Genomic DNA, 114,972 nt, shown 5'->3' with positions numbered 1-114,972 from the left:
TGGATCATGCAGATGGTCACTGGTGAACTTCAAACGGGTCTGGACATGTGCTGGCTTGAGCAGGGGGACCTTGCTGCCCTGCAGGATTTTAAACCATGACAGCATCATGTGTTACTAATGTAATCTTTGTGACTGTGGTCCCAGCTCTCTTCAGGTCATTGACCAGGTCCTCCTTTGTAGTTCTGAGCTTTCTCAGAATTATCCTTACCCCACAAAGTGAGATCTTGCATGGAATCCCAGACCGAGGGAGATTGACAGTCATCTTGTGTTTCTTCCACTTTCTAATAAATAATCATAACAGTTGTTGTCTTCTACCAAGCTGCTTGCCTGTTGTCCTGTAGTCCATCCCAGCCTTGTGCAGGTCTACAGTTTTGTCCCTGGTGTCCTTAGATAGCTCTTTGTTCTTGGCTATGGTGGACAGGTTGGAGTGTGATTGACTGAGTGTGTGAACAGGTGTCTTTTATACAGGTAACAAGTTCAAACAGGTGCAATTAATACAAGTAAAGAGTGCAGAATAAGAGGACTTCTTAAAGAAAAATTAACAGGTCTGTGAGAGCCAGAATTCTTGCTAGTTGGTAGGGGGTCAAATACTTATTTTATGCAATAAAATGCAAATTAATTATTTAAAAATCATACAATGTGATTTTCTGGATTTTTTTTTTTTTAAGATTCTGTCTCTCACAGTTGAAAGTGTACCCACGATAAAAAATTACACACCTCTCCATTCTTTGTAGGTGGGAAAACCTGCAAAACTGACAGGGGGTCAAATACTTATTTTCCCCACTATATATCCTAAATGTGCAGAAATATGTATTAACCATTTGTGGTTTTCCCCAGTTATTTCAATTTATCATGTTTTATTCTTTATTGAGCTAAGGATAGTTACTGTCACACAGTATGATTAATGTTTGAGAAGTGATCATTTAAGCATGTATTAATAGAGCTTGTGGTTGTGCAGAATTATGAAGAAAGCCAGACATATGTGCAAGGGTGAGAAACTTCCTGTCAGGATGTCTAGTTTCTGTTGTTTAGGGTGCCTTGGTATTTTAATGTGTAAGTGAAACTGCATTTAGTGTTGTGTGGGCCGCTGAAGAGGAGGTACTGCTGGCCCATCACCACCAGAGGGCGCCCTGTCTGGAGTGCGGGCTCCAGGCACCAGAGGGCGCTGCCGCCTCACAGGAGCAGGGGGTGACAGCTGTCACTTATCGCCTATGACAGCTGTCACCAATCATCTGATCAGCAGTGGTATATCAGCAGGACGACATCTCCACCTCTTTGCCGAGATATCGCTCTACCTTGAAGGTACTGTTCTCAGCCGACTGTGTTGTCTTTGTCAACATTAACACTTTGTTACTTTTGTGAGTGAAGTAGCAGACATTCTTCCGACGAGAGGAGGAGGTGGTTTTCCCGCCATACGGGTTGCTGGGTGCACACGCACCCACCTTTAACTGTTTTTGTTCCTCGCCAGCATTACCAGATCCGACACGCGGAGGCAGTGGCCACCTGGGAGTTCGGGACTTGGCGGCTCCAGTATTCCCGGGGATCGGTGGCGGAGGAAATCGTGTGGTTCCGGTTCTGCTTTGGACAGACGTCTCTTATCTTCGAGCCTGCCCACGTGACACATTGTGTGAATTGACTTCTTGTCTATTGTTGTAATCTGTTGTGTTTGTTGTGCTTTATGTCACAACAGTAAAGCGTTGTTATTTGGCTACCTCCATTGTCCGTTCATTTGCGCCCCCTGTTGTGGGTCCGTGTTCCTACACTTTCACAACATTTAGAGCATTTAGAATTATTCTCAGGATGAGAGCTCAATCTGGGGGCGGCTTGAGGGCTGTAAATCCCCTAAAGATTGCCGAATCTTGAACGAGTGGTGGGGAAGGTTTGGATGCGCGGGTCTCATCAAATGGTGCTCTTCTTGTAATATGCAAGAATAAAGACCAGGTGGGTAAAGTGTTACTTTAAATTCTGTTACTGTTAATTCTGTTTAATAAATCTCCGTGGGGAGGGCTATCCACCCGAGGAATTGTGCTCAAATTTAAATAACTTGTCATATCCTTCTTTCAAATCAAATGAACGTGCAGGGCTGAGGTGACGGGGAAGGCGAGGTCACAGAAGACCCCCAAAAACAATCGATAGAATGTAGCTTTTTTTCCTCTTTCTTTTTCTCGTCTCTGCGAGTCACTTGTCCATACTCCAATCCAGTGGGTGGCAGTCGTGCAACGATAAGTTTGTCACAGTCATTCAAATCCAATGAAGAAAGAGAGTTGTAGGACTGGAGGTAGCTGCTCGGGTGGAGCGAAGTTTGAATTCTTGTTGATCTCATTTTGTAGGTTTGATTTTGACACACGGTTTATTGGTTGGAGTGTAATTGTTGGTGCTGAGTGGAGTAGTGTGGGTTTGCTGGCCGACGGCCTGTATAGTAGGTCCGGTAACGGGATCTTGCACTATTCCTCTCGGTAGCGTATGCACATGGTTAGTGTCATGAGTTGGCTTGTTTTGGTATGGCCTCTTCTTTGGGGGGTGTAGGTAGGGTGGTTCATGAGGTCGACACAGTCAGAGGTGAAAATACAATGTCAGGAAAATGTGATAGAGCTGATACGCCACTTGAAAAAGAATGGTCTCAAATGACAAAAATGGCCTACAAAAGCATTTAGAGTTATTCTCAGGATGAGAGCTCAATCTGGGGGTGGCTTGAGGGCTGTAAATCCCCTAAAGATTGCCGAATCTTGAAGGAGTGGTGGGGAAGGTTTGGCTGCGCGGGTGTCATCAAATGGTGCTTTTCGTGTAATATGCAAGAATAAAGACCAGGTGGGTAAAGTGAGAAAAATTGGAAAGACTGCAGGCAAATGAGTGGATGCCATGATTACTGAGAATAAAGATGTAATTCAGGGTGTTATCTATGATGTTTGTGTGAATATATCGGAAGATGAGATTAAGGAAAACATCAAGGGTGGTACTGTCAGTGACTTTAAACCGTTCAAAGCGCGTGAAAGTGGAAACCCCTCAATGCTCCTGTTTTGATAGCATTCAGTGGGAAAATTTTTACCGGAGAGAGTGTTCGTTGGCTGCTTGTCATGTCAAGTCAGAACTTAGCAGAAACCCCCAATGCGATGCTTCAAGTGCCAGTGCTTTGGGCACATGGCTGCCTCATATCATGGGGACAGCCGGTGTGCAAAATGTTGAGAAGATCATGACATTTGTTCTTGTGGTGCCACCATTCTAAAATGTTGTAACTGTGGAGGCTGTCATATGGCATCTTCAAAAGAATGTCATGTATTTACTAAGGTTAAAGAAGTACTGGAGGTGAAAGAACAAAACAGAGTTACTTACACAGAACTGTTGAAGAAAGTGGAGGCAAAGTCTCAGCTTCGGGTCACAAGTAAGGATTCCCAGAGTGAAGCAATTGGTACAAGCGGCGCACAACGTAGATCAACTCAGGACTTGTTAGTTGTAGCTAAGGAGTCTCTCCTGGCTTTCATTACGTGGTAAAAGCTAAAGGTTGGACATGATTAAATTGGTGGCTGAATCTGCTGTCAGATTCTTGAGGCTTAAGGATTACGCTCCCCAATCATTGTTTAATTAGATGAGGTCTGCTCAAGAGACATCAACAGTGTTTTTAAGTCAACCCAGCATGGAGGGAAATGTGAGGGTGGGAGAACATGAAGATTTTATTGACATAGAAGAGAGTGAGCTTAGTGACGTCTTTGGTAATGATTCATTTATTATTTATAGTCTGTATCTTGCAATGGAATGCCAGAAGTCTAATAGCCAGTGGGCAAGAGTTTAAAAAGTTTATCAAGGATCTAAAGGCAAAGTTGGATATTTTGTATGTTCAAAAGACTTGGTTGAAGCCTTGTCTAGACTTTTCAATTCCGGAATATGACTGTTTACATAGGGATCGAAGCAATGGGTCTGGTGGTGGGTGTGCGACATTCATTAAAGCAGGAGTTCAGTATAAACGGTGTCAGTTTTTCTTGAGTGTTGAATCACAGAGGTATGGAGCACTGAGGGGAAAATATCCGTTGTGAACTGTTATAATCCATGTCAGCCTCTGATTTTGACAGAAATTGAAGAAATTGCAAATAGAACTAGTTCCACTGTTGTTTGGGAGGGGGATTTTAACACACATAACCCTTTGTGAGGAGGCCGGGTAAGGGATGAAAATGGTCTAGTCATCGAAGAGCTTTTAGATAGGAATAATTTGGTTATATTGAATGATTGTAGCCCAACTCAGACAGATATTAATTCAAACAAAATGCCTTGCCTTGATCTTTGTTTTACATGCCCATCATTAGCAAGGATAGCAGACTGGAGAGTATTGCACAATGATTTAATTGGTAGTGATCACTTCTCAGGAACATTAGGGTAAGCTGCGACCTATAGCAACATGAACAATTACAGTTCAATGAAATGAGAATTGGTGGCACTTAAATGGGCTGTAACTGAGAAGATTCGGGAGTATTTACTTGGTAACAAGTGTACTGTCTTTACTGATAATAATCCATTAAGTCATCTGGCCACTGCAAAGTTGGGAACGACGGAGCAGGGTGTCTAAAATGGCTGTGTTTGACCTCATGTTAAAATATCGCCCCGGTTCTCAGAATGTTAATGCTGTTGCTTTGCCAAGCCAACACTCCTACCTCAGAGAACCAGAGGTTAGCACTGACATTGACAAAGAGGGCATTGGAGTACAGGAAGAGATCAGTGCGTTGCCCAGGTTATCTAGCTCTGATCGTTGCACACTCCAAAATCAGGACCCCAATATTGGCCCCTTTTTTGAGTACTGGGAGAGGGGCAGTATGCCTGATGCTAAGGAGCGTAGCAAGCTTCCTAAAGGCACAAGGCAGTGGGTTCGGCTCAGGGAGCGCAAGTTGGTGCTCTATCGCTGCGTTGTCACTCCAGATGAACACGTTGAGGTTGAGCAGCTTGTAATGCCCCAGTGCTTGCAGGAAAAAAACCCTTCACTCGCTTCATGATGATCAGGGTCATCAGGGGGTGGAAAGGACTCTTCATTTAGTGCGTGCACGTTACTACTGGCCTAACATGTACTCAGATGTGGAAAAGTAGTGTAAAACTTACGAAAGGTGTGTATTGTCTAAGGCTGTGCAGCCAAAAGTTAAAACCTTCATGGGAACAATTAAGGCCTCTCGACCCATGAGATTTTGGCACTTCACAGTTTTGGAGCCCTCTACAGATGGCAAAGAAAATGTCCTTGTAATGACCAACATTTTTTCAAAGTATACACAAACTATTCCTACTAAAGACCAGTGAGCAAGTACAGTTGCGGAGGCATTGGTAAAAAAATTGGTTCCGGATTTTTGGTGTCCCTAGTCGAATTCACTCAGACCAAGGCAGAAATTTCAAAAATAGTTTGGTCCAGCAGCTTTGTAGACGGTATAAAGTTGATAAAAGCAGAACGGCACCGTACTATCCTTCTGGGAATGGCTAGTGTGAACATTTCAATTGCACCTTACATGATTTGTTGCACACCCACCCACCTGAACAGAAACGCAGATGACCTCGCCATTTAGCACGTCACATTTGCTTATTTTTGATGTTTTGACAGGAGCCACGGTTGCCAGTCGATTTTCTTGTTGAGAATGAGACGGAGGAAGACCTCCCATTAGAAGAATGGGTAGAGGATCACCGAAAGTCCCTCGTTGCAGCCTATGAGACTGTTCAGCAAAGAGTAGATGGTAAAGTGGCGCAGAGGGATTTAAAATATCAGGATAGGCCCCTGGCTCCAGATTTTGAGAAGGGACACACAAAATCATGCTGTAAGGGGTCGTAATAAGATTCAGGACTTTTGGGATCCAATCTCATATCAGATAGTCTGTCCACCCCCTGCTTGAAGTGTGGTGTATTCTACGAGGTCTATTAGAAAATTATCTGACCTTATTATTTTTTTAAAAAACCATATGGATATGAATCACGTGTGATTGAGTCAGACAAGCTTGAACCCTCGTGCGCATGTGTGAGTTTTTTCATGCCTGTCGGTTGCGTCATTCGCCTGTGAGCAGGCTTTGAGTGAGGTGTAGTCCACCCCTCTCAGCGGATTTTTATTGCGAATAAATGTCTGAACGATTTGGAGCTTTGCTGCATCAATTTTTTTCCAGAAACTGTGAGAGACCTCCAGGTGGACACCGTTCGAAAAATTAATATGGCTTTCAGGGACGATTTTGTGGGGATTAAACAGATTAAGGAGTGTTACTGCCGCTTTAAGGACTGCCCACAACTCCTGAGAGCGCGGCGCGCTCCCAGCCCCCATCGACAGGCTGACACCCCGCTGAAACAACCAGATCATTTCCAATGTGAAGGCTTTGTTGATCCGGGACCTCGTCTGACTTTCACAAAAAGGCACAAGATGTGGACATCAGCACTTTTTCCGGCACATTCCACCATTACAGGAGTTTTTTTTCCACGGAAAGAAAAGCGGAGGGACGCGCCACGGAGCCGTTCATTACGCGGGACAAAACCACCTCGGTGTTGGTCTCACAGGATGGCTTTCAGGTGAATTTCAGACGGATTCCGGTTGCTTTCCAGTTGTGTGAATATCCAATTGTGATTGTGCATGAGCTGGACATGCCAGAACATGTCCTGTGAGGCTTCATCACGGCGTTTCTTTGCGCCGAGCGGCTGCACCGTGACGCGCGGTGCAGCCGCTTCTCTTTCCATGACAAAAATTCCTGTAACAGTGAAATGTGCCATTCATTTTTAAACTGGACGCTGTCTTGATCCGGTATGTCATCTGACTAGCACAGGAATTGTGAAAAGACGTGGACATCAGCACCTTTTCGGCACATTAAGACAGACGTGCGGAGGAGTTCCGCGCATCACGGTGCAGCCGCTCGGCGCAAAGAAAGGGGTGACCGAGAGGGTGGACCAGTGCTCACACAAAGCCTGCTCACAGGCGAATGACGCAACCGTCAGGCATGAAAAAACTCACGCATGCGCACGAGAGTTCAAGCTTGTCTGACGCAATCACACGTGATTCAAATCCATATGGTTTTTAAAAAAAATAATAAGGTTGGATACTTTTCTAATAGACCTCGTATAGCACCTGCAGGTGAGGAAGGGCCCTTCCGGCAAGTGCAAAGATCTGAGCTGAAGAGTGTCCCAGAAAGTAGAGGAAGTGAGGAAACTACAGGGGAGGTGGAGAGTTCTCCCACAACGAGTAGCCTTAATGATATTGGGATAGATGGGGTTGAACTTGAATCCAACCATATGGAAGAGAACAGTGATGTTTCTGAAAACAATGTGTCTGATTTGCTCCATCCAGGCCAAGAACCTACAAAGGAAACTGGCATATCTTTAGTTTTTGAGCCTCGAAGGTCCACAAGGACAATGGCTGGGCAGCATTCAAATCCACATAGGCTGCCTCAGTCAGTACAGCCAAATTTTAAGTAATTTTTGAATAGAGTTGTAAGTACATCCTGAGTATTTTCCTATTTAAAAAAAAAAGGAAGTAGCATATTCGCCACGAGATGCCAGTTTCCTGTGGGGTGGCCAGAGTGTTTGCTGGGCCCACATGTGGGGGAAAATAGTAAGTCCCTTCGGCTGCTCCCTTGTTTGCACTTGGGGTCGCCACAGCAAATCCAAGGTGGATCTGCATGTTGAATTGGCACAAGTTTTACGCCGGATGCCCTTCCTGACGCAACTCCACATTGCATGGAGAAATGTGGCAGGGGTGGGATTTGAACCCGGAACCTTCTGAACTGAAACCAAGCGCATTAACTTGTGTGCTTTTACGGAGTGATCCGGGTATAATTACATTTTGTATGACAGGGTCTTTTACTGTTGAGGAAGACTGGAGGGATCCTGTGTATGTATGACTGGGCGTGGGAGAATAATGACTCAGGTATGCAGTGTTTTAATATTTTAATGTGTAATTAAAATTGTAGTTTTACTAATTGTAATGTTGTCTTTTTTGTTTTGTTATTCCAGTTTTAACTTGTACCGCTGCCTGCTGTCTTTTTGTGTTCTTTAAGTTTGCAGTTTTGGTTCAAGTTTTGCCATGACATAGCGTTTGTATGGACGGACTAACTCAGTTTTCTTAATTTTTATCTTGTTTTTTGTTTTGTCACTTCCCTTCTCTTATTTGCTTGCGGTGTACTGGCCTGCAGTGTTTTGGGTTAAAGTGAATCTTAATGCATGTTACTGCGGGTTTACCCGCCTTTGCGGTGTTTTGCTATTAATCCAAGGTTTAAATGGATGGTTTTGGAATGGTCAGATCAAGATAGAGTGTTAACTTAAGCCTGGTTCACACGGCAAGATAATTAGGCAGATATCAGACCCAATCTTCCCCTTCCGACAATCTTAAGGATGCCCCGACAATCGTGATGACGCCAGAGATAATCTGATCAGATATTCCTGCTATATGTGGTGTGTTAAGAGCCCTCTGATCTGCTCAGAAGGACATCAGAAGCGCTCCGATTGCAAATCGGGGTTATTCAACATGTTGAATTGTCTTGGCCCGATATCGCAGCGTGTTGTGTCCCACGACCACAAACGAGCACGGAGCCTGCTGAATGTGATATGTAGCCAATTAGACAGCAAGGTGACGGACGTCCATCCATCCATCCATCCATTTTCTTCCGCTTTATCCGGAGTCGGGTCGCGGGGGCAGAAGCTCAAGCAAAGCTGCCCAGACCTCCCGATCCACACACACCTCCCCCAGCTACTCCGGAGGAACCCCAAGGCGTTCCCAAGCCAGCCGAGAGATGTAATCCTTCCAGCGTGTCCTGGGTCTTCCCCGGGGCCTCCTCCCAATGGGACGTGCCCGGAACACCTCTCCAGCGAGGCGTCCAGGGGGAATCCGGAAAAGATGCCCGAGCCACCTCAACTGACTCCTTTCAACGTGGAGGAGCAGCGGCTCGACTCCGAGCTCCTCCTGAGTGACGGACATATGGAGCGGAAAATAAAATTAAAACACCTGTTCTGACTTACCAGAAAGTCGGGTGGTCGCACTGTCTAAACTCCTTTCAAGAACGCCTTTTCTTTTTCTTTTTGTATCGTTTTTTCGCTCTGTTTCAAATAGTCCACAAATGATCTCCGTTTGTTTACTCTGACGTCACGTTTAATCTAGAGAGATTTTTGCGAGATTTCCTGTCTGACCTGGGAATGTTCGTGTGTGAAATCTGTTCGTGTGTGGTGTGTTGACTTCACCGTGTGGCTCAACACCACACACTGTACGACCAAACCTGTTAGATCTATGATTTTTTTTTTTTTATCTCCACGTGTGTGGTCTCTCAGGTTTTGGAAACCTACAGATAATTTTAAATCCTGCCGTGTGAACCAGGCATTACCGTGGGCTTCCCTGTCTATGTGAAGAATAAATATTGTTAACCTTTATTCCATTTCTGGTCCATTTTATGAACTACCTGTTCATAAAATGGACCAGAAATTAATTCTGATATCAAACAATTGTGAACCCAGCTGAATCCACTGGTGGGCACAGCGAACCAAAAATTTAGCTTTGTTAACTGGTAATCAGCTAACTGAAAAGTTATCTTTTTTTAACGCTAAACCAATAAACTGTCTAAAAACTTATCAGAAGCTACAAATAACCAATAACTTTCAATTTTGCCTCCCATATGCTCTCAACTACTAAGAACCTGATTTTTAGTTTAAACACCACCAAAGCTTCTAATAGAACCAATGGCGATCACAAACCCAAACAGCCAATGAGCCAGCGCTTCTATCTTTGTGCGCTCTGCCCCCTGCTGTAGGAAAGCATCATTTACCCTGACAGGATACAGTGGTCCAGTGATGAGGCAGAGGTCTTGAAATGAAAAGCAGGTTTGAATTATGGTTTTGCTTTAGAAATAAAATTATTCCAGATAGAATAACTACATTAATGTAAACTCTTAAAATGTACAAAGTGATATATATAACACATATGTTAATTTTAAAATAATGCACTAATTCTGAAGATTTGAACATTAATACACCAAAGGGATTATGGGTAAACTAAGCCTCCGCTCATACTGATTGGTTGATTCATTCATTCTATGTAAAAACCAGCACAAGTGAATCAATGTAACGTGTTGGTGTTTACAAATAAATGTGCTTTTGTAAAATATGTCATGTTTTCCTCATTTGTATAAAAAAAAAGAAAAATTTTCAAGATCCTGCAAGACAGCACCTAAGCGCACACATGATGACATCACAACTCTCTCCGGTTAGGGAGACAAGGTTTCTTTCAATAACAAGAACTGTCAAAAAACTTTCTCGTGTGGTTGGAATTGTGTGGTGATAGGAATTGCCATTTGAACGCTTGAATAATGATGTCAGTCGCACAAAGAAATCAAATAGTAGTGAAAACATGTTCGGTGCGGTGTCATAATGCATCAATCAGTCGCTCCGTGAGGCGTCATAACATTCGATTGGTTAGCGGCTCGGTGCGGTGTCATAATGCATCAGTCAGTCGCTCCGTGAGTCGTCATAACATCCGATCGGTTAGCGGCTTGGTGCAGCGTTATAACAGATCAATCAGTCGCTCCGTGCGGTGTTATAACAGATCAATCAGTCGCTCCGTGAGGCGTCATAACATCAAGCCTGGTTCAAGGGCAAGATAATTAGGCCAATGTCGAACCCAATCTTCCCCTTCCAACAATCTTAAGGATGCCCGACAATCGTGATGACGCTAAATATAATCTTATCAGATATTCCTGCCATGTGTGGTGTGTTAAGAAGGATGTGAGGAGCTAAAGGTGACATGCAGCCAATCAGAAAGTGAGGTGTCTGACCTGGGAATGTTCGTGTGTGAAATCTGTGTGTGTTGTTTTTACTGTGTGGCTGACACCGCATACTGTACAACTAAACCTGTCAGATCTATGATTTGTTTTAATCTCCACGTGTGGGGCCTCTCAGGTTTTGGAAGCCTACAGATAATTTTAAAATCCTGCGGTCGACAACACTGTGATATAACCGGTCACCAGTAGATGGCAGTGCGCTATGCATTTTGACGCCAGTTATATCACAGCCTGAATCACAATTTAAGACTTTTTGGTATTTGGAGAAGCAACCTGGGCTTCTTCTGGCATTTTTACATAAAACAAACAATAGCAACATCTATAAACCCAGAAAATATATTCACAAGGGTTCTAGGCACAATATACAGAGTTTAATGCTGTTGTACGTGTGGAGCCTGATCAGAGTGTCTCAATTGCATTTCTTCTGTCGTGAATGTACTGAGATACCCATAATGCACCTGGACACAGCATGTCCACACTAAAACCTTCAAAATTAGTGCATTACTTTAAAACTAAAACATACAGTGGTCCCTCGTTTATCGCGGGAGTTACGTTCTAAAAATAGCCCACAACAGGCGAAATCCGCAAAGTAGTCAGCGTTATTTTTTTACAATTATTATAGACGTTTTAAGGCTGTAAAACCCCTCACTACACACTATATACACTTTTCTCAAACAGGTATTAACATTTTCTCACTTTTCTCTTGTGTGTAAACACTCTCAAAGTTCAAACCTTAGTAGAAAAATAAGACCAACCTGTTTTCAGGCCCAAACATTTGTTTGAGAAATAAAAATAGAACGTTTTCCTATAATCATGATAGCTTTTAGAACTAACAAATTTAATTTTAACGATCAACCTATGAGGTTGGACACATAAGAAATTATTAATGGTGACTCACCAGTATTTCACAGTTCCTCTGACCGTGCCTCTTCATCCTGGCGCCGCTCCGCTGTCGCGTCTTTTCCCACTGAGTGACACCTTGGTGCAGGTGTCTTTTTCCGAGTGAAGAACACAGTTATGGGTAGTTGTTGGCGCTCTTTCTTCTTCTGGGCAAGAAGATTCTTATAAATAGACACGCAGAACACAATGTGCATGCTCTCCCTTTGCGGTGCCACGACTGGCCTGCTTGATGAGGACGCAGAACACAATGCGCTGTAAAAAAAAAAATAAATAAAAAAAAGCATGCAAAACTGTACTAAAAAAATCCGCCGCGAAAGGTGAACCGCATTATAGCGAGGGACCACTGTATATCTGATATTTTCACTTCATAAAACTTCAGAAGTGATGTTAATTTAAATAATTTGTCTGAAATTAGTTTGGTTAAAATTTTAACCATAAGTTAAAACTATACCTCTGGATGACTTGGGTGCTATTGCCAGCGTATTAGTATGGGGTCAAAAGAAATGAGCTTTTTTCTTTTCTATGACCAGTTCTCCTTTGCCTGCAGAGGTTAGAGCGGTTTCTTCTAGAATCAGCTCTTCTGTTTGTAAAGGACAGAACGATGCATCTACATGAAAACATTACTTTACATAATTAGCAGTTAGCGGATTAACGAAACTGTGCCTAACACTGGCTGTATCAAGTCCTTCTTAATTGAAACAGCGTTACCACACGCAGGACTTGACCTCTGACCATTGGATATAACATATGAATTATGAACAATTCCTGAAGTGAACTTTATTTCCTGACCTCTGAAACAACCTGTGTTAAAGCTTTTATGAACTGTGACTGTTCTGAGGCTCCAGCGTTACGAGTACATACACTCACCGTGTGTCTTTATTCCCCATATTTCCTGGTCTCGGAGGCAAGCGTTCCACCTGGTCCTGAACCCTGAAACCTCAGTTGATATTATCCTTCAAGACTGGCTCGTGATCCTGCAGCTCCCTCATTTCACTGCCAGGGGGTGGGCCATCTCTCCACACTGCAGGCACCCCAGCGCAGCACCTTCATTTTATTTATTATAAATAAATATGTTTTCCTTTATACACTTCTCCGTGTCTAGCTCCCTGCATTTGGGTCCCTTGCGTGCAACAGTTCTGTTTCACCTGAACCTCTAACCATAACATAAAAACTGTAAAAACGACGAAGAAAAAATATTTTTAACAAAACATGAAAATTACTGAAATTAGAAAACAAAATATATATATAAAAAAAACCTGTGAAATAATTTTAACGTTCAAAATCTAAAACTTGATCAAAATTTATTAAAATCAAAAAAAGCAATTAAAAACAAATATTTTTGAAAGAGGCGATGGGATCAAAATCAGGAATTTGATTAAAAATGTTATTCAGTAACAACGTTCCAAATGCAAAATTTCTTACCCTTATGAAACTGATGGAAAAATTACTGAATGCAATATCAGTTCATGAATCTTAATAAAATTCTGTGTCTGATTGTCAAAACCCAAAACTAAATGTACCTGATTCAACACACACTGGACCAGAACAGAACCAGATGTTTAATGTCCAACCTGTTACATTGATTCTATCTCCTGGTAAAATATGTAGATTATCAAGCTGGAGGTCAGAAATCCTGAGTTCCAGCTTTCCACTGAATGCAGCATGAACTTTGAACCTTGTGTACACATCTTCATGTTGTCCCCAAGATCTCACAGAACAAACCCAATCCTGCTTCAGCCTGAAGTAAATTTTTTAACTTTTTTGTGGAAAACTGAAAGTTTCAACACCTTGTAGAATGAAGACAAGTACAATTTTAATGACAAATCATCCAGTCATCATTTGCTTTGCCAAAAATGTGACCTGACTCACCTTTGCACGACCCAATGTGCACATGCTGCACATGCACACCTTTCCAATATTCACACACTCAACAGGGCTCAGATTTCACATCAGTGTTTCTCTGTTTTGGTGACTTTATTTGACCAGAGAATCCAGCAGTAACTTGAAGTCCCCCTCCCAGCCCGTTCCCCCACAGGCACATTTAGATGCACCTTCTGAAGGAGGTAGAAGAAGATGAGTCGTCTGCCCCCACGAAAGACGCCAGGACTTTGGTTTCAGACTTCAACGAACAGATTGAACCATCTATGTGCAGCAGCTGAAACTGAAGATGTCAACTAGTCACATGACCTGCTGGAGCCTGAACCTGATGGAAGCCCTGCCCTCAAACACGTCAGTTTTGTTGTTACATAAATTTAGACAAATATACTTTGTCAAATCCATAATTGTGTCTCAGTCTTAAAGTCCAAGGGCCCAGAGACATGAACGTCATTTTGCTTTGAGTTTGACTAATGCCACAAAACTGAATGATGCATTTCCGGCAAATTCAAATTTCAAAATTCTGCAAGAACAGAGCTTTGATGAATTAAATTTCAATTTATTTCATTTATATAGCACCAAATCACAACAAAGCTGCCTCAAGGCGCATCACGCAAATAAGGTCTAACCTTACCAACCCCTATAGCAAGCACACAAGTGACAGTGGTAAGGAAAAATTCCCTCTGATGATTTGAGGAAGAAACCTCAAGCAGACCAGACTCAAGGGGGTGACTCTCTGCTTGGGCCATGCTACAGACACAGTTGACAATACAAATATACAGGAAATTTTTGGGAGTCCATGCTGGTGTACAGGACAGGTGGCCTGCAGAAGAAGACACCCACTCCCAGTTCTGGATGGAGCCGCACCTCAAACAGAGAGAAAAAACAGAATCAGGTGGCAGAAATACTGCAAATAAGGAATAACACTATGTAACACAATTTTTGTTCCTGGCTTCTAAGTGTTTTATTTCAACTGCTTATGTCTAAAGTCTATGGAAAATGACTACATTCAGCACAAACTTTGATTTTATTTTTTTAACATTCTATAAAGTTATAAAAGTTTCTTGAAATTTCTAGATAATTCTGGAAACTTCTAGAAAATTCTGGACAGTTCTAGCAGTTAAAGAATATTCTAGAAGACTACTCAGTAGTAGTGAAGGCGAATCGAGAATATTCATGAAAACAGACAAATTTCAAAATATCAAGACCCAGACTTTAGATAAATTTGAGGCCACTGTCTGCTCTGTTTCCTAATAAAATTTATTTAAAAGGGTAGGAAGTACCATAGTACCATACTATGCCAGTATGCTAGACATACAAAAGCGAAAATAAGTGCGTCTTAAGCTTGGACTTGAAAGTCTCTACAGAATATGACTGTTTGATGTAGAGAGATCATTCCACAAAGCAGGGGCACAATAAGAGAAAGCTCGGTGACCCAGACTTTTGATTCACCATAGAGACACAATGTAGTCCTGCCCCCTGAGAATGCAGAGCCTGGGCCAGTACATAGGGTTTAAATAGGTCAACTAAGTAGGGAGGTGCCAGTCCGTGAATATTTTTATGGGTTAATAGCCGAACCGTAAAATCTGCCACCTTCAATTTCAACATCATCCAATGTAGTAATGAGTATTAAGTTTGCAAGGCATATCCCTCTATGCTTTTTATAGACACATCTGTGGAAACAGGGCACAGTCTCAACTGAACGAATTTCCCTCCCTGCCACATAAACTGCACTATCACCACAGTGGATTTTCTGCACTAATTTCCCAGCTTAGTTAATGGATTCCACATCCACATTCATCATAAGACTTGCAGGGTCTCTAATCCCCTGCTCCGTGGCCTGCTGTAAAGTCCTAATGTTACCCTCCCTGCAGAGCTCCATCCATGTTCTCAGACAAGATGGTGGAACCTTCCCCAGTAGGTTGAAAGCCGTCTGGCATCAGCAAGCCATGGCGGCCCCAAAACGAAGGCCAGTTATCAATAAAACTAAAGCCTTGTTGCGCTAGCCACCTATTTAATGATGTTAGCCTGCTAAACACCTCATCATTACCCTGGGAGGGGAGGGGACCAGAGACTATTAATTGATGCCAACACATCTTACTGCCAAGGTCACAAGTCCTCTCTATGTCCTTTTTTGTGAACTCAGTGTCCTTCAGTCTAACATCATTGGCGCTGACGTGAATAACTATGTGGCTGTATCTAGTGCCATGTTCCTTTGTCTATCTAGCCTTCTGCAGTGTTAGCATCCTAAGATGAGAGGCAATGTCAGGAGCTCTGGCCCCAGGAATACATTTAACATCAGCCGGCGTCTGTAACCTGACTTTGCAGGTGATAGAACCCCCTATCAATAAGCCCCAGTGTTTCAGCCTGGAGATAAGGGTGGATGTCACCCATTGTCTCAAAGGGCTAACAACAGGCATATCCAAGGCCAAAAACCGGTTCACAGTTCGCAGTGGCAAGTGTGATCCAGATACCACAACCAGGCACCGAGCCACACATGACTTCCTCCACCTAACAACTGTCTGAAAGCCATCGTCCGCAGCCGGCATTGCTAAGCTAATTCTGAGGGGTGCGCTAGCTGGCCCAACACTAACCTCATCTGGAGTGCGCGTAACATGTAACTCCATTGAACTAAGAAGCTGTTATAGCTTACAGACACTGCTTTCTAATAGAGCCAGCCTATCTGCCAGCATCATGCAGGATTAATGTCAAGTGTAAAGCAGTGTACTTTGTGCACAAGAAAATCCAGGAGTGTAGCCAAGCTAGTGCAAGCTAACTGCTAACAAAGATGCTGGTTTGTTCCAGCTTTCACTGAATTAAATATTCCTTCCATTGAAAGAATATAAAAACATTATTTTTTTATATAACGGCTAAAACAGATCCTTGTCATTTGATATTTTATTAACTTATAAACAACAGAAAAGGGACTTTCATTTTTGTTTGTGACATGTAGTCCAGCGATGCTGTGCACTGACTTCGAACTTCCATCAAAAAAGAAAGGGGAAAAAAAAAAAAAAAAGACTGTAGTTCCTCAGTCCAGCCAAAATCACGTCAGCGTTTCATGTGAACAGATCTTCATGCATCCAGACGGCTTACAGAGCAGTGGATTGTGTGTGTGTGTGTGTGTGTGTGTGTGTGTGTGTAGCAGCGCCAGTTAGCTCAATCAAATCATCGTGTCGTTGTCCCCCATGCGTGCGCACACACACGCAACTGGCTCGGTCGACTGTGTATGTCGTCAGTGCAGCGAAAAAAACAAATCACATCAGAAATTAGTCCAGCTTTCTTTCTCTCTTCCCGCTAGCAGCCTCCAGACAGCACAGTGAATTTATTTTGTGTGTGTGTCTTACAAGCAGCGTCAGTTAGCTCAATCAAATTATGTCTCGGGAAAGTCGTTGTCCCGCGCACGCATGCAACCTGATTGGCGCTTGTGCGTGCGTGTACTGCTACGTGTACTACAAAAAAAGACCGTGTACATCCTCAGTGCAGCAAAAAAAAAAAAAATTCACGTCAGAAATGAGTCCGGCTTTTCTTTTTCTTCCTAACAGCCTCCAGACAGCACAGCGGATTTGTTTTATGTGTGCGCGCATGTGTGTGCAGAGTGCAATGGTACCAAAAGTATGGAACCGAATTTGCACTCTAAATGGAACCAAGCTGCAGTCTAAATGCAATGCAACACAAATGGGATGAATTAATCCATGTCATGTGACATACAAAGCACCAATCAAATGACAAGGATCCACTCAGCTGTTATATAATATGTGATAATGCTCTCTAGTTGCTGAATTTCCAATGCAAACATGTCAATAACACGGCTACAAGTGCATGGGACCTGTATGACCTCGAAAATCACCTCCAAGGTCAGATGTTAGGATGGTATCCACCCACATCAGTTTTAGCATGCCCTAAAGGAGATATCTGGCACAGATACCTGCTATTAATAAAAAAATACCATCAAATTTTTTTCTAGACCTTTTTCGTTACATTGGCTGGCCCATTAGATGGAAAATGTGCAGGTCCAGGGGTCCTTGAGGACCGGATTGAAAACCCCTGGTCTAGAAGACACTCACGGACACTTTTCACAAAAAGGTTAAGCCACAGAAGGTCACTGCTGAAAGCTCTGGCTGTTCAGAGCTGTGGATCAAACAATAGTCATGGAAAGAAAGGCTGCAGGATATATCTTTTGAGCGTCACCATCACGTGTACTTAAGCGATAGTTAAATCACTAGGACCTGTGATGTAGCCCGTAACATGATAACTAAGCATGACAGATAGTGCAAACTATTCCTTTTAAAATCCCTATTAAACCCTATTAATTTATTGCCAAGTTTACACATACACTTAACAAAAATATAAACGCAACACTTTTGGTTTTGCTCCCATTTTGTATGAGATGAACTCAAAGATCTAAAACTTTTTCCACATACACAATATCACCATTTCCCTCAAATATTGTTCACAAACCAGTCTAAATCTGTGATAGTGAGCACTTCTCCTTTGCTGAGATAATCCATCCCACCTCACAGGTGTGCCATATCAAGATGCTGATTAGACACCATGATTAGTGCACAGGTGTGCCTTAGACTGCCCACAATAAAAGGCCACTCTGAAAGGTGCAGTTTTGTTTTATTGGGGGGGATACCAGTCAGTATCTGGTGTGACCACCATTTGCCTCATGCAGTGCAACACATCTCCTTCGCATAGAGTTGATCAGGTTGTCAATTGTGGCCTGTGGAATGTTGGTCCACTCCTCTTCAATGGCTGTGCGAAGTTGCTGGATATTGGCAGGAACTGGTACACGCTGTTGTATACGCCGGTCCAGAGCATCCCAAACATGCTCAATGGGTGACATGTCCGGTGAGTATGCCGGCCATGCAAGAACTGGGGCATTTTCAGCTTCCAAGAATTGTGTACAGATCCTTGCAACATGGGGCCGTGCATTATCCTGCTGCAACATGAGGTGATGTTCTTGGATGTATGGCACAACAATGTGCCTCAGGATCTCGTCACGGTGTCTCTGTGCATTCAAAATGCCACCAATAAAATGCACCTGTGTTCTTCGTCCATAACAGATGCCTGCCCATACCATAACCCCACCGCCACCATGGGCCACTCGATCCACAACATTGACATCAGAAAACCGCTCACCCACACGACGCCACACACGCTGTCTGCCATCTGCTCTGGACAGTGTGAACCGGGATTCATCCGTGAAGAGAACACCTCTCCAACGTGCCAAACGCCAGCGAATGTGAGCATTTGCCCACTCAAGTCGGTTACGACGACGAACTGGAGTCAGGTGGAGACCCCGATGAGGACGACGAGCATGCAGATGAGCTTCCCTGAGACGGTTTCTGACAGTTTGTTCAGAAATTCTTTGGTTATGCAAACCGATTGTTTCAGCAGCTGTCCGAGTGGCTGGTCTCAGACGATCTTGGAGGTGAACATGCTGGATGTGGAGGTCCTGGGCTGGTGTGGTTACACGTGGTCTGCAGTTGTGAGGCTGGTTGGATGTACTGCCAAATTCTCTGAAACGCCTTTGGAGACGGCTTATGGTAGAGAAATGAACATTCAATACACGAGCAACAGCTCTGGTTGACATTTCTGCTGTCAGCATGCCAACTGCACGCTCCCTCAAATCTTGCGACATCTGTGGCATTGTGCTGTGTGATAAAACTGCACCTTTCAGAGTGGCCTTTTATTGTGGGCAGTCTAAGGCACACCTGTGCTCTAATCATGGTGTCTAATCAGCATCTTGATATGGCACACCTGTGAGGTGGGATGGATTATCTCAGCAAAGGAGAAGTGCTCACTATCACAGATTTAGACTGGTTTGTGAACAATATTTGAGGGAAATGGTGATATTATGTGGAAAAAGTTTTAGATCTTTGAGTTCATCTCATACAAAATGGGAGCAAAACCAAAAGTGTTGCATTTATATTTTTGTTGAGTGTACAAGGAATTTGATCTTGCGTTATTGGTGCATAAAAACAAACAAGAAAAACACTTCAGTAAGAAGCAAAATAGTCATAAAAGGCAAGAACACAAGAACAAATCATTTTTTTACCAAAATTGGAGCAACTTTAATATGTATGAACTGAAACTGACCTTTGTCATCCTTTTGGCTGTGTTCCCCCCCTAAATCCCTGACATTTACTCATAAATAGTCCAAATTATGTGTTTTTGGAATCTTTATGATAAGACAAATAATGTGGTACATTTTTTTAATGATTGGAGCATTTTTCAATTTTCCTTTTGTAAAATGGCTGTAATGGAAGACAGAAAATTCCTGATGGCCCAATCCAGTTTTATTTGGAATATCTTTGGCTATATGTGTGCCAAATTATATACGTTTATCATAAAATGCACAATTGTTATGGAAAATTTAGCAAAGCTACATCACTGCAATGCCTTGCTGACAGGTTGACCACCATAAACATCCAAACTCATCACACATTCACACCCCCTTTTAGTCCAAATCTTTTTCCAAACGAGAGCCACCTTTTTTGCCCCTTATGAATTCTCAACTGTGTGTAGAGACTGCTTTTTGATTAAATATTTTACCACACTCAGAACAGCCAAATGGTTTGTCTTTTTTGACTGTTGATCTCTTTTTAATAGAATGCAATGGGCCCCAAACACGAGGTCTATAGTTGCACCATCAACATTGCTGGCATTGTATCCGAGGGCTCTTTTCAAGATGGTGAATGTTTCCTTAAATGCTGATAACTATACCTTGTGGGCACTTAGGTGACCAGGGATTGCCTCCAGGTATTTCTTCAGGTTCTTCTTCACTAGGCCTGTTGCCCCCACAAAAAACTGGTATCTAATTTTATCTAATTTGTTCATAGGTCATTTCTAAGTTCGTAGGTCATTTTTAAGGTCTTGGTATTTTGTGTAATTTTTTTGTTTTTTCTCCCTTTCAGCCCTAGTCAGGCCATAGTCACTAGGGACTACGACATAGATTTTTGGCACCTTTATTTCTTGAGTATTCCAAATGACAATATCAGGTTTAATTGTACCTCCTTCAATGTATCTTCCTACTGGGATCTCATTGTCATAGAAGATGGTTGTTTCCCTAAAATGAGACTGGTGCTGGCTCATGTTCCCAGATGTTTTCCTTTACTTCCACCTCCAGTTCCTTGCATACTTTCCAGCTGAAATATTTACAGACCTTATTGTGTTGGGATGTATAATGTCCGTCTGCCATGAGGATCTGGCATGATGATGTTAGATGGTTTACACTCTCACCAGCTGTATGACAGAATCAGCATTGATCAGTTTGTGAAATCACTTCCATTTTTTGAAACCATTTGTTAAAAGTCTGTGATCTTGTGCTCCAACTATAATTCTTTCTCCATCAGAACCAACTTCTCCATTTGTAAGCCACCATATAGATCCTTCCTTGTCTATGCATTCCTTTTCCAGTTCTTCTTGGAATCATCCAGCCTTTTGTGCTGTTTCCATCCGTCCACTTGACGTTTTTGTTCTCTTTTGCTGTATTTTCCCATGGTCTGTCTTGCTAGTTTTGTTTCAGGTGTCAGATTGTTGCTTTCTCTCTCTTCTAAAAGGACTCCTCCAAAGTTTTCTGCCAATTTTATAATGGAGGTCTGTTGGGATAAGGTCTCATTGTGATGTTGTGCTACCTCTTTCATGACTTCTTCTTCAGAACTCTAAGTACTGTCCAATACTTATTATAGATGCTGGTTGATTTCTGTGAGACCTAGATAACGTTCTCTATGAGGGAAATACATTCTGTCCATGCACTGATTTCTGGAAGTAACTCTGTGGAGGGTGAGCATCTTCCTGGTTTTAGTATCTAACTTATTAAGCACACCCTCTGGCTATGCCAAACCCATAGCTCACCACTGGTATTGCATTACTGGCATTGTATCTGAGGGCTCTCCTCATAATGGTGGCCTATCCTCTCCTCAAATAGTGCATTTAACCTCCCACCCCACTTCGCATGCCTTGAGTAAGAGAAACAGTGAAAGATCTTTTTCTTCTCCACAATGGCCCAACTTACAGTGGTGTAGTTTCCTTTGTTTCTTTTGGCCCTTTGATGATGTTGATGTTGGGGTCCAGGATCAGAACTATGCTGATCTTTTGGATTATCCAGCTGAACGCTGCCACAGGAGAGATGTCTCCCCGCAGTACTGAGAGAAGTTGCACCATTGCTTTCCTCGCACACCCTGGTGCCGAGGTGCTTTGTGGAGCTTATAGCTGGGGTTTGTTTTCTTTGAAACATCCTCATACAGAGATCTCTTCCAGCAAACCCCTTCATAGTGGGACCGAGGACACTCGCGGCCAGTGTCCACTATGCATTATCATGTGTCTGGTCAGACTGCACTTTAGACCAAATCTTTTACCACATTCAGAACAGCTAAATGGTTTTTGTCCTGTATGAATTATCATATGCGTCTTCAGACCCGCCTTTCGTCCAAATGTTTTACCACATTCAGAACAGCTAAATGGTTTTTGTCCTGTATGAATTATCATGTGTGTACTCAGGCTCGTCTTTCGTCCAAATGTTTTACCACACTCAGAACACCTAAATGGTTTTTGTCCTGTATGAATTATCATGTGTTTACTCAGATCGCCCTTTCGTCTAAATCTTTTACCACATTCAGAACAGCTAAATGGTTTTTGTCCTGTATGAATTATCATGTGTGTGTTCAGAGTGCCCTTTTGTCCAAATCTTTTACCACATAAAGAACAGTCAAATGGTTTTTGTCTTGTCTGAATTCTCATGTCTGTGTTCAGAGTGCCTTTTTGTTTCTGTTTTTTACTGTGATCAGAACAACTAAATAGTTTTCCACTTGCTTGATTCCCCTTGTGTTGCTCTGAGTTGGTCATGTGACCAGATGCTTTTAGATATTCCGAGGAATTAGATTGTTTCTCAGCAATGCTGCAATTGCTCGAACTAACAATAAAGGCATTTTTTTGACAGTTCAACCGTGACAGAAGTTCTCTGGTCTGTTCCCAGTCAAAACTGTCATCAGTCTCACTTCCAGAACTGTCTGAAATCCTACCACTTGTGTCTGGTTGTAAATGACTGTTTGGACCTGAGTTGCTGACTGGTTGTTGTCCTCCATCAGTTTCTGCTGTCAGTGTTCTGTTTACAGATGAGCTACTGGCTACAGACTCAGCCTCTGCGCTCTCATCACTTCGGCTTTGATGAAGTTGTGATAACTCTGGTTTTTCATCATTTTCACTCTTCACAGGGACGGCAGTGAAACCAAACTTGGTGAGATCTGCCTCCTCCAGCTGCTGACGCTGCTCTCCCTGCTGACTTATGCACAGCTTTTCTTCCTCTTTAATGTCGTCCTGGTCAACATTCAGATTCCATTCCTGGTGTTCAGGGAGAGTTTCTTCTTTAATCACCAACAACGGCTGCATGTCTGCAAAGAAACAAATGAACAATAAATGTTTTTTTTCTTAAAAATATTATTCACCATTGCAATTATATTCCTGAGGAACAATTTAAGAATAATTCTATGATGAATGGGACATTTTCCATTATACATTTTAATAGCAGATGTCTTTCTATGAACTTTCTAAAATTCAGGATTGTTTAAAAATACCAATAAACATTTTTGGTTGAAATGAATGAACATTTGGTTGAAAGATGAGCACGCTGACATTGTCCAGTTTGAGGGTTATGATTATTTTCTGCAACAAATAGGATCTATAAACACGGTAGTGGCATGTCACTTTATGTTAGATCTAGTCATCAAAGTGAAACTGTTACAAATATGTCCTTTTCTTTAGAAGATGTCATGGAATGTGTTACAGTGGAAATTAAATGTGAAAAATTAAAAAACATGTTTAGAAGCTGTGTTTTAGAGCTCCTGGATCAAACAAATATTTTTGTGGAAAATTTGACACATGTACTATTAAAAATGATAAGCTTTTATTTGTCTGTGGAGGCTTTAATATAGATTTTCTAAATCCTCAAATAGCTGAATTTATAAACACTGTATTTTGTATGGGATTGTATCCAGTGATTACCCATTCGACTAGGATAACTATGAATACATCAACACTTATTGACAATATACTGACAAATGTTACCATGGGGAATTTAATGGGTGGACTGTTGTGTGGGCCGCTGAAGAGGAGGTACTGCTGGCCCACCACCACAAGATGGCGCCCTGCTTGAAGTGCGGGCTTCAAGCACAAGAGGGCGTCGGAGCGACAGGGAGTGACAGCTGTCACTCATCATCCGTACCAGCTGTCACTCATCCACTACTCAACACCATCACCATAAAGGCCGGACTGCAACTCCACCTCCCCGCCGAGAAAGCAGCTACCTTGGAGGTAATATTCTCTGCTGTATTTAACGCTGACTAATAGTCTGAACTTCTTTGCAGCCGTTTTCCTGTGGTGTTGCCTTATCTGTGGGATTGGCGTTTGGTGTGATCAGCGATGGCTTCGCTTCACCCCCCAACCAGATAAGTGGTTAGACAGGAGCTGCACGAGTGTGTGATTGGAGGTGGAGGTGCTCCCTCCTTACTGAACACAGACTGTGGGATTACTGAGTGTGCATACTCACACTCACCTGTGCTGTTTCTATTCTCTGCCAGCAGTACCAGGTCTGACAGCTGAAGACGGTGACCACCTGGGAACCCAGGACTTGGCGGCTCCGGTGTTCTTCAGGTCCGTTGGCGGTGAGGGCCGTGTGGGATCCGGCTCAGTTCTGGACGGGCGTCTCCTATCCCCAAGCCTGCCCACACGTCACCCAACGTGTAACTGACTGTAGTCCCAAACTGATTGTTGTCTGTATTCCGTTGTGCACAATTTACAACATTAAATTGTTACTGTTTGGCTTATCCATTGCCCGTTCTTTTATGCCCCCTGTTGTAGGTCCGTGTTCCTACACTTTCACAACATGGACTACTTATTAGACTAGAAATGTAAATAAAGTGAATCACAGATATATCAAAATTCTTCTTAAGCAGTAGTGGGCACAGCTAACCAAAAGGTTAGCTTTGATAACCACTAATCCGCTAACTGAAAAGTTAGCTTTTATAAAGCTAAACTGATAAACTCTTTAAAAAAAATTAGAGGACGTTACAGCTAACCTAGGCCTGGGCGATATATCGATAATATTGATTAATTTAAAAAATAAAAATTCTAGTTTGTTTTTTTTTTTTCTCCTCTTGCAGCGGCGCACCTTTTTGTCCCCAGGACGTTCCGTAGCTGCCCCCTCCCCGTCCGGTTTCCTTCACACAATAACAAAGATGGCTAACCGCTAATGGAGAGTGAGTTTCGTCAGTGGTTTGAGATTGTTATAACAGACGTGGAACAAGTGACTGGATGCTGCAAAGTTTGTCTAAAGCCACAGTTCTCCCCAGACAATGGAACAACGGCGTAGTGCCGTTGTATTTTTGTTTAATCCAGCCAGTCTGTTCGTGAAGAAGGGACTGCTGTCTGCTCGTCGGTAGCCAGCAGAGCAGAGCAGAGAGTCACGACGCTGCAGCTCAGAGTCTCTCAGTGAAAGAACAAAGCTAGTGACACATTAAGGCTTTATTTTACAAATGAAAGCGTTCATGTTTCCAACGTTTGCTCAAATAAGCCGCAAAGACGGTGTAGTGAAGAGTCTCGTTCCCTCACAACGAGAGAGCAAGAGGGAGGAGGAAAAAAAGTGTGAACAGACACTCCACACTAAAAAAAAAAAGAAAAAAAAGCAGCAAAGCAATTTTAATCAACGATCTTCTTCACCACACAATTTAGTGAAACAGTAAAGTGTGAAAAACTGATTTCTTTTTATTATTGTTGTTTATGCACCAATGACACCAGATCAAATTAATTGTATGTGAGAACTTACTTGCAATAAATTTGATTCTGATTTCACAATCAAATCAGTCCAGGTTTAGCTCTTGTACAAACAAGACAATAAGGGGTTATATTGTTTTTAAAAAGTATGTAATCCCACTCAAATGTTAAAAAGAAAAAACTAAACTGTCAAGATGACAGTAAAACTCTGCCTGTCTGACTGGATTAAAGGTACAGTGTGTCATTTTTAAAGAAGAGGAGCGCAAATGATATGTCCATCAAATATTAATGTGTTTTCAAACTTTGTTAACAATGTTATTTATTTTATTAACTTAGACAGAAACATGCAAAAAGAACTTTGATATTACAGCGCAAGTGTCCTTTTTTTGGTCTATTATTCTTGCTTTCAGTGCATCTAAAACCAGTCAAAATGACTCGCAGTGCGCTGCCTCGGGTGATAATTGCCAACAGCACCGCTATACTAAAAATTTCTGGGGTGAACCCTGAAAGCCCATCGCAACAAAACGCAGCCGCACAACAAACTTATTCCAATATCGAAAACAGAGACATCCAGCTGCATGGGAGAAATGCTACACTTTACGAGGGGAATAAGAGCGCCAACTCCCGCTAAAAACCACCTTACTCTGGTGGAATAAATTACCAAAGTGTATTTTTTTAAATCAAAAGAACAGTTGGAGCTTCAATTCCAGGAGGTAAGTAGGGGTTAGTTTTAAGTTTTTGATAAAATAAAAGCAAAACTTCTGAGTTATCTTTGTCATTTGTATTAAATGTTTTCTTTTATAAAGTGGGGGGGGAAATCGGAAAAAAAAAATCGAAAATCGAATTTTTTCTGAAAAAAATCAGAGATTTTATTTTTAAGCCAAATCGCCTAGGCCTAAACTAACCGCTAACTTTCAGTACTGCCTTGGCACACTGTCAGTGACTTAATCCCGCAGAGGCTTCTGAGTAAATTCAATGCAGCGCTTGTGTCTTTAACCCCTTAACGCCCATCGTCGCATATATGCTATAATCTCTGACTCAAATATGCAACTTACCAAATTGACCCGTATGCCCGTTGTCGCAAATTTACAACATACCATCATTATTATTATAACATTATAACAAAGTCATTACCAGAATACCCAATATTACTATCTAGTTTTTGTGCAAAAGTGAAATTAATAATCTCAACATTATTTACCATCTACTTAAAGGCAAAAACACACACAAAACATTTTTTTTATATACAGCTATATAACTTCGGGCGTTAAGGGGTTAAACACCCTGTCAGCTGTTGCAAAGACATCTCACTTACCTTTCATGGTGGCAGTGTAGAACAAATGTAAGGCACTTTCATTCATGGTTTCATTTATAAACAGACTAATTCCAGACAGTTTATCAACACATTAACAGCAACTGTCATTTTTGCAGAGTGAAAATATAGCACTTTTAAAGTAATGAAAAAGAAAGAATAAAGAAGGTTTAAGCATTAAACTGACACAAATGCCAAAAGGCATTATGGGAAATCAGACTTGTCTTATCATCTATCCCGACAACCGGCCCGGCTATGAATTGGGCCGGACACTGGCTTCCATTTTGGAGTGAGAATTCCCACTCCTAAACGACCAATAGGAGAGCCGCGCTGAAATTCCTTCTCCTAAACAACCAATAGGAGAGCAGCGCTCACACCAACGTGAGGCTGACACATGGGCTGATGTCAGCGTCTCGGCCACCAACCAATCACAGGCTAGGAGAGAGAGGCCTGTATCTGGCCAAATTCAGGGACGGTTGTCGAGCTACTTATCACCCCCCCCCCCCCCCGTCAAAATGCATAGAACACTGCCATCTACTGGATGGGAGTGTGAAAAGCAGCCAACATGCTGAGTCACACTTCACAAACAAAATTTTCAATTTTGCAAATGCTTTTCTTTTTTTTTTTTTTTTTTTTTTACAAATGGAAAAAAAAAACGTATTTACAAAATACACTATTTGTAAAAACCAACACACAAGTTACAAATCGGAAATTTGTTTGTGGATCACAAAACACATGCAAATCAAGGACGATTTATAGATCAGGTATTAATGAGACAAATTTAACTCCATAAATAAGTGTCTTTTCACTTAAAAAAAGTAAAGGTTTGCATGTACACACTCTTTTAAAGCAGACACACTGTCGATCATAATGCATTGCAGCAATGCATTATGGGAGATCAGGGTTTGTTTGTTTTTATTATTATTATTATTGTAGTGCATCTCAGTTTTAGGAGTGGTGTTAGTGTTATAGATTTGTTGTGTTTTTATAGTTTAAGGAATGTAGTTAGTTTGGTGAAGAGCTATGTTGTGGCCATGAGTGAAAATGACATCGCGATTTATCTCTTCTGCCACTGTCCAAGCTGCTGCATGTTGAAAGTAAATTATGTTTTTTTTTTCCCAGCTGCACTGGCAGCCAGCCCACCCCTTCTGCTGGCGGAGGGTTGAGTTCCTTACGGCAGCCTAGCTGTTGCAAAACAGCTAGGCTGCCGTAAGCTTCCTAGGCACAGACATGAATTAATGTTTGGTTTTAGGGTTTACAAACATTTTTGACCATTTGGTCTTACTCCCTATGCCACCAAAGAAATGTGGGCAAATTGTAAGTTAGCAGAACTAAATTTAGCGGAAGCTAATTAATCCACTGATGGATTTCAAAATTATCTGAAAAGATAATCCCCTAACGAAAAAGTTAGCTTTGCTAATTAGCAGTTAGCGGAACTGTGCCCACCACTGTACTTAAGTACAGTAACGAAGTACTTCTACTTACTTATATTAGAACACTGTCAAAAAGATATCATGTTGGTTGTTAAGCTCGTCGATGTAAGATAGAAATGCACTTCTAAACAAATGTAATACAACATTTTTATTATGTTACTACAGTAAAATGCAAATAAACTAATGTTATCTGATTTTGTTCTGTGTCCGATTGATTTTATTTTGGCAATAAAAGTTTATGCATGTAAAATACATAAAACAGACATTGCTGAGAATATCAGAATAAAGCATAAAAACCGATTTCCACTGTGGTCCTCAGGACAAAAAAAGATTAAAAACAAAACACAGGTGGTATTTCTTTCATCAGCCATCCTACCACCACAAAGTTGAATGGTTGCACGAGGTGAATGCATGCACAGTATGTGGAATCAGTGTATGTTCTACTCAATACATAATGGCTGTGACATATTATTGACAGTCACAGACTTTGATTTGTATTTATAATAAAGAAACCACAACCGTAAAAGCACACTACATATTCATGTTTTTTTTAAAAGGTGTAACTTTTTTAGTCACATTCTCACAGACAGAATACACGCTAACATATCTTGGAATGAACTGAAATATACAAGAGATTACAAAATTTTCATTCATGCACACAGTTACTTTTATGCACACGTCTTCTGACAGCATCCTTACTCAATATTCACAGTTACGCGATATTTACAACTACGGCTGTAACGATTAGTCGAGTAACTCGAATAATTCCATTACAAAAAATGTTCAAGGCAAATGCTGTGACTCGAAGCTCTGTTTAATGTTATAGTACATATGCCAGGCCTGTGTGTGGCGCTGTAACATCCCCAGAAAAAAAAAACAGAAGACTAGAGTATGCACATAAGCTGTGTAAGAGCTAATCAATGGAGCACCAAAAGCTGCAGCTTTCCAATGCAACACACAGAGTAAAATTAAACCTTTTAAGAGAAAGAGGGTCCACTCTGATCATCTGAAATAGACACTGCGGTTCACTTTAAATACGCAGTACGCATTTAAACCGAAGCCCAGTCAGTTGTTTAAAGGCTCCTTTGCAGACGTACAGCGTGACGCACTGCTGCCTCGTAACATCAGATCTTAAAGTTCACAGGCCGTTGTATGTCTCCCCCCCACCAAAAAAAAATACTGTCAGTACTCACAAACATACTTAAACATCCCTTGTTTATTGTTACAGCATTCTAAATAAACAGCGAGACAGAGGGAGGGAGGAAGAGAGAGTGCTTCATGTACTGTTTTGATAACGGAGCGCATTTCCAAAAATAAATAAAAGTACTTCATTTAGTCATATATGGAGTCACTTTGGGTAAATTGTTGCGGTCAGTTTGGGGAAATCATTGCAATGCTGTGCTCACATTCAGGTGCAGCATGACTGACTGAGGATTACACTTATTGCCTGCGCTCACAGTCTGATGTCAGGGGAGTACTGAATAATTACCCAGGAAAACAGAAAGAGATACACTAAATGTGACAATCTGCGTGATGGCACAGCAACATTGTACCATTGCTTAGGGAGAGCTCTGGACTATTGATGTTGCTTAAAAACACATAAGTACTTTTTGTCCGATTATTTGATCAATCGCCAGAATAATGGATAGAATACATGATTATTTTAGTAATCGCGTATTCTATCAATTATTATACGCAATTACTAAAATAATCGATAACTGTAGCCCGATTTACAACATACTGCAGGAATGAAACAAGACCATTTTAAGACTTAAAGGTGAAAGAAGTGTTTCTGAAAATTGTTTTAATGTCGTCACACTAAAACAGTGAGATTTAAATTTAATATACGAGGTCTGTTAGAAAAGTATCCGACCTTATTATTTTTTTCAAAAACCATATGGATTTGAATCACGTGTGATTGCGTCAGCCAAGCTTGAACCCTCGTACACATGCGTGAGTTTTTCATGCCCGTCGGTTGCTTCATTCGCCTGTGAGCAGGCTTTGAGTGAGGTGTGGTCCACCCCTCTCATCTATTTTTTATTGCGAATAAATGTCTCAACGATTTGGATCTTTGCTGCATCAGTTTTTTTCCAGAAACTGTAAGAGACCTCCAGGTGGACACCATTCGAAAAATTAATAGGGCTTTCAGGGACGATTTTATGGGGATTAAACAGATTATGGGGTGTTACTGCCCTTTTAAGGACAGCCCACAACTGCTGAGAGTGCAGCGCGCTCCCAGTGCCGATGGACAGGCTGACACCCCGCACAAACAACCAGATCATTTCCAACGTGAAAGCTTTCTCAGCAGTTGTGGGCCATCCTTAAAGGGGCAGTAATACCCCGTAATCTGTTTAATCCCCATAAAATCGTCCCTGAAAGCCATATTAATTTTTCGAACGGTGTCCACCTGGAGGTCTCTTACAGTTTCTGGAAAAAAATTGATGCAGCAAAGATCCAAATCGTTGAGACATTTATTTGAATAAAAAAATAGACGAGAGGGGTGGACCACACCTCACTCAAAGCCTGCTCACAGGCGAATGAAGCAACCGACAGGCATGAAAAAACTCACGCATGCGCACGAGGGTTTAAGCTTGGCTGACGCAATCACACGTGATTCAAATCCATATGGTTTTTGAAAAAAATAATAAGGTCGGATACTTTTCTAACAGACCTCGTAAACATCAGTGTGAGGCAGCATCGTGGCAATAAACCAACAAGATTTGCTGGATCCACTGTCTTGATTTTCCTCAGAAACTCAATGGTTGTTGAAGCAAAAAGTGAGTGGGTGTGGGAGGAAAGAGAGCCCACAAAGAATGACTTTCAGCCGCCCTCAAAGCCAAGAAGTCAGGAAACTGAGGCAGTTCTTAAGGCCCTGTCACACCTTGATGATTTAGCCTGTGTATGCTGACCATATTAAAAACGTTGGCATATGCTGTTGTACATCGCAACCAGCATATGCCGGTAGGGCTGGGCAATATGACCTAAAATTCATATAGTGGTATAAATTGAATACCTTTACGGTAAAGGTATATATCGCGATATAACCTCATTCACTCATCTTCAACCGCTTATCCGTGATCAGGCCTCGGGGGCAACAGCTCCAGCTGGGGACCCTAGACTTCTCCTTCCCGGGCCACATTGACTACCTCTGACTGGGGGATTCCAAGACATTTCCAAGCCAGTGTGGAGACATAATCTCTCCACCTAATCGTGGGTCTTCCCCGGGGTCTCTTCCCAGATGGACATGCCTGGAAGGAGCAGCAGCTCTACTGTGAGCTCCCCACATATGACCGAGCTTCTCACCCTATCTCTAAGGGATACACCAGCCACCCTCCTAACAAAGCCCATTTCAGCCACTTCTACTCGCGATCTAGTTCTTTTGGTCATGAAAATTCAGTAGGTATATCTTATGTATTATATTCCAATTCTAAGGTGGAACTGTGATAGTATACTAAGGTATATCTAAATATCTAAAAAGGAAGAGTAAAATAGAGGAGTAGAAAAGAGTAGAGTAGAGCCACTTAGGTGCCTGGTCTTGAGAACCAGGGATGGTAGGTTGAAAATCATGTTATGTTCAGATAATCCACAGATTCTCTGCTATGACTAGGGATGGGTATCGGTAACCGGTTCCGTCTAGGTATCGTTAAGAAATGATTTGATCCACCAACATCAATAACCTGTTTGCTTAACGATTCCCTTATCGGTCCTTCAGAGTGGCCATTGTTTTTGGGGGTGTGTGTTAGGAAAATTATCATTTCTCTACATTGATTACAGACCCTGCAGCGGGTCTGTAATCAAATTTTTCTGCAGCGCGGCTTTGCTTTGAACCTTGAACCAATCGAAGCAGTGATTTGCAGATCGAAGCAGTGTTTCGATCGGCTGCTTCATTGGTTCATTGTTTTATTTCACTTTATCTTAATTCTTCCAAACTAAAACCTAAAAGCCTAAAAAACTAAAGAGCATATGTCTGTGAGTAATATTTACCTTTTTTATGTTAAACCGACCTGTTATGGTCTTCTGATACAGTTGATAGATGTATTTTATAACTTAAAAATGGGACCGATGCTAACGTGTTAGCATGTCTATGGTGTTTTCAATATTAAAGTTAGCATTAAGCTGTTCGCATTTCAGCACGTTTGTGTGCATTTGTTTTCTGTATAATTAATGGCTCAGTGTTTGTTGTCGTAAAAGAGCCAAACTGTAATTTTTTAAATTTATTTTAATTCATATATTAATAATAATAGCAACAACAACAATAGTAATAATAACTCATAATAACTAATAATGTTACAATTTTAAAGAAAGAGACAAAAAGAACCTGATGAAACAAAACCAAAAAAAATAAGATAAAACCAACTAACAATGAAAATAAATAAATACATATAGAAATAAATAACTGTTTCCTGTGAACACCTAGTGACTCTTACACCTCCACTTCATCCCTGTCTTATTTAAGTTTAATGACAATTTGTTTCGGTCAAACCATATTTAGGCAATCCATTGGTTTCCTGCTGAGAACCATGGCCTCAAATTTAGAGGTGCTGAGCCTTATCCCAGCCTCTTCACACTCGGCTGCGAACCAATTCAGTGAGTATTGGAGGTCACATGTCGATGAAGCCAACATGACCACATCATCTGCAGAAAGCAGTAAGGGGACCCTGAGCCCACCAAACTGGAAACCCTCCTCCCTCCAACTATGCCTCAATATCCTGTCCATGAATATCACAAACAGGACTGGTGACAAGGCGCAGGCCAACCCCCACCAGAAACTAGTCTGACTTACTGCCAAGCACCCAAACACAGCTCTCGCTTTGTGAGTACAAAGATTGGATGGACCTGAGAAGGGACCACTTCACTCCATACTTCCACAAAACCTCGCACAGTATCTCCCGGGGTACCCGATCAAATACCTTCTCCAAGTCCACAAAACACATGTTGACTGGATGGGCTTACTCCCAGGCACCCTCCAGGATCCTTGTGAGAGTGAAAAGCTGGTCGGTTGGTCCACAACCAGGATGGAACCGGCACTGAGTAGTGTGATGCCCCTGTAATTGGCACACACTCTCTGATCCCTTTTTAAATATGGGGACCACCACCCCAGTTTGCCACTCCTTAGGTACTGTGCCAGACCACAACACAATGTTGAAGAGACATCTCATCTAAGACAGTCTCTCCCCACCCAGAGCCTTCAGCATTTTTGGACAGAGCTCATCAACACCTGCGGCCTTGCCATTGTGGAGTGGTTGGACTACCTACTTCAGTGACTTCCTCCAGAAAAATGAATGATAACCCCCATCAGCTTCCAGCTCTGCCCCTACTATAGAGGGCACTCCGGTCTGATGAAGGAGTTCCTCAAAGTGTTCCTTCTAGCGCCGGATTACATCCTCAGTTGAGGTCAACAGAGTCCCATCCTTAATGTAGACAGCTTAGATGGTTCCCCGATTTCCTCTCCTGAGGTGCCCAACGGTCTGCCAGAAGCATCATGGTGCAGACTGAAAGTCCTTCTCGATGGTTGCTCCAAAATGGTTGCACCATTTTCTAGAAAAATGGTGCAATTTGGTCCCCCAGACCCCCAACTCAATATAGCTAGCTTTCAATCTTACCTCTCTTTTCAAAGAATTTGGTTAGCAGCTGCTTTCCCTCATTTAGTTTTCTTTCCCTGTCCTTTTTTCTCTTTTTTTTTTTTAAATCCGGACTTTGCGTTTTTAGGAAAGACATCATATTTCAGCCTAAACACTAGGGCTGCAACTAACAATTATTTTACTAATCAGTTCATCGGTCAATTATTTTTCAATTAATCATTTTGGGTTTTTTTTTTTTACTTACATGTGAGTTTTGCCATTACTTCTTTGAGTTATTATTAAAAGGCCTTTATCACACAACATCAACGTTTGACCTCGTAACAAAGTTATGATGTTATATTCTCACCAAAAACATACCTGGAGTAGTGTTTTGTTTTATTTTGCACATATACATCACCGACACACCACAAAGAGATTTCCATCAGGTTTCACCCGATTATGAGCATTTTTAGATGCCTACGGCAACTATCTCAACCAATGACAACATATTACAGCAAGAGTCCACGAAAGTATTTTAAAGGCCTGACTAAAGTGTAATATGTTATATTTAATAAGATATTTTCATGAAAAAAAGACACAAATGTGCAGTTTACTGCATTTATTTTTTTTGTGTAAAAACACAGCTTAGATGTGGTTTGACCAAAACAAATTGTCATTAAACTTAATACAACAGGGATGAAGTGGAGGTTTAAGAGCCACTAGGTGTTCACAGGAAACAGTTATTTCTATATTTATTTATGTTCTTTGTTAGTTGGTTTAATCTTTTCTCTTTTATCAGATTCTTTTTGTCCGTTTCTCTAAAACTGTATTGTGGCATTATTAGTTATTATTACTATTGTTAGTTGGTTTAATCTTTTCTGTTTTGTTTTATCAGATTCTTTTTGTCCGTTTCTCTAAAACTGTATTGTGGCATTATTAGTTATTATTACTATTATTGTTGTTTCTATTATTATTATTGATAAATAAAAATAAATGAATAAAATATTACAATTTGTAATACATTTGACTCTTTTACGACAACAAACGCTGAGCCATGAATTATTATACAGAAAACAAATGTGCTGACAGCTGCAACAGCTTAATGCTAACTTCAACATTGAAAATACCATAGACATGCTAATGCGTTAGCATCGGTCCCGTTTTTAAGTTAGAAAATAGTCACTTGCCAGTTCCGGATCACTGCTGTAATTTTTGCGCCGCCGTTTCTTGCAATCAGCACAAATAAGCTAATACTTGGTACCAATGGAAAGACTGATGTTTTGTCTACAAACGACCACAAGCTCGACTGGATCCAGCTGTCCTTGTGATCAGCAGAGGAATCAAAACATCCCGGTGTCTGCGGTGTGCGCGCTTTTTCTCACTCACTCATTCCTGCAAGTTTTAAAGTAACGATCTCTAAAACATAGCAAAGGTGAGTTAGCCATTCTGTGTTTTTGGTTCTAGAGTGGGAAAATATTTACTTACTTGGGTAGAAAATGTCAGTGTGTTATGTCTTGCTGTTTAATTGCTGCACGTATTTATCTCCGACGCGAAAATTTGCCGGTTGCGGATCACTGAAGCAGCAGCATCGTGTCAGTAGTTGTGAGCCATGTGGACTTTGGGGTTCATCTCAAAATCACGAATGGACATGAATGTGGGGGCTTTTACTTTTTAATTCGGGAGAAATCTCACCTCCACACTTCATTTTTGCTCGTAAAAACGTGTAATAGTGCCTTTCGAAACTAAGTAAATTCTCATTTAATAAGTATAATTTCTATCATTTTGTGTTCAAAACACATTCTCGGGCACAGCGTGTATCATTCTGCATTAGAAGGGCTCCAGCCAGATGCCAGGAATGCCCCCAAAATGACGCAGAGTGTCGTGATCCGGAACTGACAAAAGTGATCCGTTTCTGGCAAATGTTTGCGCCACACATAATGTGGCTTCACACTTTAAGTAGAAGCGCTACTCCACCCAGACTTTTTCAGCTAAATAACACCCAAATACCCAATACAACAATACACAATTAAAGGACATTCAGTTGCATTATGGCTCCGTCTAGCGGGACTTTAAAAACGGTGATCCGGAACTGGGCAACCGTCTGTACATCTATCAACTGTTTCAGAAGACCATAACAGGTCAGATTAACATAAAAAGGTAAATGTTACTCACAGACATATGCTCTTTGGGGTTTTAGTGGGGAAAAATTAAGATTAAGCGAAATAAAACACTGACTCAACAAAGCACCAGATCGAAGCACTGCTTCGTTCTGCGAATCACTGCTTCGATTGGTTCAAGGTTCAAAGCAAAGCCGTGCTGCAGAAACGGTTGATTTATATGGAAGAAACGAAACATTTGCAGTAAAACAAAGTTATTTAACAACTAACTGATGACTAAATTAGTTGACAATTATTTTAATAATCGATTAAATCGATTAGTTGTTTCAGCACTACTAAACACCTCCTCTTTCTGTCAGATCCCGTTTGGGATGTGTGTGTGGGGAGGGGGTGGGGGAGTGTCGCCTGTGAGCCTGGACTAAACCATTGCACAACTGTGCAGGGGTGGAAGGGCCCTCAAGATCTTTCAATATTATTGTTAGAGCAGAATTATGTTTTGCAACATTTATACATTCATTCTAATTATATTGTTTTACAACATGAATTGTATGGACATTAATAACATGCAACACAAACATGTATTTAATGCCAGTTTTTTTGCCCCCCCATGCTCTGGGCCCTGGGTACATAGTACCCTTTACCCCCCCCAGTCCGACGGCCCTGGTCAGGGGTGAAAGTAAGATTCAATGCTTGCAGGAACTGTGCCACTCAAAAAAAGTGCGCGAGCAGCATGTTGAAGATATTAAGGACAGTGTAGGCTCCTGTAGCCTACTACAAATCATGAGGTTTGCCAGCACACAAAAATCTACTTAAACACATCACAGGTGGCACATTCTGTTTATTATTTTCATGTATTCAACAAATTTACATTTATTTTGGAGAACATTTCTCAGAAATAAAGACAGGAAAATACAGACTGGGATACAGAGCAGGGTTCTCACCGGCATTATAACAGCGTAATGGTTCTTTACGCTGTTATAATAAAAAATTACACTGCAGTTGGGCTGTTACGTTGTTTTTGAGGGTGTGTAATGGGCAAATAATCATTTCTCTATGTTGATTGTGGAGCCGCTGGTTCTGATGTAGAAGCAGCGTGTCTACAATTTATTCATCAACCTGTATCAAATCCATTTCAGCCTTTTCTGCTGACTAAACTCTCTAAACGGGAGAATCGTCCACCGCTTCACACGGACAGCTTTTATTCGTTCGTCATTAACGTGCCTTTTTTTGTGGGGCAGCCACTGACGCGGATCTCTGCCATGGACTGGAACCTTAATATCTTCCACTTCACTGGTTCCTAAACTAAAGATAGTGTGCCTCATGAAAATAATAATAATAATGATAATATCCTCTGCTCTGTGTCTGTTGCGGGATTTGGTATGGCTCTCTGCCGAGGTGGAAAGATGGATCATTCTGCAATCAATAACTTCAAAGCGAATCACCGTTTTAAATCAAATTACACCTCTTTCCAAACATTGTAAAACAGACAAACTACAACCTCTTCTGAAAAAAGCTGTTTTTCCCCAAAATGAGATGTCCTCCATTCCGTTGGAAAGAACTTATCCCGGTGTCACAGTCCCAGCGCTCCAGGCTGACCACAGCCGTGCAGCAGTGCTCCAGGCGCAAGTATTGTAGGGGAGACCAGGACCAAAGTAACATTTTACATTTATATCCCTTTGAAACACTGATGCTTGCATTTTGAGGGCCAAATTTTGTTTTTTAAGCTTTGTTACAGCCTTACTTTAAAGCAAAAAGAAACAAGGCATCAGACCAAAACACGGAAAAAAAAAAAATCAAAATCAATTTTATTTATATAGCGCCAAATCACAACAAACAGTTGCCCCAAGGCGCTTTATATTGTAAGGCAAAGCCATACAATAATTACGGAAAAACCCCAACGGTCAAAACGACCCCCTGTGAGCAAGCACTTGGCGACAGTGGGAAGGAAAAACTCCCTTTTAACAGGAAGAAACCTCCAGCAGAACCAGGCTCAGGGAGGGGCAGTCTTCTGCTGGGACTGGTTGGGGCTGAGGGAGAGAATCAGGAAAAAGACATGCTGTGGAGGGAAGCAGAGATAAATCACTAATGATTAAATGCAGAGTGGTGCATACAGAGCAAAAAGAGAAAGAAACACTCAGTGCATCATGGGAACCCCCAGCAGTCTAAGTCTATAGCAGCATAACTAAGGGATGGTTCAGGGTCACCTGGTCCAGCCCTAACTATAAGCTTTAGCAAAAAGGAAAGTTTTAAGCCTAATCTTAAAAGTAGAGAGGGTGTCTGTCTCCCTGATCCGAATTGGGAGCTGGTTCCAGAGGAGAGGAGCCTGAAAGCTGAAGGCTCTGCCTCCCATTCTACTCTTAAAAACCCTAAGAACTACAAGTAAACCTGCAGTCTGAGAGCGAGGCGCTCTATTGGGGTGATATGGTACTATGAGGTCCCTAAGATAAGATGGGACCTGATTATTCAAACCTTATAAGTAAGAAGAAGAATTTTAAATTCTATTCTAGAATTAACAGGAAGCCAATGAAGAGAGGCCAATATGGGTGAAATATGCTCTCTCCTTCTAGTCCCTGTCAGTACTCTAGCTGCAGCATTTTGAATTAACTGAAGGCTTTTCAGGGAACTTTTAGGACAACCTGATAATAATGAATTACAATAGTCCAGCCTAGAGGAAATAAATGCATGAATTAGTTTTTCAGCATCACTCTGAGACAAGACCTTTCTAATTTTAGAGATATTGCGCAAATGCAAAAAAGCAGTCCTACATATTTGTTTAATATGCGCATTGAATGACATATCCTGATCAAAAATGACTCCAAGATTTCTCACAGTATTACTAGAGGTCAGGGTAATGCCATCCAGAGTAAGGATCTGGTTAGACACCATGTTTCTAAGATTTGTGGGGCCAAGTACAATAACTGCAGTTTTATCTGAGTTTAAAAGCAGAAAATTAGAGGTCATCCATGTCTTTATGTCTGTAAGACAATCCTGCAGATATCTAATTGGTGTGTGTCCTCTGGCTTCATGGATAGATAAAGCTGGGTATCATCTGCGTAACAATGAAAATTTAAGCAATGCTGTCTAATAATACTGCCTAAGGGAAGCATGTATAAAGTGAATAAAATTGGTCCTAGCACAGAACCTTGTGGAACTCCATAATTAACCTTAGTCTGTGAAGAAGATTCCCCATTTACATGAACAAATTGTAATCTATTAGATAAATATGATTCAAACCACTGCAGCGCAGTGCCTTTAATACCTATGGCATGCTCTAATCTCTGTAATAAAATGTTATGGTCAACAGTATCAAAAGCAGCACTGAGGCCTAACAGAACATGCACAGAGATGAGTCCACTGTCTGAGGCCATAAGAAAAGTGTAGAAATGTGTGTCACTGCACAGGAGCTAATTTATACACAGCAGTTTACTATAGAAAATCTTTACAAATGTTTTTTTTTTTAACTTCAAGATTAATTTCTGATTACTCTACATTTTGAAGTAAAAAAAAAAAACACCAAAGAAGGCCCTTTATAAGCCCATAAAGCAAAAGCTTCAGCAGGGTAACTATGTGTGCATATTTTTCCATCCGATTATGCTGAGAAATAAATCCTGCTGAGAACCCTGCAAAGACCCTCCAGTACAGTAGAGCTGGTACAGCTCATTTATCCATATAAAGAAGTGTTTTTTGAGCTCTACAGACGCTGTAAAATTGCGGTTGTGATCCCAGTGACTACTGCTTCTTGAGTTTTTCTAAGTTAAAACTTGTGAAAACATCAGATCCACCATGAACAATAAGAGATTAAGCAGAGCATCAAGTCAAGGAGGGTAAAAGCATTGAGTCTTGACTCATTTGTTGATCAGTTTGCCAGGAAACACCAAAACCGCAGAATACAGTTGCTGTAATAGTAGAGCAGTCCATGCATTTGTGTAAATTTGTCCTGGGAAACTGAATCAAGGCTGCACCTAACAGTTATCTTCATTATCAATTCATCTGCTGATTATTTTCTCAAGTCAATAAAGTCTGTAAATTTTTGTTTTGTTTTTGTTTTTTGTCTTAAAGCTGATATTTTAAACAATTCACTTTGGTTCCAATGGTTAATCACTAGTTTTATAAAAATAAATCAAATAAGGTTTCAAATCTTTGGGGGGTTTTTTTTGCCCTGGGATGAATGTGCCACACTGACAAAACCCCTGGCCCAAGCCAGGCCCCCTCTCCCCCTTTCTCCCAGTGGCAGTCTGAAACCGCCACTGGGAGAAAGTCGCTTGAAAATTGAAAGGGCTCGCGCACCAGTGGAGGTTAGCAATGATTCCGTTGGGTCTCCCGCTGAGTCTGCTGAGCACGAACAGAAGATCAGCGGCTGCTTCACAAAGATTTTTTTTTTGCCTTCCTCCCCCTAATTTATTCTGCACAGGACGCACGCATGTGTGCAGGTGCTAATCCAGAAGGCAGAATAACGCATCCTTCATGTGCTCCGAAACGTATCTCCATTTGGTGCCATGCATCAAACTTGCAGCTCTTTAAAAATGCAAACGTAACCAGAGACAGACACAAAGCAGCCTACTGTTTTTTGGCTGTTGTTGCTGGAAGTTCCTCTTTTCTTCCCTCTCTGATTATAAACAGGGGTGAAAAGTTGTTCTTCAACAGGCGTACCGGCTGCATTCCCGCTGTAAAGGACTGAATATCTCTTACTGGTATGGAGTACCTGCGCGTTCCGGCACACTTTCATTTCATTGAATTTTTGGGTTTCATTGTGCATTGGACAAGAATTGTTTTTTTGAGTGGTACAAATATAATTCGTGTGGCATCTTATTGCATGTAAATAGCCACAAAAAAAAAAAAAAAAAAACGCCTGAAGCATTTCCTGCATTTTTATGTGAATTGTTGTATATACCTTTGCTTATGCTAAGCAGCCGGTCTGCTCTGTGTCAGCCTGATCCCATCAGACCTCAGAAGCTAAGCAGTGCAGCGTCTGGTTAGGACTTGGATGGGAGACCTTTTTGGAACACCAGTAGTTGTGTGTTAGTTTCTCCAGGTAAAACTGGAGTTGCATCAGGAAGGGCATCTGGCGTAAAACTTGGGCCAATTACCAATGCGGATCTGGTTGTATCTGCTGTGGTGACCCCGTCCCAAGACAGGAGCAGCTGAAATGACAACACATACACCTTTGTTTATGCTACATTTTTACATGTATTTTTGAAATTTACCATTTATATTTGCATTCTGTTATAAAAATGGTTCATTAAACATATTTCTGGTTTTCACAGTAAAAAAAAAAAAAAAAAAAAAAAAAAAAAAGAATTTCTGATTTGAATTTTAAGTTTTGGGGTGAATTTAGGGCCACTTTTAATGCAGTATGTCAGAATGAAAGAAACAGCTGAAGTTCTGCTGCCAAAAAATGATATCAAACAAGGCCAGGTAAACAGTTTTTTTTTTTTAGGTAAATCATGAAGGTAAAACCAAAAGTAGTCAAAAACGCCCCAAAATGTTTTTTTCTCCTGAGGAATGTGGCCTTGGTGAGATATTCGGCTCATCATATCTCAACCCACATAGACAATATCCATGGTAACGGACAGACTTCTGAAGCATGGTTCCACTCCCTTCCCCCTACCCCCTCCCTTCCCTGATCAACACCTCCCCTCTCCGGAGCTGTCAACGTCACTTTCCAAAGCTGGTTGACTGGCAGCGCGACTCAAGGTTGCAGCGGCTGTAACACACCACATCGCCTCAATTGGGAAAACAGACTGTTCAAGTTTTAGTGCACATAACAATGTCAAATGTATATGTGTTGTCTTAATTTCTGATGTGTGCCATTATTACGGTGAACAAGTAATAATCGTGGATTAATTGCGGTTTGTCTGTGGTATGCGAGTGTGGCAAATCTCGTTGTTGTCATGGCAATGATAAATAAAGCTATCTATCTATCTATCTATCTATCTATCTATCTATCTATCTATCTATCTATCTATCTATCTAAAATACCAAAGACTCCAGAGGCTTAAAAAGACAACTGGGGGACGGAGGTGAATTTAAAGCACAGATTCGTCTGACACTGATCAGTTACTGATTTTTTTGAGGTGCTGATGACATGAACGTAGCAGAAGAGCTGCTTTACATCAAAAGCCTTCAAGGCCAAAAAAGAGGAACAGATTAACACATAAAGAAAACTCTGAAGTTTTTTGGATCCACATATTTGTGTGAGCAGATATTTTTAGTTCCAAACATCAACAAGAACCCACTTGAGTTTCAATGACTTGAGTCAGCTTTTGTTACAGGCTAAGTGGATTGCTATCAGAAAACCAAAGATAGTTCTGTTAACAAAGACTGTTTCTGGGGCCAGACTTCCATCACAGCCTCTCTTTCTCTTTTGCAAACCCACATTTCCACATTTACCCTATTCAGGTCGACATGCTACACCTGGTAGCAAACCCGGCTATTAATGCTACCAAGTTACCAAGGAAATGTTTCCTAGTTTGGGTTGTTAATGAGAGCTGTAGAAAATAATGGATTTTATTAATTAAAGCCATGATGATTTGAATTAATATTACAGTGATTAATAAATTCTGGAAGCAAAGATAATTATTCTTTGTCTGCTCATAACCAAAGCTGCTCTTACCCATATACAACAGGTTACTGATGTTGACCTTTTAGTGCCAAGTGTTGGATCAAAATAAACCAAACCTCTATGTTCCAGAATACACAAATCACTGCCACCAGAATCCTTTCAGTTGCCTTTGTTCATTTCTAAATTCAAAGTCCCTGCTGCTCTTGGACAAGGAGTCAAAACATTGAGTGGTGACGTCACTTTTCTTCAGTAAGAAATTATCCAGAGATTTTACAGAATATGGAGGAATTTTACATGCATCTTTCATCAAAATCACCCTCATTCTGTTGCATAAGTATTCACAGAATCACTGGAGGAATACCCGATGAGGGAAATATTTGACCTTACAAGAACATGTTATAAAATATCAGTAACACAAAAAAACAAACCTGTTATGTCGAACAGATTTGGAGGATTAAAAACAGTATCCAGTCTGCTGGTCTTCAGACATGTTTGTAGAAAGACTTTAAAACACACAAAAGAAAGAGTCAATGACCAAGTGGAGGAAAGACTAAAAACAGGCCGATTTAATCATCTGCTGATCTGCTGCCCAGGCTGACCAATCACAAGTGTGTGACAACAGTGAAATGTCCCTGTGCTGGGACAGACGTCCTAAAGCAGAAGACACAAACCCTGATCCCAGAGATCACCTGCCGTGCACATTTTCCTTACGTACCTGCTGCAACCAGCTGATTAGAAAGAGATACAGACAGACAGATAGGACACGATACGATGTATTAAATTCCATAAGATGAAAGAACTCACAATGGTTATTTTTCTTATCCATTCTCCTGCGCACGTCGACTTGTATCTCTGTTTATCTGTGCAATTGGAACATCAGCAGTTTCCTTCAACATAAATTATGTTTTGATTATAACTGGCTGGAGTGAAACATATTGATACATGAGATTCAGATTTTATGAATTGTGTGCATAGTTCCATTTTTTGTGGATAAAATGAGGAAAAAAACTGTAATCGATTGTATCCACTGATCGGCTTCATCAGTCCATCACCTAGTTGAATTGTCCATTTATCATCATAAAGCACTGTTTGTCTTATTTATTTTTGCTGATATTTGGTGTTCAGTCTATAATAAGAACTCCAACACAAACTAACAGCTATCATTTGGATGTATGTGGTGGAGTTGGTCTGAAATAAAGTTTAGTGGACAAACCTGCTCTGGATCAGCAAACTCCAGGCTTGAAAACAGCATCCAGCACGTTGACTAGTTTCTTCTCTTCTTTAAATCCACTCGTTTCTTCTTGCTGCTCTGTGATATGTTTGTTTCTACAAACTCAAATATCTCTGCATTAGCAGCAGTTAGCCGCTGTTTCAACAACCTTCTCAGCTGTTTCACTTTTTCGCGCTAACTTCGCCTTTTGTTCCTCTTCCGGTTTACTGTCGACCTTTGCGCTTCTGGAGCTCTTCAAAAACATATTCGAGGATCACAGAATGAAGTTTGATCTGTTCAAAGAAGAGTTTCCAGCCTCTCCAGCTAACTAGCTTTAGCCTCGGACGACAACAGGAAAGAATTCTTCTTCGTCGAATTCTAATGACGGTTGGCAAACCAACTTGTAGAATTACCGCCATCTACTGGACTGGAATATGAACACGACGTTGACAGACTGGAATACTGTGTGTTAACACAATGGAGGAACAAACTCACACACAGCCTTCAGTTTGTTTGACTGGCAGGAAAATTGCTCACAGGAGCAAAGTCACAGTCATTTATTGATTATCTGCTGTACTCTGACAATGACAGTAGTGGAAAGAGTACATTGAAGAACCCAACAGTTCAACACCCCCACTCGCTCTGATACCGATCACGTTCCTTTGACATGATTTTTTTCCACGTTTAACCCTTTACACCAAACATAAAACAGCCAAATTTCCCAATCCTTACTTTAGTTACAGGCTTAGTTAAAATATCTGCCATCATGTCTGATGTTGGACATTATTATCACTTTACCGGGGGCGTTGCTGGGCCGGTATTGTAGATTTACGTCAACGCTATCTGGCTATACCCGCCCGCTGTGCGTAAACAAATGACGTCATAGCGCGTGCAGCCCAAGAACTGTCCGCAGAGGAAAAAAAAAAAAAAACTGTCCGCAGAGGAAAAGATAAAAAGGCGAGAAGTGCGTGTTGGTCCCAATATGGATATTCTGGATGATTTTCTCATGGATAGTACGACAATGAACAGCAGCTAACGCAGCCAGCTTGATGAGGACGCACTGCCGAATTTGGAGAGCAGCGCGCGCCAGCCGACATGACAAAAGTTAAAGTGAGCCAACTTTTTATGTATGCGTTATGTGTTGTGTATCTCAGTAAAGTGATAATAATGCAAATAACATGCTGTTGTCGTGCGGTATGCATTTTTCTGAGTCCCTCCGTCCATGCCCAGTCGCCCAAAATAGCAGAATAGCTGTCATTTTAGGTGACTGGGCATGGACGTCGGGCCTCTTGAAAATGCATACCGCCCTCCAAAAGCATGTTATTGTATTAGTATTAAATGGAAATGAATGTTCCCATCATTGACTGCAGACCAAATAAAGTGATAATTGATATCAGTGTGTTTGTCATCTCTGATGACATACAGCAACTGTAGGCTGTTTCTTTGACTTCCAAGAATTGACAGGTCGTGTCTCAGATAAACTAAAACAGTACCCAGTTGTACTCTGCCTGTCACTGTGGTCTGCTGTCCAGTCAGCATCACTATATGCTACAAGTTTGAGATTTACATCACTTCTTTTGTAACAGAATTCCTGGTTTGCAGTTCCCTTTAAATACCTCAACACATGTTGTTCTTTTGGTTCAGATAAATGTTAGATCTTATTTTCAACCCAACTCAGACCTGGTCTTGTACATGTCAGGATATAAGCTGACAACAAGTTCATGGAATCTCTTCAGTTTCCACCCCCCCAAATCAATATCTTACCCATAATTTACTATTTCAACATTACGACATTAAAAGAGACAGAGGATCAGAAAGTTTTCCAGCATGCCGCAGGACACCATCTCACCTACTCTCACATGCGCCACTAATTTAGCTTATGGCAAAGGGCAGGGGAGGTGATGGTCTAGTGGTTAAGGGCTTGAGACCAGAGGATCCTCATACCAAATCCCAGCCTGATAAGAAAATAAGGGCCCTTGGGCATAAGGTCCTTAATCCCCTAGTTGCTCCCGGTGTGTAGTGGGCGCCTTACATGGTAGCAGCCTGACATCGGGGTGAATGTGAGGCATTGATGTGTAAAGTGCTTTGGCCGTCTGATGCAGATGGAAAAGTGCTATATAAATGCAGTCCATGGCAAGCTAAGGGCCCCTTCACTCATAGTGCGAATATGTACAAATCCAGGGCGACACTTGTCAGAGCAGCTCGTATAAGCGCACCACGAAACACTGCACCAATGGGCAGGAGCGCACGATCCTGGTGTGACAGTTCGTGCATGTGGGAACACAGTGCCAGCAGCTGAGCTGTTGTGAAGAAAAAATAAATAACAAATAAAAAAAATACATGCTGCGACGGTTTTGTGCACACAGTGAAATAAAAAATAAAACTTACTTGCCACCCATGTGAATCAATCTCGCTGATTGATGCTGCGGGAAACTGCCTAATATCAGGAAGGGCATTGACATATTTAAAAAAATTAAATCAGGACATTGGTGTATTTAAAAAAAAATCATGACATTGACATATTTAAAAAAAATAAAACACCATATAAAACACCGCATTGTATTGAATCCCTCTTGTCAAGCAGACAATACAAGTCTGATCTGTCTGTTCCTCTGTAGATGACCCATGGTCACAGACATACAGTCATGAAATGACATGAAGGATGAAGCAGTTCACTCCTCTCATGTCCATGGTCCAGTGTGTCCAGCCAGCCGCACGCGTGTTCAGCCCGACACGCATGTCTTGTGGATGGTGCGCAATGATGCGGGTGACGTGACAGTCAGATCACCCGCTGTGTGTTCTGATCTGGTGGTCTGTTTCAACCTGGCAGCCTGTCAATGTTCGCTCCGTGCGCGAGCTCACTTGCTGCACCCGTCGCCACGGTGATAGATGTTTTTATTTATGTCCATGTAAGGAGGGCAAGCAGACACACGCCTGTCACAGTTGTTAGTCCACGTCTGTCCAAACACAGTAGGTGTTGTCCAGCTGGGATGTCCAGATCCACATATCCCCACAGCTGTGTCTGTTGGCGGCCACACCTCCTGTCAGTGTAGCACAAACACCAATGTATTAGTGTGTGTGTGTGTGTGTGTTTGCAAAGCCACACTCATGGGGAACGTAGACAAATTTCACTGCCAGCACGACAGTGATTGTCTGCAGACTGTTGGCGTGTTAATAGTACGACTGGCCACACATTTTTTAAGTGCCAAACGAGCGGTGTTAGATGTTTGTGCATGTCAGTTGGAATTTGACCGACACCTGCTGTGAGAGGGTTCGATGGGCTCACATAGCGCATACTCTGTCTTTCAGCCACTGGTGTGCGCAAATAGTTGTAGCAACAGGTGTACAAGGCATTGGAAGCAGCTATGAAATTACACGTTTTGCATATGATTCCTGCTTCATGGGCACTTAATGTGCAATTCGATCAAATTTGCACTGTGTGAAGGGGCCCTAAAAGTGGACACTCTTTTTGGCCAAACAACTATCCAGTTTCTGGAAATTCTGTGTTCGTACGCACCCACGCCCGATGTGCTTGATGAATTCCTGCTCAAAAAGTAGTTCCCAGATAATTGTGATATATTCCTGTGAGATAATGAGTATATCTCATCTAAATTAATTCTAAAATTTACCAGTAAGAGTGGCCATAAATAATATTTGAGAAACTTGAAGTTCATGCGCAACTTCACCTGTTATCGCTCAAGCACATTGTAAACATTGACACGATGGAGTTTGAGGCGGAAGAGTTCATAAAGATACGATTGGAATGTTTTGATTACCAGGCGATGGCGATGAAAGACTTGGGTGTTAACTTCGTGTTTAAGTCAGCACAAGAAGCTGCACTGAAAGAGATCTATGTGGTAACAGACACTTTCTGTGTGTTGTCGGTCCAACGAGAGCGGCACGTTGAGCAGGGTGGCGAAAACAGTCCAGCAAGCACAATCTGTGGGCGTGAGCTATCCCACAATGCTAAAATAGCAGAGATGTCATTCCAACGAGAGCGGCTCTCTGAGCAGGTTGGCCATCTCACACCTCGACTACTGCAACACCTTGCTGACAGGTTTAACACCATGAACATGCAAACGCGACATTGCTGCTCTTTTCTAATGCAGCATCATATTATAGAAAGACTTTAACCTTCACATTATTTAAATACGTCAGGATAAACACATTTTAAGGAGACAAGTTTTCTACAGCTTTTACTTCATTCAACACCAATCAAAATCAATTGGGTTCAATAAAAGAAACTTTTTACAAGAGTTTATTTGCTGCAGTTTTCACAAATCTACACACAGTAGCTTTAATCTGAACAGCAGAGCTGCATCAGACACATATATATGCATACATATCTACAAATATTCTACATTCATACCTCCTCCCTTCAAATGTGAGCAACCCTGATCATGGTACACATACAAAAACAAAAAAATACACAAAGAAAAAAAAAAGGTAAAATAAATAGAAAATGTTGATAAATGATATGGAGCACTACATTACATTACACAGGAGTCCACTGATATATCATATGACAACAAAATAAAAAAAACTTTATTAATGGGGTTAGCTATATCTTTAAATACTCCAAGACTGGTTTCCATACATTATAAAACTTTTGAGGACAACCTAATACATCATATCTCATTCTTTCTATGTGCAACACTCCTATTAATTCTCTGAGCCAAGATTCAAACTGAGGCGGTGCGTCAGATTTCCATAATTTTAAAATACATCTTTTTGCTATCACCATGCCGTAAGTGACCACTGACGTCACAATATGACCCAATGATTGAAGAGTGTCAGAGAAACCAAAAAGAGCAATTTCGGGATCAGGAACAATCTTTTTTTTTTTTTTTTTTGAGTACACAGGAATACCAATTAAATATTGAGCACCAGAAACCTTGGATCCTTGGACAAAGCCAAAATTGGTGTGCCAATGTACCATCAGTGATCTTACATCTATCACACTGCGGAGAGGTTTGTGAGAAGATTTTATTTAACTTAACTTTTGAATAGTGTAACCTGTGAACTACTTTATACTGTATTACCTGAAGTCTAGAATTGATAGAACAGTGATGAATTTCCCTCAAGATCTTTTTCCAATTATCATCCTTGATTCCAATATTGAGATCTTCTTCCCATTTTTGTTTAATTAACATGGTAGGGCAAACAGAATTACTCTGGAGAAATTTTATCAGTAATGAAATTAAACTCTTAGACTCAGGAGGCCCCAGTAAAATCTTAAATAGAGCGTTTTCAGAAGGGAGGGAGTTGAATGTTGGAATATTTTGTTTGACATAATTCCTTAGCTGTAAGTACCTAAAAAAGTGACTTTTTGGTAAATTGTATTTGGCTTGTAATTGTTCAAATGAACAAAATTTTTTATTAATATACAAGTCTTTAATTGATACTATGCCTCTACAACTCCATTCCTTGAAAACAGCATCAGTAAATGAGGGGGAGAATGCATGGTTATGCCATATTGGAGCATGTATAGACATGTTTGGAAGTTTACAAAATTTTCGGATCTGTGACCACATTTTCTGAATATGTAATATAATATGTTCTTCCTTATAAGATGATTTTGGTCTAGGCGTTGAAAACAAAATTGCCCGAAGAGACGTTTTAGGAACTAAATTACGTTCTATGGATAACCACGAGGGAATATTATCCGATGGCTCTAAATCATGATTCATCTGCCAGTATACCATCACTCTCATATTTGCGGCCCAATAATGATGGAAGCATGGTAGGCCTAAGCCCCCGCTTTCCTTAGGCAATTGGAGATGTCGTTTTGATATTCTATGTTGTTTGTATCCCCAAGTAAAAGGCATAATAACAGAGTCAATTAATTTAAAATAAGATTTTGGAATATAAACTGGAATATTATGAAATAAGTAAAGGAATCTTGGCAAGGAGACCATTTTGATTGTATTTATCCGACCAATCAATGACAAAGGTAATGTTCTCCATTTTTCTATATTATCTTTTAAAGAACTTAGTCTTTCATCAAAATTACGTTTAAAGAGATATTTTGGATTTTTTGTAACAGTAATTCCTAAATATTTAACAGAATCTGATATTTTAAATTGAGTAGAAGCCACAAATAAAGGATCCAAGTCTACTGTAAGTATCATGAGTTCACTTTTCTGCCAATTTATGGTATATCCAGATACTGCTCCAAAACTATTTATTAAGTCTAATAATTTGGGTATAGAATGCTCAGGATCTGATATGAAAATAGCTATGTCATCAGCATAGAGCAATATTTTATGATCAAATTCCACCAATTGTTATGGGTCTGATGTCTAGGTTTTCTCTGAAGCTAATGGCCAGAGGCTCAATGGCCAAAGCAAATAATAAGGGTGAAAGTGGGCACCCCTGACACGTACCTCTTTCCAATAAAAACACTTTTGATCTATCTTGATTAGTGATAACTGACGCAGCGGGGTGTAGATAAACTAATTGAACCCAGGAAACAAAAGATTCCCCCAGCCCAAATCTCTCAAGTACCCTAAACAGATATCCCCACTCCACCTGGTCAAATGCCTTTTCCACATCCAAATATAAAATTGCTTGTTTTGATTTAGGTGGGTACTTATAATATGTAATATTTAAAACCCTTCTGGTATTAAAAAATGAATATCTATTAGGGATGAACCCAGTTTGATCCTTATGTACGAGAGATTCTATACATAATTTTAATCTATTAGCAAGTGTTTTAGTGAAAATCTTACAATCCAAGTTGAGCATTGATATCGGACGGTAAGAGGCTAGATTAGTCTCATCTCTATCAGGCTTGAGTATAAGGGCTATATTTGCGTTATATAAAGTAGGAGGAAGTGCCCTTGTCTGCACAGAATGAGAGAACATTCTAAGCAGGAGTGGTGATATCTGTCCAGTGAATTTTTTATAAAATTCTGCCCCAAACCCATCGGGTCCGGGTGCCTTTGCTGTAGAAAATAATTTTATGGAGTCAGAAACCTCCCCTATAGACAGTGGTTGGTTTAAAGCCTCACGCGAAACGTCATCCAGTTTTGGAATGGGAACATCCTTAAGCCAGGATTCCTCATTCCCACATGATTTTGATCTATACAGCTCCTTGTAAAAATCTGCAAAACATTTATTTATTGACTTTGGAAGTGTAATATTATCTCCCTTGGTCAATTTAATCCTATGTATTGCTCTACTATTTTGTTGGCCTCGAAGTTGATGAGCTAATAAAGTGTGAGGCTTATCACCAAGCTCAAAATAGCGCACCCGTAGACGAGACATCTGGTCACTTACTTGTCTTGTTAAAATTGTATTATATTCATATTTAAGATTAAGAATTTCTTGTAATGTATGATTGTTATTATTTTGTCTATAAAATATTTCCAATGCTGATATTTTTTTCATCAATTTCCCTCAATCGTAAATTTCTCATTTTCCTTTGCAAGCACTCATATGAAATTATATATCCCCTCAAAACCACCTTAAAGGTCTCCCATAGAATAGAATCTGAAGTGTCCAGAGTATCATTAGTGAGCAAAAATTCATCAATTTTACCTGACAGATATTTACAAAAATTTGCATCGAGTAAATATGGTTGTAACCTCCATGTTAAGCCTCGTTCCGGTATGTTAAAATAAAAAACAATACAAGTAGGTGCGTGGTCTGAAATCAGAATATTTTGATATTTACTGTCAATAACATTCGGTAGGAGTTTAGAATCAAGTAAAAACAGGTCGATACGGGAGTAAGAATTATGTAATTTAGAAAAAAAAGAGTAGTCCCAGTCTGTGGGGTGCTGTAAACGCCAGATATCCACTAAGTTAGTTGAGGAGATCAAACTCTTTAAAGCTTTTGAAGCGTTTGATGGTGTGGATTGTTTTCTAGAGGATCGGTCTAGGTGCCAGTCAAGAACCACATTGTAATCCCCTGCCATTATCAAATTAGTATTTGCAAAATCAGGAATTTTGTTAAAGATTCTCCGAAAAAAAACCCCCGCATCATCCATGTTTGGGCCATAAATGTTCACTAAAGTAACATGCATGGAATAAAGTCTACCGATTACAATCAAAAATCTACCATTAACATCACTAATTGTACTAATATGTTCAAAAGGAATGTTTTTCTTTATTATAATAGCTACTCCTCGTGCCTTACTAGAAAAAGTTGACTGAAATATTTGTCCTGCCCAACTGCATCTTAAACGTGCCTGATCACATGGTCTGATATGGGTTTCCTGTAGAAAGGAGACATCAGAACACAGAGATTTTAAGTGTGCAAAAACCTTAGCCCTCTTAATACAATTACCCAAACCTCTCACATTCCAACTGACCATATTAACCCCTCTATCCTTCCTATTAACTGTTGTCATCAAAGACTGTGGTAATTATTCTCTGATAAGTGAACAAGTTTAATGTTCCATACAAGAAATAAATAGACGAAAAAAAAAACAAAATACATAGACCCCTTCCCTCCCCCCTACCCCACTACCCCAAACAAAGCAGGGCAAAAAACCCCATCAATCTATGGGGGGGAATTCTAACAGTACTCAGTAATGAAACCTACTAAGCTGTTAAAACACAAAAACAACCACTTCCTTAAGTGTACCCCTCTCAAAAACATATCATTTAGATTAAAACACCTTATTTAACTTAAGCTTATTTTAAGGCACTACAACATAAATTAACACTGCAAAAGAGGCTCATCCTGTCATACTTAAATTCAAAACATACCTTGTATAAATGAAATATTAAATTACCTCAAATGTCCATTCAATTTAGCCATAAAAGTACTAAGTGTGCGAGAGCCAAATAGGGACTAAATCAAACCAACAGTGCCCCATACCAAAGTTCTCTTCAATATTGTTCACCAGTCACCAGGCCATCCACGAAACTCTTCACCTCCTCCGGTGTGTTGAACGTAGATGTTACATTGTCATGGGTAACCTGCAAGCGAGCTGGGTAAATGAAACCTGTGCGGTAGCCCGCAGCTTTCAGCTTCTTCCTTGAATCTTCAAACAACTGACGACGCCTCACAATCTCCACAGGAAAGTCCAGAAAAATATGGATATGTTGACCTTGGTACATCAGGGGAGAGTGCTCGATTGCCAGTCTCATAATTAACTCTTTGACGCAGCAATTATGGATCCTCGCTAACATTATACGAGGCCTGTTAGCATCCTTAGCCGGCTGACCACCTAGCCTGTGCGCTCTGTCCACTTCAACAGGTCGTGGGAAGTGGTCACGCCCAAATAGAGTGGGCAGCAGGTCGGACACAAAATCAGCTGGCCTCCCGGACTCAACACCCTCCGGCAGATTCACAAATTTTATATTTTGACGCCTGGAACGGGCTTCTAAGTCGACCACTTTCTCTAACAAAGTCTTATTAGCCTCCTCTAGCCGCCTAGCTTGTTGCTCCAGCGTGGCTAACCTGCAATCATGATCATTCATTGCCTCTTCCACAGCACACAGACGCTCGTCGTGCTCTTTGAGAGTGACCTGGCTTTCTTTCAAATCTGACTGCAAAGAGTTGAATCTCTCGTCCATTTTTCGGCTCATTTCTCGTATTGCTTTGAGGACAACCACGGTATCCGCCAAGGTGCTAACAGCTAGCTCACCTAGCATGTCGCTCTCGCTCATTTCCTCCGCGGTCGCTTCGGTGATTTTCTTCGTTAAACCTTGTTTCTTCTGAGACATTTTTCAATGACAATCACCAGCTACACTCATAGACAGTGTTTTACAGTGAGTGCCTTTATCATAAAGGTGTTTTAAAAAGAAAAACTAGATTTGTCCGAACATGACTCATGGCTGGAAAATCCTACTCATTTCACATGATGTCATAATTCATAGTGGAGATTGCGGTGATTTGGATAAGCTTTAGTGCTACATTATAGTTTTATGTTGTCTTGTTTGCACATTCTGCGTCAAAGTCTATTTTGTATTGTTTAAACATAGCACCATTGTATTACTCATATTATGGGAGCTGTCAGGACTTTCAAAATAATTGCACAAAAACTGAAAAGGAATAGGGCGCCGCAGTCTTGTTTGAAACCTGTGTGATATTGCGGGATTTGACCACTTAGGGGGACCTCAGCTCTGTTGAGCAATACGAGGGTAGGCTGAAAAGTGCTAAGGTTCCCCATTAAGGAGTAATGCGTTAACTGCATTATAGTGAGCCTTAGAACTTTTCAGCCTACCCTCGTATATACACAGCATAACTTCACACGGATGAATGGTGTACTGTTTTGTTTTTGGCTGCAATCACCGAAGCAGTCACGAAAAGTTTTTTTTTTTTTCCCCATTTCCCAGTGGAGAAGAAAAGGCAAGGCAGATGGGAGACGCTGTGTCAGTAAGTGTTAGCCTACACAGCTAACCAGAGTAGCTCCATTCTCTCACCTGCAAAACCGCCTTGACACATTTGTGCTCTGGGTCATAAACAAACCGCAACACATGTCCACTTTCCCACCGCATTGTTACTTTTTCTTTGCATTTTCACTTTGTGTGTAATTTGCCCCAAACCCATTGAAAATGCTGTGGTTGGTGCCCCAGAAGTAGAGAAATTACATCAAATGCTTCATATTTTACCCCTTTAGTGCCCGCCACCAAATGAGACTGTGGTGCCCAATTGTGGTTTTATTTATGCTATTTCATTTAAATATTTTTCATTGTTACTTATGTTATTTTAATGTGTATTTGTCTGCGTGTGGGTGTGTTTGATCTACAATTAAACCTTTAAGGCTTGTCATATGGCTGATGTCAATCTATAATCTAATTCAAAATCTTGTCTAAAAAAGTAGGTCCCAACAACTATTCCCTTGTTTGAACACACAGTCCTCACAAGAAATCTGAGGTCTAGGGCACAAAAATGGAAAGAACTGGCTCTGAGCCCAGTTGAAGGAAAGCCATTGCAACAGAGATCTTTAACCCCTGTATTGATTTCATTCAATGACCATGTTGGTCATAGGTCATTTTTAAGGTCTTGGTATTTTGTTTGTGTGCCCTGTATGAATTATCATGTGTGTGTCTAGAATGCTCTTTAGTCCAAATCTTTGACCACACTCAGAACAGCCAAATGCTTTTTCTCTTGTATGAATTATCATGTGTGTCTTCAGAGTGCTTTTTCGTCCAAATCTTTGACCACACTCACAACAGCAAAATGCTTTTTGTCCTGTATGAATTATCATGTGTCTGTTCATGTCGCTCTTTCGTCCAAATCTTTTACCACAGTCAGAACATACAAATTGTTTTTGTCCTGTATGAATTACCATGTGTTTGTCCAGGTAGCTCTTTAGTCCAAATCTTTTACCACACTCAGAACATACAAATTCCCTTTGTCCTGTATGAATTCTCATGTGTCTGTCCAGGTAGCTCTTTTGTCCAAATCTTTTATCACACTCAGAACAGACAAATTCTTTTTGTCCTGTATGAATTCTCATGTGTCTGTCCAGGTAGCTCTTTAGTCCAAATCTTTTACCACACTCAGAACAGACAAATACTTTTTGCCCTGTATGAATTATCATGTGTCTGTTTAGAGTGCTCTTTACTCTAAAACTTTGACCACATTCAGAACAGACACATGGTTTTTCTCCTGTATGAATTATCATATGTGTGTTCAGGTGGCTCTTTCGTCCAAAACTTTGACCACACTCAGAACAGACAAAAGATTTTTCTCCTGTCTGAATTCTAATGTGTTTGTTCAGAGTGCCCTTCTGTTTCTGTCTTTCACTCCGATCAGAACAGCTAAATGGTTTTCTGCTTGTTTGCCTATCCTTTTGTTGCTCTGAGTTGTTCATGTGGCCTGTTTTTCCATACTTGGAGCCTTTAAATTGTTTGTCATCAGTGTTGTCTGAATGAACAATATTGGTACAGTTAAAACTTGATTCAAGGTCTCTGGTCTGTTTCCAGTCATGACTGTCATCAGTCTCAGTTCCAGAACTGTCTGAACTCCTGCCACTGGTATCTGGTTGTAAATGACTGTTTGGACCTGAGTTGCTGGCTGGTTGTGGTCCTCCATCGTCCTGTCCATCAGCTTCTGCTCTCAGTGTTCTGTGTACAGATGAGCTGCTGGCTACAGGCTTAGCCTCTGTGCTCTCATCACTTTGGCTTTGATGAAGCTGTGATGACTCTGGTTTTTCATCATCATTTTCACTCTTCACAGGGACGGCAGTGAAACCAAACTTGGTGAGATCTGCCTCCTCCAGCTGTTGAAGCTGCTCTCGCTGCTGTCTTATCCACAGCTTCTCTTCTTCTTTAATGTCCTTCTGGTCAACACTCAGATTCCATTTCTGGTGTTCAGGGAGAGTTTCTTCTTTAATCACCAACAACGGCTGCATGTCTGCAAAGAAACAAATTAACAATAAATGTTAGAACAACACTCACTAAAATAAAATATCACATTGGTGAGTTTGACCTGATGACAGTAAGTTATTGCACTGATGGAACTGACAAAGTGGAAATGTACATGAGGATTCATTTGAAATTTTAGTACACATCTTTGTCTTCCATAATTGACTATTCCAGAGATGAAAGTGATGAAAAACCGATAAAAGCTGAAACCCAAAATTATTTGGGGGGGGGGGTCCACCCAAAAATTTTTGAATTCTAGAAGCTCTGAAATGCAATCTGGGCTCTTACAGACAAACTGCAGTGAGTGCAGCACCCATTTTGGTGAGGGGAACAAAACACAACTTTCCTTATTCAGAATCACTCCTGTAGTAGTATTTTGTCATTACCAAATTATCAAGAAGTATTTCAGTGTTAAACAAAGCAAAACATGTTCTGGATCACAAATCACTCCGCATCCTACACTGCTCCTTTGTCTTACCAGATTTCAATTACCGTGTAGAGATCTGGGGCAATAACTATATGAGTTCAATAATATCGCTAACTATTCATAAAAGGGCAATACAGGTTATTCATAATGTCAGCTATCAAGACCATACTTACTCACTCTTCTTAAAGTGAAAAATATTAAAATGAACAGACATTGTAAAATTCCAAATAGCACACATGTTGTACAAAGCAAAAAATAACCTTTTGCCAAAGTACATACAGAAATTGTTCAGGGATCAAAAGAAGAGATATCAATTAAGAGGGGAAAAAAAAAAACTTTAAAATTAATCAAATCCATACAGTGGGGTGAGACTAGGGAGCAGTGTGCGTGAGGCGTTAAAGCAGTGTCCAAACATTTAACAGTTAAAACAAAATATAAAGAATGTGTTTTTACAGGATACAAGGATGAAGTGGGGTGTGTGAGAGTCACTAGGTGTTCACAGGAAACAGTTATTATTTACTTCTATATTTATTTATTTATTTATGTTCACTGTTAGTTGGTTTTATCTTTTCTGTTGTGTTTTGTTTTATCAGGTTCTTTTTGTCTTTATCTTTTTCCAAAATTGTATTGTAGCATTATTACTACTGTCATGATTGTTAACAGTAGTACTTTTAAGGAAGTAGGGAAATGGTGGTATTCATAACATTTACTGTGTGATAAAAGGTTTGTACAAATAGTCCATAAAAGCACACATCAAAAGTTAAAATCCATAATAATTAAAACCGTAGTAATACTAATTCAACATTAGTAAATAAAACATACATCCAAGTTAAACTAATAATAGTTACGAAAAAACTGTAATACTGAAATATTTTTCAATAAGATTAGATTTTTTCCCACATGTTTTTGAATGAACTTTATATTGTCTGTTTTATTTCTTATTATGTTATGATTACAATGCATAAATAGAAATAAATGAATATTGCAATTTGTAATGCATTTGACTCTAATGCTAACTTTAACAGTGAAAATGCCACAGACATGCTAACGCGTTAACATCGCTCCCATTTTGAAGTTATAAAATGCATCCATCAACTATTTCAGAAGACCATAACAGGTTAGTTAGTTTTATCAGGTTCTTTTTATCTTTATCTTTTTCTAAAATTGTATTGAATTATTACGAGGTCTGTTAGAAAAGTAACGGACCTTTTCATTTTTTTCAAAAACTTTATGGATTTGATTCATATGTTTTTACGTCAGCCAAGCTTGAACCTTCGTGCGCATGCGTGAGTTTTTCCACGCCTGTCCGTTGCGTCATTCGCCTGTGGGCAGGCTTTGAGTGAGCACTGGTCCACCCCTTTCGTCGTTGTTTCATTGCGAGGAAATGGCGGAATGATTTGGGCTTTTTTTCCATCAGAATTTTTTCAGAAACTGTTAGAGACAGGCAGCTGTGAACCATTCGAAAAATTTATCTGGCTTTCGGTGAAAATTTTACGGGCTTCACAGAGAATAAGGAGTATTACTACAGCTTTAAGGACGGCCCACAATGGCACACGGCGCGCCGCGCTCCGAGCCGCCATCGAGAGGCAGAAACCACCACATCATTTCTAAACGGATGGCTGTGTGGAGCCAGGACCGTCGTGTGCAATTTCTCTGGTTATCACAAGCTCTCCACAATTTCTCTTATACTCACTCGACTGGTAAGCACTGAAAGTCGAGATAGGCATGTCCCAACTTGTCCTCTGGCACTCCGAAACGGAGGTGTTCCTTTGTCTCGCTTCATCAGCGAATCAGTCATGACGCGCGAAGCCTCTGCGTGGCTTTCCATGACAAAATCTCTTGTTAAAAGTGAAATCTGCCAGAAAATGGCTGATGTCCAGCTCTTGTGATAACCAGAGAAATTGCACACGACGGTCCCGGCTCCACACAGTAACGGTCCTTTTATTTTTTTCAAAAACTATATGGATTTCATTCATATGTTTTTACGTCAGACATGCTTGAACCCTCGTGCGCATGCGTGAGTTTTTCCGTGCCTGTCGGTGACGTCATTCGCCTGTGAGCACGCCTTGTGGGAGGAGTCATCCAGCCCCTCGTCGGAATTCCTTTGTCTGAGAAGTTGCTGAGAGACTGGCGCTTTGTTTGATCAAAATTTTTTCTAAACCTGTGAGACACATCGAAGTGGACACGGTTCGAAAAATTAAGCTGGTTTTCAGTGAAAATTTTAACGGCTGATGAGAGATTTTGAGGTGATTCTGTCGCTTTAAGGACTTCCCACGGTGCGAGATGTCGTGCAGCGCTCTCAGCCGCCGTCGTCAGCCTGTTCAAGCTGAAAACCTCCACATTTCAGGTTCTATTGATCCAGGACGTCGTGAGAGAACAGAGAAGTTTCAGAAGAAGTCGGTTTCAGCATTTTATCCGGATATTCCACTGTTAAAGGAGATTTTTTAATGAAAGACGTGCGGACGGGTCCGCGCGTCGGGACGCAGCCGCCGCGACGCTCCGCCACAGGAAAAACACCTCTGTTGAAAGCCTTAAGGACAAGTTGGAACATGTCCTGCCTGTTAAACAATTTCTCATATACTCACTCCACTGAAAGCCATCAAAAGCCGCCTGGATTTTACAAATGGTTATCAACACGGAGGTGTTTTTCCTGTGCCGCCGCACCGCGTCGGCTGCGTCCCCGTCCGCACGTCTTTCATTAAAAAAATCTCCTTTAACAGTGGAATATCCGGATAAAATGCTGAAACCGACTTCTTCTGAAACTTCTCTGTTCTCTCACGACATCCTGGATCAATAGAGCCTGAAATGTGGAGGTTTTCAGCTTGAACAGGCTGACGACGGCGGCTGAGAGCGCTGAGCGACGTCTCGCACCGTGGGAAGTTCTTAAAGCGACAGAATCACCTCAAAATCTCTCATCAGCCGTTAAAATTTTCACTGAAAACCAGCTTAATTTTTCGAACCGTGTCCACTTCGATGTGTCTCACAGGTTTAGAAAAAATTTTGATCAAACAACGCGCCAGTCTCTCAGCAACTTCTCAGACAAAGGAATTCCAACGAGGGGCTGGATGACTCCTCCCACAAGGAGTGCTCACAGGCGAATGACGTCACCGACAGGCGTGGAAAAACTCACGCATGCGCACGAGGGTTCAAGCATGTCTGACGTAAAAACATATGAATGAAATCCATATAGTTTTTGAAAAAAATAAAAAGGACCGTTACTTTATTGACAGCCCTCGTACATGCGCAAAGAGCTTTTGTCTGTTTATTCAATGTCTATAGATATTTACTTTCAAACCTATTAAATGTATTTCTACTATAAACATTTTTAGACATGTATTCAATGTTATAATGCTCGCTTTTTAAAGTCTTAATTAATGACTATAACATTTGTTTTGTTAAGGCCCCTTCTCAGTGCGAATTTTGTCGAATTGCGCTTTAAGTGCGCTTGAAGCAGGAATCGCATGCAAACCGTGTAATTTTGTAGCTGCCTCTAACACCTCGTACACCTGTTGCTACAACTATTTGCGCACACCAGCAACTGAGAGACAGAGTGTGCGCTGTGCGAGCCCATCGAACCCTTTCGCGGCAGGTGTCGGCCAAATTCCAGCTGACACGCATGATCATCTAACACTGTTCGCATGGCACTTAGAAAATGTGTGGCCATTCGCACTCTTGGCATGACAACAGACTGCAGACAATCACTGTCATACTCGCAGTGAAATTTGTCTAACTTCCCACGAGTGTGGCTTTGGTGTGTGCGCTGAACTGACAGGAGGTGTGGCTATGACAGAAGTAGCTGTGGAGATCTGTCATTCTGGACATCCCAGCTGGACAGTACTGTGTTTGGACAGACATGGACTAACAACTGACCACTGTGATGCACGTGTGTCTGTTTGCTGTCATCAAGTGGACATAAATAAAAACATATATCACTGTGGCAATGGGCTGCAGCAAGCGTGCGCATGGCGTGCACATGGACAGACTGCCCCAGGTTGAAACAGACCATCAGATCATAACACACAGCAGGTGATCCGACTGTCACGTCACCCACGTGAGCTCTGTTCCACATGACGCGGTGTCCTGCGGTGCGCCATACACAAGACGTGTGTCAGCAAGACACGCGTGGGCCAGCAGGACACACGCCAACAGATGTGGACATGAATGAGACAAGAGAACTGCTTCTCATTCATGTCATTTCATGACTGTACGTCAGTAACCATGGGTCATCTACAGAGGAACAGACGGATCATATTTGTATTGCATTTGTATTGTATTGTATTTATTTTTCTTAAATACGTCCATGTGCTTCCTGATATGAGGCAGTGTTCAGCACCTTTTACAGGACAGCGATGGTAGTAAAGTGAAGGCGCAGCTTCGAATCCCGTGGGTGACATGTATTTTCTTTTCTTTTCTTTTTCAGCTGCGCAATGCGGCTGGGGAAAAGCTGCTGTGTTTCCGCGTGCACGGAACCATCGCAGCATGTTTTTTTTTTTATTTGTTATTTATTTTTGTCTTCACACCAGCTGCACGATGCGTAACCACATCGTGAAGCTGGTGGCACTGTGTTCCCACGTGCATGAACCGTCACACCAGCATCGTGCACGCCTGCCCATCGACGCAATGTTTTGTAGTGCGCACATACCAGCTGCTCCGACAGGTGTCGCCCTGGAGCTGTACATATTTGCACTATGTGTGAAGGGGCCTTAAAACTAGCAACACAAAGTATACTTGCTAGTTATGCTCCAAAATTATGAGTTGCTATGATTTCAAGAATTTCAGCTATCCAGCTGTGTGGGATTTTCCAGCACACCTTCAACTTGAGCCTGAGCCAGATGGTTGTTCCTGAGCAGTCAAAAACCTCATGCCTGGTCCCTGTGCCCAAGAAGAACCACCCCAACACACTTAATGATGACAGACCTGTGGCCCTAACGTTATGAAGTCACTGGAGAGGCTCATCCTGAGGCACGCCCGCACAGTCATCAAATCATCTCTGGACCTCTGCAGTTTGCATACTAGCCCAAAACGGGAGTGGAGGATGCCATCATCTTCATGCTGCACAGAGCTTATTCTCACCTGGAGGAGGCAGGAAGCACTGTGAGAGTCATATTCTTTGACTTCTCCAGTGCGTTCAACACCATCCAGCCTGACTTACTCAGCAATAAGCTACGTGACATGAAGGTGGAGACTCCACTGGTGGCCTGGATTATCAACTACCTCACAGGCTGCCCACAGTATGTGATGCTACAGGACGTTACATCCAAAACCATCAAGAGCAACATGGGGGGGACCACAGGGGATGGTCCTGTCTCCCTTTCTGTTCACATGCTACACCTCAGACTTCAGGTTCTGGTCACAGTCCTGCCACCTGCAGAGGTTTTCGGACAACTCTGCCATTGTGGGCTGCATCAGCAGTGACCAGAAGGCTGAGTACAGGAGTGTGGTGGACAGGTTTGTGGAGTGGTGTGGACTCAATCACCTGCAGCTCAAAGTATCTAAGACAATGGAGCTATTGGTGGACTTCAGAAGACGGAAGACCCGAACCCAGTTACCGTTAATGGAACTGAGGTGGACATTGTGGAATACTACAAATACCTGGGTGTCCACATAGGCAACAAACTGGACTGGACTGTAACCACAGATGCTGTATATAAGAAGGGACAGAGCTGACTGTACTTCCTCAGGAGGCTCAGATCTTTCAACGTCTGCAGAAATATGTTGCAGATGTTTGATTGTTCTGCGGCCTCCAGCGTCATCTTCTACGCTATAGTGTGCTGGAGCAGCAGGCTGAAGGAAGCTGACATGAACAGGTCATACCGGCAGACATACCATGGCAGAGCCATCTCGAGGTTCCCTTGTATGTGCTCAAATTGTTTGGGATCCTGTTTTGCCACCATCAGAATATGTAACTTGCGGTTAGATGGTCCTCAGAGATAACACATGAACCACCGTCGGATAGGTGTCCCATCTCGATGACACCGGGAGGGTTTTGAACATGTGCATCACACTCGGGGCCGCCGGCCAATTTTGTCTAACTGTGTGGACTTCCGCAGATGGCTGTCAGAATATTTTGGAACGGAAATCCGACACTTTTCAGATGTGCGCCAATTCATAATTCTGACGCCATTCTGCGTGATTCCAGCTATGTGTGACGGGGGGTTAACCTTTAGTCATTCAGATGATGACCTAATGTGCTGGACTGGACCTCTGAACTCTGCAGCCCAAGAAGAGGATGAAAATTAGTACATCTGGAAAAATTAAGTTTTAAATACGAGGTCTGTCCATAAAGTATTGTACCTTTTTATTTATTTTTTTAACTATATGGATTTGATTCATATGTTTTCACGTCAGACAAGCTTGAACCCTTGTGCGCATGAGTGAGTTTTTCCACGCCTGTCAGTGACATCATTCGCCTGTGAGCACGCCTTGTGGAAGGAGTGGTCCCGCCCCCTCGTCGGATTTTCATTGTCTGGAAATGGCGGAATAATTTGGGGGGTTTTTTCCATCAGACTTTTTTCAGAAGCTGTTAGAGACTGGCACCTGGAAACCATTTGAAAAATTTATCTGGCTTTCGGTGAAAATTTTACGGGCTTCACAGAGAATAAGGACTGTAACTACAGCTTTAAGGACGGCCCACAATGGCGCTTGGCACGCCGCGCTCCGAGCCGCGAAGACAGGCACGAACCACCGGATTATTTCTAAATGGATGGCTGTGTGGAGCTGGGACCGTCGTGTGCCCTTTCTCTGGTTATCACAAGAGCTGGACATCAACCATTTTGCGGCAGATTTCACTTTTAACAAGAGATTTTGTCGTGGAAAACCACGCGGAGGCTTTGTGCGTCACGACCGATTCGCTGTTCGAGCGAGACAAAGAACACCTCCGTTTCGGCGTGTCAGAGGACAAGTTCAGACATGCCCAGCTCTCCACAATTTCTCTTATAACTCACTCCACTGGTAAGCATTGAAAGCCGAGATAGGCATGTCCCAACTTGTCCTCTGACACACCGAAACGGAGCACGCCATTTCCAGACAATGAAAATCCGACGACGGGGCGGGACCACTCCTTCCACAAGGCGTGCTCACCGGCGAATGACGTCACTGACAGGCGTGGAAAAACTCACGCATGCACACGAGGGTTCAAGCTTGTCTGACGTGAAAACATATGAATCAAATCCATATAGTTTAAAAAAAATAATAAAAAGGTACAATACTTTATGGACAGACCTCGTATGTTCACATTTCAGGGAATGTAGTTAATACACTTAACAAAAATATAAATGCAACACTTTTGGTTTTGCTCCCATTTTGTATGAGATGAACTCAAAGATCTAAAACTTTTTCCACATACACAATATCACCATTTCCCTCAAATATTGTTCACAAACCAGTCCAAATCTGTGAACTTCTCCTTTGCTGAGATAATCCATCCCACCTCACAGGTGTGCCATATCAAGACGCTGATTAGACACCATGATTAGTGCACAGGTGTGCCTTAGATTGTCCACAATAAAAGGCCACTCTGAAAGGTGCAGTTTTGTTTTATTGGGGGGGGATACCAGTCAGTATCTGGTGTGACCACCATTTGCCTCATGCAGTGCAACACATCTCCTTCGCATAGAGTTGATCAGGTTGTCAATTGTGGCCTGTGGAATGTTGGTCCACTCCTCTTCAATGGCTGTGCGAAGTTGCTGGATATTGGCAGGAACTGGTACATGCTGTCGTATACGCCGGTCCAGAGCATCCCAAACATGCTCAATGGGTGACATGTCCAGTGAGTATGCCGGCCATGCAAGAACTGGGACATTTTCAGCTTCCAAGAACTGTGTACAGATCCTTGCAACATGGGGCCGTGCATTATCCTGCTGCAACATGAGGTGATGTTCTTGGATGTATGGCACAACAATGGGCCTCAGGATCTCGTCACGGTATCTCTGTGCATTCAAAATGCCATCAATAAAATGCACCTGTGTTCTTCGTCCATAACAGACACCTGCCCATACCATAACCCCACCGCCACCATGGGCCACTCGATCCACAACACTGACATCAGAAAACCGCTCACCCACACGACGCCACACATGCTGTCTGCCATCTGCCCTGAACAGTGTGAACCGGGATTCATCCGTGAAGAGAACACCTCTCCAACGTGCCAAACGCCAGCGAATGTGAGCATTTGCCCACTCAAGTCGGTTATGACGACGAACTGGAGTCAGGTCGAGACCCCGATGAGGACGACAAGCATGCAGATGAGCTTCCCTGAGACGGTTTCTGACAGTTTGTGCAGAAATTCTTTGGTTATGCAAACCGATTGTTTCAGCAACTGTCCGAGTGGCTGGTCTCAGACGATCTTGGAGGTGAACATGCTGGATGTGGAGGTCCTGGGCTGGTGTGGTTACACGTGGTCTGCAGTTGTGAGGCTGGTTGGATGTACTGCCAAATTCTCTGAAACACCTTTGGAGACGGCTTATGGTAGAGAAATGAACATTCAATACACGAGCAACAGCTCTGGTTGACATTCCTACTGTCAGCATGCCAATTGCACACTCCCTCAAATCTTGCGACATCTGTGGCATTGTGCTGTGTGATAAAACTGCACCTTTCAGAGTGGCCTTTTATTGTGGGCAGTCTAAGGCACACCTGTGCACTAATCATGGTGTCTAATCAGCATCTTGATATGGCACACCTGTGAGGTGGGATGGATTATCTCAGCAAAGGAGAAGTGCTCACTATCACAGATTTAGACTGGTTTGTGAAAAATATTTGAGGGAAATGGTGATATTGTGTATGTGGAAAAAGTTTTAGATCTTTGAGTTCATCTCATACAAAATGGGAGCAAAACCAAAAGTGTTGCGTTTATATTTTTGTTGAGTGTATTTTACTGATTAATGATTTATTTACCTGAATGTGATTCATTAATCAGTGATGAATAAATTCTGAGAGCAAAGTGTTGGATCAAAATAAACCAAACCTCTACATGCCAGAAGACACAAATCACTGCCACCAGAATCCTTTCAGGTACTTTTGTTCATTTCTAAATTCAAAGTCTCTGCTGATCTTGGACAAAGGGAGTCAAAACATTGAGGGTGGTGACATCACTTTCCATCAGGAAGACATTATCCAAAGATTTTACAGAAAATGGACAAATTCTGCATGTATCTTTCATCAAAATCCTCCTCACCCTGTTGCTTAAGTACTGACAGAATCTCTGGACGAATACCAGGTGAGGAAAATATTTGACCATTACAACAACATGTTCTAAAATATCAGTAACATAAACAAAGGTGAGTGACCAAACCTGTTCTGTAGAAGAGATTTGAAGGATTAAAAACAGCATCCAGCCCTTTACCTCTTTTGCTCTCTTCTTTTAAATGACTTATTTCTTCTTCCTGGTCTGCAATCATTCCTTCATCAGCAGGTGTTAGCTGTAGTTTCAACATGTCCCTCAGCTGCTGGACTTCAGACATGTTTGTGGACAGACTTTAAAACACACAAAAGAAAGAGAGTCAATGACCAAGTGGAGGAAAGACTAAAAACAGGCTGCTTTAATCATCTGCTGCTCCTCTGCTGCCCAGGCTGACCAATCACAAGTGTGAGACAACACCAAAATGTCCCTGTGCTGGGACAGACATCCTAAAACAGGAGACACCAACCCTGATTCCAGGGATCACATGATGTGCACGTTTCCCTTAGGCACCTGCTGCAACCGGCTGACGAGAGAGAGAGAGAGAGCGAGAGAGAGAGAGATATATGTTAATGCCCATAAGATGTTTAAGTAAAACTAATATGGTCATGAAATAAAATTAAGTGTTCTGTATAGGATTTGGTATCGAGAACCGGTTCTTTTCGGATATCGTTAAGAAATGATTCAATCCACCGACATCAATAGCCTTTTTGCTTAACGATTCCCTTATCGGTCCTTCAGAGCGGCCGTTGTTTTTGAGGGTGTTTGTCGGGAAAATGCTCATTTCTCTACATTGATTGCAGACCATGCAGTGGTTCTGTAATCAACCGCTTCTGCAGTGCGACACCACTTCGAAGCTTGAACCAATAAAGCAGTGTTTTGATTCGTTACTCTTCAGGAGTGGAAAATCCACTTCTTAACCCTTCTCAAAGCCATTAAAATATGTCAATCGCAAGTCATTTTTTTGCAGATTAAAGTCACTAAATGGGACTCATGTCTTGTTGCAGTCAAGAAATGAGAATAGTTCTGCGCTCCATTCACACAACTTCAAACGCTGCACCACTCTCTGCCGAGTCACGTTACAGTCCGGCCGGAATTAATGCCTTCAAAGTGAGTCGCCACTTTGAATAAAATGACACCTCTTTCCAAATGTTTTAATACAGACAATAAACTATAATCGACTAAAATGATTTTTTTTTTCCTCCCAAAATGAGACGTGCTGCACAGACAAAAACTACAGATTTTGTTTATTTCTATTTATGTCAAGAGATCAAGGATCCACCATGTACAGTTTATTTATGTTCAGAGTTTAACGATCCAGTGACCAATTTCATATTTATTTAAGATGCAATAAAATGTTGTTGACATAGAAAACCTGTAAACCCTACTTTTAATATACAGAAACTTCACAAGAGGTATCGATAAGGGAACTGATAAGGAATCGGATCGAAAAGCAGAATCGATAATGGTATTGATAGATAAAATCTTATCAATACCCATCCCTAGATCTGAACATCCACTGTCAGTGATCAGGAAGAGAAAAGAAGACAAGAAATGCGATACTGTCCCCATTTTGTGGCAAGGTAACGGGACAATTTCATTTACAACTAGAGCACAGCACAAATAATGGCAAATGGACTGCATTTATATAGCGCTTTTCCATCTGCATCAGAAGCGCAAAGCGCTTTACCAATAATGCCTCACATTCACCCCAATGTGAGGGTGCTGCCATACAAGGTACTCATGACACAGAGCATCTAGGGGATTAAGGACCTTGCCTAAGGGCCCTTAGTGATTTTCCGGTCAGACTGGGATTTGAACTGAGGATCCTCTGGTCTCAATGCCAACGCTTTAACCACTAGACCATCACCTCCCCTAAATTGAGCGCAAACCTTCACCAACACTAGTTCCTAATTCCACAAACTTTTACCTTTGAAAAAACTTCCGAAGATAAAAGTTCTGTGGCTTTTCAAAAGCTAAATTAAATGTGATCAAATGTCAGGAATATGTATTTCGTCCATGCAGTTAAATCAAAGTTTTTTTGTAGTGTTGTCAGGGTCTGTTTTTCAAATTTTTCGGTTTCTGAATTCTTTTTCAGATCATTTTCAGAGAACATTGGTAATCTTTGCTATGCACAATTTCTCCTCACCTTTTGGCACTTGGCTTGTGACTGATAACTGTAAGACAAACAGGCATAAAATTGGAACCTCCATCCAACTTTGATGGTGTAGGTAAATCCATCACAGAAAAATGAGAGTGACTGGGGCACTTTTGATGAAGTTATAATGCAAAATATACACCAAATGGCTTTTCAATATTAAATTCTCAAATGTCCATAAAATCCACAATCCAGATCAGATCCGGATCAAATGTAGTCAGGTGATAGTGAGAGCCAGTCTGCACCTCACTTTCAAATATAAAAGTGACTGAGACACATTTGATTAAGACATAATGTAAAATATACATTACATTGGGTTTTCAATGTTAAATTTAAATGGTCACAAAATCAGATCTGGATCAAACTTTGTCAGTCGATAACGGCTACCAAAAGAAAGAGTCAATGACCAAGTGGAGGAAAGACTAAAAACAGGCTGATTTAATCATCTGCTGCTCCTCTGCTGCCCAGGCTGACCAATCACAAGCGTGAGACAACACCAAAATGTCCCTGTGCTGGGACAGACATCCTAAAACAGGAGACACCAACCCTGATTCCAGAGATCACATGACGTGCATGTTTTCCTTAGGCACCTGCTGATTGGAGAGAGAGAGAGAGAGAGAGAGAGAGAGAGAGAGAGAGAGAGAGAGAGAGATTACAGCCATAGTTGTAAATATCGTGTAACTGTGAATATTGAGTAACGACGCTGTCAGAAAAGACGTGTGCATAAAAGTAACTGTGTGCATGAATGAAAATTTTGTAATCTCTTGTATATTTCAATTCATACAAAGATATGTAGCATGTATTCTGTCTGTGAGAATGTGACTAAAAAAGTTACACCTTTTTAAAAAAAACACGAATATGTAGTGTGCTTTTACGGTTGTGGTTTATTTATTATAAATACAAATCAAAGTCTGTGACTGTCAATAATATGTCACAGCCATTATGTATTGAGTAGAACATACACTGATTCCACATACTGTGCATGCGTTCACCTCGTGCAACCATTCAACTTTGTTGTGGTAGGATGGCTGATGAAAGAAATATAACCTGTGGTTTTTTTTTTTAATCTTTTTTGTCCCGAGGACCACAGTGGAAATTGTTTTTTATGCTTTATTCTGATATTCTCAGCAATGTCTGTTTTATGTATTTTACATACATAAACTTTTATTGCCAAAATAAAATCAATCGGACACAGAACAAAATCAGATAACATTAGTTTATTTGCATTTTGCTGTAGTAACATAATAAAAATGTTGTATTACATTTGTTTGGAAGTGCATTTCTATCTTACATCGAAGAGATTAACAACCAACATGATATCTTTTTGACAGTGTTCTAATATAAGTAAGTAGAAGTACTTCGTTACTGTACTTAAGTACAGTGGTGGGCACAGTTCCGCTCACCGCTAATTATCAAAGCTAACTTTTTCGTTAGCGGATTATCCATCAGTGGATTAATTAGCTTCCGCTAAATTTAGTTCTGCTAACTTCCAATTTGCCAGCATTTCGTTGCTGGCATAGGGAGTAAGACCAAATGGTCAAAAATGTTTGTAAACCCTAAAACCAAACATTAATTCTTGTCTGTGCCAAGGAAGCTTACGGCATGCAACAGCTAGGCTGTCGTAAGGAACTCAACCCTCCGCCAGCAGAAGGGGGTGGGCTGGCTGCCAGTGCAGCTGGAAAAAACAAAAACAATTTACTTTCAACATGCAGCAGATAACGGATACCATCCTATGCAGATTTCTTTAAAACATGAAAAATATTTGAAATTTTTTGGTATAGTTGTGAATTTTGGAAAATTTGCTCAGGATTTTTTCCAGTGTTCCAAGATTTTTCATGACTTTGACCGATGACTGTGAAAATTGAATCAGTTCTTGCCTATCAGGATATGAATGTTCAGTATAAATTTCATAACGATATATGAAAAAATGTGGGCTACAGGTGGTTCACAAACAAACAGGGGTGAAAACACGAGCTTCAGATTTTATGAATTGTGGACACAGTAACATTTTTGTGTGTATAAAATGACGAAAAAAATGAATTTGACAATCTCGATTATTGATCGGCTTCATCAGTTCATCGCCAAACTGAACTGTGCTTCATTTACCATGATAAAGCACAGTTTGTCTTATTTATTTTTTGCTGATATTTGGTGTTCAGTCTATAATAACAACTCCAACACAAACTAACAGCTATCATTTGGATGTGGTGGAGTTGGTCTGAAATAAAGTTTAGTGGACAAACCTGCTCTGGATCAGCGAACTTCAGGCTTGAAAACAGCATCCAGCACGTTGACTAGTTTCTTCTCTGCTTTAAATCCAATCGTTTCTTCTTGCTGCTCTGTGATGTTGTTTGTTTCTACCAACTCAAATATCTCGGCATTAGCAGCAGTTACCCGCTGTTTCAACAACCTTCTCAGCTGTTCCACCTTTTCGCGCGAACTTCGCCTTTTCTTCTTCTTTCGGTTTACTGTCGACCTTTGTGCTTCTGGAGCTCTTCAAAAACATATTCGAGGATCACAGAGTGAAGTTTGATCTGTTCAGAGAAGAGTTTCCAGCGTCTCCAGCGAACTAGCTTTAGCCTCGGACGACAACAGGAAGGAGTCCTTCTTCTTCTTTGGTTTATGACGGTTGGCAAACCAACTTGTAGTATTACCGCCACCTACTGGACTGGAGTATAGACAGCAAGAGATTTGCAGAGACGAGAAAAAGAAAATTCAAAGATGTTGAACTGTTGGGTTCTTCAGTGTGCTCTTCACACTGCTGTCATTGTCAGAGTGCAACAGATAATTAATAAATGACTGTGACTTTGCTTCTGTGAGCATTTTTCCTGCCAGTCAAACAAACTGAAGGCTGTGTGTGAGTTTCTTTCTCCATTATGTTAAGAAACAGTATTCCGGTCCTTTATGATGGAAACATCAACAGGTTATGGGCTCAGGAAGGAGTTTGGAAGCCGATGAAACTGATTATGTTTCGATGAAGAGAAAAACTATGAGTTATGGGAAACAGTTTCTCGCACACCTGTGTCTGCTCATACAAAAGAGGATCAAACTGCAAGAGCCAGATGAAGGTGACGAGGGTGCTGATGAAGACGTTGTAAGAAATGAAGAGGTGTTTTTTGAACTGATTCAAGTGTTGGATGATAAAAGTCTGCCAGGAAGGTGCTTCAGATTCTCAGAGACCATGATGCTGGTAAGGTGAAGCCACGTGTGATCAGCCTGTATACGGAGCAACAAAAAGCTGTTCATGTGAGTGTCACAGATTATATTATGGGGGTTGATAAGGTTAGACCTTACTTGTGTGAAGCACCTTGAGGCAACCTTGTTGTGATTTGGCGCTTTATAAATGAAAATAAATTAAAATTGAAATTGAGATGTCATCTTCAAGGAGGGACAGAATGAGCTTGTCCATAAGGACAGTCTGACATTTGACATTCAGGTGTCTGATCGACTGAAATATTTGAACACCATTCAGCCTCCAGATGAACGTGATGTTGATCAATGTCATGGATGCTACCATCTTCAAACATGGCACCAAATATTAGGTCACTGTAACTATGAGGATGTGTTAAAGTTGGAAAGTGTCACAGAGGGGATGAAAATTAAAGGTCAACGTGATGACGCTGATCTTAACTTAGAAGAAGTTTATTGCCATTGCCAATGAACAGGATTCACAGACTAGGAATTTGCTTTGGTATAATGGTGCAACATTAAACAGAGAGCAATATAAAATGCTAAGATAAAATATGTGCTAAAATAAGATAAAATATAAGATAAAATATGAAATAGAAATATGAAATATGAAAGTGGAGTCGTGGAGAGATGGAAGGCTACAGCCAATCACCTTCTCAGCAGAGGCCACAATGCGCTGCAGTCTGTGTCTGTCCCTGGCTGTGGCCCCGGCGTACCACACCGTGATGGAGGAGCAGAGGATGGACTCGATGATGGCCGTGTAGAACTGCACCATCAGCTGGACAGGCAGCTTGGCCTTCTTCAGCTGCCGCAGGAAGTACATCCTCTGCTGGGCCTTCTTGATGAGGGAGCTGATGGTTGACTCCCTCTTGAGGTCCTGGGTGATGGTGGTGCCGAGGAAGCGGTGACAGTCCACAGTGGTGATGGGGCTTAAATGTGAAGTGTGAGTCCAGAGCAGGAACAGAGAACCAGATGAAAGAGCAAATGTCTCACTTCCAGTCCGCTGCCAATACCCCGTCAGTTGCGGATATCAGCGGATAACGGCGGATATACAGCGCATAGGTTGAGCACGTATTGAGTATGTAAGGAGGTCTTCCGCAACCAAAAGTTTGTGCAGCTCAAAAATCCTGGCAACGGAAAAACGTGCCTCTGCAGATAATTGTAGACGTGTGCTGATGTAGGCCGACTTGTACAAGCATGTTTCACAGATATTGCGGATGCGAATATAAACCAATTTTGCGCGCAATTCATACGCAAATCTTCCTAAACGCCAGTGGGACCGGGCCTTAAGACACAATATTCCAGTCCCTTTATCATGACGTCAATATCGTGTTCATCCTCCGGACAGTAGGTGGCGGTAATAACACAAATTGGTTTGCCAACCGTTATATCAAGCAAACGAAGAACTGTTTCTTGTTGTCGTCCGAAGCTAAAGCTAGTTAGCTGGAGACGCTGGAAACTCTTCTCTGAACAGATCAAACTTCACTCTTTGATCCTCGAATGTGTTTTTTGAAGCGGTCCAGAAGCACAAAGGTCGACAGTAAACCGGAAAAAGAAGAAAAGGTGAAGTTAGCGCGAAAAGGTGGAACAGCTGAGAAGGTTGTTGAAACAGCGGCTAACTGCTGCTAATGCCGAGATATTTGAGTTGGTAGAAACAAAAAACATCACAGAGCAGCAAGAAGAAACGAGTCGACGTGCTGGATGCTGTTTTCAAGCCTGAAGTTCGCTGATCCAGAGCAGGTTTGTCCACTAAACTTGATTTTAGACAAACTCCACCACATCCAAATGATAGCTGTTAGTTTGTGTTGGAGTTCTTATTACAGACTGAACATCAAATATCAGCAAAAAATAAATAAGACAAACTGTGCTTTATGATGATAAATGAAGGACAGTTCAGCTTGGTGATGGACTGATGAAGCCCAACAATCGATACTATCGATTACAGTTTTTTTTTCTCATTTTACACATGCAAAAATGGAACTATGTACACAATTCATAAAATCTGAAACTCGTGTATCAATATCATGACTTCAAACTGCTGAACTCTGACCATAACACCATGGTTTCACTCAAACCAGGTAGAATCAGATATAAAATTGATATACTATCGATTATAGTTTTTCTCATTTTATAAATGCAAAAATGGAACTATACACACACTTCCTAAGATCTGAGGCTCATGGTTTCACTCAAACCAGTTATAATCAGAGGACTTAATTTATCCTGAAGGAAACTGCTGATGTTCCAACTACACAGATAAACAGAGATACAAGTCGACATGAAGAGCAGGAGACTGTTCATGGTCACCACAGTAGATCTGATATGTATCTGCATGTTGATTTGACACAAATTTTACACCGGATGCCCTTCCTGACACAACTCCACGTGACATGGAAAATGGGCTCTGGAGGTCTTGAACCGGTGACCTTCTGGTTTGGAAGCAAGCACACTAACCCCCACGCTGTCCTATAATAAAAATAACCATATTAGAAAAAAATAAAATTGAAGATCTATCAGGATAAGACAACTTTTAAAAGCTATTTAACACTGAGGGTGAATTATGGCTCCTGATAGTGTTGATAATATCACACATACAAATGATTTAATGCACATTCTGAGAGCGGAAGAGTTCTTGGACATGTGAGCAGCTGCAGACATGTTATTATTGGACATTTGAGGAGCATAAAAAGGATGACTGATGAGACACAGTAAGACGGGGGGGACAGCTGTTATGTTAATGAGTGTCAGAGGGAGGAGTTATAGTCTAATGGCTAATTTTGAGGCTACATGACATCATCAGTTGTCTTTGTCATTGCTCGGTGTGAACAGTAGATGTGACTGGCTGCAGCATTTTATTGCTGTAGGATTTTTCTGTGCGCTTCGGCTGTTTTTCTGCCCCTGAATGTTACTGTGCTATTCAATGTATTGCACTGTATGCACATCTATCTCTGCCAGATCTATATCGGGGGAGTCCCCCTGATGTTTGGCACAAGATCAGATTTCAGAGTGTTTTATTTCGTCTCTGACACTGGGACCAAATCATTGTTACATTACAAAATGCTTTATTTTAACAATTATTTTAATTCGATTTTTCAGTCTGACACAGTACTGAGTACTTCTTAAGTACACGGTATATTATTATATACATATATATTAATTATTTTTTGTCACATGGCCCGAACCGAGCATTTGTTATTTTTCAGCAAACCTGCAAAATTAAATTCACTCAACAAGGCTACAAGTTTGATCTTGCGGCAATTAATCATATAAAGTATGTGAATACTAAAACTAAAAAGACTTAGATTTATGTTAAAATTAAAGTTATAAATTTGTTGTCGCGATATATGGCAAATGTCCTATTGTAAATTAAATTGCCACAAAATGGCGACAACGTCTACTTGTCTTCTTTTCTCTTCCTGATCACTGACTTGTAAGTTCAGAACAAGTAATTTTATTAAAACACCTTCATAGTTTTATTTAAACAAACATCTTATGAACATTCATATCACCTCTCTCTCTCTAATCAGGTGGTTCCAGCAGGTACGTTAGGAAATCGTGCATGTCCAGTGATCTCTGGGATCAGGGTTGGTGGTGTCTCCTGCTTTAAGACATCTGTCCCAGCACAGGGACATTTCAGTGTTGTCTCACACTTGTGATTGGGCAGCAGAGCAGCAGCAGATGATTAAATCGACCTGTTTTTAGTCTTTCCTCCACTTGGTCATTGACTCTGCATTTATTTTGTGTGTTTTAAAGTCTTTCTACAAACATGTCTGAAGTCCAGCAACTGAGGGACATGTTGAAACTACAGCTAACACCTGCTGATGAAGGAATGATCGCAGACCAGGAAGAAGAAATGTGTCATTTAAAAGAAGAGAACAAAAGAGGTAAAGGGCTGAATGCTGGTTTTAATCTTCAAAATCTCTTCTCGAGAACAGGTTTGTTCACTCAGCTTTGTTTGTGTTACTGATACTTTATAACATGTTGTAACAGTCAAATATTTTCTCATCAGGTATTCCTCCAGTGATTCTGTGCATGAGGATGAGCTGGATTTTGATCAAAGATACATATAAAGTTTCTCCATATTCTGTTAAAATCTCGGAATAATTTTTTCCTGAAGGAAAATGGCATCACCATTTTTCGATCAGCAGGGACTTTGAATTTAGAAAAGAAGGTAACTGAAAGGATTCTGGTGGCAGTGTTTTGTGTCTTCTGGCACGTAGAGGTTTGGTCTAACACTTGACACTGAAAGGTCAACATCAGTAACCTGTTGTACGCGTGTAAGAGCAGCTCTGGTTATGAGCAGACGAAGAATAATTATCTTTGCTCCCAGAATCTATTCATCACTGCAATATTAATTAAAATCAACATGACTTCAAAGAATAAAATCCATTATTTTCTACAGCTCCCATCAACAACCCAAACTACGGACCTTTTAATAATATAAGCTATATTATAATTGGCAAGTGGTGTGTGTGTGTGTGTGTGTGTGTGTGTGTGTGTGTGTGTGTGTGTGTGTGTGTGTGTGTGTGTGTGTGTGTGTGTGTGTGTGTGTGTGTGTGTGTGTGTGTGTGTGTGTGTGTGTGTGTGTGTGTGGCTTCGATCACGCAAAAACCGGGGAAAGCCAACATTTTCCACTTGGTATGTTTATGTATTTTGGGTCAAGGATGAATGCTGAAAACCAGAAAGTTTATAGGACAAATATTTTTGGAGGAGTTACAGATATTAGCCAACAACACTGAGCAATGGGTGTTTGCTAACTGCATTATGTACTCACACGCCATTCCAGCAGGGGGCAGTAAGTCATCTTTATATTAAAAACGTGAGTGTGGCAAGTAATTTTATTTAGTAAGTTCACTGTAAGTACATAATAATTGTAAATACATTAAAAAAATACATGGATGACACAAGAAAGTGACAAACACTTATTTCCATTGTGGTCCATTTACAAATCAAATGACAAAATAGAAGTAATAATAAAATGATAATAATAGTGTGTATATGATAACAAGAACTGAAACAATTTATAAATACATTAAGACAGTAAATTAACATTAAAAAATAATTAAGAGGCAATAAAAGGGTTGAGTTCCTCTTCTAAAAATTGTTGGTCAGGTTGTAAAAACATTCTGGACTCACACTCCATTCAAACTCATTATACAAGCTTTGTTTGATTTATTACCCCCTTGAAAAAAGTCAGCTGTATATTTCATAAACACTTCCCAATCTAGAGGCTGTGGATCTCCACGGGCAACACGCTAATGTAATAATAATAATATAATATAGGCTTTATTGTCATTATACATACATACAACAGAATTTGTCCTCTGCATTTATAACGCATCCTAATTACAATTGGACACAATCTAACCACTCAGGGCAGTGGGCAGCCAGAGTCCTGCACCTGGGGACCAGCTCCAGATGTAGAGACGCTGTCTTGGTCAAAGACAGAGAAAGGAGCAGACCCTAAATAAGCATGTTTTTGATTGTGGCAGGAAACTGGAGTTCCCAGAAGAAATCCACACAGACATGGGGAGAACATGCAAACTGCACACAGAAAGGGCGAGAAGTGATCCCATGACCTTCTTGCTGGGAGGCATCAGTGCTAACCACTAATCCACTGTGCCATTTTTCCTTGGTAACTTGTTAGCAGTAATAGCCGGCTTTGCTATCAAGCATGACATGTCGACCCGAATAGTGTAAATATGGAAGTGTGCAGAAATGTGGGTTTGCGAAAGAAAGAGAGAGAAAGAGAGGCTGTGATGGAAGTCTTATCCAAGAAACAGTCTTTGTTAACAGAACTATCTTTAGTTTTGTGATATCAGTCCACTTAGCCTGTAACAAAAGCTGACTCAAGTCATTCAAATTCAAGCAGGTTCTTGTTGATGTTCATAACTGAAAATATCTCCTCATATAAATATGTAGATCCATAAATGCTCAGCTTTATTTATTTATTTATTTATTTATTTTGCATCTTTTCACATTTCTGGTAATCGGCAGTAAAAGTTGACCAGAGAAACCTGCTGGTGTTGGTTGTTCCACTCCTTGTCTCACTGCAGCTCAATGAGCTCCAGCTGCAGCTGAAGTGGAGCAACATCAGAGTCAAGAGAGAAGAGAAGAGCAACATGTTCTTTTCTGCAGCTGCAAAATTCTGAAAGTGTTGGTTAAACTCAGCTGTAAGAGATGCAGCGTTTGTTCTCAGGGCAAATGTTCTCCACCAATCGCATGACAGAGTTTTTGTTGAACTCTGCCTCTGTCAAAGGTTTGTTATGTTTAGTGATGAATTTGGCCTCTTCCCAGTCTGACTTGATGATGTTTTCATGATATGTTCACTCAAGGTAAGCAGCTCTGCACACTCACTGAAAACAGTCTGATCTAAGAACTGTCTCAGTTTCCTGACTCATCTGACTGTTTGCCAAAACTGCTTTGAGGCCAACTGAAAGTCATTCTCTGTGGGCTCTGTTTCCTCCCACACCCACTCAGTTTTTGCTTTGACAACCACAGAGTTTCTGAGGAAAATCAAGACAGTGGATCCAACAAATCTTGTTTGTTTATTGCGGGATGCTGCCTCACTGTGATGTTGATCTTGAATTTAAATCCCACTGCGCTTAAAAAGTTTTCAGTCTGTCTTGCATTCAGCGGCAGGAACCTTTGTTTTAGTGTGACGACATTAAAAACAAATTTCCAAAAACTCTTCTTTCACCTGTAGGTCTTAAAATGGAATGGAATACTACAGGAATGAATCCTGTAGTATGTTACAAATAAAGTGTAGCTGTGAACACAAGATAGATAAGTGCAGCAGGTAAGTGACATGTTTGTTCAAAAGGTGATGCAATCACCAAAATTGGCATGGAAATACGTGTTGGGTCACCTACTTAGAAAACCATGAATGGATGACATTTTTGCATATGGGTGCCATTATCAGGGTGAAATTATGACATGACTAAATGAAATTGGGTAAACAAATTGTCAGATTTTAATGATCTTTGTGTCCATTTATATATTTTTGATGTTGTCGAAGCTGATTTTACAACTGCAAAGCTACTCAGAAGCTTCTGATGAGCATTTTTCAAATTGATGAAGGAAGACATGTTTGTGGGGGAACTTAACTTCTTGTGGCATCTCATACACAGTATGACAGTCCTGTACCTGAAGACATGACAACTTTAAATCCAGTGGAAATGCCTGTTGTTATCATTATCACACCAATTATACTATGAGGATGTAATGTAATTATACTCATGAAAACGTTGCTGTCCATGAACCAAGTTATTTGAAAAAACAGTTGAATATTAAATTTGTCTTTGTCCTTCTCCACAAATGATTGTAATCTGAAATGGTCCAGACATTTGCAGCTGCACAAGGCTGTGCATGTGAGGCCAAATTGTTAGCATTTGCACCTCCCACAATGTTTTGTCTTGTAGCCACACTTGATCAGTTGTTGGCAGCTCTCTGCAGTGGGTGGGAGTGTGGTCCAGCATATCTTCCACTGGTTGCTTTTCTGAACCCATCTACAGTCAGCAGGACTTTGTGGTTGTGGCTGACACACTGTTGACTGACTTCATATGCAGCCTGTCCGGTAGGTAGCACACTTGGCATTTTGAAGGAAGGCTGCTTGAGGTGGATGGGTGGGTGATGTAATATGACTTCTGCTTTTCAGCAAAGAGCTGGAATTGTACATCATCATGTTCAACTGTACTGGATCTGTTGAAGATTGACCACAAACATCTCCAGCATTTCCAGGTCCCCATCTTCAATCTTTGGTGGGTATTGGCTGAGTTTTCTGAAGACAACAGAGGCCTCGGGAAACACATCTGCCATGCAGACTTCTTTCCCACAGAAGAGTGACACCACATTGCTGCTGCTGTTGAAAGCATGGAAGAAAAGCAGCCTCCTGCTCATTGTCAAAGTTGCAATCCTTTAATTTTTCTGAGCATGCCATAAAATGGATGGCATCCTATTTATCAAACAGAAAACAAGCCACCAGGTCATGTGCTGGAATCTATTCCAGCCTCTGTCCTTGACCAGTGGTATCCCACAGTTTCTCTGTGGCAAGTTCTTGAAGCACTTGCCAAGTACTGACTGCAGTAACAAAAACATCTGTGTCATTGGCTTTGATCAGCAGAACTTTTCTGTCCACTCCTGTTGCTTGCCTGACATGGACAGAGATTCTCGTATCTGTCTCTTCATGGATGCAAGGAGCCAGTTCATCCAGACTGATCAGATGGTTGCTAACAACACTTTCTGCCTTGGTTACGATGACAGTGTTTGGCGCCTTTATCTCAGCAATCATGTCAGCCAGGAAATGGAAGTTCTGTTTTGTTGGTGTCATTTCTCCAGAAACTTCCAGTTTCAAGGCAGTTTTCATTTACCTGTCACTCTCCGCCTCACTCCTTGTGCTCAGTTGGACCTTGTTTCTGCCTTCAAGCTGCCTAGATGGTAGATGTCAAAGACAATGTCTGTACTCTTGTACTTTGAGGAATAAGTCTCTACTGTGGGAAGGACGTCCAGCAAAGCATAGTCCTCAGATGTGTTTGATTTTCTTAGTGGCAAAGCATTTCTCAAAACTGATCCATCCGTGATGATGGTGTCTGTCTCTGGCTCAGTATCTGGTAATGATGATAATTCAGCATGCTGGAACTTCTGGCAGGAATGCATCTTTCTATCACTGAGTGGAGCAGGAAAAGGCTGATTGTCATGAAGAAAGAACTCCTGAAAGTCACACTCTCTGCTCTGGCATGAGATGAAGAGCTGAGAAAAGAGACTGCAGCCCTCCTTCAGTACCTTTTGCTTTGCATCACTGAGTAGTGACTCTTACTGAAAGAAGCCTATTTTGTTCTTGGTTGGTTCATAGAACTTAAACACATCCTTGTTTTCTCTCCCCTTCATGTATTCCTGGAATTGAGTTCTGCCTCTCTCTATGCCAATTTTTTCAGCAACACTAGGATGAGCAATGTCCTTAGTGTTTTGTCTGAGCAAATTCCTGGTCTCTTCTTGAACAGGATTGTCCATTGACTTCATGGATGCCAACAGGTTTAGGGTGACCAAATGTCCTGTTTTCCCAGGGAATGTCCTGTCCTGGCCATCCGGGGTTGTCTTTTAGAAAGTGATGACAGTGTTCTGGTTTTCATTGTTTTGCATTGGGCCATTAAATTGGCCACCATTTAAGTATCTCATTGCCGGGCTGAGTTCGGTAATCAAAATATGGTCACCCTAGGGAGGTTGTCTACTTTTTCCAAGGACATCTTTTGAGCCTGCTCTGTTTGCTCATTGTGGCTGCTGCAGCTGCTTCCGGTGGCATCCTTGGATTCTGATGTTGTCTTATACCGCATAACCAAGTGACTGATTTTGGGGCCAGCGACCATCCATCTCTCACAGCTGATTGGTCTTCTGTGACCCCAATAATGCGACGATTACTACTCTTATTAGGCACATTATTTCCCGCTGGCCTACTAGAAATGGCAAATGCAAGCTTCGGAGTAGCTTTGCAGTTGTTGTTGTTTCAATTTCTACAACCTCAACATTATATGAATGGGCGGAGAGGTGGTGGCCAAGTGGTTTGTGCACTTGGTTTCAGTGCAGAAGGTTCCCGGTTCTCACCCTTGCCACATTTCTTCATGTAATGTGGAGTTGCGTCAGGAAGGGCATCTGTTATACAACTTGTGCCAATTCAAAATGCAGATCCTCTTCAGATTTGCTGTCATGATCCTGAGTGCAAACAAGGGAGCAGCCGACGGGACTTACAACATATGAATGGACAGAAACATCTTTAAAAATCGGTCTATTCTTTTGAATTTTTTGTGGTCATGTCATAATTCCACCCCGATAATGGTGGCCATCTTAAAAGGGGGGGGGGGGGGGGCATTTTGAATTTTCAAATGGCAAACATGCTTTTTATCCCCCAGTATGAAATATGGGAGAATATAACGATCAGCATGTCTGTCCGTTTTCATTTGTTAGCGCGGTACCTCAAAAACCGGTTGACCAATTTCATTCATATTTAGCATAAGGGTACTTGGGTGAGCCCCCAATACCAGTCGATGAGAGTGAAATATGTATGTAATATTAAAAGATTATTAACTGAGCGCAAAGTCCGTACAGGAAAATATCAGGCCGAGGTCTTGACAGTACGGTCCAAGCGCAGCAAAGTCTGTACAAACTGCTGCCATTACTCCAATTTTGAAAAAACCTGGTGCTGACCACTCTAATTTCAACAACATCCATCCTATCTCTAAACTACCCTTCATTTCCAAAATCCTTTAATAAAACAGTTGCCTCCCAGCTTCACTCTCACGTATCCCACAATAATCTGTATGAACAGTTCCAGTCTGGTTTCCGCTCACTCCACAGCACTGAAACAGCACTAAATAAAATCATCACAAATGATCTCCTTATAGCAGCTGATTTAGACTCCTCACCATCGTCATCCCCCTTGACCCGAGTGCAGCCTTTGATAACATCTGTCATTTCACCCTCCTCAATAGGCTATCTTCTGTTGGTGTAACTCGCATTCCATTACACTGGTTTACATCTTATCTTTGGCCGCACTCGGTTCACCCAACTCAAGTCCTTCAAATCCACCCCCTCACCCATCACTTCAGGTGTGCCCCAGGGCTTTGTCCTGGGGCCCCTCCTCTTCATCATCTACCTTAATAATAACACATTCCATTTATAGGCACCTTTCAAAAAACTCAAGTACACCAATACCTTCTTCCGCTTGACAATATCTTCTGCAAATTTAATATTCATATCCACTGTTATGGACTCTAATTAAGCTGTAGAAACATCTCAAGGATGATCAGTGGAAACAGGATGCATCTGAGCTCAGTTTTGAGCTTCATGGCAAAGGCTGTGAATACTTATGTACACGTGATTTCTTAGTTTTTACCTGAGGCTCTCAAATGTGGCCATCGGGTATTGCACAGGATTTGCATCCGTCTGTCCATCCCTCTTTCTGTGCTCAGTGTATGCCCAGTCCTATTACTGCCAAAGTCTTCAAATTCTCAGGGAACATTCTTGGGACACAGACCTCGGACAAGTTCAAAGAAGGCTAACCTTGACCTGTTTTAAGAGATTAAAAAGTCGCATTTTGTTTCAGTGTGTTCAGGGATTTTTTTGAGTGGCGGGATGATAGCCAGTCAGTAGAGCTGCACCGTGATGCCAGTGGCAGATCTGTCTAAAATTGCTTTATTTATGTGTTTATATAACATGTTTCTCATATAGTATGTATAGTGTGTGTGTGTGTGTGTGTATATATATATATATATATATATATATATATATATATATATATATATATATATATATACACTCAACAAAAATATAAACGCAACACTTTTGGTTTTGCTCCCATTTTGTATGAGATGAACTCAAAGATCTAAAACTTTTTCCACATACACAATAACACCATTTCCCTCAAATATTGTTCACAAACCAGTCTAAATCTGTGATAGTGAGCACTTCTCCTTTGCTGAGATAATCCATCCCACCTCACAGGTGTGCCATATCAAGATGCTGATTAGACACCATGATTAGTGCACAGGTGTGCCTTAGACTGTCCACAATAAAAGGCCACTCTGAAAGGTGCAGTTTTGTTTTATTGGGGGGGATACCAGTCAGTATCTGGTGTGACCACCATTTGCCTCATGCAGTGCAACACATCTCCTTCGCATAGAGTTGATCAGGTTGTCAATTGTGGCCTGTGGAATGTTGGTCCACTCCTCTTCAATGGCTGTGCGAAGTTGCTGGATATTGGCAGGAACTGGTACACGCTGTCGTATACGCCGGTCCAGAGCGTCCCAAACATGCTCAATGGGTGACATGTCCAGTGAGTATGCCGGCCATGCAAGAACTGGGACATTTTCAGCTTCCAAGATGTGTACAGATCCTTGCAACATGGGGCCGTGCATTATCCTGCTGCAACATGAGGTGATGTGTTGTGAAAGTGTAGTGACACGGACCCACAACAGGGGGCGCAAATGAACAGTCAATAGATGAGCCAAAAAATAACAATTTAATGTTGTGAAGGTGCACAACGAACATACAGACAATCTCAGAATATGATTACAGTCAATCCACAAAGGTGACGTGTGGGCAGGCTCGAGGATAGAAGACGTCTGTCCTGAGAAGAGCCGGAACCACACAATTTCCGCCGCCACCGAACCTGGTGAATACTGGAGCCGCCACGTCCCGAATTCCCAGGTGATCACCGTCCCCGACTGTCGGATCTGGTACTGCTGGCGAAGAACAAAGACAGTCAAGTGTGGGTGTGTGTACACCCCGTAACAACAACGGTGGGAATGCCACCTCCACCTCTCACTCAATATCTTGCAGAGTACCGCAGTGATTCCTCAGGGGAAAAGAGTGCCGTCCAGCACTCTCTCAGCTTCCACCGACAGAGGTACCGGTACTCCTGCAAACACTCACAATATACAAATTATATTGTACCACACAAACGGCTGAGGATATTACCTCCAAAGAAGTACGATATCTCGGCAACGAGGTGGAGATGACGTCTGGTCTTTATGGAGTGAGATGATGTAGAGTAGATGGGTGACAGCTGTCAAGAGATAATGAGTGACACCTGTCACCCCCGGCTGTGTCCGTGGCGGCAGCGCCCTCTCGTGCCTGAAGCCCGCACTTCAGGCAGGGCGCCCACTGGTGGTGGGCCAGCAGTACCTCCTCTTCTGGCGGCCCACACAACAGTGATGTTCTTGGATGTATGGCACAACAATGGGCCTCAGGATCTCGTCACGGTATCTCTGTGCATTCAAAATGCCATCAATAAAATGCACCTATGTTCTTCGTCCATAACAGACGCCTGCCCATACCATAACCCCACCGCCACCATGGGCCACTCGATCCACAACATTGACATCAGAAAACCGCTCACCCACACGATGCCACACGCACTGTCTACCATCTGCCCTGAACAGTGTGAACCGGGATTCATCCGTGAAGAGAACACCTCTCCAACGTGCCAAACGCCAGCGAATGTGAGCATTTGACCACTCAAGTCGGTTACGACGACGAACTGGAGTCAGGTCGAGACCCCGATGAGGACGACGAGCATACAGATGAGCTTCCCTGAGACGGTTTCTGACAGTTTGTGCAGAAATTCTTTGGTTATGCAAACCGATTGTTTCAGCAACTGTCCTAGTGGCTGGTCTCAGACGATCTTGGAGGTGAACATGCTGGATGTGGAGGTCCTGGGCTGGTGTGGTTACACGTGGTCTGCGGTTGTGAGGCTGGTTGGATGTACTGCCAAATTCTCTGAAACGCCTTTGGAGATGGCTTATGGTAGAGAAATGAACATTCAATACACGAGCAACAGCTCTGGTTGACATTCCTGCTGTCAGCATGCCAACTGCACGCTCCCTCAAATCTTGCGACATCTGTGGCATTGTGTTGTGTGATAAAACTGCACCTTTCAGAGTGGCCTTTTATTGTGGACAGTCTAAGGCACACCTGTGCACTAATCATGGTGTCTAATCAGCATCTTGATATGGCACACCTGTGAGGTGGGATGGATTATCTCAGCAAAGGAGAAGTGCTCACTATCACAGATTTCGACTGGTTTGTGAACAATATTTGAGGGAAATGGTGATATTGTGTATGTGTAAAAAGGTTTAGATCTTTGAGTTCATCTCATACAAAATGGGAGCAAAACCAAAAGTGTTGCATTTATATTTTTGTTGAGTATATATATATATATATATATATATATATATATATATATATATATATATATATATTAGCAAAAATCTCAAACTTGTTTCAGATTATCATTATGGTGTATTTTATGTAGACTTTTTTTGGGGGGGAAAAGAATTTTAGCCATTTTTGAATAAGGCTGTAACATCAAAATGTGGAAAACAGGAAAAGCAGTGAATGCTTTCTGGAAGCACTGTATGTGTAAAATAAAACTTAAATTAAAATTTAAAACAAAGTTTCCTGATGTACATTTCCACCTTATCACTTCCATCAGTGCAATAACTTACTGTCGTCAGGTCAAAGTCACCACTCTGCTACTTTATTTTAATGAATGATGCTCTAACATTTATTGTTAATTTGTTTCTTTACAGACATGCAGCCGTTGGTGATTAAAGAAGAAACTCTCCCTGAGCACCAGGAATTGAATATGAGTGCTGACCAGGAGGACATTAAAGAAGAAGAGAAGCTGTGGATAAGTCAGCAGGGAGAGCAGCTTCAGCAGCTGGAGGAGGCAGATCTCACCAAGTTTGGTTTCACTACCGTCCGTGAGAAGAGTGAAAATGTTAATGAAAAACCAGAGTCATCACAGCTTCATCAAAGCCAAAGTGATGAGCTCACAGAGGCTGAGCCTGTACCCAGCAGCTCATCTGTACACAGAACACTGACAGCAGAAGCTGATGGAGAGGACAATGGAGGACCACAACCAGCCAGCAACTCAGGTCCAAATAGTCATTTACACCCAGACACCAGTGGCAGGGGTTCAGACAGTTCTGAAACTGAGAATGATGACAGTCATGACTGGAAACAGACCAGAGAACTTCAGTCACATTTTAACTGTCGAAAAAATATCAATAGTGTTAGTTCAAGCAATTGCAACATTGCTGAGAAACAGCTTAATTGCTCTAAATATGTAAAAGCATCTGGTCACATGAACAACTCAGAGCAACACAAGGAGAGGCAAGCAAGCAGAAAACCACTTAGCTGTTCTGATCAAAGTAAAAGTCAGAAACAAAAGGGAACTCTGAACAAACACATGAAAATTCATACAGGACAAAAACCATTTGTCTGTTCTGAGTGTGGTCAAAGATTTGGACGAAAGCGCGACCTGAACAGACACATGATAATTCATTCAGGACAAAAACCATTTGGCTGTTCTGAATGTGGTCGAAGATTTGGACTAAAGAGCCACCTGACAAACCACATGATAATTCACACAGGACAAAAACAGTTTGGCTGTTCTGAATGTGGTCAAAAATTTGGACTAAAGAGTTATCTGAACAGACACATGATAATTCATACAGGACAAAAACAATTTGGATGTTCTGAATGTGGTCGAAGATTTGGACTAAAGAGCTACCTGAACAGACACATGATAACTCATACAGGACAAAAACAGTTTGTCTGTTGTGAGTGTGGTCAAAGATTTGGACGAAAGAGCCACCTAAACACCCACATGATAATTCATACAGGGCAAAAACAATTTGACTGTTCTGAATGTGGTCACAGATTTGGACAAAAAAGCCACCTTACCAGACACATGATAATTCATACAGGACAAAAACAATTTGACTGTTCTGAATGTGGTCAAAGATTTGGACGTAAGAGCTCCCTGAACGCACACATGATAATTCATACAGGAGAAAAACAGTTTGGCTGTTCTGAATGTGGTCAAAGATTTGGTCAAAAGAGCAGTCTGAATGCACACATGATAATTCATACAGGACAAAAACAGTTTGGCTGTTCTGAATGTGGTCGTAGATTTGGTCAAAAGAGCAACTTCAAAGCACACATGATAATTCATACAGGACAAAAACAGTTTGGCTGTTCTGAATGTGGTCGAAGATTTGGATTAAAGAGCAACCTGAACAGACACATGATAGTTCATACAACTTCTGCTAGTGCTGCAGGGAGACATCTCTCCTTTGTCAGCACTCAGCAGGATAATCCACCAGATCCCCAAATTATTGATCCTGGACCCCAGCAGCAACAGCCTCAAAGGGCAAAAAGAAATTAACCAAACTCCAACTATGTAAATTGGTCCATTGAGGAGAAGAAAAAGATCTTACATTGCTTTGCTTATTCAGGATATGAGTGGGGCAAAAATAGGCATGTTCTCTTAAGAAAATTGCCTGTGACCCTATCGTACCAAGTAGTCATCTTTTCCATGGGCTTGACCACTGTCCTCTCAATGACAAGCAGAGCTGGGCTGCTTAGACTATCCTTCTGTTAGTCCCAGCATTCATCATGAAGATGCTGATGGGTACAGCAAATTTAATCAGTATGCCCCCCCCCCCCCCCCCCCCGCAGTAAATCTGTTTCTGTATGTAACTATGGAGAGAAATAAATTTAACACACACTTCCAAAAATACACGAAACCTCATAAAAAAATATGAAAGTCGCAGACCATTCGTACCAATGAACGGAAGGAGCCAAGTGTTCCTAAATATGAACATATTCTCTTCACTCCCACATATCTGGAGAGAATGTGACATACGCAGAATAACAATCATTGATTTGAGTACATTTTAGTCGGCACAAACTGCATATCTGTGCAGTTAACTGAATTTAAAGCAACGCAAATGCGTGTTCCTGCGAAGGGGGTGCTTTTCACAGCAGGGTGCTGAATTCGGCACTACACCAGAAATACACCTGCTAACTCGTGAAGCGAGAGGGATAATTAACAATAGAAAACATCAGCGACCACTAATTATAACCTCATGTGCACGGATAGACTTACAATCATGAATACTTTGATGATGGATTGTTAACCGGGACATTAAATAAAATGCCACATGTCCTTTAAGAGACGGTGTGGATCTCAAAATAGCTGTCAATCAAAATGGCATTCAGCCTTTTGACTGATCCTCCAATCATCATGCAGAAGCTGAGCATCCAGGCAAACCCACAGCTCCATTCAGCCCCAGAGATGCTGAACATCTGAGGGCAGGACAAAATTGTAGCATTTATCCAATGACCATCAAGTTTGGAGGCAATGGAAAAAAACTGTTCCATGAAGTCCCGTTGAAGTGAATAGATGTTCAGTTTCTACGGGCAGATGTATTGACCACAGACCATGAAAAAAATTATTGAAATCGATGGCATTGACACTACGACAATGTATGAGAAGTTAACAAAATCGAAGTAGCTAATTCAGTATTAACTAGTCTTGGAGATGAATGTGTTATAACACTTTTGACCATTTAATTTTTGACATTTTAGGGGAAGCTGAGTTTCCCTTGCAGTCTTAGAGAAATTGCCACAGCAGAAGATATTCCACCATCACTACCCAAGTAAGAAGGACATACCAAGAGGGCAAAACACTTCAAGGCTGAGGAAATACAAGCGATATAATGAAATTAGCCAAAACAACATATGTCCTCTCACACAAATGATTGCATCACCAAAAATAACCCTCGTTAGCAAACACATATTTGGCAAAGAACATTACAACCAGTCAGCCTCTCATACAAAAGGAGAAGTAGGAGTTAATCACCACCCCAACCACAAAACATTACACAGATGTACTCAGATCCAGAGCCATGAGAATTAGACGAAGAATTAGCCAACCAGATTGAGGAAACAAGAAGAATGGACATACAGGAGCATCCTAAACTGATGGAGGATAAAATGTTCAAAAGTATTCTGCACAAAGTTAACCTGGTGATTGTCCAAACTGGTCCCAGATTGAACCACACTGACCGAGTTAAACCATGTAAATTATGGAGTAAATTAGCCCCAGAATATTTGGAGAAAAGAGGAACAAGACTTAGGATGAGGAATAATGAGCTAAGATGGAAGAAGGCATTACAGCAGAAAAATGGCCGTCTAAAAGCAAAGATGACAACATTTTTGGGAGGCCAAAGTCATAAAAGGAACCTCCTTAAAGAAAAGTCAGTTGCATTAAAATAAAATGCAGTGTTAGAGATAAACAACTGGACGGGAGGCTGGCTGAACATCAAGCCTTAGTGAAAGTCTTGGCTGCACAAATCAGGAACAAAGACAAGAAAATAAATGCAAAACATAAACAAGCAGTTTGTAGAAAACCCAAGGCTAGTCTACAGGAACATGGCAAAGGACACAACAGAAGTACAACAGCCATATTGAAGGAGGTGCAATAAAACCTGATATTATTTGGAATAAGAAAAAAAAAAAAAACAGCCAAAATAATTGGAACAGTCCCCAATGACTATGGTCTCAATAGAGCTGAAGGGATGACAAAAAAAAAAACAAACCTTAAAAATAACCTAAGAACAACATGATCAATAAAAGATATAGAAGATACAGAAGATTTGGACTAAACGTTGGTGTGAATGTGTGATGTGTTTGGATGTTCTTGGTGTTTAACCTGTCAGAAAGGTGTTGCAGTAGTCGAGGTGTGAGATGGCGTCTGTGTCATGAGTCTTGCTGCATACTGGGATACTTTCTAATTCTCTGAATTTTGTAATGTTGAAATAGTACATTTTGGGGGAAATATAGTATGTACTTTTTAGGGTAAAAAGTGAACCTCATCCCAATTTTTTCCTTTCTTAGTTCTTGATGAGTATTGATTATCATCTTTTTGTTTGCTTCATTGAAGCACGGTTCACAATTCTTCCTCACAAAATATTAAAATTTTGATTTTTTTTTTTTTTTTTTTTTTTGGTGAGAATTGTGAAGTTCACCAAAACACATTCAGTTTGTGATTTTAATTGGGTTGGTTTTGTTTGATTCATTTAAACACTGTTCACAATTCTTCCTCAAAAAATTTAGAATTTTTGATGTCATTATATACGGTTTGTTTGGACAAAATAAAATTCACCCAAAGTGCTTCTTTTCCTCCAGTTTCTGATCAGTTTTAATTCTGATGGTTTTCTTTGATTAATTAAACCTCTGTTCTTCATTCCAGAATTTTGAATTTGGGCAAAATACCAACATTGGCATGAAAACCATGACATACACCCGATGTTTGACAAGTTCCCAAGTTGCATCAGAGGGAAAAAAATTCACCAAAACAAGACGGCATTCAAGAAAATTTAAGCTCAAATATTTGGAGGAGAACCTCAACTTCAAGCAAAAATATTTCCAGTAAACCTCTGTCCCCTGATACAGTTGACACTCTGCTGTCAACATTTCAGCTGGTACTTCAGAGAGGTATTCCGGCAAATGCTATTAAGTCAAATCCCTGCTTATTTTGACAAGCCGCAACTTTCTAAGCGAGGGTTCCATTCCAGCAATCTCACTAACGTCAAGTTTCGCTGAGTTACTGTAATAACGTATACTTCTGAACTAGCCTGGTCGCTACCAGGCTAATTGTCAGGCTTAGCCTGAGTTGCCACTTAACCATACATGTCAACTCGGGGAAGTATCAGAGAGGGTGATATTTTTTTGCCATAAACTTGTGCAACCCACCCTTGAGCCCTGTAGAGTGCTGTGCATTTTTATCTTTCTATCTTATAAATTAGTTAATTTATCCTAATTGAGTAATTAATTAATTTCACAGTACGTAAAATAGTAAAAAAAAAAAAAAAAAAACTCCAGTAGAGCCACTCTTTGCAGCTTTGAGTTCATCTTTCGTAGGTTTGAAGTCAGTGGTCTTGCAAGCTGAGTTGGGTTTGAACTAAAATCAGAATCAAATTTATTGCCAAGTAAATTTGCACATACAAGGAATTTGATCCGGGGTTATTGGGGCAATAAGAAAAAAAAACACTTCTATAAGTAAAAGTGTCAAATGCGATCCATTCTGGGTAAAATGTACTGATAAATAAATGTGTCCTTATTCTGCAGATTGCAATGCTTTATGCTACTGCTGTGGTGAACATGTTGAAGTTTCTTAGAGCTTGTTAAAATTATGTCCGTAGGTGTTTGTGGTGTCTAAATTATGACACAACATGACACCATAAGTGAGTGGTTGGGTTGGATTATGGGCTTCAAAATGCTGAGCTTCGTGCTGTTGGAGTGCAGTGATGTTGCAACAATCCCAGAAATTTCTCCTGCTTGTTCACAAATGCAGACAACTTAATAATTGACATTTTTTTCTGAAGTCTAATGTATCACACCATTAAAATGTTTTAATTTGTTTTATGGAGTGATGCCTTAGTTGAAATAACTTTAAGGTATCACTCCATAAAAACACTCTGAAAACACTAAGTTATTTAAACTAATGAATCACTGAATAAAAAAGTTAAAATCTTTTATGGAGTGATATGTTAGTTTGAAGGTTGAAATGCACAACAAGTCAGACTCCAGAAAAAAAAAATAAATTATGACATTATCATTATTACTAGTTTAGTGATTCACAGGATTGCTAAAAAAGCAGTTTGAACATAACAGTTTTGAGTTTGTAGCGTCAACAGCAGATGCTACTATTATTGTGAACACCCCTTTTCTACTTTTTTTTTTTTTTTTTTTTTTTACTAATAGCCCAATTTCATAGCCTTACGAGTGTGCATATCATGAATGCTTGGTCTTGTTGGATTTGTGAGAATGTACTGAATCTACTGGTACCTTGTTTCCCATGTAACAATAAGAAATAGACTCAAAACCTGGATTAATCATTTTAGTCACATAGCACTACTATATATATATATATATATATATATATATATATATATATAATAACATTAAATTAAAAAATTAAATAACAAATACAGATAATATAAATAAATAATAAATACAAATACAGTCAGGATATAGTCAGTGTTTTACTCCAGTGTCTTTGAATTATGAGACTGTGACTGTCAAAGAACTGTTACAACAGCTTGACTCCCCTGTGGCCTAGCGTCCAAAATCTATATTTGCCATCTACAAATAACAGATGAGACAATAATATTAATGGGGAGTTAGTGAAATCAGTTTTTTGCTGTACCGCCAATATGTCCACTAAACCACAATTTTCATGAACAGTGACTACATTTACCCACAGTTATCACAAGGAGTATGAATGCTGATTTCAGAAAAGTTTTACTTGCGCTTCATCTCAGTTGTCAAGGTCAGTAAACGCTTATCTGGCTGAAATATTTGAGGTACTTTGCATTGACCATTTATGGCTGAATGCGGTCATTTAGAGAGTGGAATATGTGTCTGATCCAGGTTTGCACAATTCTGGAGTGCGATTTATAAAGAACATTGTTTACAGGTGTGTGTATGCATGATTTTTATAAAGATTTTTTGCGCACACCACTTTCAGCTTTTATGAGCATGGGTCCTAGGCTCTGTTTTATAAAGGAGACCCTTGTCCTTCAGAGGGTTGTAATGTCGAATCAGAGCTTTTACATAATGAAATTTGAAAACATGGTTAGGAAAATATTTGACAGTCAACAACCTGTGATGGGGTAAAAGCAATACAATGTTTAGTGAACAAACCTGCTTTGTACAAGCGAACTTGAGGATTAAAAACAGCTTCCAGAACTTTCCGTCCTTTGTTCTCTTCTTTTAAACGATGAATTTATTCTTCATAGTTTGCAATCAATCCTTCTAACAACTCAAATATTTCTTCAGCAGCTGTCAGCTGTTGTTTCAGCCTGTCTCTCAGCTGTTAGGCTTTAGACATGTTTGTGGAAAGCCTTTAAAGAGACACAAAAATAGTTACTGACCAAGTGAATTGATGAATCAGTGAACTATCAGGGAGAGAACAAGTACAGAGATTGAGTGACAGGGTTCTCCCCAGACAATGGAACAATGGTGGTGTGCCGTTATACTGCCATCTAACACGGCCATACTGAGGACATCATCTCGTGATGTTTTAGCGTGACACTTGGTGGGAATCTGACTGCATGCATTCCAATTTTTGTGGGGGAATTTCACTTAAACAACTTTAGCTCTTTATTTTATCTGGTTTACATCCAGATGACACAAAACCAGGCTCGGACTGATAATCTGTGATGTTGGGCATTTGCCCGGTGGGCCGCTGCACGTTTAGACGTGTGTGGGCCAGCCCTTCCATATTTATAGAGATTATGGAAATATACAGTGTTCTCGAACCGCGTGCTGCTGTCAACACGAGGAAAGTCCATGATCAGTGAAGCTACAGCATTTAATCGGCGCAGCTGCAGAACCACTTCCTGAATTAGTGTCAAAATAAAAGTTCTGTAGTGTTTCATACATGGCGCAGTCATTCTAGGTTTCAGTTTTGTTTCCGTTTGATCACACAATGGAGACTTACATTGAGCACAATGATTGACATGACCAACAGCCAATGACAATTGGAGAAGCATACAGGGTGGCCAATCAGATTGCAAGAAGAGCAGGCGGGTGCTCCCGCCCCTGTGAATGGACTGACTCCTCGGCGCCTGGACTTCTCTCCGCTCTCCTACTGATTACAAGGTTGGAATCGTTTCTTTTATCCTAATTAACTGTGCTTTACTTTTGTTAATCTTTAAATGCAACAGCTATGGACTTCAGCTCCTTAATTTGCTGCTGTGTGAATCCTAGCAGTGGTTACACATTACCTCTCTCACTCACTCACTCACTCACACACACACACACACACACACACACACACTTTGGAGACACAAACTTTTTTTCCGCTTGTGTGCTGCTTTTGCTTCCGTTTTGTCAGACCCGACGCCAGAAAAAAAAAATATCATCTCTCTCTCCCCCCCCCAAAAAAAAGAAAGTGTGCACCGGAGGAGACGTTGCGCTCCTGGAAAGCTTGTGTATTTACGCTGCACCGTTGTAAGAGACTGACCAAGAATGAAGAGTGATGACAGTATTTTTTTAAATTATTATTTGAACGTATAGACACTCGGTCAAGTGATCTCTTGCATTCCACAGAGCCGGTGTTCTGTCGAGATGAGGTGCGCCAACTTTCGACACTCTGAGCTGTGACGTACCTTTGCATTGTCCAATAGGAACGACGCGTCGGGCCAAAACACGGAAGACTCGTGTCAGAAACCACTGATCTGTACAAAACATTAACGTGTGACAGGACTGCTCATTTATAGAGCAGTTTTCTGAAGAAAAATCATTGGAAATGTTTTTTTGTTGTTGTTACCTCAAAATTTCTGATTACTGTTAAAAAAAAAAGTTTAGAACACTTGTAATTAAAATAGGTAAATAAATCAATAAATGGTTCTTTAGAAACCTTTCATCTGTATTAAAACCACCTGTTATTTCAGATTAGATAATTTCTTGTTTAACATAAGGAACCTCAGACATTTATTTTTAGACAAATAAAATAACATGGAAACTTGTATATTTTTTTGAAGTCTGGTAGATTATTTATATCTTATTTCAACCAGAAAAACAAACACTAAATAAATACAAATGTTTATTATAAATGCAAAAGGAAATAATTTAACAATGACTGCAGTGTGATTGTAAAGTAGGATTTCTGTGACATAAACCTCATGATGTTTTTATTTATATATATATATATATATATATAGTCATGTAAACTTGTAATTTTGTCAAAATATGTAATTGCCTTTAATGTTATCAGGATGCCCCCTCGTGGCGCCGGGAACGCGTTTTGTACTATGATCAAGGTGAAATGACTGAAAGTGTGTGTTTAGGTGTGTGTTCATGGTGTTCAGGTGTATAGTATTTGTTCATTGGGGGTTTGGTATGGACGGGTGCGTGTGCGTGTTTGGGGGTGGATTCGTCGGGCCATTAGTGGGCTGGTCCAGAGGAAAAATGCCAGGGCCGAAATTTGTTCCCAGTCTGACCCTGCACAAAACCATGACAAAACGCAAATGTTATGCAAAGCCCGATGATCAGAGGATGATCTCTGCATTTTTTTTTTTTGTTTAATCTTGGTGGGGGCCACACATTCTTTCTTTCTTATATAATTGGTTAATTAATCCTAATTAATTAATTTATTTATTGCATTGTATGTAGAATAGTTTTTTTAAAAATCCACTAGAGCTAAGTGCCACTCTTTGCAGTTTTGAGTTCACCTTTTGTAGGTTTGAAGTCACTAGCCTTGCAATCCGAGTTGAGTTTGAATCAAAATCAGAATTGAATTTATTGCCAAGTAAGTTTGCACATACAAGGAATTTGATCTGGGGTAACTGGAGCAATAAGAAAAGAAAAGAAAAACACTTCTATAAGTAAAAGAGTCAAATAGACCAAACCAATATTCACTGTTAAATAAATCAAATGGAACGGAATGGAATACCAATGCACACGCCAAAAGATGAACAGTACTGGCCACCACTTCAAGTTGGACCAATGCTATGCATTCTGGGTGAATGTACTGAGAAATTTATGTGTCCTTATTCTGAAGATTGCAATGCTTTATGCAACTGCTGTGGTGAACATGTTGAAGTTTCTTAGAGCTTGTTAAAATTATGTCCGTAGGTGTTTCTAATGTCTAAATTATGAAACATGACATGATAAGTGAGTGGGTGGATTGTATTATGGGCTTCAACATACTGAGCTTCATGCTGTTGGAGTGCAGTGATGTTGGAACAATCCCAAAAATTTCTCCTGCTTGCTCACAAAAAGCAGACAACTTAATAACAGATTTTTTTCTGGAGTCTGACGTATCACTCCTTAAAAAAATTAAAACATCTTTTATGGAGTGATGCATAGCTTAAAGTTATTTAAATTAAGGTATCACTCCCTAAAAACAGTTTTAATTTGTTGATGGAGTGATACCTTAGTTTAAATAACTTTAAACTAAGGTAAACTAAGTTATCACACCATAAGAACACTGAAAACACCAAGTTATTTAAACTAATGTGTTGCTGAATAAAAGGAGTTTAAATTTTTTATGGAGCGATACATTAGTTTGAAGGCTGAAATGCACAAGTCAAACTCAAAAAAAATAAAAATTGTGACAATATCTGCTTTTTGTGAACATGCATGAGAAATTTCTTGGATCACTCCAACAGCACGAAGCTCGGCATTTTGAAGCCCACAATACAACCCAACCACTCACTTATGGTGTCAAGTTGTCATAATTTAAACATCAAAACACATATGGACATAATTTTAACAAGCTCTAAGAAACTTCAACATGTTCACCACAGCAGTAGCATATAGCATTGCATCTGCAGAATGACACATTTATTTATCAGTACATTGCACCAAGAATGCATTGTATTGGTATGTTACTCGTATGCATTTAATCAATGCCAGCCTTCCTCTCTGATTTTATTTATTGCTGCTGTGTTTCCTCTTTTCCTTATTAGATGTTTAAATTCTTCATAGGTCTCCATTATAAGTGCTCCTCTGAGGCAGTGAACATTGCTGCCCACTCTTTACATTTTGCCATTGTGAATCCAGTTCGTCTGTGTTCAACCTCATGGGCTGCCTATGAATGGCGTGCACACGCAATTAGTCTGATTGGCTGAACCTGTCTTGACTTTGATTGCGTGAATGTGGCTCTGCCTTGATGGAACCATTTTAGCTTCATCTCATTTGTTAGGCTTATTCAAGTCAAGTGTTTCACATTAAGCACCACTTTTCTGAGCTTGCTTCATGGAATGGGCCCCAGGTTTCATTCAAAAGTCTGATTTACACAACAGTATAAACACTAAAATGACAAAAAAAATTATTTACAGCCGTTGGTAAAGAATTTTATTTGGGATATGTCATCATTTTCCTCATCTGCATAGTGCGGGGAAATAGTTGGGAGAATAAACCCGGGTGAGCTCTGGTTATTAACCAGAACTGGTTCATGATGTCTGCTGCTATACCTGTAAGGGCAAAGGTCAAACCATCAGCGGTGACAGAAGTCGATGACGGAGGTGGAATGAGGAGTATCTTAAAGGTGAACATTTTTCCTGAATCAGCGGCATTTCTGATTCTGTCATGAAAACAATTTGGCAGCAGAAATGCTGGAAGATCAACATGACAGAAGACACGGACATGAACTGAGGACAACAGGGTGTCCAGGTTTACAACGCTGCCGTTCAGCTACTCTGATCATTTTGGGTTCTGCATTATTTTCTGGAGTGTAAGTTGCATTTATTTACTTGTATGGGGGTTCTGGTACACACTGGTACTCCAGTGTGACTTACATACTGATAACACACATTTCTCGGTATGAATAATAGTTATTTATATCAGTCAGTCCCAGGAATTAAAGCAAGAAATAAAATAAACTTCAATAATAAAAGAATAAACACCAATGCATGACAAGAATGTAGAAAAATAACAAATTGAACAGCTGACAAAAAGGAAGTAAATTTCAAAGTTGATTCTGCTGTGACACTGTTTGAACTTCTGCCTTTATAATTGTAAATACCTTTATCAGGCGTATGAGGGCAGCATTTCATCAAAACGAAAATGTGTTTATAGGATTTTCATGAAGAAACCATCAGTTGGTCTGAAAGCACCACATTTGGTGTTTATGTTGATGAAACAGTCCAAGAACCGAGGAGGTTTTCTGTCCTGTCTGATCATAAAGATTCTATAAGGCTATTTATGACTGAATGTTATGGAGTTATTTGGCAATTTTTTTTAGTGAAGTTGGTTACCAGTTACTAGTTACTTATTCAGACACTTATTCAGCTTTTTTTGTGTGTATGAGTGACTACGTTTACATGCAGCCAATAACCCTTTCATAACCGGAATATTACCAATAATCCAGTTGCGCACGGCCATGTAAATGCCTGCAAAAACCCGAATATGCTCATATACCGTTTTTTAAAAACCCGAATATGACCCCTGGGTTACTCCTTTTCTAATCCGAATATCAGGTCATATAAACGCGCATCGGAATATCCCCATAGAAAGGAACATTATTTTCAGTGGCGGCGCCAAGGGGGAGCTTGGGGGAGCTTAAGCCCCCCAATAATGATGCCAAGCCCCCCCAATAATTCTGCCAATAATGTAAATAGCAACTGACATATCTGTGGATCTCAACTGCAGTTTTGCGCTGAGAATGTCTCAATATTGCGTAACTGAGCAATGTGATGAATGTGTGTGTTCGATGATCCACCAATGCTGAATCACCCTTCACAAACAGAATTTTCAGTTTTGCAACTAAACATTTATTTGTAAAAACCCCCACACAAGTTACAAATCAGAAATTTGTGTTTATGGATCACAAAGCATGTGTACAAATCAAAGGATATTTGTAATTCACCCTCTGTGCATTTGCAAGTATTAATGAGACAAATTTAACTCCATACTCCAAAAATTTAGGTTTCCTAAATACTTATTACGGCCACTCTTAAAACTTCACTTATCTTTATAATTTTATTACTGGTAAATTTTAGAACTGATTTAGATGAGATATGCTTATTATCTCACAGGAATACGAGATCTATTAGAAAAGTATCCGACCTTATTATTTTTTCAAAAACCATATGGATTTGAATCACGTGTGATTACATCAGACATGCTTGAACCCTTGTGGGCATGCGAGAGTTTTTTCACACCTGTCGGTTACGTCATTCGCCTGTGGGCAGTCTTTGAGTGACGAGTGGCCCACCCTCTCGTCGATTTTTTTCATTGTTTAGGAATGGCTCAGAGACTGCTGCTTTGTTTGATCAGATTTTTTTCAAAACTGTAAGGCACAACTGAGTGGACACCATTCGATAAATTCAGCTGGTTTTTGGTAAAAATTTTAACGGCTGATGAGAGATTTTGGTCTGGTAGTGTCGCTTTAAGGACGGCTGACGGCGATCTGCGCTTTGAGGCGGCAGCGTCTCGCCGTTTCAAGTTGAAAACTTCCACATTTCAGGCTCTGTTGACCCAGGTCGTCGTCAGAGAACAGAGAACTTTCAGAAGAAGTCGGCATGAGGAGTTTATTCGGACATTCCATTGTTAACGGACATTTTGTAATGAAAGAACGTGCGGGCAGAGTCGGATGTTGGGCTGGACCCGACCGCGGGGGGTTGCGACAGGAAAAACACCTCCGTTGGAAACCTTAACGGGCAAGTTGGAACATGCCCAAGCTGTTAATTTCTCAGTTACTCACTTGTTGAAAGCCATCAAAAGCCGCCTGAATTTTACAAATGGTTTTCAACACGGAGGTGTTTTTCCTGTCGCGGCGCACACAGATTTGCCGAGTCGTCACGGAAATGACTCGGCGAATTTGCGCGCACGTCTTTCATTACAAAATGTCCTTAAACAGTGGAATATCCACATAAAATCCTCATGCCGGCCTCTTCTGAATCTTCTCTGTTCTCTCACGACGTCCTGGGTGAATTAAGCCTTAAATTAGGATGTTTTCAGGTCGAAACAGGCCGACGACGGCGCCTGGAAGTGCTGCACAACGTCCCGCTGCGTGGGAAGTCCTTACCCCGACAGAAACACCCCATAATCTCTCATCAGCCGTTAAACTTTTCACCGAAAACCAGCTTAATTTCTCGAATAGTGTCCACTCGGATATTCCTCACAGGTCCAGAAAAAATTCTGATAAAACAACGCGCGCCGTCTCGAGCAGCGTGTGAAACAAAGGAATTCAGCCGAGAGGGCGGGACCACATCTCACTCAAGGCCTGCCCACAGGGAAATGACGTCACCGACACGTGTGAAAAAACTCATGCATGCGCACGAGGGTTCAAGCATGATTGGTGTAATCGCACGTCATTCAAATCCATATATACTCAACAAAAACATAAACGCAACACTTTTGGTTTTGCTCCCATTTTGTATGAGATGAACTCAAAGATCTAAAACTTTTTCCACATACACAATATCACCATTTCCCTCAAATATTGTTCACAAACCAGTCGAAATCTGTGATAGTGAGCACTTGTCCTTTGCTGAGATAATCCATCCCACCTCACAGGTGTGCCATACCAAGATGCTGATTAGACACCATGATTAGTGCACAGGTGTGCCTTAGACTGCCCACAATAAAAGGCCACTCTGAAAGGTGCAGTTTTGTTTTATTGGGGGGGGATACCAGTCAGTATCTGGTGTGACCACCATTTGCCTCATGCAGTGCAACACATCTCCTTTGCATCATCCGTGAAGAGAACACCTCTCCAACGTGCCAAACACCAGCGAATGTGAGCATTTGCCCACTCAAGTCGGTTACGACGACGAACTGGAGTCAGGTCGAGACCCCGATGAGGACGACGAGCATGCAGATGAGCTTCCCTGAGACGGTTTCTGACAGTTTGTGCAGAAATTCTTTGGTTATGCAAACCGATTGTTCCAGCAGCTGTCCGAGTGGCTGGTCTCAGATGATCTTGGAGGTGAACATGCTGGATGTGGAGGTCCTGGGCTGGTGTGGTTACACGTGGTCTGCAGTTGTGAGGCTGGTTGGATGTACTGCCAAATTCTCTGAAACGCCTTTGGAGACGGCTTATGGTAGAGAAATGAACATTCAATACACGAGCAACAGCTCTGGTTGACATTCCTGCTGTCAGCATGCCAATTGCACACTCCCTCAGATCTTGCGACATCTGTGGCATTGTGCTGTGTGATAAAACTGCACCTTTCAGAGTGGCCTTTTATTGTGGGCAGTCTAAGGCACACCTGTGCACTAATCATGGTGTCTAATCAGCATCTTGGTATGGCACACCTGTGAGGTGGGATGGATTATCTCAGCAAAGGAGAAGTGCTCACTATCACAGATTTCGACTGGTTTGTGAACAATATTTGAGGGAAATGGTGATATTGGGTATGTGGAAAAAGTTTTAGATCTTTGAGTTCATCTCATACAAAATGGGAGCAAAACCAAAAGTGTTGTGTTTATATTTTTGTTGAGTGTAGTTAAAAAAATAAATAAAAGGGTCGGTTTATTATCTAATAGACCTCGTATATCACAATTATCTGGGAACTACTTTTTGCGCAGCAATTCATCAAGCACGTCGACCACAGCCGCACACTAACACAGAATATACAGAAGCTGTACAGTGGTCTCTTGATTATCGCAGGAGTTACGTTCTAAAAATAACCCGCAATAGGCGAAATCTACTAAGTAGTCAGCGTTATTTTTTACAATTATTATAGATGTTTTAAGGCTGCAAAACCCCTCACTACACACTTTATACACTTTTCTCAAACAGGCATTAACATTTTCTCACTTTTCTCTCGTGTGTAAACACTCTTAAAGTTCAAACCGTAGTAGAAAAATAAGACCAACCTGTTTTCAGGCCCAAACATTTGTTTGAGAAATAAAAATAGAATGTTTTCCTATAAATAATTATGATGGCTTTTAGAACTAACTAATTTAAACGATCAACCTACGAGGTTGGACACATAAATTATTAATAGTGACTGACTAGTATTTGACAGTTCCTCTGATCGCGCCTCTTCGTCCTGGCGCCGCTCCGCTGTCATGTCTTTTTCCACTGAGTGACACCTCGGTGCAGGTGTCTTTTTCCAAGTGAAGAACACAGTTATGGGTAGTTGTTGGCGCTCTTTTTTTTTCTTGTGGGGAAGAAGATTCTTATAAACAGACACACAGAACGGTGCCGCGACCGGCCTGCTTGATGAGGACGCAGAACACAATGCGTTGTAAAAAAAAAAAAAAAGCATGCAAAATTGGACTAAAAAAATCCGCGAAACTGCGAGGCCGTGAAAAGTGAACCGCGTTGTAGCGAGGGACCACTGTATCATTGTTCGGACAAAACCTCTGTGTTAAATTGGCAATAAATCTTTTATATAGACGATTTGTGTAAGGTTGATTCCATGCATTGTCTTGAGCACCATTTCAGTGAATTCAGTTTATATACCTATGTGCAAGTTTACTGAACTTGCAGTCATTCTAAGTGATGTGTGTGTGTGCATTGATACCACATTTTAGAGGCACATGGGTGACTAAAACATGTACCTTGGTATTTGTAAAGCAATTTATTATATATTGTTCATTTTGATGACATTTTGTGGAGCCCCTCCAACTTTTACCCAAGCCCCCCCTCAGCCCTCCCAACAAAAATTTTCTGGCACCACCACTGATTATTTTGTGTTGTGCGCATGTCCTGTCTGCAAGGAATCTTGGTCTTTTGAGTACGGCAACTACTTGTATGCGGTGCGCGCAACCCACCGGACACCACAGAAGCAGAGGTAAACAAGCGTGGAGAAATCCAGACGCGGCAGCACAGCACCACACTTTTGGAGCGAGGAGGAAACCGAGCACTTCATTAGTATCGTGAAAGACATGAATATAATGTCTTTTATTGACGGTAGAAAGTACCGAGCTAGCGACATTTACAAGAAGGTGGCCGAAAAGTTACGTGAAGCAGGATTTGCACGAACGCCAGACCAAATCAAGCACAGATGGAAGACGGGTGATTCTTAGACTACGGGCACTTTTATGTCCCTTGATCATATTTTATGAAAAAAGGAAAAAAGGGGAAATTTCACACTTTTATAGTTATCTTTACAATGAAAGTGTTTGAAGAAATTTGTCCTAGTAGTCTATGATGACTTTTTCACCTTTTTTCAGCATCATTATATGCAAATATTGCCGTTTTGTGCTTGTCCCACACCCAGACTTATGATCTTCAATGATAAAAATGAATAGTAAACAAATGTTTTTTCTAATGTTTTAAAATATCTCAATAAAATATCAGTAAAATAATCAAAACATAACTGGGGTATTCAATGTCATACAACTGTTGTGATTTTTTTAAACAAAATGTAGTTGTCCCACACTATTGCCGTAATTTCCACCACAACAATAATGTCCCTTTAAAAAGTTTGTATGAAAGATTGTGTGGGTAGTTTCTATAGAGATAAACAGTAACATCAGAGCACATGTATATAGCGCCAAATCACAACAAACAGTTGCCCCAAGGCACTTTATATTGTAAGGCAATGGTGTGGTGGAAATTACATTTACAAGGCCAATAGTGCCCGTAGTTACAGAATCACCCAGACGTGCTGTATTGTTCATTGGTTGCACCCTACTTGGCTTACTGTGCTGAAGTTTGAGGGAATAATTATAAAACTACATTGCAATCATTATTCATTCTTCAAAAAAAAAAAAGCATTAAAGAATGATTCACAATGTAGTTATTGAGATCACACCAATTCATTGTTTATTAAATCTAAAATATGATTACATTTAAGACTGTGCAATTAATGTATAAAGTGAAAAATGAGTAACTGCCCCTCAGAATTCAAGAATTTTTCCAAGGAGAGAGAGGGAAAATATAATTTAAGGGGCTTGTATCATTTTAAAATTGCTGGCGCTCGGACAACCAGGAAAGGTTTCTGTGATTCTACTTGTGGCCCAAAAATATGGAATAATCTGATGAAGGAACTCAAGCGATGTCCAAATGTCAGTCAGTTTAAATGCCAATCAGGGCCGGTCCAAGCCTTTATGGGGCCTTAAGCAGAATTTCATTTGGGGGCCCCCCTACCATCACCTCAGCACCAGAAGACTCATTATTCCATAACACTGTTATGTGTGTAACGTACCCACAATCATTAGCATTATTTGTAATTATCTTACATCATACAGGTGTCATTCTTGTTTTTAAACTTAAAGGGGTAGCAAACTCATAAATATGTTTTAATTAACTTCTACATACAGAGTGATGTATAAGTATGGCTCATTAATTTAACTATTTGAAAGTAACATCAGCAGGCAGGAGACTGCGTTTATAGTAAACACATTAAATAGCTTAATTTCTTGTGCAATGGTGTGCAAAATGTTCAATATCCAAATACAAAAGAGAATCAAATGACATTCACATTATCTTACAGAAAAATAAAGTTGTAATCAAAATTAAATACTTAAATAATAAATAGAATACTTAAATAATCTCCAAAATGAACATAGAAATCCACAACATAACAGCAATGTGTGTGCATAGCAATGTACTGCACTGGGGGCTATTGCTTTAACTTTGGCCTGCAAACCATTGAGAGCTGAGCTACTTTTCCTCACCTTTTGCACCAAATTAATCTGAGGAGTTGATCTGCCCTGCTGTTTAACTCTAAGTTTTTCTTCGTAAGGAAGACTATCAAATGGCTTCGCCAAAATCCGGTCCACAACATTCAAATTGTCTGCCATTATGTGCAGCTTGCTACCTAGCTAGCTTGCTAGCTGGGACTGGCGGGAGGCTAGTGTGAGGTGTATCCGCCTGTGAGTGCTTTGTAACGGTGGAGGAGCTCAGCAGCACCCGCTGCTCGGTAGGGACAGAAACTGCGATAGAAGTCAGAAAGAGTGATAGAAGTCAGTCTCCAAACACAAGCAGCCACAAAAAAAACCCACCAGAAATAGAAGCTTGATTTGTCGCTAGTCGTTTTTAACAAAGAAAATGCCACGACTGCAAAAAGCTCAGATGCAAAAAACGTGTACGTACGGCACAGAACGGCTGAGTAAGTTTACCTGTATGGTAAGCTGATAACTCGGCAGAGTTATGGTGTTTCTTCCAGGCTTTTATGGATGATGTGATGACTGATGGGTGACAGCTGTCAGCTGCGAGCTCCTGGTGGACTCCTGCGGCAACTGCGCCCTCTGGTGGCTGAAACCCGACAACAGGCAGGGCGCCCTCTGGTGGTGAGCCAGCAGTGCCTCCTCTTCGGGCGGCCCACACAGCAGGACCCCCCCTCAACGGGCTTCACCCAGGAGCGCTCTTCTGGTCCGTAACCCTCCCAGTCCACCAGATACTGGAAACCCTGACCCCTCCGACGAACATCGAGGAGCTTTCTGACTGTCCAGGCTGGCTTGCTGTCGATGATGTGGGCAGGAGGCGGCGTCGGTCCGGGGGTGCAGAGGTCTGAGGTGTGGTATGGTTTTATCTTCGACACGTGAAACACTGGATGGATCCGCAGTGAAGTGGGGAGTTTGAGCTTCACTGCGGCAGGGCTGATTACCTTCAGGATGGGGAATGGTCCAATGAAACGGTCGGTGAGTTTGGGTGAGTCCGTGTGCAGAGGAATGTTTTTTGTTGAAAGCCAAACCTCCTGCCCGGGCTGGTATGCTGGGGCCGGGGCTCATCGGCGATCTGCATGGTCCTTCGCCCGCATCCGGGCTCTCAAGAGAGCAGAGCGGGCTGTCTTCCACACCCGACGGCATCTCCTGAGGTGGGCCTGGACCGAGGGGACCTCGACCTCTCCCTCCACAGCTGGAAACAATGGGGGCTGGTACCCCAAACACACTTCAAACGGGGAGAGGCCGGTCGCAGACGAGATTTGGCTATTGTGGGCGTACTCGATCCAGGCCAGATGTTGACTCCGGGCCGTCGGGTGTGCGGAGGCAACACACCTCAAGGCCTGTTCCAGATCTTGATTAGCCCGCTCTGCTTGGCCGTTGGTCTGGGGGTGGTACCCGGACGACAGGCTCGCTGTGGCCCCCAGTTCCCTACAGAAACTCCTCCAGACTTGCGAGGAGAACTGAGGACCACAATCAGAAACGATATCCATCGGGATACCATGCACGACGTGGTGGACAAGGAGCTCTGCAGTCTCCTGGGCCGTCGGGAGCTTCGGGAGGGCCACGAAGTGGGCCGCTTTGGAAAACCGGTCCACTATCGTCAGGATGGTGGTCATTCCCTCAGACGCAGGGAGGCCCGTGACAAAGTCCAGGCCGATGTGGGACCAGGGGCAACAAGGCACTGGTAACGGCTGGAGGAGTCCTTTCTCTGGTTGGTGGACAGCCTTGCCCCTGGCACAGGTGGTACAGGCCCGGACATAATCCCGGGTGTCGGCTTTGACTGATGCCCACCAGAACCGCTGCTGGACCACTGCCACGGTTCTTCGCACCCCCGGATGGCAGGGGAGCTTGGAACTGTGACAGAAGTCCAATACCGCAGTCCTAGCATCTGGTGGGATGTACAGCCTGTTTGGTGGTCCACCGCTGGGATCTGGATGTCGTGTCAGGGCCTCCCTGACTACTTTCTCCACGTCCCATGTGAGGGTGGCGACTACAGTGGACTCTGGCAGGATGGTATCGGGTGGATCCAACAGCTTCAGTAACCAACGGGCTTGCCTGGGGATCAGACGCTTGGCGGTCTAGATGTATTCCAGGTTCCGATGGTCAGTGAGAACGATAAATGGGACCACAGCTCTCTCCAGCAAGTGTCTCCACACCTCCAGGGCCTCTTTCACCGCCAGGAGTTCCCGATTGCCAACGTCGTAGTTCCGTTCAGCTGGGGTTAACCTGCGGGAGAAATAGGCACATGGGTGGAGAACCTTGTCGGACTCCCTACTCTGGGACAGCATGGCTCCTATCCCTGAGTCAGAGGCATCCACTTCAACTATGAACTGGCGGTTTGGATCAGGCTGCACCAGAACTGGTGCAGTCGAAAACCGGCATTTCAACTCCCTAAACGCGGCTTCGCACCGATCCGACCAGGTGAAGGGGACTTTTGTGGAGGTCAGGGCAGTAAGGGGACCAACAACCTGACTATAGCCCTTAATGAACCTCCTGTAGAAATTTGCGAAGCCGAGGAACTGTTGCAGCTTCCTACGGCTTGCCAGTTGGGGCCAATCTCTCACCGCTGCGACCTTAGCCGGATCGGATGCGACAGAGTTGGAGGAGATGATGAACCCCAGGAAGGACAAAGAAGTATGGTAGAACTCGCACTTCTCGCCCTTCACAAACAGCCGGTTCTCCAATAACCGCTGCAGGACCTGACGTACATGCTTTACATGGGTCTCAGGGTCCGGAGACAAGATGAGGATATCGTCTAGATATACGAAGACGAATCGATGCAGGAAGTCCCGCAAGATGTCGTTAACAAATTCTTGAAACGTCGTGGGGGCGTTAGTGAGGTCGAACGGCATGACCAGGTACTCAAAGTGACCTAAGGGGGTGTTAAATGCCATCTTCCATTCCGTCCGAACCAGGTGATAAGCATTACGCAGATCGAGTTTGGTGAAGATCTTAGCTCCATGCAAGGGCGTGAACACTGAATCTAATAAGGGCAACGGGTATCAGTTGCGAACCGTGATCGCGTTCAGCCCTCTAAAATCAATGCATGGACGGAGTCCGCCGTCCTTCTTGCCCACAAAAAAGAAACCCGCACCCAACGGGGAGGAAGAGTTCCGGATTAACCCGGCAGCTAAAGAGTCCCGGATGTAGGTCTCCATTGATTCGCGCTCAGGACATGAGAGATTGTACAGCCTGCTGGATGGATACTCAGCACCCGGAACCAAATCAATAGCACAATCATACGGTTTGTGCGGGGGAAGCGTGAGTGCCAGATCTTTGCTGAAAACGTCAGCAAGATCATGATACTCAGCCAGCACCTTTGTAAGCTTGGGGGGGACTCGGACCTCCTCTTTAACAGTCTCACCGGGTGGCACCGAGGATCTTAGACACTCCCGGTGGCAGGTTTCGCTCCATTGAGCCACAACCCCAGACGGCCATTCGATCCGGGGATTGTGCTTCACCATCCAGGGATAACCCAAAATAATCCTGGAGGTAGAAGGTGTTACTAAGAACACAATCTCCTCCCTGTGATTTCCAGAGACAACCAGTGTTAAGGGCTGTGTCTGGTGTGTGATTACTGGAAGGAGGGTGCCATCTAGTGCCCGTACCTTCAATGGTGAAGGAACGGCCACCAGAGGGAGCCCTACTTCCTTAGCCCATCTACTGTCCAGTAGATTTCCCTCTGACCCCGTGTCGATCAGTGCTGGTGCATTAAGGGTTAAATCCCCCCAGAGGATTGTGACTGGGAGTTGTGCGGATTTACGTGGTGTTCCCGCGTATGTATTATGGCTCACCCTTAGCCCAGTCTCTAAGGGCGAGCGTTGGCGTTTAACCACTTGGGGCAGTTTTTCTGCATGTGCTCACTCGAGCCGCAGTAAAAACACTCTCCACGGGCCAGCCTCCTTTGTCTGTTATTAGATCTCATTTTAGCCCTGCTTGTGTCCATAGCTTCGTCAGCAGGGGGAGCTGTCGTCACGCGGAGTGCCCTGGCTTTGGAGCGGGGGGGAGGACGGCGCTGCTTCGGACCTGGAAGGGAGAGGGACGGCGCGCGCCCGGCCACGTCCTTCGTCTCACTCCCGTCGATGTTCCTCTAATCGATTGTCTAACCAGGTCGATAAGCCCATCTAAATCCCACGGCTGATCCTTGGCCACCAGGTGCTCCTTAAGGGCCGGAGACAGCCCGTTTACAAAGGCGGTGCGGAAGTCGACTGCATACTCAGCGGCGCTCCTGTGCCCCTGTTGGATTGACAGTAGCACATTTGAAGCAGTTTTGCCTCGGTTGGGATGATCAAACACCTGTCTGAACTCCTGAATAAACCCAGTGTATGTTGCTAGAAGCCATGAATTCTGTTCCCAGAGCGCCATAGCCCAGGCGCGTGCCTCGCCTTGAAGCAAAGCAGCCCGCACAGAGGTTTGTGTTAAAGATTTTGTATATATGTTATCACTGTTAAACATTTGTACATTTGTCTTCTTTCTCATGAGAACGGTGTTGTGCTGTTTTGCACTTCACCCTGAGAATGTGTTATTCAACCTTGTTTTAGTTTGTCTTCTTTCTCGTGAGAACGGTGTTGTGCTGTTTTGCACCTAACCCTGAGAACGTGTTATTCAACCTTGCATGCTGGGATCATTCTGAATGTTATTGTGCTGTTTTGCACCTGTCTTAACGCAATCCTGAGAATTCAGTTTTGTTTTAGCACTCTGGGGTCAATCTGAGCTGGGAATGAAGGGCTGGATGTACTTATTATTATAATATAACTTTGTTTTCGCAGCCTCTAACGACTGGGAGTAAGAGAACGTTTTGACTGTTGTGATGTGGTGCTTAGTGTGAAGGAGTGTGAAGGACAGGACACTACAGCTGATAACTGCAACAGACGAACGAGATGTGCTGACCTGTGTAAAAGAAAGTGTTCTTCCTTACAGCTGCACTTATTGACGTATGCGTTTATGTTACGGGAAGAAACTTGTCTTGCGTCATCACCCCCACCCTTAGGACAAGTTTTTTGTTTATGTGATGAGGGCGTCTCTTAATAAAAAGAGCGGAAAAGCAGGCCAGACTTTAGTGTAGCCTTGGTGTACAGCCTGACTGCACTCCGCGCGTAAAATTTGACTTTCTGTCTCACTGGTGTTTCTTGACTCTGTTTGTCTTGTTAAAGGTTTTAAAAATGTTTGGAGGAGAAAATACCCAACAGTTTGATTGATAACATTTTAATATGATGTCATAGAGGCGCATCAACATAATGCAGGAGTGTTTTACAGAATGACCACAGAACACAGCTGACACATTATGGTGGGCGTGTCTGTCCATGCAGAGGAGGAGGAGCCAACACCCAGCTGATTGAAGCTGTCAGAAACCTGGATCAGAGCAGCTGAACGGCAGCGTTGTAAATCTGGACACCCTGTTGTCCTCAGTTCATGTCCATCTCTTCTATTATGTTGATCTTCCAGCATTTCTGCTGCCAAATTTTCTTCATGAAAGAATCAGAAACGTAGCTGATTCAGGAAAAAAGTTGTTCACCTTTAAGACACTCCTCGTTCCACCTCAGCCATCGACCTCTGACCTTACAGGTATAGCAGCAGACATCATGAACTGGTTCTAGTTAATAACCACAGCTCATCCGGGTTCATTCTCCCAACTATTTCCTCGCACTATGCATGCAAGGAAATGGTAAATGGACTGCATTTATGGGTGATTCTTAGACTACGGGCACTTTTATGTCCCTTGATCGTATTTTATGAAAAAAGGAAAAAAGGGGAAATTTCACACTTTTATAGTTATCTTTACAATGAAAGTGTTTGAAGAAATTTGTCCTAGTAGTCTATGACTTTTTCACCTTTTTTCAGCATCATTATATGCAAATATTGCCGTTTTGTGCTTGTCCCACACCCAGACTTATGATCTTCAATGATAAAAATGAATAGTAAACAAATGTTTTTTCTAATGTTTTAAAATATCTCTGAATAAAATATCAGTAAAATAATCAAAACATAACTGGGGTATTCAATGTCATACAACTGTTGTGATTTTTTTAAACAAAATGTAGTTGTCCCACACTATTGCCGTAATTTCCACCACAACAGTAATGTCCCTTTAAAAAGTTTGTATGAAAGATTGTGTGGGTAGTTTCTATAGAGATAAACAGTAACATCAGAGCACATGTATATAGCGCCAAATCACAACAAACAGTTGCCCCAAGGCACTTTATATTGTAAGGCAATGGTGTGGTGGAAATTACATTTACAAGGCCAATAGTGCCCGTAGTTAAAGAATCACCCTTATATAGTGCTTTTCCAACTGCATCAGATGCTCAAAGCGCTTTGCACATCAATGCGTCACATTCACCCTGATGTGAGGCTGCTGCCATGCAAGGCGCCTACTACACACTGGGAGCAACTAGGGGATTAAGGACCTTGCCCAAGGGCCCTTAGTGATTTTCCGTTCAGGCTGGGATTTGACCCGAGGATCCTCTGGTCTCAAGCTCAACGCTTTAACCACGAGACCATCACCTCCCCCCAATGATGAATACCCCAAATAAAATTCTTTACCAACGGCTGTAAATTTTCTATGAGTCAGCGTTTACACTATTGTGTAAATCGACTTTTGAATGAAACCTGAAGTACGAACTGAAATGTTGACAGCAGTGTGTCAATTGTATCGGGGACAGAAATTTGCTGGAAATATTTTTGCTGGAAGTTGAGGTTCTTTTGCAAAACATTGACAATCTGTAAATTTTCTTGAATGCTGTCTTGGCTTTTTTTTTTCCTACCAGAAAACATGTAATTCAAGAACATGATCAATTTTGGATCATGTTTTCATCACAAAGAGTTGATATATTTCCTCCAAATTCAAATTTCACAGTTCTGCATTCAAGAACAGAGCTTTGATGAATCAAACAAAACCACCAGAAATAATCAGAAACTGGAGGAAAAGATTTTGGGTGAATTTTATTATTTTTCAAACAACTAGTCTGTTTACAACAAATTTTGTGAGAAAGAATTAACAGTGTTTAAATGAATCAAGCTAAACCATCAGAATTAAAAATCAGAAACTTGAGGAGAAAATGTGTTGTGATGCATTTCACCATTTTCACAATTACAATTTACAAAATCCTGTGAGGAAGAATTGTGAACAGAGCAAAAAAAAAAAAAAAGGGGGGGGGGGGGGGGGGATCCATGAATATGTGAAGAAGGAAAAAAAACTTTTTTGGTGAAGTTCAGTCCCCCCATCCCAACAGCCCTCCATATCTTACCCAAAATTTACTATTTCAACATTAAGACATTCAGATAATCATAAAGCATAAGGTTTCCCAGCATGCTGCAGGGCTCCTGACACAGACACCATCTCACAGCTCAACTACTGCAACACCTTGCTGACAAGTTAAACATCATGAACATCCAAACATTTCACACCACCTTTTAGTCATAATCTTCTGACACACTGACGGCCACTTTTTGCTTTTAATTTATTTTATTTATTTCAGTCAGCATATTCATGCAATAACAGAAAATAAATAAATGAATAAAATAAAAAATGAAAATATACAAAACATTGTGGAAAAAAGCACATTAGCTGAGTGAAAAGGGTGAAGGCTGAAGCCAACAAGCTTTTAAATGCCCAAACCCACTTATACCGTGTCAATATTAAAACATTTTTATCAGACAACAATCAATAAGAAAACCACAATGAATCACTGGTATTTGTACTCCTAAACTTATTTTGCCATTTTGAATACTTCAGTGTACCATATAACTACTTTAGATTTTTTTTTTTTTGGTACTTTTCTTTAAATTATTTATATTAGTTCCGTTTGAGCTCCAGCTCCAAACTGTTCCACAGACCTACCCCACAGATTGATATGCGCATCCTGTTACTTGTTCGACTGCTGTTCTTCTTGAAGTTCAATTCTTCTCTCAAATTATAGCCACCTTCTCTTTCCGTAAATAGATTATGTATATTTAGCGACAGTAAATTTTTTCTGGCTTTGTACATGATTTGTGATGTTTTAAATTTTACCAAATCCATAAACTTCAAGATGTTGGATTTTTAGAAATAGTGGGATGGTAAGTTCTCTGTGTCTCACTTGATTTATTATTCTCATAAATTTATCTTCTTGTTGGCTTTCTTTTTAAATAGAATAGAATGGGCTAATGCAGCATCATATTGTAGAAAGACTTTAATCCCCACATTATTTAAATACTTCAGGATAAACACATTTTAAGGGGACAGATTTCCGATAGCTTTTGCTTCATTCAACACCAATTAAAATCTATTGGATTAAACAAAAGAAAGTTTTTGCAAGACTTTATTCACTGCAGTTTTCACAAACCTACACACAGTAGCTTTAATCTGAACAGCAGAGCTGCATCAGACACTTTAACAGAGAGTAAATTCAAACTCTTCTTTTTATTAACAGTTTGTTATTCATGGGTGATTCTTAGACTACGGGCACTTTTATGTCCCTTGATCATATTTTATGAAAAAAGGAGAAATTTCACACTTTTATAGTTATCTTTACAATGAAAGTGTTTGAAGAAATTTGTCCTAGTAGTCTATGATAACTTTTTCACCTTTTTTCAGCATCATTATATGCAAATATTGCCGTTTTGTGCTTGTCCCACACCCAGACTTATGATCTTCAATGATAAAAATGAATAGTAAACAAATGTTTTTTCTAATGTTTTAAAATATCTCAATAAAATATCAGTAAAATAATCAAAACATAACTGGGGTATTCAATGTCATACAACTGTTGTGATTTTTTTTAAACAAAATGTAGTTGTCCCACACTATTGCCGTAATTTCCACCACAACAATAATGTCCCTTTAAAAAGTTTGTATGAAAGATTGTGTGGGTAGTTTCTATAGAGATAAACAGTAACATCAGAGCACATGTATATAGCGCCAAATCACAACAAACAGTTGCCCCAAGGCACTTTATATTGTAAGGCAATGGTGTGGTGGAAATTACATTTACAAGGCCAATAGTGCCCGTAGTTAAAGAATCACCCATATAATGATGCTGAAAAAAGGTGAAAACGTCATCATAGACTACTAGGACAAATTTCTTCAAACACTTTCATTGTAAAGATAACTATAAAAGTGTGAAATTTCCCCTTTTTTCATAAAATATGATCAAGGGACATAAAAGTGCCCGTAGTCTAAGAATCACCCATCTATATTTAGTAGATCCTCCTTTTGCAGAAATAACAGCCTCTAAACGCTTCCTATAGCTTCCAGTGAGAGTCTGGATTTTGACTATGACTGTTCTCACCATCCTTCCCTTCAGCTTATCTGAGATTTTTCTTGGCCTGCCACTTCGGGCCTTAACTAGTACTGTGCCTGTAGTCTTCTATTTCCTCACTATGTTCCTCACAGTGGAAACTGACAGCTGAAATCTAAGATAGCTTTTTGTATCCTTCCACAAAACCATGATGTTGAACAATCATTGTTTTCAGGTCATTTGAGAGTTTAGAGGCTCCCACGTTGCCACTCATTAGAAGAGATGCAAAGAGGAGAAACATTTGCAAATGGCCACCTTAAATACCTTTTCTCATGATTGGATTCACCTGTGTAAGGAGATCAAGGGTCAATGAGCTTTCCAAACCAATTTTGTGTTCCAATAATTAGTGCTAAATGTATTCAAATCAATAAAATGACAAGGGTGCCCAAATGTATGCACCTGCCCAATTTTGTTTAAATAATTATTGCACACTTTCTGTAAATACTAGAAACTTCCTTTCACTTATCAAATAGTGTGTTTGTCTGCTATATGATATATTTAACTGAAATTTCTGATCCAAACAACCAATGATTTATAAAGGAAAATCATGGAAATCATCAGGGGTGCCCAGACTTTTACATACCACTGTATGTTATGTATTATTTTTAAAATGACTATAAATTAAAGATACATATAGAGGGGAAATTTCTCTATATGGACTGAAATGCGTTTCCTCAGGAGAGTGGCTGGGGTCTCCCTTAGAGATAGGGTGAGAAGCTCAGTTATTCATGAAGAGCTTGGAGTAGAGCCGCTGCTCCTTTGCATTGAATGGAGACAGCTGAGGTGGTTCTGGTATCTGGTAAGGATGCCTCCTGGGCGCCTCCCTAAGGAGGTGTTCCAGGCACATCCAGCTGGGAGGAGACCCCGGAGAAGACCCAGGACTAGGTGGAGAGATTATATCTCCACACTGCCCTGGGAATGCCTCAGGATCCCACAGTCAGAAGTGGTTAATGTGGCCCAGTAAAAGGGAAGTTTGGGGTCCACTACTGGAGCTGTTGCCCTGGGACCTGATCCCAGATAAGCGGTTGAAGATGAGTCATGACTGGAAAATCCTATTCATAGATTTCATGTGATGTCATAATTCATAGCGGAGCTGCAGTGCCATGACGGAATCCCATCCTGTTGTTATAGGGCAAACAGGTAGACAGTTAAGGTAGACTAGATTTGGATGAGCTTTAGTTATAATAGTTATTATAGTTTAGGTTGTCTTGTTTGCACATTCTACTTCTATAAGGACCATTGTTAACAAATACAAGTATAAAGAATTCACTGACCGTAGCACCATTTCCAATTTATGTTGCTGGAAAAAAAAAAGAAAAAATAAATAAATTTGCTGTCATTGAGACTGAGATAAACCTGTTGTTGGAGTTATTCTGTAGATACACTGTTTTATTTTATCATGCATGTTTTGTGTTCTCTGCTCTGGTAGAATGTAGTTCTCTCTGCTCTGATAAAGTGTACTGTACTGATGTGATGGGTGAAGGTTACTTAAGATATGTGACATGACGTGCTTCTGCAAGTTGTGGTATCTCTGTGTGCACGCTAAGCTCTTTTTCAGGACATGTGAAGATGACCCAGGCAGAATGCAGCCATAAGCGGAGCAGTGAGATAAAGAATAGAGAATTGAATGTTCCAACCACAGTGTGATTATGATACATTAGTCCTTGTGTCAGAAGAAGTGTGATTAATCGTTAGATGTCTTAAACACATCTTAATCGAGCCCAAGATTAAAAAGGTTCTGAAAGTCCTGAATGTATTGTGTAATCAGCGGTTCTGCGGCAACAGCTCACGCGCTATCACTCCTCCCCTTAGGAGCTGTACCGCCCATGTATGTAGGGAAGTCCTAAATAAAAGAGCAGGAGCGCAGGCCAGACTTTAGTGTAGCTTTGGTGTACAGCCTGACTTGCACTCCTCGCGAGATAAATTTGACTTTCTGTCTCACTGGTGGTTCTTGACTCTGTCTTGTTAAAGGTTTTAAGAATGTTTGGAGGCGAAAAATACCCAACACCTGTACTGCAACTTTTGTATTCTGTTTTTATGTTATATTGCACTGTTTTGGATTGTTTGAACATAGCACTTTTTATTATTATTCATATTATGGGAGGTGTCAGGACTTTTTAAATATTTGCACAAAATCTGAAAAGGAATTGGTTTTACTGATGTGATTTTATTTAAGTATTTATTTTTTATTTGTTATTTTAATGTGTGTTTGTTTGCGTACAAGTGTTTTTGATCAACAATTAAAATAAGGTCTGTCATACAACTTGTCAATCTATAATCTAAATCACAATCTCACCTAAAAAAGTAAGCCCCTTCAGCTGTTCTTGTTTGCACACGGCATTGCCACAGCAAATCCAAGGCCTAGGGCACCAAAATGGCTAGAACCGTCTCTGAGCCCAATTGAAGGAATCATTCATAGCGACAGAGGCTTTAACCCCTGTATCAATTTCTTTCAATGACCATGTTGTTCGTAGGTCATTTTTAAAA

General features: G+C 41.3%; 2 protein-coding genes and 1 long non-coding RNA gene across 5 annotated transcripts; 2 read left to right on the top strand and 1 right to left on the bottom strand.

The window, feature by feature from the left end:
- Nucleotides 1-20,381: 20,381 nt before the first annotated feature.
- Nucleotides 20,382-92,105, bottom strand: LOC117530494 (gastrula zinc finger protein XlCGF57.1-like). 3 transcript variants are annotated; one of them, XM_034193410.1, is made up of 2 exons: nucleotides 91,832-92,105; nucleotides 20,382-22,927 (listed from the first exon to the last, which is right to left on the bottom strand). In XM_034193410.1, the coding sequence occupies exon 2, from the start codon at nucleotides 22,923-22,925 to the stop codon at nucleotides 21,807-21,809; it is 1,119 nt and encodes a 372-aa protein (XP_034049301.1). In that variant the 5' UTR covers nucleotides 22,926-22,927; nucleotides 91,832-92,105; the 3' UTR covers nucleotides 20,382-21,806. The 3 variants fall into 3 exon arrangements, 2 of the variants coding, with proteins under 2 accessions (XP_034049301.1, XP_034049300.1); XM_034193409.1 differs by lacking the exon at nucleotides 91,832-92,105 and adding an exon at nucleotides 43,503-43,650; XR_004566376.1 differs by lacking the exons at nucleotides 20,382-22,927; nucleotides 91,832-92,105 and adding exons at nucleotides 42,762-42,792; nucleotides 43,503-43,662.
- On the top strand, nucleotides 28,470-43,672 carry LOC117530501. Its single transcript, XR_004566377.1, has 3 exons — nucleotides 28,470-28,482; nucleotides 38,867-38,872; nucleotides 43,539-43,672. It is a non-coding gene; the product is annotated as an uncharacterized LOC117530501 (long non-coding RNA).
- On the top strand, nucleotides 74,610-87,012 carry LOC117530493 (zinc finger protein OZF-like). Its single transcript, XM_034193408.1, has 3 exons — nucleotides 74,610-74,664; nucleotides 84,862-85,660; nucleotides 85,997-87,012. The coding sequence occupies exons 1-3, from the start codon at nucleotides 74,610-74,612 to the stop codon at nucleotides 86,502-86,504; spliced, it is 1,362 nt and encodes a 453-aa protein (XP_034049299.1). The 3' UTR covers nucleotides 86,505-87,012.
- Nucleotides 92,106-114,972: the final 22,867 nt, after the last annotated feature.

This window comes from Thalassophryne amazonica, chromosome 18 (assembly GCF_902500255.1).
Source record: "Thalassophryne amazonica chromosome 18, fThaAma1.1, whole genome shotgun sequence".
NCBI lineage: Eukaryota > Metazoa > Chordata > Actinopteri > Batrachoidiformes > Batrachoididae > Thalassophryne > Thalassophryne amazonica.
This window is presented reverse-complemented; position numbering and strand designations above follow the sequence as displayed.

Bases quoted from the DNA above. Each gene is read 5' to 3' on its own strand.
- LOC117530494 (XM_034193410.1), bottom strand. From the start codon at position 22,925: ATGCAGCCGTTGTTGGTGATTAAAGAAGAAACTCTCCCTGAACACCAG.
- LOC117530493 (XM_034193408.1), top strand. From the start codon at position 74,610: ATGATCGCAGACCAGGAAGAAGAAATGTGTCATTTAAAAGAAGAGAAC. The intron at 74,665-84,861 runs GTAAAGGGCTGA...GTTTCTTTACAG, and splicing joins AAAAGAAGAGAACAAAAGAG to ACATGCAGCCGTTGGTGATT. The intron at 85,661-85,996 runs ATTTGGACTAAA...ATGTGGTCACAG, and splicing joins TGTTCTGAATGTGGTCGAAG to ATTTGGACAAAAAAGCCACC.